The sequence below is a fragment of the Pteronotus mesoamericanus genome, unplaced genomic scaffold (assembly GCF_021234165.1).
Source record: "Pteronotus mesoamericanus isolate MK-2021 breed Mesoamerican mustached bat unplaced genomic scaffold, CSHL_Meso_final scaffold_83, whole genome shotgun sequence".
NCBI classification, from domain to species: Eukaryota; Metazoa; Chordata; class Mammalia; order Chiroptera; family Mormoopidae; genus Pteronotus; species Pteronotus mesoamericanus.
Genome location: NW_026555328.1, coordinates 2,030,509 through 2,174,687, shown reverse-complemented (window position 1 = coordinate 2,174,687; position 144,179 = coordinate 2,030,509). Strand labels below are relative to the sequence as shown.

At 39.9% G+C, this 144,179-nt stretch overlaps 5 protein-coding genes, 1 non-coding gene and 1 pseudogene across 8 annotated transcripts; 3 read left to right on the top strand and 4 right to left on the bottom strand.

Moving 5' to 3' along the window:
* Window positions 1-957: 957 nt before the first annotated feature.
* LOC129062725 (olfactory receptor 5B12) lies at window positions 958-1,917 on the bottom strand. The gene has a single exon (XM_054563750.1). It carries the CDS (start codon window positions 1,900-1,902, stop codon window positions 958-960), a length of 945 nt encoding a protein of 314 aa, XP_054419725.1. The 5' UTR covers window positions 1,903-1,917.
* A 19,076-nt stretch (window positions 1,918-20,993) lies between these two features.
* Window positions 20,994-21,947, bottom strand: LOC129062742 (olfactory receptor 1444). Its single transcript, XM_054563776.1, has one exon. It carries the CDS (start codon window positions 21,942-21,944, stop codon window positions 20,994-20,996), a length of 951 nt encoding a protein of 316 aa, XP_054419751.1. The 5' UTR covers window positions 21,945-21,947.
* A 19,671-nt stretch (window positions 21,948-41,618) lies between these two features.
* LPXN (leupaxin) lies at window positions 41,619-74,610 on the bottom strand. 2 transcript variants are annotated; one of them, XM_054563653.1, is made up of 10 exons: window positions 74,523-74,610; window positions 72,552-72,622; window positions 65,820-65,977; window positions 59,915-59,961; window positions 55,345-55,444; window positions 51,994-52,161; window positions 50,922-51,095; window positions 50,723-50,804; window positions 43,239-43,387; window positions 41,619-42,881 (listed from the first exon to the last, which is right to left on the bottom strand). In XM_054563653.1, the coding sequence occupies exons 2-10, from the start codon at window positions 72,562-72,564 to the stop codon at window positions 42,612-42,614; spliced, it is 1,161 nt and encodes a 386-aa protein (XP_054419628.1). In that variant the 5' UTR covers window positions 72,565-72,622; window positions 74,523-74,610; the 3' UTR covers window positions 41,619-42,611. The 2 variants fall into 2 exon arrangements, with proteins under 2 accessions (XP_054419628.1, XP_054419630.1); XM_054563655.1 differs by lacking the exon at window positions 74,523-74,610 and having other exon boundaries at window positions 72,552-72,639.
* A 1,073-nt stretch (window positions 74,611-75,683) lies between these two features.
* ZFP91 (ZFP91 zinc finger protein, atypical E3 ubiquitin ligase) lies at window positions 75,684-116,677 on the top strand. 2 transcript variants are annotated; one of them, XM_054563652.1, is made up of 11 exons: window positions 75,684-76,137; window positions 79,590-79,615; window positions 103,731-103,943; window positions 104,211-104,247; window positions 104,886-104,984; window positions 105,486-105,620; window positions 107,528-107,578; window positions 107,949-108,027; window positions 108,972-109,086; window positions 112,679-112,778; window positions 113,118-116,677. In XM_054563652.1, the coding sequence occupies exons 1-11, from the start codon at window positions 75,791-75,793 to the stop codon at window positions 113,626-113,628; spliced, it is 1,713 nt and encodes a 570-aa protein (XP_054419627.1). In that variant the 5' UTR covers window positions 75,684-75,790; the 3' UTR covers window positions 113,629-116,677. The 2 variants fall into 2 exon arrangements, with proteins under 2 accessions (XP_054419627.1, XP_054419626.1); XM_054563651.1 differs by having other exon boundaries at window positions 104,883-104,984.
* LOC129062643 (non-histone chromosomal protein HMG-14-like) lies at window positions 89,971-90,460 on the bottom strand (annotated as a pseudogene).
* A 173-nt stretch (window positions 116,678-116,850) lies between the features above and the next one.
* CNTF (ciliary neurotrophic factor) lies at window positions 116,851-123,182 on the top strand. Its single transcript, XM_054563656.1, has 2 exons — window positions 116,851-118,586; window positions 120,009-123,182. The coding sequence occupies exons 1-2, from the start codon at window positions 118,473-118,475 to the stop codon at window positions 120,495-120,497; spliced, it is 603 nt and encodes a 200-aa protein (XP_054419631.1). The 5' UTR covers window positions 116,851-118,472; the 3' UTR covers window positions 120,498-123,182.
* Window positions 123,183-124,692: 1,510 nt separating this feature from the next.
* LOC129062776 (small nucleolar RNA SNORA67) lies at window positions 124,693-124,829 on the top strand. Its single transcript, XR_008528304.1, has one exon. It is a non-coding gene; the product is annotated as a small nucleolar RNA SNORA67 (small nucleolar RNA).
* The last annotated feature ends 19,350 nt before the right edge of the window (window positions 124,830-144,179 follow it).

Sequence of the window (144,179 nt, the reverse complement as noted above, 5' to 3'; positions counted from 1 at the left end):
GGCAGAAAGAATATTTGAAGAAATAAATGGCCAGAAACTTCTCAAGTCTGAGAAAACAAATGGATCTACACATACATAGATTTAAGTTTTAACTCAGTGAGACTCAAAATATTAGCTGATTTGTACATTAACAAATGTGTAGCATTTAAATACAAATAATTTATTAATGACATTGTCTTTTTGGTAATTAAACTGTAAAACTAATGTTATATTTTTATTTAAGTGAATTAAAGTATGCCTTTATCATTCATTTTTCTATATTGTGATGTTTCCTCTATTAAAACTGTCATATAAACATTATTTTTACTAATAAAAAATTATCTAGGAAAATAAATGCCCATGAAAAGGTAGATATTTTCATTACAAACAAGAATAAACAATCAGTTATAAACTTACATTCAAAGAATTTTGGAAGTATTTTCATAAGGTTAATTCAAAAATATAAAACATTGTTTTTTATATATAAAAAGTGCAATATAATTTTAAAAAACAAACATCCATGATATATATGTTTTTATAAAGTCAAATATTTATATTAATAATATGTTCTCAGACACAAAATAATTGCTTTAAATTCTACTATTACAATAGACCTATCTCACATATCATACATTTTAACTAATTTCTCCTTCTGTAGGTATCTGGGTTTCATGAATTTCTCATGAATGATGCTTGTGTATGCATATATTTACATATACATGTAAGTGTATATGTTTATGTGGGAGTGGGAGTGAACATATTTATTAAAAAGAATTTTAAAAGAAGAATTATATATTCATGCATGATTCTTCTTAACTTATTATTCCTAGGTATCCTATTTTTAATACTTTTGCTTTGCAGACTTAAGAGTTGGAGAAATTACTGCAAGGAATTAGGAATTTTGTGTCTAGAAAGGTAAATATTTTCCTTAGATAGATCTGAGCTGTATGAAACTGTCTTACTGTTGATTCTATATAATTAAAATATGAATCTTGCAGAAGACTTTGCCTTTCCTACAGCCTTTTTGAAGGCACTCTTGACCTCTTTGTTTCTCAGGCTGTAGACCAGGGGGTTCAACATAGGGATGACCATAGTATAGAACACAGATGCAATTTTGTCTGTGTTCATGGAATGGCTGGAGCTGGGCTGTAAGTACATGAAGGTGCCTGTCCCATAAAAGATAGAAACTGCAGTGAGGTGGGAGGCACAGGTAGAAAAGGCCTTTTGGCGTCCTTCTGATGAATGCATCCTCAGGATGGTGATAAATATAAACAAGTAGGAGATCGAAATAACCAGGATGGAAAAGAGGTCATTGAAACCCACCACCAAAAAAATAACCATCTCAGCGATGTAGTTGTCAGAGCATGAGAGAGCCAAGAGAGGAGGAGCATCGCAGAAAAAGTGATCAACCACATTGGACCTACAGAACGAGAGCCTGAAAATGTTCCCAGTGTGGATGGAGGCATTCAGGAAGCCACAGACGTAGGAGCCTATGACCAGATGTGTACACACGCCTGTCGTCATGGTGGTGGTGTAATGTAGGGGTTTGCACACTGCTGCATAGCGGTCATAAGCCATGGAGGCCAAGAGAAAACTTTCTACAGTGATAAAAGCTACAAAGAAGTAGAACTGGGAGACACAAGCATTGTAGGGGATGATTTTGTCTCCTGTGAGGAACACTGCCATCACTTTGGGAGTGACAGCTGAGGAATAAGCAAAGTCCACCAGGGAGAGGTTACTGAGGAAAAAGTACATGGGACTGTGGAGACGAGAGTCCAGCAGTATCAACACAATCATCCCCAGGTTCCCAAGCAGAGTGATGAGGTAGATGAGGAAGAAGATTATGAAGAGTGGGACCTGCAGTTTTGGGTCATCTGTTAACCCCACAAGAATGAATTCGGTCACCTTCGTTTTGTTTTCCATGGGGATCAACTGGGAGTTATGTGGCTGCCTTATAGCAAGGAGAAAACAGAATCAGAGCGATAAATGGATGGCAGGCTCTGCTGAAATCAACCAGCACGTCCACTCTGTGTCTCATTTCACTATTGCAATAGCACGTTTCCGGGAGTCTGTGGATCTAAAGCATGGCTGTGACAATAAAATGCAGTTGTAAATTATTGCAAGATCACAAAATAGGAAAAGGATGGAAAAAAAATTAGAGATAACACATTTTACTCTAACTTCATAGAAGAGTGAATTAAAATAAAAGGGAGAAAGGAAAGGACGTTTGCAGTGTTACCTGATCAATTGCTCACGGAAGGAGGACAGACTCCCAATTCAAAGTTTATAGAACAGCTATGAATTATTCTTTATATTAAAGTAGATAGCTTAATAAAATTAATGTGAAATTGAATTAATTTTACTTCAACTGGCTTTTTTTGTCTCTTCCATTGTGTCAAGAACAGTGCTATATGACAGGGAAACAGTTAAATAAAACATGGCCTTAGCCTAAAATGCACTCTATGGTACAGTACACAGAATGTGTAATTCAATAATAAGAAAACAGTAGAAATTCACGTACAAGGAATAAAAGCACCTAGAAAATAACAGGTGTTGGCTTTTACTACATTAGTACAGTTTTAAACTTTCGCATCCAGATGTCCCTGATCTGGATCCATGTTAAAGTCATGTTTAAAAGATGAAAATCCCACCCCCACCATGTACAGAATCAATGAACTTGAGTTAATGTGCAACATTTTTCCTATCAAACTGGGACCATGTAAATTGTTAATAATATGACTTGGACAGAAGGCTTGATCTGCCTGGTATTAGAGAGGTAGGTAACATCAGATGGAGCTTCCAGATAAGGGCAAAATCAAAAGTTTGACAGGATCACTCATGCTATTTGCTTTACTCTCAAATGTCTTCTTCTTTCCTGTCCATATATCCTCCCCCAACTTTTCACACAAGATTTCTATACATGTTAGTGGCCATTCTAGCTGTGCCAATTAAGAACACATTTGTTTTCTAAGTCACCTTTGATATTAACTAATGTGTTAATATTAGGCCTCAGTTTCCTCACAGATAAAACTGGAATAATAATATTGCCTGGCACTTAATAAGCATTCAATAAATATGCCCATTCTTGGAAAATTCAAAGTGTAGGTGAGTTTTCCTCTTGTTCCATTACCTTTCCATTCTCAGAACCTGATAAACCTTGGATTCAGCCAACACAGATAAAAACAGTACCAATTTTTATACATTATCACTGATGTTATAAACAATTTAAGGAAATTTTTTGAAGCCTACATAAAAGTGTATTATGGAATCTTTACTTCTTTAAATCAAGAGTCTTTTCAAAATGAAGTCTGATAGTTTTATCTACTTTAAAATGTTAGCTAAATAGTTTAGAGATCAACAGCCCTTAAAAGATTAATTTTTACTGCAGTAATTAGGTATTTGATTCAATGATGCATTTTCTTTAAAAATTCTTGGTGAGTGGCTACTATGAGCAAGACACTGCCATATGTACTGAAAATAAAAAGGAAAACAGTAATTCATATTTTGGAAATGGAAGCAGGTATAAAATAAAATCAATAGGAAAATATATAGTCCATATGGCTTTTTCTTCAAGAGCTGACTCAGAGAAAGGTAAATTTAGACATAGGTAGGTGTAATTTTAAATGTGGCAGTCTGGAAGAGACATATTAATAAAATGAAACTTTTGAGCAAATACCTAAAGGAAGCAGGGTAGTAGGGCTTGAGTTTGGGGGAAGAACATCCCAGGCAGAGGGAACAGGAAACACAGGGTCCTGGGGTTTGAACATGCCGAGGCTGTACAAGGGTCAGCAAGGAAATCATTAAGGCTGCAGTGGGAAGGGAGGTTAGGTCAGAGGGGTAGAGCGAGCTGGAGCTGTAATGACTTCATACATCACTTTAAGTTACTAGACTTTTGCTCTGAGTGACATTGAAAAGCATTATAGGATTTGGACCATAAGCTGACAAAATCTAACTTTAATTCTTAAAAGGATAGCTCTATTAGATCTGTCAATAATTGAACTTAGCAGGATAAGAATGAAAGGTGCTAGAAAAATTAGGAGCCATTGTCACTCTAGGTAAAAGATGATTTCTGGGACCAAAATGGTAGTGAGAGAGATGATGAAAAATTACCCACTTTGGAATGAATTTCAAAAGCAGAGGTGACTAAATTCTCTGATATATTGAAAAGGGGGCATGAGAGATAGAGAGGAGTCAGCAATTTTTGTATAGTGATATACAGAATAGTGTAAAAGAAGTAGATGTTTGGGGAAAAAGGAGAAAAGGATAATTTCATTGAGTTTGAGATCCCTTTGGGATATTCAAGCAGAAATGTTGCATAAACTATTGGGTATGCAATCTGGAATTTAGAGAAAAGAACTGGCTGCAACAGGTGAATTAATTTGAACTATGTTGGTAATTTCTAATGATTCTATGTACATATATATCATATAAAATCCACAAGACTAAATCACACCATCAAAGGCAAGAATTTAGACAGAAAAAATGGAGTATTCTAATGTTACAAGGTCAAAAAGATGAGGAGATTGTTGGAAAGGGGGATGTGAGAGAGAAAATTGCCACCCCTTAAGGTGGCTACAAGGGAAGCACTGTCCCAGGACACAGATATCAGTTAGACCAAGTAGGTCAAGGGGACTTTCAGAGAAAACATTAAGTACGTATTGGGTTGACGACTGATTATAAATTCCAAAGGGCACAGGGGGGTGATTTCTGCAGTTGGACAGGAGTGTGAGCCAAGTAAAGGGGTTATACAGAGATACATAAACATCACTTTGTAGGAGTTGAGGGCTGAATTAACAATCCTCAGCTTCATGCTGAGTGACAGTTCTATATGTAATAATGAAATTAGCCCTATGGGTTTCAATGTGAGGGTAGGGCTTGGAGAGCCCATTAGACAGGTGAGGTGATGACAGAAGCATGGAGAATTCTGGGCAGAGTCCACTGCTGCTATCAGTGGTATGAAGGCTACTTACATAGAGCAGGGTGACTAGGACACTTGGTTGCTTTAAAAAATTGCTCCCTGAAATCAACAGCACAGATAAAAATTTCTCACATTCTGAGAAAGAAAAAACGACGTGCTAGGAATCATTTAAAATGTTTTACCAACTTTCCTCATCACGTGTGAAATCTTCGGTTCTAATCCAATGTCTTCCTGGATAAAAAAAGAAAGTTAAGCTTGCTTTAGTCTTGAAAGGAAATTAAGAACTGCAATGGTTCTTTGAGGCATTTATTAATCTCTTATTCTTCACTGCACAGATGGAAACTTCTTATGTAATGGACCACCTTATAGTTGGTGCTCAGTACAAACGAAGAAAATGCAATCTTTCTGACAAAGTGTTCTCTGCCCAAAATATAAATCCCATGTGCTCGAAGAATAACACAAGTCCCAAAGCTTCCTTGACATTGTCCCCAGATCTTTCCTCTTTAGATACAATTATGCCATTATAATCAGTAGAATTCCTCACTTTGTTACTCTAAAAAATTTTAACTCCATTGTAATTTATCATTTTGTATATGTGAAAGTCATGATTCATACTGACTTAAGCTGTAACAAATGTTTTTTACTGAGTATTTGCTATGCCATTTACCTCAGTTGATCCTCACACATGTTGTGAGATATTATCCCCAATTCACAGGTATGGAAACTGAAGATTACTGTCATTTAGTGATTGCTTGCTTAAAGCTCAGCAAAGTCACAGAGCTGGGATTTGAAGCCAAGTTACTTTGATTCCAAGTCTTAATTCTTTATCATGAAGAAATATTGCCTTATACTTCTTATGTTCAAACTGAACTGGGCACATCAAAGTAACTCATTTAGTTGACTGTTTGATCAACTGAGTGATTCAATCTATTATTGGGAGTCAACGTTAATGATTTAAAAACACAGACCAGGAATCAAATATACTTACCCAGGTTGAGTGATTCTATACAAATAACCTGCCTTTCTGGATCTTAGTTGAAGAACGAGAACTGGATTCACAAATGTTTACCACCCACTTCAACCCTCCAAAAATCTGCAAATAGTTAAAAGGAACATGATTCTTTAGTAACACCAGCCAATGAGCCACACAAAGTGTTGAGTGCTGTCCATTTTTTCGTCTGCTCCTTGAACACCAAGTCTCTCTGGTGCAGCAGGTAGTGTGCTAACTTCCAGGCCTCCCTTGGCATGCAAGCAGGACGCACCTCCTGACCTCAGGATAGTTAGCAGACTGAGACAGTTACATAAATTGATGACTATTAGGTGCTTTTTTAATTATTCATTCCCAAGAGAGAGCATTGTTTTTCTCATTTGCTTAGACTGTGTGATGGTAGTTTGTCTCACACTGTAATCCATCAGTCAGTCTGTGTGATAGTTAATAAACTGAGTGTCTAACCCCAGATAGTCTTTAATGGCAAAATGAGACCTGGAGATCAGATTTATTTATTTTCATAACTAGTTATGTCTTATGTCATTTTACATGTCTTCATTCTAGTGCATTTTAGAACTGATTCCTAAGCCTGATTTTTCTCTGATTATTATTTTCCATTTCTTCTCTCTCTCTTTTTAAATACTGTATTAGCTCTCAGATTACAGTAAATTTTTATATTGATACTCCATTTGATTCTTTCATCAACTCTGGGATTAGTCAAAATAATTAATGATACCACATTCCCTGAAAGAGAAAACTGAGATTGAACTAGTTTAAGTAATTCGTTCAAAGTCAAACAGGCTTACATTTAGCGGAGATTTAAGATCTTTGTGCGTTTTTCCTCTAAGTCACGTGATAAATACACATGTTCTAATAGGATGACTACATTGTTTATACTGTTGGAAACAGACATAAGAAATAGACACAAGAAACATCCAAAACATTCAAGCCCAACCTCTAAATAAATCAAAGAAGAAATCACTTTTTAAATATATTTTCCTGGTTACCTCTATCAGTACAAAGTAGATTTATAGATTTACCTTATTCCCTGAAGAAAACATCATGCAACTACAGCACCTTCCTATGTGAGTGAATCTCAAATCAGAAATTTAGTTTGTGAAAAAGAGTAACACTGTATTGCGATGTTCTTCTTTAGTGTTTAGCCAAAGTGTTTAAAGTTCTCCAGAGTCAGGGAGAAACTGAAGGAAAAAATATGCTTGTCTTTGGAATCAGCTAACAAGAAGTCTAGTCCTGGATCTGCTGCTCTCTTTTCTTAGGTAAATCATTTAAATCACCAGTTTAAGTCTTGATATAGTCATGTATAAAATGGAGATAATAAAAAGGTAACCCAATAACATCCTCCCTGAACACTGCTGCTATCTTAAAAAAATAAGGAAATCCCTAAAATGCCTTATAGTTGATCAAAGGTGTCCATCATAATCACAATCAACCTCACATTTTTATTTGGGGTTGTTCTCCCTCAATGTTGTTGCTTGTTCTGACAAATATCATAGTTTGGAGATAGGTCATTGTGGCTACTAGACAACTGTTTAAAAATTACATGAATAAATGAATGGCTGAAGGAACTCTGGTTCTTGAACTGCCAAGTTATGTGGAGTTAGGTGGATCTTGAAAGGTTAAAGAATGAGAGAGAACCAGAAGGAAGCAATATACACGTGGAACTCTCAGGGGACAATGTCCTAAGAGTTACAAAACTCTTCATATCACCTAATTAGGGAACAAGTGATTAATGTGTTTATAGGGGTCCAGCTCTGCTTGTTGAGGGAGATCATGGGTTTATTCATACTATTTGAAGTAATTCCCTTTGATAATACACAAATCAAGCCACCGCATGATGCTACAATTTGACATAAATAAATGGAGCACAGAGATGAGAGCTCTGTCATTGAACAAGACAAGTGGAACCCAGGAATTGGCGCTTCACTTAATTCATTTTAAGTGTTTATACCATTAAGAGAAATATCAATTCATTCAATTCTTGACTAATCCCAAATGGGTTTAAGCCATAACAATGAGCTCTGAGAATACAGACCCATGGAAAATAAACTGAAGTTTTTCATTCATGGTGCTTAAGTCTGATGGAGAAGATAGACATGAAACAAATAAACACTGAGAAGCACAAAACTCCATGTAGAACAAAAATGCCTTGTATATGTAATTATATAAAGAATAAGCATATATTTATAATTAATATATACTTTATGGGAAGAAGTGTGATGGAATCAAGGAGAGCTTTGATGTTAATGTACTATTTTGGTTATATTTCTGGAAGTTCATTATATAGGTATATATGTATTTATAAGATTACTTATAAATTAATATGTATATTATTTATATGTAACTTATGTGTATTAGTAAAGTTAATCAAAATATGTTACATAAACATCTTATATATCTCTATTTTAACTTTTTAATAGATTTTTATTTTTAGAGCATTTTCAAGTTCACAGCAATATTGAGAAGAAGGTACAGTGAGAAAGACTGGAAAAAAGAATATCTGAACAACACATGCATTGTAGGAAATAACCTTGCTTTCTGTAAAGAATCGGCTCTCACTTTGGGAGCAATAGCTGTGAAGTAACCAAAGTCCACCAGAGAGAGAGAGCACTGAAGAAGTAGTACATGGGAGTGTGAAGACAGGAGTCTAACAGAAGCAGCATGATCATCTTCAAGTTCCCAACCAGAAGTGATGAGGTAGATGAGGGTGAACATATAAAGAATGGATCTGGCCCTGGCTGGTGTGGTTCACTGGATTGAATGCCTGCCTGCGAACTAAAGGGTTGCCAGTTTGAGTCCCAGTCAGGGCACATGCCTGGGTTGCAGGCCAGGTCCCCAGTAAGGGGCGCACAAGAGCAAGCACACATTGATGTTTCTCTCCTTCTCGCCTTCCCTTCCCCTCTCTCTAAAAAAAATTAATTAATTAAATCTTTTTAAAAAAAAAGTGGATCTGTAACTCTGGGTCATTAGTTATCCCCACAAGAATGAATTCAATCACCTCTGCACTGTTCTCCATCGGGGTCACTGTGGATTATGGGACTGCCCTATAGCCGTGAGAAGAGAGGATCTGGGAAGTAGCTGTGCTAACAGCCATCCTTATGTCCAATGCATGCCGTATCTAGGAGTCTCTGAATTAACATGAGCACAACAAAATGTAAATTTAAGCACTGGTAGAAACAGAGTATTTTAGCTAAAAGGACTTTGGATATACAATAACCCAATCTTCTACCTTTATAATTGGTTACACTAAAGTGCAGAGAAGGAAAATGACAGATTCGTTACTGACAGAGATATGTTGGCCACCCAACGCAGATTTTCAAACACTGAAACAGATTATTCATGCAATAAAATAGGTTAATGTAATTTACTTTATTTCACTTCAACTACCACTTTGCCATCACCTCTATTATATCAAGAATAGTATTATATGCTAGCAAAACATAGGTTAATACATCACATTCTAACCTTCAACAGCCCCACAGGATAATAAGGTATGTAGACTGTGTAATTACCACATGGTAGGATAATTAAAAAATTATGTAAAAGGAATAAAGACATCTAGAGAATAAAAGTTAAAAAAAAAAAAGAAAGAAAGAAAGAGTGAGCCCAGACCAGGGACATCTGAATGAAAATTACAGCTCCGCTATATACTAGGTTATTGACTCTGGGTATTGCTTAATGTCACTCAAACATCAGTTTTCCCTGGAACTCATTATCAGACTGGATGATGCAAACTGGCACTGTAAGTTTTTAAACATTATTACTAGGACAGTTATTGGTCTATGTATGTGTTAGAAGAGTGGATGTTGCAATAGATTCCAGATAAGTGTGAAATCTAACATTCTATATCCTCGCTATTTTCATTTGCTTCTGTCCCAAATTCCTTCCACTCTCATAGTTCTTCCACATGTTCCTCCGATTTTTCACACAATATTCTGCTTCTAGATAGTGGCCAGTCCAGCTATTCCACGTAAAAATCCATTTGTTTCCTGAGCTATTGTGCATATTAACTAAGATGCCTAAGCTTCAGTTTCCCCATCTGTAAAATGAAGATAACAATATTGCCTGACACTTAGCAAGCATTCAATAAAGGTAGACATCCTTATTGTTTGAGGACAGTGACAGGCTCTATGTAGGGATCCAAAATGTAGGAGAGGTTAAAGGGGCCTCCATGTGACCGGATCCATTTCATTTTTCCTTGCATTAATTTCATTAACCTATGTAAGAGATGATGAAGGCTTCGACCAGGGTGGTAGTGAGAGACATAATGAGAAAATATCCAATTTTGGATATATTTCAAAAGTAGAGCTTCCTGTATTTTATCATATATCAGAGAAAGAAGGAACAATGGTGACTCCATTTCTTGTGTAGTGATATGAACCATGGTGTAGAAGAAACAGATATGTTTGGGAAAGAACAAGAGAGACCGTTGCAGGTTAATCATGCTGAGTCTGAGATTCTTGGTGTAGCGAGGTAGCACAGACAATTGGACTGGCTGCATCAGATTATATTAACTCTGAGGTGAGTGTGGTCAGTAGGATTAATCTGTTAGGATCACTTGTCTTCAGGTACTTCTGTGGAATGAAAATAATGGTGATAATACCCACCTAACAATGATGTCAATATTAATAATAATAGCTAATATTTACTGAGCATCACTATGACCTAGGCACTAGACTCTGAGAATCATGTCAGGTAACCTCTCCAAGCCTTGTGAAAAACAAACTATTATGGTTGCCACTTTATATGTGGGAATTCTAAGGCTAAGAGATTTTTGTAATTTCCCAGTGTTATATCACCAGTAAATGATAAAACAATATTTAAAACTGGGAAATCTGATGTCAGAAGCCACAGCCTAAACCACATGATAAAGTACCTCCTGATTAAATTAAGTAATCTTATAATAGCAAGCGCTCGACATATCAAAGTAATTACTGGTATTGTATTTTGTCTAAGCACTGCTTTTGTGCACTCACACTTTGTGCTGGTCTACAGTCGAGCATTTCTTTCTTGTGTCAGAATTTATTTCGGTCTTTGCAGGTTTTTTCCCTATCCCTGCTGATATGAGGCTCAAAACTCTCTTAGAGAACAGATTTCTTTTTTTAATTCCTAAGAAGATATAGCATCTATCCACTGTGCTCTGAAAAGTTCAAGCCTCCGGATTGGTGTCTTTTATCCTCTGTGCACTTATGTGCTCATCAAATTTTGAAAGGAAGTTCATAAACTGAAAAAAAAAAATTCATGGGCTATTACGACAGCAGCGCAGCTGCTCTGCTTATGAAGATCTGGGATTTGGTCCCTTCCTCCCTAGTCTGCGTTTTTGCGTTTAATGCCAGGTACTGCCTAGATTTTCTTTCTGTCAAAGCTCGGTGGGACACTGGTATTATTCTATAAGTCCTAAAAATAATTCTGTGCTATCAAAAATTTTTAAAGTTTGGAAACAATATTTCAGACATCCTAGAGTCAAATGCTCACTAGCCGATTAAAGATGCTGAAGAGTATTGCAGTAAAGGAAGCTGTTTAACTGTAAATTGCTCAAGGAAACACTTTTTTCATTGTAAACCTATTAACTCCCCACAGTGTTAGTGTTTGGGGGGAAAAAATCCCTATTAGGCAGAAGTGGGAAATTCATGAAATTCCTACCAAATGTCCCCTTGGGGGCAATGGCTTTTCAGAGTTACACATCGCATGCCAGCTTTCGTGGGGTCACTTTTAATTTTCCCATTTTCATAATTCTCTTTCTTGACTTGAGCATTCTGTGAGAATTCACTTTTATTCTGCCTACCTTCCAAATACCATCAAAATGTCTGGGATGCATTAGTTATTGGTGAATACGTTGTGAATAAATGAATAACTCAGAAATTTGTGTTTGTTTCACAGATGGGAATAGAGTCACCAGCCATTCCCACTTTCCCAGGACTGAGGGATTTCCTGCCACTTGAGACTTTTAGTGCTAAATCCAGCAAGTTCCCTGCAAACTGAGGCTAGTGGCCGTGCTACTTCTAACAATTCTTTTTTGTTGGTTTTTGTTTTTCGTTATCTTATGTGTGCACTCTCTCCAGTGTTGGGAACTGTTCAACACTGGCCATGAATTACTTTGTTTAATCCTCCTAACAATCCCAGGAAATGGGTATAATTTTGTCACCCTTTTACTGATGAGGAAACTGAGACAAAGATTTCATGCCTTGACCAAGAAAACACAGCCTCAACCCCTATCTGGCTCTAGAGCTTATACCCTTCACCACTTCCGCCTCCTGCCCTCCAGAATGAATTCTGCAGCGACAGCATAGAGAATAAGGTCATGAAATTCATCTTTGAAAATAAGTGCTCAGTAATTCGAGTGAAAAATAACTTGGACAAGCATAATCTGCTCCCTGCTGGGTAAGAAAGAGACAGAGAGAGAAGGAAACCTGGAAAACCATAGTCCTGACATTAATCCAAGAGGTGAGTGACTTTGAATATGAGATTTTAATACGTTATAAACAGGCTAAGCAAGTCTGAGCGCTATGTTTAGCTCTGAGTTATGAAATACCATCACGTCGGCAGGTGGCCTACATTTTTAGGTTTACATTTGGTGAGAAGTGTTTTGATCTAAGTGAGAACGTGACTCCACCAACCACGTTTGGGAAAGGCAGCCAGAGTCCTGGAGGTGCTGAGAACTAGCTGGGGTATGAAACGGAAGATGAAAAATCTGGGGTCTGGCCGCCACGCTGCCATTCTCTAGCAATATGACTTGGAAAGACCTACTTAGGGCTTTTGTATCTCAGTCTCCTCACCTGAGAAATAGGAGGGGGAGGGGGTCAAGATGCAGGAGAAGGCTTGCGGGGCCAGAAAATAGAGTGGATTAGAATCCTGGTTGTATCACTTAGCACCTGTATCTCTGAGCCTCAGTTTCTTCCTCTGTTAAACAGGAAATTAAATTCATCCTTCACAGATGTGTTGTGAATTTTAAAGAAATCATGTACATTAAGATGTAGAAAACATACCCGACAATGATAAAGGTACTCAACAAAACTGTAATTCCCTTCCCCTTGAATCTTCAGTGATTCACCCACTCAGGGAGAATCATTGAGCACCTGCGGTGTTCCAGGAAGTAAGCCAGGTGCTAGGGATACAAAGGTGAAGATTACAGAGTACCGGTCCTCTTGACCCTTACGATTTCATAGACTATGGTGACACTTCTACAGCTACTTGACGTTTACTAAAGTCACTTCACATCTCTGACCCTTCATTTTATTATCTATAAAACTGAGATAATGAATTAAATGTGGACAGAGTAATTATGAGAAACAATGAAGGTGAGCGCCCCTGCAGAGCTCCAAGCACAGAGGAAACCCTCAGGAAATATCTGGGGAGAGCCTCTGTGAGACTCTGCATTGCTAGGAAATGCAAATAGAGCTGCAATAACCTCAGGGCCATTCTGTTCTGCTTCTGTCAGAAAACAAGTCTGGGGATTGAGGGTTTTATCTCTGAGTTTGTTAGCAACACAAATCACAATTCTGAAGGAGGTATAACAATACTGTTTGGCCACCAGGAGTTCACCTAGAATTGAGAGCGGGTGAGGAGACCTTATTTTGTATTGGCTGGGAGATAGGATCCGAGGCTGGGGTGTGCGCGCAGGTGGCTCACTGGGGGATGCCCACGGGAATGGCACTCGTGAGGGAGAGGGGGTGGCAGAATTAGAGAGAGCGAGAAGCTGGGCTGTGATGCAGTCACAACAAAGTCCTCAGCCAAGTTGTAAGGGAAGTATGCATCTGAGATGGTCCTCAGGAGCTCTCTAAAGGAGAGGGCAGGGGCCAGGCCTTTGTATCCCTCAGCAGCCAGTCTTGGACGTGAGCTCTCTTGGGTGAGGTGGCAATTCCTGGAAGAAGTTCACCTGTGAGGGCCAGGCAGCTCACGGCGTCCACTGTGGGAGACATTATTATTGACATAAGAGATGCTTGGAATTGAAGAAAGGAAGTGTAAAGGCTAGTTAACAACCGTAAAAAGAGGAGGTTGCTGTAATTAACTTGAAAGGCAACATATGGGCTGTCCAGCTGTAGCCAGGCCAACATGTCACTCAGGTATAAAATTATCATTGTCTGAGGAGAGAACGAGTGACACATTTATAAAAACAAAGGGTGATGGTATCCCAAACATCCAGGGAGAAGCAAGCACGAAGTGGTTTGTGGCCTCCAGCCAGAGCGGCTGTGGGGTGTGCGGCGGTCTGCAGTGGAGAAGCCCAACACGGTATCTGGCTTGGCCACTTCCTGGACATGCGACTCTCAGAGGCCGCTTCCCCTCCTCGGGTCTCTGCTTCCTTGTCTGTAACAAGCAACGGTGTAACAAAAATAGCCCAAAGGTCTCTGCTACCTATGTACCAGTAATTCCAGATCTTTATCAGTAGTGTTAGCAAGGAAAAATGATTACAAAATGGACAGCTTGGTAGACTTCACGTCAGGCTGGTCAGGTAAATCTTGTGGCCTCGCTCACTCTGCTTTATTCTTTTCCTTACCAGTTTGCTAGTTGAAATGCTTATAGACGTCTCTTACATTACAGAGTTTTTAAATTCTATTGTTTTAGCATTTTACACATCTGCTCTGTTTTTCCATTTTTTTGGAGGACAGGGACTTGTCTCTTGCTCACTATATAGTCCTTGCGGGGGGGGTGGGGGTAATTCTCACATGCTAGATAACATATCAGTTGTGTTTTATTACTAAGACCAACTCAGGCTAATGTAAAGAAAAGAACAGGAGGTCATTGAAAAGATATCAAGAGGTTCACAGAATCGAAGAAAAATTGGGCACAAGATAAGAACCAAGGGCATTACAGACTGTGAAGGAATAGAAGTCAGCAGCAAAGGAGCCACCAGAACAGTCTAACCAGAATCCTACCACTGGGGCAAATGAGCTCCAAGTCCTCACGTTTCCTTACATCACTTCCTTCATATTCAAATTGGGGGAAGTGAGAACTTATTGGCTTAGCTTAGGACTTATGCCTGGCCCTCTCTGTCCCTCTATGCATTTCTCTGTAGGGATCTCTCTAGAGGGGGCAGGGAAAGAAAGGGTCTCCTTGCCTGGGCTTCCATAGACATGGGAAGGCGTGCAGAATTCTTCTCCCGTCAACACAGCAATTGTGAGGTCATTCTCCAAGAAAGTCAACATTTTTAAGAATGAAAATGGATTCTGGATACATCAAAAAATGACCAATGTCTGCTACAACCGGTGCTCCAATAACTTTTTAATTTAGGGAGATATGTACTTACGTATAAAGTGCTGAACAATTCAGCTGAAGCAACAAATGCTTTACCTGGACATAGATAGGTACATAAGCAGAACCATTCCAAATGTTCTCCCACAGCAGATGGGACTTCACCTTTAGCTCTGACATCTGCATGATATCCAGACTTTCCTAGTGGAGTCTGCATCTGTAGTTTAAATTGGAAAATCTTAATCTGAAAGAGAAAGAACATCTTCCACCAGTTTGGCACCAACTTAACTGCATTTCAGACTTAATTTTCGTTTATTTCTCTTCATGAATATTATACTTCAGACAAACAGGACACTGTTTGCCTTATTACATCTGCATAGCGTCCTTCTCATTTCACTAAACCTATCTTCTTGTTCAGAACAAATATCTTCTTCAGTTCCCCATCCTGGGATCTATTCTTTCTCTATTCTATCATAATGGTTTTTTATCATTGGTTTTTATCATTTTCTATATAGAATTAAAGTTATTTATGTGTAGATTCTCTCTCTAACTTATAAACTTCTTACATGTAGGATCTCTGTTGGATACATCTTTTTAAACATTTGCATTGTGAAATACATCTTACAGAGAAAGTACATAATAGAAACATATAAATTCTGAATTTAGGAGCTATGTTTGATTTATCTTTTTAAAACATTATTATTATGAAATACATATATGTACCTATAGAAATGAATACATATGTGCACTGAGATATACAACCAAAAAGTTCATTCACATCAGCTTTGTTCATTATTGTTCCAAATTAGAGATAAGCCTTTTTTCTATTGGGTCATCTGCCTTTTTCTCATTGATTTGTGGTAAGTTTTTTAAAAAACATTATATATATATAATGTAATATACAGTATATATTATATAATATATTATATAATATGTAATATACAGTATATATTATATAATATATAATATATCATAATATATTATATATAATGTGTATATATAATGTAATATATATTATATATATAATGTGTATATACATATATATATATATAATGTGTATACATTAACATTTTGCTGGTTAAATATGCTACAACAGTTTTATCCACTCCCAGTACACATACTTTACAAAAGTAAAACTCACAAACCAACAACTAAAAAAATCCCATGTTATGAAGAGGAGGTAAGGTTCTTGGGCTTGGATCTGATAGCTGAACCATGGGATCCTACAGACATTTCTCTATAAAAGTGTCACTTCTGTGTAGAAGTAATGGATTGAGGAGATGGTGGTTCACTTCTAGTCTGAGTGGTTTATTTTTCTTCCAAGTTCCGGCCAACAGGAACTGCTGTGCTGTGCAATCCCATGCATAAACCCGGGTTCAGTTGGGTCTCTATTGGCCAGGAGTTCCCCATTCAGCTCTGCTTATAATTATCAGTGGCAGTACTATTTAGAAAGAAGATTAACAGGTTTTAAAATGCTTTCCCACCCATTATCTTATTTGACCCTGATAACACCCTTGAGAAAGACGTGGCTTGTGCTATTATCTCCACTTTGATGATGAGGAAATTGGCTTCAAGATAAATGACTTATGCTGACAAATAGTGGGAAGAGTTTTGACTAGAAGCTATGTCTCCTGCCTTGGAATTCTGGACTCTTTCTACATTATCCCTTCAAAGCCTGACTCAAATTCCACCAGGAAGCTTTCATGGCCTATAGAATTCCTTCTCATCTCTGAAGAGTTCTAATTATTATTTTCTATTTTACTCACTAGACAATGACCACGAATGACCTGAATTGTCATCAGTCTAGATGTATGTGCCTTGTTCCACTGCACTGCCTATATGCTGCTCTTGAGGCAGGAACAAGGTCATCTATCACCTGGTTCCTTCGCAGATCTCACACCTGCCTTTCCTGCAGTTTGTGCCCAGTAAACCCTGGATGGAACTTGGCTATGTCTGTTGGCAACATTTAAAGAGCCAATGCCAACTACCAAGACTAAAACAAATGTGCCCTGGTCCCATAGAGTATAGGACAAATTTCTGCCAACAAAGTTATTGAACACTGAGTCATTAATTTCCAAGTGCATTACATCAGTTGCCATATAGGCAGAGGATTTACTTTGTTGGAGTAGGAATTACATCTTATAGTCCTGTATTTGCATTCTCCAGAGCATATTTTCACACATCAGGAACTTATCATAAAAGAGTGTCTGTAAATGATTTAAACATCAAATAAGTCCTCTATTGAAATTTTCTGTAATAAAAGGCTACTTTTTTTCAGAAAATTGGGCAGAGAAGTCAAGACTTGGGTTCTAATCTTGGCTCCTCTTGTTAACAGTAGGCAAGCAAGTTAACTTCTCAAAGCTTTGGTTTTCCCAACTGCAAAATTAAAGCCCAAATTCTGTCTCATGGTGAACAAATGAAAATAAAAATGCAAAAATATTCTTTGACACATCAAGAAATGTCTAGAATTTACTAGATGAATAAGAGTCAAGTGATATTTTGTTGTCTGTGCATTTAAGCAAGTTAAACGGTGGGAATCAGGTTTTCTATTGTAAAACAAGGGAGTTCGTTTAGATTATTTTTAAAGGCTCTTTGAGGGCTAAAGAATTATGATTCTGCAATGCCAGCTTCAACTGTCAAGAACTCCTAATATTTCCCTTTTTCTTTTCCTATACATAAAGCTAAATAAATAATCTAATTCACAAAGGGAGCCTCCTATTTAGAATAACTTAATTACTAATCCTTTTGATAGGATTATCTATCCTGATATAAATAATTGTCCTGATTTATGTGTTTTCATTTTCTGTTTTTGTCATTTCAGGAAGGAGGTCTTTCAATACTTTTACTAAATTATCTTGATCTACAGGCCTTGCTCACAGTGTCTCTCATTCATCAGACCATTTCTATAGGGAGAGGCTGGGTGTTGTCAGTAGCCAAATGGGCATTTCATCTCCATTTGACAGATTTCCCATGTGAAAGTGAAGAAGTTCCCCATGGTAACATGCATTCTGTAAATTGATGTCTTGCTGGAGAAAAAGATGTCTCCTTTTGAGTAGCTTCTGTAAATGGATCCTTGTGTAATGTCAGCTTGAAATTCGTCGGCTGTAGACCTGGGAGGTTGGAGGAAAGGAAGTTATACAATGGATGAAAATAAAGGCTTAGACTTGGATGCGGTAGAGAGAGTAAGGGTCCTCTGGAGCCAAAAGTGATAAGTACAAGGAGAGAGAAATGACAGCAATTCCGGGAATCTTAACTATATCAAATATACATTCATTATGATGAACTTGTTCATATACTTTATTTCATGTATCTTCATAGTGTCCTGTATATTGAGTTCAAAGAGATTAAATGAATTTTTGAGGTCACACAACTGATAGGAAGAGTAAGGATTTTCACCCATCTCTAATACCAGAGCTAGTACTCTTTTCCTTTTCTTATTCATAACCCACTTTCCTATACTGCACCCATTTGCAGTCAGCTGTGATATGAGTGCGGGATGACTTCATTAAAAAATAGAAACATGTGGGAGGGATTGAGCAAAAAATGGAAAAGCACTCATGGATATAGACAACCGATTGTGGTGTGGGGAAGGGAGTATAAGGGGACTAATCATAATGGGAAAAAATACAATACAAAATCAAAAGAAGAAAATAGAAATATGTGGGCATTAAGCCTTTAGCTCTTAGAACATACACATACTTTTCTGCCTGAACTAAAAGAGGCAGAAAGAAACAGACCTGGGAAAACACCTTACTATGTAATGTCACAATTATAATATGCAAACTATAGGCTTTAATTTCTTGTAGGGGCCTAACAGTTTAGTGGTGAGGCAAGTTCTTAATTTGAGATGAAAACAGAAAGAGATTGAGAAGGAAAGAAAGAGAAAGAGAAGTAGGAAAAGGGGGGAAAGGAAATAGAAAAGGAGGAGCAGGAAGCGGGGAGGGAAGTTGGTTATATCAACCAAATAAGAAAAGAAATTGAGCTAAAACTAGGATACACTCAATGCTTGGATAGCTGCTTCCCAAATCTCCAAATTGGGGCACCTTGAGCATTGTAACGTCTGTGGGTCACTGAGAAGGACACCTATGTGAAGTGGATCCTGGCCTTCAAAGGGTGTTCCTCTATGTGTGTTGCTGGATGGGCCCCATTGCTAAAGGGGAGGGGCAGGAAAATTGATGAGGCAGGTCTAGGTTTTCACCACCTGGGATCCAGAAGAAGCTGATCTCTCAGGAGATGGTGGCCACATGCCAGAGAAAGCTTCTTCTATAGGTCAGCCTCATGTTCCAAAGTTCTTTGCTCCTCTCTTCACAAGACTTACGATCAACCTTTCCCAGGCAGAGGCTGCCCTGTGCATAGTGGAATTTGATCTTCACAAAACTAAATTCTGTGATTTAGCCCACCAGGATTTCTAGTTTTCATATTTAAAATAAATATTCTTTTTTGTGTGTGACCTCTAAATCATGAAATATGGGGTGATTTAGACCAATTGTAGCTATGAATACCAGCAAGCGGTTGATATGTGAGAAGTTATATTAATCTCCACTCCCTTCCCATGTACTCGCATTCACTCACACCCTCTAGCACATGAAACAAGACCTGATGGTGGACTTGGACCGTGCGTCGCCATGCCATTCCTATCTTAAGAAGTCAGTTTCCACAGGCTTTTTTATTCTTGGAGCATATAATTACAGAACATCAAAGAGCAATAGGGATCTAGAGGTGAACTGAATTATGTAAAAAACAGAGGCAAAGAGGGCACAGAGGGCTATTATGTGGATTCACACTAGATTCACCAAACTCAAGGGTGCTGAGAAATGCAAGCATTTAATAAGACAAATATCCTCTTTCATAGCCCTTAGCAAGAAATGCTTTTTTTTTCCCTCCAAACCCTATGCAAGTATTGTAATTATGTTAGAATAAGGCTAAAAGCATAGAATAGAGTGCAGGCTCTTTTTTAGAAAAGGCATGTTTATGCAGTTTAAAGTTTAAACAACTTATCTGTTAAAACTGTTACATACACAAAGTGTTTTATTATATTCTAATGAGTTTGTCCCAATCCTTTACTGGAAGGTGATGGAGAATACAATGAGGCACAACTGATAAGTGAGTGGCATGTGAGTGGGGACAGAAGATGGGGGCTTGGAAGGATTTAAAGACTTTTTAAAGTTTATTTTTAGTGAGGGGAGGGGAGAGAGAAAGAGAAGGAGAGCAACACGGATACAAGAGAAACATTGATTGGTTGCCTATCATACATGCCCCAGTCAAGGACAGAACCCACAACCCAGACACATGCTGTGATCAGGAATCTAACTGGTGACCTTTTGCTTTACGGGACAACACCCAACCCACTGAGCCACCCCTGTCAGGGCTGGAGCTTGGAAGGATTTAATACTGGGTCACCTGACTCTTGGTTCAGTGCTCTGTTCCTTACATTACAATCTTCTGTAAGACATTATTAACAGTGTTGAAACATTTCGTCAGTATTAGAAACTTTACTTTCAAATCCATGAGCCAAAGAAACCAAAAGCATCACCCTGTGCATTCCAATTGATAAATATTATATGAAGAAGATGTGATCCTGACACCAAATTTTAACAATGAGTGGACATTTCTTCCCATGAAAAATAAGGAGGGGAAATTCAGTGAATTCTGTTTATGTTTTCAACTTTTGCTTTGAGCCACGTCAAGAAACAAATGCAAGAAGAATGCAAATGTCCAAAACTGTTATTCACCAAAAACAAGATTATCTTCCTGAGCAAGACATTTCAAAGTGCTACTTTTACAACTTCTCCTAATAGCAAAAGGAACTACTGTTTTTGAAGAAGAAGAAACTGAAAACTGCCAAACCTCAAAAGTCATGGAAGCATCTGGGTCTGAGAGGCTTACCCCTCAGTTACTCCTTTACTTCCTTCTCACGTCTGAAGACTGGAGATAAAGTTTGTTGAGTATTTTCCAGAGAGCATTTTTCACTTCTTTGTTCCCCAGGCTGTAGATCAAGGGGTTCAGCATGGGAATCACCACAGTGTAGAACACAGATGCTATTTTGTCCGTGTCCGTGGACTCGGTGGAGCCAGGATGTAAGTACAGGAAGATGACCGAGCCGTAGAAGACGGACACTGCCGTGAGATGGGATGCACAGGTGGAGAAGGCTTTCTTCCATCCTTCAGCAGAACGCATCCTTTGACTTGTGATATATATGAAGAGATAAGAGATGAGGATGACCAGGAGGGTGAAAAAGACACTGAAGCCAACAACACAGAAGACAACCAACTTGCTGATACGCGCGTTGGAGCATGAGAGAGCCAGGAGTGGGGGAATGTCACAGAAAAAATGATTAATCTCATTAGAACCACAGAAGGAGAGTCTGAAGGTGTCTGCTGTGTGGATGGAAGCAATGAGGAAGCCGCAGACATAGGAGCCGATCATCAGGAGGACACACGCGCCTGTCGTCATGGTGCTCGTGTAATGAAGAGGCCTACAGATGGCCGCATGGCGGTCGTAGGCCATGGAGGCCAGAAGGTAGCACTCGACAGTGGCAAAACCCACAAAGAAAAATAACTGAGCTGCACATCCATTGTAGGAGAGGACTTTGTTCCCTGACCGCAATGCAACCACCATCTTAGGGGCTACAGCTGATGAGTACCCGAGGCCCACAAAGGCCAGGTTGCTAAGGAGGAAGTACACTGGAGTGTGAAGGTGGGGGTCTGAGTGGATGATCACCATCATTGCCCCATTCCCAATCAGGGTGACGAGGTAGATGAACAAAAACACCAGGAGCCGGGGAACCTGAAGATTGGGGTCATCTGTTAATCCCAAGAGGATGAACTCTGTCGCCTCGGTGCTATTCTCCATTGAGGTCAGCTTGAACCCACCCTGGGGATGAAAGAAGAAAAGCCAATGAAGGTTAGAAGTATAGCAGGGATTTGGGGATGTTATTGTCAGGAAGGGGGAGAATTCCCCCTTCTACCCTTCTTCAGTTCTTAAGGCTAGACTAATAATAAAATAATGACACTGACACAAGACTGGGTCAACAGGAGAAAAACTGATTTAACACATGCATGTGGGAAAAATCACAATATCATGCAAAGATCATAAAAATGAGGCTCAAAGAAATGACCCAACTCGGCACCTTTGTATGCTTTTTTAGATAAAGAGACAATAAATTTGCAAGAAACTGATTGGACAAAGAGCTCATTAGAAAGGAATCTAAGCAAAGTTTGAACTTAGGTAGTAAATTGCTAAAGGCTACAAAGTGTGTTTATACACATTTTTCTGATTCTGACTTCGGATTTTTTTAGTATAATAAAAGTTTTTATATTTATTTGTATAAAAATAATCATGCATAAAAATCTATCATCTTTCTTGGTTATGGAGACAGACTCTCCAAGTCTTTTGTTTTCCAAAGTCTAGTCATATTTTAAAAATAGCAGGAATATTGCTCACTCAACTAGAATCTAATAAGATTGCAAGTAATCAGAACCCTAAAGTAACCAGCATTGTTAATAATGCACATATTAGGAAAGATAAATGATTAGTAAATAATAAGTTATTCTTTTAAGAATGCCTTCTTATATCAACACTGACATTAATTTAGATCATTCTTCTACGTTTTAAATAATCAGTATCACTAAAATGGGACAACGGGACAAGCCCCAGATGAGAAGCCAGAGTACCTATGTTGAAAGTTCAGCTGAACTTCACAGAGCCTTTATACATGAATCTGCGCTCTGGGTTTTTTAACTGTTGTGATGAAGTTGTTTCTCACCCTCGGGGGCAGGGAGGGCGCCTATCACGCTTTTCATGAGACAGAGGAGAGTCAGAGAATTCCTCTTGCTCTTGCTGCTTCTCAAATCACTTTTGTTTGAAATAATCAATATGCCATTGTGGGATACCTTGGGGCATCCTGCGCTGGGCCCTGGCAACATAGAAATAGGAAACTAATATATATTGAGAATGTACTTTGTGTAAGGCACATGCCTGACCTTTCCATTATATAATAACATTTAATCCGGCGAGGTAGATGCTAGTATGCCTATCTTATAGATGAGAAAATCAAGGCTTGGAGAGCTTAATATTGACCAAAATAACCTAATTAGTAGAGGTCAGAATCAAAGTTCACACCTTTGGAATCCAAAGCTCATGCACCCAGAGCTTGAATTTTTCTACTTGTCCACAACATATAAAACAAATTATGATATGTCTGCCAGCATAGTTTTTAAGATTTTATTTATTCAATATTTAAAAATTAAAAAAAGAACAGCATAAAGTAAAACATATAAATCCCTCATTCCTTGTCTTCTCATTTCACTCCCAAGAATATAACCTCTATGGAGATTTCCTGACATTTTTCTGTGCACATATAATTATATGGTATTAATCATAATAATAGCTCACTATACCCCAGGCACGGCTCTGAGGGCTTTACTTGTGGTTAACTCATTTAATTCTCACACCAACTCATTGGTTTTGTTCTATTATTTTCCTCATTTTACACAAGGAATAATTGTACAGATGAAAACATTTCACTCGCTCGTTTGCAATTTGTCACGTCCATAAACAATGCCCCATAGTATAAAATATGCAAACAGAGCGTTTTCCTTTTTTATTAGATTATTTGCAGCTGTCAGTCTATGTTACAATTGGTCTCCTTTTTCTGGCTGTTATCTGGTCCTAAAATGTAGTAGCTTTTATGTGAGGACTGGAGAGCTATTACTATAAAATAATAATAATAATAATAATAATGTAACTACTTCCAAAGTCACATAACTAGTAAGTGTTGGAGGTGGAATTAAAACCTTAGTCTGTCTGACATTAAATCCAGAGCTCTGAACTACATCATTTAATGCCTTTGTGAGTTTATCTTTCAATAGTGATTTAATTGAAATTCATATTTATATATTTCCATGGAGATAGATATATCTCTGCCTCCTGTTAGAAGTCTTTGTTATTGATCCTGGTTATAATTAAATCCTCCTTTCTCTGCTTTCTCAAAGCGCTTGAGTTTTGGTTGATTAGCACACAATTTGTTGGACAGCCACCCAGCTCTGAAAGGGGTCCTAAGCCCCCTAGAGACAGACTGTTTTCATCCTTTCTGGCCACCCAGCCGGCCACGGCCCCTTGCACACATAAATAAATTTTTGGTGAACATCAATGGCAAAGGGTTGAAGCAATTTTTCTTGCTAACTCCGCAACAAACAGCTGACTGTTGTCTTGTCTAGCTGGATCCACGTTTCCTGCCAAAATATTAGCTTAGACTTGCGGTATGAAAACTATTCAGAAGTAAAGTGAGACTGAGCATGGGCAAGCCTGGAGAATGGCTGATGTCCTAATTCTAGGGCACTGTCTCTCTCCTGTTGTGTTTACAGGTTCTGTTGTCCCTGGCCACAGAGTGGATGGAAATAGGCTGAGGACAGGAAAGAGGGAAATATGTGGAGAAAGGAAAGGGAGAAACAAGAGACTACAAGGAGAAAAATTGCTTCAGCTCTGCTTGACCTTGGCTTGCCTTGGAAAGTAACTGCTGTGGTCAGATTGGTAAGGAGCTTTTTTTACACCACAAAAAAAGGGGGGTAGGGGAAGCCCAGCCTGTGCTGCCAGCACAGTGAGTACACACAAGTGTTGGCTGGCATCCTAAGAACTGGCTCAGCCAGCTTGCGAACCACACTGCTGGTCAGGAACCAAGATGATACTCCACGACACGTTCCCAACGTTTCACCTTAAAAACAATGCTCCAGTGAATACCCTGGGACAAGTTTTCTCACACCTCTTTCTTTTTCCTTAGGATAAACTCCTAGAATTGTATATTCTTTATTTGCTTTTTGCTTATTGGTATTTTTCCATCCACTAATGTACCAAGTAACTTTCCAACCTGCCAGACTTTCTGTTAGATTTATCCAGTCCTTTTGGTATTTTTTTCTTTTGACTTTTGGCATGTGCGTTACTCTCTAATTCAACAAACACGGTCTCCTCTCATTTGTGACAAGCAGTTTCCTGATCTGACCTGTTAGGTAACTGAGGTATGTGGTGCCCTTCAAGGTTGCACAATTACTTAACTGTAATATCTGCTCAATGCTACAGAGCAGAACTTTTCAACCTTGGCTCTATTGACATTACAGCTGGACAGTCCTTTGGCTGGAGGCAGAGGGAGGGACAGGGGAGGCTGTCACATGCATTGTAGGGTGTTTAGCTGTATCTCTGGCCTCATTCCACTAGATACCAGTTAGACCTCCCTTCCCCAGTTGTGACAACCAGCATTTTCTACAGACACTAGCAAATGTTCCCTGGGGCAGGGATGGGCAACAGCAACAACAGTGTCCCGGGTGGAGAACCACTCTTCTAGAGTTTATAAAACTCTGTTTTCACTTCTTTGTGTAATCACAGCAATTTCATGAGTTACATATATTGTATAATATATTTTACAGCACACATATATTATTTTATACCTATGTGAGATAATGTGGCGGATTCAAGGTCTAGCGTGCCAGCCACATGTTGCTGCTCATTGGTGGGGGAGTCCAAGGAGGGGAAACTAGCTGCCAACTACTGTGGTTCTTCAACGAAAGAGGTATTCACCCTCCTACCTCATAAACCAGCCTCTTCTCCAACACAAGGTGGAACACATGACCTGGCAAATCTCCAAGGATGAAAGTCGTGGTTTCCGAATTCTATTCCAAAACATCTTCTCAAATGCTTGTTCAATCCATGTCCTTGGTTGATACTGATCACCCGATTATATTCACCTGAGCTGTAGGTCTGATTTCCAGCAGTTCTCACACACTCCCTACGTTGAACTGCCCCAGACCGGCCTCTTCATACATCAGCAATGAACATTCAAGGCAGTGCCTACGCCCTCTTGATGGACAACCCTTTGCATCATCCATTGCAGTCACTGTTAACAAATGCATCTGGATCCAGAGCAGCAAAGAGAAATCGGGGATCGCGCAGAGAGAGGAGAGGCTTCTTTTGCTCAGCACCATCCCTGAAGGGTTGCAAGGGCCCAGCCCAAATCTCATGGCTTCTGTTGCTGGTGTATTTCCTCCCACCCACATCCTGCCAAGACCAAGCTTAGTTGCCCAGGCTGAAAATAAATATCACAAGGAGCCTTGACAGAGCAAAGACATTTTTTAAATATTTAAAGATGATACATGTTAGAATGCTTCATTTAAGAACAAATGAGAAACTGTTGAAAACTGAAAACATTAAAGCGTAGGGGATTATAGAAGTCCAAGCCACCAAGATACATAGAATGGAAACAAAAGTTTTATCAGAATCATTTCTAAAGGGATTTGAAGAATTACCCCCCATCCCCCATCCCCAGCCATCACATCTTGTTTGGGGAGTTGCAAAGGAGATTCTCAATAGAAAACTATTAGACTAAATTCCATGAAGAAAGAGGCAAGATCTGTGACTGTTTTGTGAATCAGTATTCACAGCCTAGACTAGTGCAAGGCACATAGTAGGCTTTTAAATATTTGTTAAATGAATGAATGGACTAGAAGCTCAACAGTTGAGTTAGAATAATGACTTGATGTTTATTAGCTGTGGGACTGTAAGAAAGTCAATTAAGTCAATTTCTTTCCATCAATAGAGGATTAATAAGATCAAATATGAAAAAGAAATCAAGCCACTGTGTGGCTGATGGAGAGTACTCAATACCAACTAATTTATTTATCTTACTATTAAACTGTTGATTGATTTTACGAACTTGGTTCCTGGACCGTGTTAACACCCGTTGGTAGCAACATTCTATCTAGCAATGACTATAGACCTTTCTGTTTAAGAAAACGTGACCCAAAATGACCTATGGGAGGCTCACTCTATCTCAATTTTTTATGAGATGTGGCAGAGGAGAGTGGGGAAAATGGAACCGAGTCATTTTTATACCGACTTCTAAGCCCTTTTCTCCTAGACAAACCCATTATTTCTACCCACAGCGTGAGGAATGCTGCTTTAAAAAAGGTCAGGGAAAACATATCTGGTTTCTCGGGAATTGTGAGATCTCAATTTAGAGCTGCCTTCAACTATTGGTCTTTTTGAAGTCTGAAAAGAAAAAGAAAAGCTGTTTGGTCTCTGAGGACCTCAGATTTCAAAGAGCAAAAAGATTTCCTGAGGCTGTGTGATAAAAGTGCAAAGGCATTTCAGCTGCTCTTGCAGTCGGTCTCAGAGCCTACATGGATGGTACCAAACCGTGTGCGAGGGTGCAGTGCCAGGGTTCACAGAAGCTGACATCTATGTAGATTTGGGGTCCCCTGGAGGGAAGGTCCCCAAGGTCTCCACCCCAAGGCAACCCCAGGTTCAGTGACTGTCAAACAAACAATCAAACAAGGGGCTGCTTTCCTGAGGGAATGAAACATTTATTACATCATGGAGCCTCAAAGGCTCAGGGGAAGCCCATTCCTCAGGCTAAAATCATTGATGATCAAGTCCCACCAAAAAAATGCCTACAAAGGGGCTGGAGCGTCCAACCACCCCCCTCCTCAGCCCACTGAAGACTTTGTGTGAGTATTGGGATCTAGCTCTTTCTATATAAAAATGGGGAGAAATTTTAAAATGCCACATATAGATGATACACATCAGAATTTCTATTTTGCCCAAACCCAGCTCTGACTAAAGAACCTCAAGTTCCAAGGAGCCATGTGGATCAGAGCACTTTCAGAAAAAATTTACCTAATCAATTTGGTTTTAAATCAACTTTTAGTTTAACATGGAGCTTGCAGAAAGCAAAAGATTCTATTTCAGCCTCTACTGAATTATCATGTATTGGATGCCTTCTATGTTTCAGGCCCTCATTAAGTACTAGGTGTGTGTTAGTTAGTTCACTTAATGTTCACACAAATCTATGAGAAATGTATTATCTTTCCAATTTTACAGATGCGAAAACCTCAGTGTAAACCTAGCACCCAGATCTTGGTTTCTAAAAACATTTTTCAATAAAAAGAGCTAGGGCTCCGTGGAGAAATGACTGATTCCAAGACTAAACAGGATATATGGCAGACCGACCTGGAGCATCTTGTAGTTCAGAAAGTAAAGAGGTGCTCAAGTCCATCTGGCTCCAAGTCTGTACTTCTAGACTGTGCCCTCCTGCTCCTACAATCTCCAGTCAACATAGATAAGCAGGGGGTGCTCTCAGAACCCGGAAAAGGGTCCTGTTTTCCATGGTGACTTACAAATGCGTGTTACAACAAAGTCAGCTACAAAAGCAAAGCTTATTTACCTTTTCTTCCTTCATAAAACTATTTTCATGGAAGACTTTCCTGTTAGAATAAATTTTTTTTAATAAAAGAGAAAAAAGTGGGGGGACCAAGTAGGTGGCAAGCTAGGGGACAGAAGGCCAGGGCTGTATCTGAACCACTTTTGGAATTTTGTAGCATCTAATATCCTGACCCCAGAGACTAGATCCCCTCCTTATTGTAGTGGATCAATACAACCACCAAGGAAAAACTAAAGAGAAGAAGAGGGAGAGCAGGAGGAAGAGAGATGAACAACAAGGAGAAGAAGGAAAGAAAGGTGGGAGGGGGAAGGAGGGAGAGGGGGAAAAAAGAGAAAACTTCATCTGTAGCTTCAACACCCTCACAACTGAGACAATGTAGCCAAAACAACTGGCTGGATGACCTAATTCAGTACTCTCCTTTATCAGTGTTTAACATTCTAAAATACTCAACAGTGGATGGAGACTATTAACATGGTCCTGAATTTGGTGAGTGACCTAGAATCTGTTATTTACTAAAAGGATAACTTAGGTCAATCAAATCGTGGCTTTACCCTAGAATAGGTATATGTTGAAGTTTTAGAAAAATAAAGATAGAAGACAGAGCCCTGTTCTGACTTTTGGGCTAGTTCAAAGCCAGACGTCAGTATCCATCCGTCCATCTTCAGGTCAATACTGCCACCTAGTGGTCATTTCGAGACTTTCATGAGATGAGCTATTTCCGGTGGTTCGGGTCGGAAAAATGAGAGCTTGTCTTCCTCTGAGGCACTGACCAGTAAGTTCATAGAGGAAAAATGCTTTGGACTTAGAAGAGGAATCAAGAAGCTACTAGTCTGTCTAAAAAAGTTAATTTCATGGACATGTAGGGTGTCAGCACCTTCTAAGACCTAAGAGATCACTAGGTGTTAAGGAGCACAAGACACCATAGCTCAGAGGTGACAAGTACAGTCCCCAGGGCCAGATGCGTGGATTCAGATCCAGCTCTCCCTCCCAGTGCCTGGAGGTCACATACAAGTCACTTAGCTTCTCAATATCTCTCTTATTACAAGGTTGTTCTGAGAATTCATTGAGTTAATAAATGTAAAATGCATATAATACTGAGCATTGTATAAATATGTGTTGTTTTGTAAACATCTATTTTGATCAAGGAATGAAATGAGATTCACAGAGGAGAAATGATCTCCTAAAGCCACGCAGCTGATTAGCAGCATAATTGAAACCGGTGGCTCTAAGACTCCTGACTTATTTCTGTTCATCAATTTCCCCAGAATTTCCGGAACTTCTGTTGACTCCTCAGCCCCATTCAGATATCTGCATTCTCTTCGGGGGACACCTTCATCCCCTTTACTAAGATTGGGACCAATGTTAACTCCCCCTCAACCTCTCCATTTAAATCCACCTTGTCTTCTGCCTTCCTGTCTCAGGACCCTCCCTCTTCTTTTCCTGCCCCCTCCAAATATATACTATTGATCCTATCTATATTTACTTTTGTGAGATCTTACAGTAGCAATTAATCCGTGTTCTCTATACCATCCTTTACTCTCTCCTACCAGATTTATCCACAAAAAAAAAAAAAAAAAAAAAAAAATGCTTGTTACCGATCTCTTGCCCCAAAATCCTCGAGACACTTTCTCCCACCTTAATATATCCTATATGAGTGTCTCTGCTTCTACCCTCAAAAGTATCAATGGTAGTATGTATCATCTCCCATTCTGTCCTGAATCCACTGCAGTCTAACCTCAACCACATCAACCCTCATTCTATTGAAGCAATGTTCAAGGATCACTCCGGAGCCAGCTTCACCGATGTGCATCCAGTGTGGTCACATGAGGTCTCATGCTCAGAAAGGCCCCATACTTGGGTTTAATGCCTTGCATTTGACATCTTCAAATCATTAATAATTTTATCTTTGCATCTGTTTTGTAAGTAAAATCCAATGGGGTTCTTACTTTCAGTATTTAGCTAGAAAAGGGGAGCAAAGGGACTTAGACATTGAACTTAATAAAACGAGAAACAGAAGCCTGCTTGCTAGCCAGGAAGCTGCAGCTTCACACTCCAGGAGGTCACAGCATTGCTCTGCCAAGAAGATTAACACTCCTCCCTCCCTCTCTCCCTCCCTCTGCTACCAGATTGCCAAGCGGCCTTAGGGGAAGGCAGACACATGTGCAACAGAAGCCAAAATGGTGCAGGGGGAGGTGCTGGACTAGAGAGGCCTGTCTGTCCAGGCTGGAGAAAAAAGACATTGGTTGTGGGTGAACCCCCTGAATCATGTGAAAACTTGGGAAGTTCACCGGTCATTTTGAAAGGGCATCTGGCCCATCCCAAAGCCAAGCTAATAGAATTCCCAAGGGAATGAAGAAGCTCTCTGTGTCTCTTGCCCAGGTAACCCACACTCACCCCATGCATTCCCATGTCTTCTCTCCTTGGCCGTCCAGCTCCACACATGTGGCTCCAGGAGGGAGCCTGCAATGGACTACAGCTGGAAACACACACTAAGCTGGCTGGGTGCTGGGCTGGACTGCACTTTGATATGGCGCATAAACTCCAGGCAGTGGCCTTCATCCTGGCCTTGCTGAGGTCTTTTTCTATGGGGAGACAGGTCATTGGAAACTCAGGAAACAGCTTCTATCTCCACACAGATAAATTGTGTCACACCACAATCTCCGCGTGTGGGCCCTGGAAATGCTTTTCTCATGATTCCATGGATGAACCTAATTCCGACCTATGACAGGACAATGGAGTTTTCATGGGAAGCTTGGAACCTCAGCTCATGCATGGCCATACCTTCCTCCATCTACCACTCTTTCTTCAGTCCATGGTGTTCAAAACCGTGACAACTTGCTTGATGTCTACAAGATAATGTGCAGTCTCTCCAGTCTGACATCAAAGCAAACTACTCCCAACCAACATTTCCAACTTTGCTTTTCTATACAATCACAGAGTATTCTACTTTCTATCCACACACACCCAAAAGCACCTACCACAATGTTCGGCACATAGTTGATCTTCAGTACACAAGTTCCTTTCTCCACCTCCCATTCTATACATGTTTTCCTATTTGTTTTATTTCATGCTATTCCCCCAGATTAGAATGCCCCAGGTGTTTTTTTATGATTGAATTTATTGAAGTGACATTGGTTTCACTTGCAGATGCAAATTAAAGCTATCTCTACCATGAAGTTTTTCTGAGGTTACAGAAAACAACTCTGTGTCCTTCTATTGGACACTTCTCCAAATTGTTTCGTAATGTTTAGTTCTGTCCTTTTCTGTCTCCTTTTGTTTCCTTTCCAAGGGCCTAATACTTTTGTTTCTCCCAACACATGTGCCTGCTCTTTTCACCACCCTGACCTCTCCTGCAGGAAAGAAATGATCCTGTACAGACAAGCTCATATTAGGACTGAATGGGGGTCCCTTCCTAGACTTTGGATCCTTCAGGGCAGAGACTGTATCTTACTCATCTTAGGCTTTCTCCTGGAACCTACAACAGTGTCTATGATCCTACTGAATTATGTAAATCCCATGTGACTCTCTACTGAGTACATTGGACGAGGTCCAGAGATGTCACTTGAAGAGCTCACTTAAGAAAAATTTACAGTATTTGTCCTTAACTCACCAAACTAGCCTTTCCTATCACCAGATGTGGTAGTTAAAAAAAGTAAATCATGATGTGCTTCTCATGAGGAACAGAAAAGGAAAAAATATCTGTAAGTTTGTAAACCTTGAGGGTTTATTTGCTAGTAAAAAATAAAGAGGAACAGTTTAGACTGGTTTCTCAAAACATATGGCCCTCCCACCTTTGCAAGGGAAACCAGTGCCCATTGGCTGAATCACAGCACATTTGTGGGTATAAACACACAAGAGCCATTCTTACTCCTCGGGGCAACACTCTCACCTGAGCTCTCACTGTCATCTGTCTTCTTTCGAACCTGGTTTAATCAAATTACTGTCTTAAATCTTCTTATTTATCTTAATCTTAATCATAAGTATCCAATCTCTCCATCCCTGTGAACTTTTTCCTCTCAGTACACAAACATCCAAAAATACTTCTCAACTCTGATTCTACTTAGAGTTACCTTTCTAATGTACCTTTCTTTTTTTTACAAAACATTTCAAAAGAGATGTTCATGGTCACTGAGTGAATGAACACATGATCAAAATCTACGTTATGTTGTATAAGGTAACAGAACTAGTAAGCAACCAGAGTTAGCATGGATCCCACACCTGAGGTCAAGACCCATATCATAAAACCTTCCTTACCTTTCAACTACAACTCAAATATATCAGTCCCAAATGAACACTCGGAGGCATGAACCATGACTTAGTGTGTTAACTGTAAGAAAATGGATTTACTACTCAACAAGCAGAAATCATTGGTCATGAAGGCCAACATGTTCACCAAGACACAGCCAGAGGTCACTCCTCAGCAAATAATGTCTGTGACTGCTAATGTAAAAAAATTATTTTGGAGGGGCTTCTGGTCAAGATGTAGGCAAAGATGTAGACTTCGCCTCTTTGAACAACCACAAAAAGGAATTACAAATCTAAAAACAAGTAACACTCAGAACTGTCAGAAAGTTGAACTGTATGGAAGTCTAACAACCAAGGATTTAAAGAAGCTACATTCATCCAGATGAATAGGAGGGTTTGAGACTTGGAGACAGGGCAGAGAGATGAGGATTCATGGGAGGCGGGAGCAGTGGTGGACCGGACACAGGTGGTCCCTAATTCACGTGTGGAAGATAAAAACTAGGAGGGATACCTTGGGAGCAAGTGATCCCAGCCCCAAGCTAAACTACACAGCCCAGGGTTCCAGCTCCAGGAAGATAAATCAGTATAATTTCTGGCTGTAAAAACAAGTACGGGTTGGGGCAGTGGAAGAAACTGCTGGATTTGCAGGAAACTCTGCTCAAAACATACTCAAACCCACCCACTCTGGGATTCAACACCAAGGCAACAACTAGAAGAGTACCAATCACATGCGGGGAGCGGGTGAAGTGACTGAAATGGGGTGAGTGCCAGGAAAACCCCCAGAAGCCAGGCAGTGGCACAGTCCCCTGTCCAAGCCCTCTCCCCACACAGAGCCACAAAGCAGTGAAGTGTTGCCCCACCCTAGTGACTACCTAAGGCTCCGCCCCACACAATTTACAGGTGCTTTTTACAGGGCATCAAAGCAGGTCTACCTAATACACAGAGACAAACACAGGGAAGCTGCCAAGTTGAGGAAACAAAGAAATGTGGCCCAAATGAAAGAACAGAACACAACCACAGAAAAGGAACTAAATGAAACAGAGATAGCCAACCTGTCAGATGGAGAGTTCAAAACACTGGTGATCAAGATGCTCAAAGAACTTAATTGAGTATGGCAACAGCATAAAAAAAGAAATGAAGGCTACACTAAGTGAATAAAGAAAATCTACAGGGAACTGATAGTAAAGGGAAGGAAGCCGTGATTCCTTCCCATAACATAAGGAAAAACAAACATTCACAAGAACAGTAAGAAGAAACAAGAATTCAAAAAAACAAAGATAGTATAAGAAGAGTCTAGGACATCTCCAAATGTGCCAACATCTGAATCATAGGTTTGCCAGAAGGAGAAGAGGAAGAGCAAGAAATTGAAAACTTATTTGAAAAAATAATGAAAGGAAAAGGAAATAGACATATAGGTCCAGGAAGCACAGAGAGTCCCAAACAAGTAGGACCCAAAGAGGACTAAGACATATCATAATTAAAATGTCAAAGGTTAAAGATAAAGAGAGAATCTTAAAAGCAGCAAGAGAAAAGCAGAGAGTTTCCTATAAGGGAGTACCCATAAGACTGTCAGTGATTTCTCAAAAAAAATTTTGCAGGCAAGAAGGGACTAGCAAGAAGTATTCAAAATGATGAAAAACAAGGACCTACAATCTAGATTACTCTATCCAGCAAAGCTATCATTTAGAATGGAAGGACAGATAAAGTGCTTCCCAGACAAGGTAAAGCTAAAAAAGAGTTCATCATCACTAAGATATCATTACAGTAAATGTTAAAGGGACTTATTTAAGAAAAAGAATAAGATCAAAACTATGAACATTAAAAAGGCAACAAATTCATAGCTATCAACAACTGAATCTAACAAACAAACAAACAAACAAACTAAGCAAACAACCAGAACAAGAACAGAATAACAAGTATGGCGATCATTTGGAGGGTTATCAGCTCGGGGGGGAAGGGAAATAATGGGGGGAAAGGTGCAGGGTTTAAAAAGCATAATTGGTAGGTACAAAAAAGACAGGGGGATATTAAGAATAATATAGGAAATGGAGAAGCCAGAGAACTTATATGCGTGGCCCATGGACATGAACCAAGCAGGGTGGGGATTGCTAGTGGGAAATGGGGTACTGGGCAGAGGCAGGCTAATGGGGAGAAAATTAGAACAACTGATTGATAATTGAACAATTGATAATTGATTAGAAAATTAGAACAAATTATAATCAATAAAATATACTTAAAAAGATGATTATATTGGAGAAGAATGAATTTTCACCTTTCAGAGCAGAATATGAGAAAATAACAGTTGAATTACACCAGATAAAATAATAGTCATGGGTGAAGTGATCAAAGTCTGAACAGTTGCCAAATTGGCTTTCAATCTAGAAAAGATCAGAGCAAAATAATTGTAATTGTTGAATGAAAGGAAGCACTGGAAATGAGGTAAGAAATGTTTGCCCTCATACAGACAGAGAGGAAGAGAGACAACTGATTTGCTGGCCTCAAAACCAATCTCTTGTTGCACAAGCTTGTTAACATTAAATATTTGATGGGGTGTATATTTACATGCCTAACAGTAGCTCTGGGATTTTTATCACCTGTGGATATAATAAAATGTAGTGACTTAGGGATTGGTTAACAGAGTAAAATCACCTAGCTGGTGATCAGATGTGGAACTGTATCTTTGCCAGTGTGTTCTTTTAAGTAATTGGATTCTAATTCTTTAAGCTTTGGAGAGAATTGTGTCCCCACAAAATTTTGTATGCGAAAACTTAATCCCAAATGTGTCTGTATTTAGAGATTGGGCCTCTGAAGGGGTAATTAAGGTTAAATGAGGTCGTAGGGTGGGGCCTAATCCATTAAGACTGGTGTCCTTATAATTAGAGGAAGAGACACTAGAGAGGTACAGAGGGAAAGGCCATGTGAGGACACTGTGAGAAAGCAGCCATCTGTGAGCCAAAGAGAGATTTCAGGGAAAACCAAACTCGATGACACCTTGATCTTGGCCTTTCAGCCTCCAGAACTGTGAGAAAATAAATTTCTGTTGTTTATGGCCCTCAGTCAGGCATTTTGTGATGGCAGCCCTAGCAAACAATACAAGTAACAATGATGATAAAAATTTTCTTGGGAATTTCTCTTGAATTATGATTAGGCCATTGATAGGCAGTGAAAATCACTGCATTGGAAGCTTCTTGAGCTTTTTTTTCCTGTGACTCTGCTCTGTTATCCAAAGTTAGCTGTTCTCTGTCTGTGGGAAGCAGCTCCCTGGATGGATTTCCTGTGCCGTGGAAATCATTCACTCTTGAGCATTACTTTGTCAATACGTTGCTGCAAAGGAAGATTATGAGCTCAAACACAAGCTCTTCTCCTAATCTCCCAAGCATTTTCAGTTCCATCAGCTTTCATCCTGAGCCTTAAAAAAGATTTCTAAAATCATCCCAAGACAACGACAAGCCCGCAACAGTTTCCAGTCTCCATGGAAATGCTAGAGATGGAAGCAAACTTGACTTCTTCACTTATCTCTTGGACTCTTTTGCTAATGCCTTTCATGGATGGTTCTTGGCAGTTTACAAAGCCCTTTCTCGCTTTTATCTTGCTTAATCCTCACAACAAACTGACATGGGAAATATTATTACCCATGTTTAGCATACTATGAAACTGAAGTTTGGGGAAGATAAATAGCTCAACAGACGTTTACACAGTTTGTAGGTGGTAAAATCATATTTGAACTTTGTTTTGTCTGCTACCAAGGCTACTATTCTTGTCCCTATATCCAAAAACAGCATAGGCTACAGCAGTGGGTCACTGTCCCACCCCAGGACCCTCACTTTTCCTTTAAAAACTCACTTTTGGGCCACATTTCTAAGATGTGCTATACATTGTTGATATAAAACTTTTTTAAAAAAGTGTTTCAAGCAAAGACTATGCAAACTTTGACCTGGTTCTAATGTTATCACTGAAATTGAGTGACCTAGCCTATTCATGCAATGGATCATTTTTTTTCCATAGGTAAAATGGAAATTATAATCCTTGCCCACTGCCTTCCTCAATACTCTCCATTCTTAATTACTGCACTAGATGAAATACATTAAACTCCATAGAGCTGGGAAATTTGTAAAGATTTGCAAATAAATGGCTTACCACACTTTCAAAGTACTGTGATTATTAGTGATTTGAAGAGCTTCCCAATGGATATTTTCTTCCATGCTTACTCCTTCATAACCGTCCCCAAGAGGCGTCGTAAGTTCCCCGCTCCTATCTGTTGGCACTCACCACTAGGTGCACATCGATGTTTTCAAGCGCCTCTGACTAACAGTGAGGGCTTTCTTTGGCCACAGAAGCGTGTCCGGGTTGCATAGGGCCGTCCAAAGGAGGCAAAGATGGGGATGGGTGCCATTCCATGTGTCCTAGAATATATTGCAGAGGCCCACAAGAATACTGAGCTGCAACTTCCCATAACTGTAACCTGTTTGTGAATACATACTGAATTGGCCTGCTCTCCTTTGCCATCTCATTCGCCCACCTGTGTACCCAGAGTTCCCATCATAAATAGACTATTGCACACAAATCTTCATCTCAGGGTCTGCTCCAAGAAAAACCCAAACTAAGAGACACTCTGGGAAAAGGGAGAGCTGCCCCAAGCAGTCTGCATAACGGAAGAAATTGAGTGGCAGGCCCCCCCCACCCACCATGGCCTCCTTTTCCTCAAGAGAGTGTGTTATATGCCATCCTTGTCATTTCCCTCCTTTGCTAGAAGCTCTGGAAATTTCACCTTGTCCAACTCACAAGTTTTTTTTATGTAGCTTATTGCAGTCTCCCCTCTTATTTTCCTCATTGACAATTTTCACATTACCCTAGAAAACTCACTTCCGTTTAAGTGTCTCACTTTATTTTTAAGCCTCCAATATTTAACGCATGTTTGAAAATGCAAAAGTGCCTGGAGTGAGAAAGTCTTATTTTCCAAGTGTCATTGGACAGAGTGAAAATCATCACCCTCAACACGGCACCAAAAAGAGTCCCTAAGATCTCCTCTCAGAATCACTGTAAATGTCTCCTTCCTCTTCTTTCACCTCCTGTACACCCGCTTTTCTTCAAGGACCAACTTTGAGCATAAATATAAATAAGATCATCCAGCAAAGTTTTGAAATTTTTCTCTCTTTTTTGTTTGCAAGATGAAGATTTTTTAAGACTTTTTTTTTTTTTTACTACAAATACTCAACATTACAGTAACATTAAAGATTTAATAGTTTCCTATGGGTGAGCACTAGACAAGGTAGCATATAAAACATAATTTACAGCACAATTTTGCATCTTAGAGGGTGACAGCACCCTCCCCCTTTAAAATATTAATAAACATTTATTCAACTTTACTAACAAATTGAACAGGAACAAAAAGTTTTTATTCTAAATATATCAGCTCTCCACAGGATACCTCAGACTTAAAGTATAAAGTGTTTCATTTTGCTCTAAGGTAAAAAGCACTGGGAAGTGATCAGATACTATTTTTGTCTATGGCCACACTACCCTGAACGTGCCCGATCTCATCTAATCTTGGAGGCTAAGAAGGGTTGGGCCTGGTTAGTATTTGGATGGCAGATAGTATTTTTGTCTATTTTCTTTTTCATGGTAACATGCAAACACATTCTGTGCCACTACTCAGCTTATGTGTTCCTTCACTTATTCACTCTCTTGCAATACTTCAAGCTTGTAAGAGAGAGAGTATATCTGTTGTGCTTACCCAGTTAACTGGTGACAGACTTCCAATTCAAATCAGTTTAAGTGAAAAAAAGTTTCTTTACACATACAAGTTCCCAGGCTGGGGTTAAGATGCTGATATGATAGGACTGAGTGGCTCAAACTAAGGAAGACATGGCTTCATCATTACTCAACTATACTTTCCTCCGTGTTGGCTTCTTTCTCGTGCAGTCTCCCCTAAGTGATAATAAAGCTATTTCTCAGCAGCAATACGTTTTTATTATTCCTCAGGTAGAATCCCAACAGAATGAGAACACCTTTTTCCCAATAATTCAGAAAAGGTCCCGCCGAGTAATCTGATTGACTTTGCTAGAGTCACAAGTCTGCCCTTGATCTAATCACTTTGGCCCAGAGGAACAAAATACACTCACTGGTCAGGCCTGACACTTGTGTCCATTCAGGAGCTGAGGGTAAAGTCAGCGCACTGTAAACAATCGCACGGACCAAATGGGGAGAGATGTGATTCCTTGTGGAGAAACTAGACTGAAAAAAACAACGCCGAGGAGTGTGCTCCTACTCTTTGTCACATCCTTGATTGTGCCCAGTTGTATTAGTCTTCATAGCATATCAAAGTCCAAAGGCAGTAAAATCCAAAATCGAATCGCATCACCTTCTTTGCGTTAGAGTTCAAAGGAAGTAAAGTCCTCTGATTTCTTGGTGTGCTCGTTCTCACTTGTAGAAATTGTTTCATCAACACCTGAGATGTGAGGTTTCTCTCATAGGAACTGGGGTAGTTATCCCAGGCAAAAACGTTATTCCTAGAATACAGATTTTGTTGAGATTTGGTGATATACAAACTAGAAAGGGCAGATAGACAGATTATTCTCACCAAGATGCCGGGAAGTCTATGCAACTGTCTGGACTATGAACCTAAACACTATTAGGAGCCATCTTTCTACAGGAAATTAATTTAGGTAAGATGCATTTGATTAATTTAGGTACAACGGGGAGGTGGAACCTCCTACATAAACTGTCTCCTTTCTTACAGAATAGATGTGGGGCATTGCTGCTTCCTAGCAAAGTTAAACATTTGCAACAAGTGCAACAGCAAGCACCAGCTCTTACCTGAGATGTCTTTCTCTCTTGTCCAGTGCACCCCAGGAGATTTCTGGTTCTCCTTTGAGTTCTGTGTTCTCAGCACTTACCTGCTGCCCTGATGGTGAGTTTTACGTAGTAACAGAGCCTCCACAGTATTGTGGGGGCAGACAGTGGCCTTTTTGGTCTCGTATTTTAGTGGCTGCCACCCCTGCCCTTATTAAGGATTTGTTGATGCCTAAGATATTCGCCCCTAAAGAAAGTCGTCGCTCCTTCTCATCTTTATTTTGGCTGAAAGAGCTCACTTTTTAGATTCCCAGACTGAAGCTGCTTTTGATGCTTCTTACTGCTGTGCCCTGGGGCTTTGGGAAGACCAGTACCTCTGTCCCCTGTTCTTTATAAAACCATTATTTCTGGCTCTCCTCTACACTTGAACTCTGTGGAGTTATCAGACGCGTTCCTTCAGGGTGCTGGGGATATCTATTTTCTTACCTTCTGTATTACCTTGAAACTCAGAAAACACTTTAATGTTTGTGTTTTTGAACATACAGTCATATAAATTCAAGATTCATTACGCTCTTTGCAGCAATACCCAGATTTTTTTAAGTATTCACATTTCCACAAAATTCTTGTGTTTTCGGGAACTTAGTCCTGCCCCTAACTCTGGAAGTAGCCCAGTGTGGTTTCAGCCAAGCTGCACAGCCCATTCTTTCTGCAAAAGTCACTAGTGGGTTTGTGGCCTAAGCTGGCCCAGTTAGGAGAACGTTAGAGCTTGGCTTGCTGAGCTAGAAGAAAGCGCTCTTTCTCCCTCTACTGGTCATGGAAAAGGGAGCTTGTAGCTGGCAGCCATCCTACAACCATGAGAGAAGTGCATGCTAGAACTGGTGTGGAAAATAAATGTTATCTTTACCAGAGTGTAATGGGGGTATAGCTCAGTGGTAGAGCATTTGACTGCAGAGCATCACCTTGGGGGATTATATATTTATTCTAAACCATAATAGGCCAAATAATGGAGAAATTCCTCTTTGAAAATAGAGTTTCCAAAGAATTAGCGTATTCTTTGATATTTCTCTCTCTCTCTCACTGTTGGGAAAGCCCTGCTGTTTGAGGGTAGGTTTTATTTTTGTAAAATCTAGGAGCTACTCAGAATCAAGAATAAACAGGTGAAGGGTTTGAGCAATAGTATTTGTTATTTTTTTTCAAAAGAACTTCTTACTTTCTAGTTCATTTTACTTCCTTGTGGCTAAAACACTAGTCCTGAAGGCATCACCTCCTTTTGAACAAGGATAACCACTAATATTTATTATGAGAAGAAAAAGTCTTCACTCATTAATTGCATTGTAGTGACCTCTGGCTTTTCTGTGACATTTAAAAATATGTAGATCCACTGAAATCTCAAAATAGCTAATTCTTAACAAAAAGTTTTAGCATCTGAATGTTCTTTCTTAAAGGCTAAAACCCCAAGTCTAGTTTGTCAAGGTGCCAAGGCAACCATGAACACTGCCATATTAACACCTGCACATGATATCATGGAATCAAATGCAGTCAAGAGGATGTTTAGAAGTTCAACGTAAATTTTGCTTAGTCTGGTACTCTCAGCCAACCAAACAGGACATGAGGCCAGATGGTTCCCTATCTGTGTGGCCTCCCACACAGCTTGGATACATTTGAAGTTCCTATTTCATAGAATTAACTGTTATCACTTCCTTTTAACTCTTAAAACCCCTTATCATCCATTCCAACGAATGTGTGCCTGTGGAAAATATTTATGAAGAGGCACTACACCACAGGACGCAGATACAACAAAGCTTGATAAGAATCATTTAATCTGTCAGTTCTCCAAGAAATTCTGTGTCCATACCAATCTAGATATCAAATCAGTTCTATTCTATTTTTAAGAAATACCTTTAGTTAAGGAGCTTTCCTCAGTCATTTAATGTGCTTTGTAACAAGTAATCATACACTATCCTTAAGACCATGGTAAGAATGAGACAGTACAGATCTTAACAATGCCTCTTTTGAGTAAGCATGACTCCTTCTGAAGCTTACTTGAGGCAGGACATGAGGTCAGATTCTTTAATAACCTGACTAGCTTTTCTACAACTTTACTTATAATATTTTTCAGAGGAACCAATAATTAAGTGGAGATTTGTATTGGGCACTTGGGTTTCCTAATCCAAACTAGAAAATGGTCAAATGATTTTTTTATAATCTCTTTCTTCAGTGATGTCCTAAGATCAGCCATCTTGTTTGTCTTCCTGAGACAATTGTGAAGCTGAGGAAGATGCTTTTTTCATTTTTAAACAACAGTTTTATTGGTATATAATTGATACACAGAAACCTTGACATAGTTAATATATGCAATGCTATGAGTTTGGAGACATGCATACATATGCAAATATGGATTTGCAAGTTCTAGTGGAGATACAGTTTTTCTCTTTCAGTAACAAAGTGATGAAAACTATTTTAAGAAGCTTTGCCATCTTTTAAGATGATTCACTTACTTAAGTGCAAAAAAAAAAGTAAAATAAATGTTATGGGCAGGCCCAAATTAATTTTAAAAAGTTAGCGAATAGGAGTCCCTCCTTTGAACTTCTTTTGATTGAAAAAGTGCTTGTATGTACAAAATTGTATGGTACAAATTTAACTGCACAAACTGCCTAGTATATTAATATGAAAAGCATAAGGTTTATCTACCAAACTATATGACACTAAGCCATTAAAACTGAAGCCACTTTATTTTCCAATTATGTCAGCACTCAAAGTTGTTCAGTATAAATCTACTTCCTCTTGGAAAAGAGAAATACACCCAAGGGAGATGCAAGGAGCTCAAGAATGGCACCACAATTTCTCAGAGCAAGAATAAAGTCCACAGCCATGACTGCGGAAAACTGAGTCACGGGGAAATGTGGGAAGCTTGCAAAGGCCAAAGGAGAGAAGATGTGGGCTGGGATGTCAGAGGGGTGAAAAGGGAAATATGTGACAGAACCAATTGTGAAATGAACATGTGCATGTAGAAAAGACATCTGCAGAGGTGCTAGATAGCAGGACCCAGAGCTAAATCCAAGGACCCAATTTAAAAAAAAAAACAAAAAAAAACCCCCAAAAACTAGAAATCTGAAACTTTAGGCCACAAGCCTGGTCATTCCCTTCTCTGTTCATCACCATTACTGTCTCTATATGCTTATTGAGCAGAAGGTCAATAAGAGCCAAATGCACTGTTTCCTCTCTTGGTTTACATTTCACAGGAGATCTGAAGGGGGTTGTGGGTTTGGCTGAAATTATAGTGAGAAGAGCTTCTCAAAGCAGGGTTTACAATAGATGTTGTCATTCTGTTCCCTGAAGATTCCCTTCGACAACTGTGTCAGGCAGAAAGCACACACGAAGTGCTCGGGGTGGAACTTGTGGCCCATGGCACTGATGCAGCGGCCGGTGACAGGCTGCCCGCACCCGTGGCAGAGCGTCCCTCGGCGGAGATGGTAATGGATCTCACAGAATGGACGTCCATCCAGTTCAAAGAAGGAGCCGGTAGAGAAGCCGGTGAAGCAGTCCTGAGGGGTGGAGAGAAGAGAAAGGAAAGGAATGCAGATGTCAAGAAGAAAGCCTCAGCAAAGGAAAGCTTTCGGCCTAGACATTCCTGCCAGTTACCTGCCAGTAGCAGGAGTTCATGTGGATCCTTGACAAACGGAGGGTAGAAAATGGCCCACTTGCAAAACCGGAGGGTAGAATATGGCCCACTTGCAAAACAGACAAGCAAATACCCACAGCAAATGCTAGATTTTGTGTCTCCTTTCGGAAACCCACACCCTTGCCTCATCCCAGGCTGTGAACCCTCTGAGCAGCTCTGCCTCTCAGAGAGGAGAACCTCTGACTTTCCCTAAATCCAAAAATTAACTGAGTATACAGACCCCACACACAAAGCACTCTGGATGCCAGACAGTGTCCATGGCTGACAGGTAGTTTTCCAATACTGGGCGGTTGCAGCCACCACACTTGGGTGAGAACATGGCTAAGAAATCCTTTCGGCAGTATGGCTTCTTGTCTTTCTCGTGGAAGCCTGGAGGGAGAAAATCGAGGGTTACAGATTGAGACCTTAAGCCAAGTCAGAGGTTGAGAAGGGGCCAATGATTGTAAACTCTCCCAAACTCAGGGCCCTCATGTTAAAATGCAGCTAAGAATAAACAACCTACCACAAAGGGTTGTTCCAAGAAATAGATGGACGATGCAGGTGAAGTGTTTTAGTATTGTGCCTGGTTCACAGTGAGCACTTGGCAGCGTTAAGGATTATAGTACTAACTATTCTGTTGGCCTTGATATGACTAGCCTCATCCTGTCATTCATAAATCAGCTAAAAAAAAATCATCTTATCGGAGAGGCATCTCTCCAGCCTGTATCTGTCACTATCACTTCTTCATTGACTTTATAGCATTTACCATTATCTGAAATCACTTGTGTGGTCTGCGTTCCCTCATCGGACATTAGTTTGGAGAGAAACTAGATTTTGTTGGTCTTGTCACACTATTTCTTCAGTATCTAAAAAAAGCACCTGGAAAAAAAAAATGGCCGAATATTTAAAAATATAAGTACTATGAAACACTAATTTCCAAATGGGTGCAAGATCTAAATGTAATAATTCAAACCATACGAATACTTGAATTAAAAATGGATGGATTCTTCTTTAACCTGGGAATGAAATGAGAACTGTCATAAAATGGCTCAAATTTCAAAAGCAAGTTAAAGATTAATAAATTTGCTATATTAAAAATATTGATGATTTACACATGACAAAAAAAAAAACACTTTAAGCAAAGTCAAGACAAAGGACAAACTGAGGAAAATATTTCCTAATTATACCTCAGAAAAAATATAATGAATAATAAGATTCCTTAATAAATATATGGTTCAGTTATTGTTTTATAAAATTTATCCCTAAAAATTAAATCAAGCTGACACAAATTAACTTAACTACATATCAAATTGGTAATATGACCAAAAAAAGGCAATAATTCAGTCTAGTGTCTTTAATACACAGTATTTTGACTGCACAGTCCCACTGGATATATTCTAAAGACAAAAAGAACTACAAAGAAATCTTAATGCATCCTGACCTTGATCTCTCTGTTGGACCTGATAGTATTGGCTGAGCCCAAACATCATAAGTGAATAGCTCTGTAAATATGAAAGTTCTACCTGTGTCCACTAAATGTCTGGTGGATCAGAAAGCAGCTCACCAAGAACATTATTTCTAGAAATCTTCATAGTAGCAGGCAGATTTGTTTTAAAAACGTTGGCAGGGGAGGGCAATGGCCACAGCCAGGGACTGGGACCCAAATCAGGTCCCTGTAGTCTTTCCGTGATCCTTTGTCACTGTTTCATATGTATTGCCTTGCTCAACTATGCTGTCTTGGAAAAGCAGATAGTTTAACAAACTTCTAAGGCCCATAAATCTAAGAATCTAAGCTAATCATTTTATAAGCTGTCCTGTGTTCTTCTCCCTGAGACACAGACGAGCATACTTTCTGTTTTTTAACTTTATCAAAGAATTTCTGGAGTCTGATCAAGTACAACTGACTGCGGGAGGACTAGTATTTAAGAAAAACAAACCAAAATGCACTACCCTCTTTCTTGCTTTTGTGGGGCCCGATATTTCTTAAATGTTCATGTGCATCCATCACCTGGAGAGTTTATCAAAATACAGATTACTGGCTGGGCCGTATCCCCAGAGATTCTGAATCAATAGGTCTGGGAAGGGGCCTGAGAATTTGCATTTCTGACAAGTCCTCAGGTGATGCCAATGACCTGAAGAACAAGCTTGCCAGTAATCGGTATTACTTGAGAAAACTATAAGACTGGCCAACTGGCCTAGGAATGACCCTCATCTATGCATTTGCAGGGTAGTTGGTCATAAGAATGACATAGCAGGGAGGTAACAGCCTCTCTTTGAACTCAGGTGAGTCTCAGGAGAAGAATCAAAAGCAAGCAAGCCAAACTTGCTGTGATACCCCTGCATTTGGTATCCAATAAATTGAGAAAGTTTCAGCGCTTACTTTCCTGGAGGCTCTCTCTGGGGCCAATTATCTCTGGAGCAAGGATAAGAAACACTAACAATTAAAAGTGCCACCGAGACAGAGGATGAGGCCCTTAGCCAGGGGGGAAATTAGGGAGCACCTACATGGCCTGGACAATGAACAATTAAAAAGGCAGGCAGGCAATGAGGACCCAGTCCCTATGGGAGGGTGTTAAGGCCTGATGTGCTTCGCGACTTGAGCCTCAAGGAGGAATTCCCTGAACTGAAGCAAAAACGCAGATAAATTTAATTTCCCAGGAGGCTCACTGGTTTAGCTGTCATTATAGAAGCTCTGTGCGTGACTCTGTGACTTGGGGTAAGGCAGAGTGCCACTTAATTAGTGGACTAACTGTATGGCAGGAGGCCCATTTGCAGAAAGCAAAGGATAAAAACGAACAGACTACCCAAGAGGAGCTTCTGATTAGTAAATGGCCTTTTTTATCAGTTGTCTAAATAAATATAACTTAGGTGTGGCTTCATATTTATAAAGTTATAAATGACCTAAGTTGCCCTGTGTGTTTAGAGGAGGCCCAAGACAAGAGCAGTGGACCCTCCTGGTCATCCTATGGATAGGATATTTTACTTTTGTATCTAACTTATATGTCTAACTTCAGTTGTTCTGTTCTCAGGCAACTTCTACATCATAATTATCCCTGGCAGTGTTCACTCACTGACTCTTCTAACTCAACTAACCTGCAGACTTCCATGGCTGCCAGTACAGTATAAATTTACCATGAGTCATTTCAATATACTTTTGATTAAATCCAAATGAAAAATATTGCTTAACTAAAGTGCAATCTAGAAATGAAAGACCTAATGATTTGTGAAAGGCATTAAACAAGCTTCAGTGAATATGCAAATTACTGCGAAGCACTTTCCTCGTGGATGGTATTGGTGCTACTCTATCCAGGTCTATCTTCAAATACAGTGTAGCATGTTGGTGTCAAGAAAGTTAAAAAGATCCAATGATAGAAGAGGAATTGAGTTTCTATCAAGGGGAAGTTATGATGTTGTAGGGAAAAAAAAGGAACTCTGCAAAAATAAGACCTTAAATTTCAATTCCAACTCCTTGACTTTCCAATTGTATGACTTTAAAAAAATCACTTTTCCTCCCTGAGGTTCAGGGCTTCCATCTATAACTAGGTAGAGTGTGGAATAAAATTAATCTCACACAGTTGTGGCGGGGATTAAATGAATAGCAGGTAGGAATACACATAATAACAACCTGACATTAGGAGAGCCCAGGTTGGTGAGAGCAAGACACATGGGATTACCTTTACTTCCTCTTGAAATATCACTGACAGGACAGTTAAAGAATCACCTAAACTAGAAAGACCCATAAGGAAAAGGAAAAGAGATGCCATAGAGGAGATATTAGTAAAATTTTCAAAAAATTTAAAGTAGGTATAAGTGTGACAACTAGCTTGGTAAAAATAAGAACACTGAAACCTACCTCTCCAGAGAGAGGAGGTGCCAATACAACGCAAGCCATCTGGAGCTCCATAACATCAGAGGGGCTCAAGAACTGAATGCATAAAATAGTCTTCAAGGCTGGAAACAGGATTGTTTGCAAGTTTGAGGGGCTGTTAGAAGATCAGATTCCCCACCCTACCATAAGATGCAATGATTAATTTTGGCAATAATAAACCAGAGAGTCTCAATGATCAGGGACGCTGGGTGCTATGAGAAAATAAGTCAAGTTTTCTACTGAGAAATAGGAAATAGATAAAAGTTGACATTCTGAATGGTGAAACCTCATCTTCCAATCACTTTGTAAAATTCTCATAATGCTGGCAGAAAGAACATCTCTTGGGTAGAAATGATTCAAGACTAATGACCTACAATATCAATATTTAGATATCTTCCAGAAAAATGGCCAGAGCTTCCTACCTAAGTACCACACAGCTGACTCTCCTAGTTCACAAGTTCTGCCTATATTTCAATTACATTTTAGTGTCTCATTCTTATATAGGAAGTGGGAAAGCAAAGCTCAGCAGCATTTGGCAAAGACCAATATAACAAAATGTAAGGCTCTGAGATGTCATAGATATCAAATTCCCAATTGAGCTGTAAGACATCCCTCAGAGCAGATAAACATGGACTATCCTCACAATTCTTGAACTCCTCACTCATGCAGAGGACACAAAACAGGTAAAGAGAAAGGGAAATTGAGAGAGGGGTTTCTTTGGAGAAAACTGTGCTTTGGGTGTTTCCATCACCATCCCCAAGAGGGAGGAGGTATGGCTCTTCCTAATCTCAAGTCAAGAGAGGGACTTCAATAGGACCACTGAGAGAACTGGGTATATGTCCCCTGCCATTGGTGGGATACCGTTGGTGGTATTTGACTCATTCCTGGAAAAAGTCCACAGGTGAGAGTCTGGCTGACGGGGCCTATGGCATCTGAAGAAAGAGTCAATCCCACTGACTACAACAGAAAGGTACAAGTTTCCCGTGGTCCGTATATGCAAATGTGAGTTAAAGAGATGATCTGGAACCATTACAGTTCTTTCTAAGAGATCATCGAAGTGATCACCAGGAGCCCGCAATGTGAACTCTGCAATAAAGAATCTGTGTGAAATGGATCCTCAAAGAAAGGTGCCAAGCGGAGAAGAGTCAACCAAGACATGTGAATGGGAGTTAAGAGTTTACAGTTGGACCTGTACGAAATCCACAAAAGTATCTAAGGGGAAAAAAGTCAGAGGTGAACGTCTGCCAGGCCCATACAGCACGAAGAAAATTTATAACAGTGCTAGGCAAGTTAAAATTTTCCTGCCCTTTAGTCTCATCTCTGTCCGCCCCTGTTTCAACTCTGAAGGGATCAAATATCAAGAGCATTATGCTAAGCCACATACGTCAAATGGAAAAGAGCCCTATGATTTCAGTCATATGTGGGATATAAAACAGAAAGCAACAAAAGAACAAAAAAAGAAAAAGAAACAAAAACCTCATTGACAGAGATAACAGTGTTGTGGTCACCAGAGGGAAAACGTGGAGGGAGGGTGGAGAGGGGAGAGGGGGTCAAATATATGGTGATAGAAGAAGGCGAGACATTGGGTGGTGAGTACACAATGCGATATACACAGGATGTGTCAGTGTTATAGAACTGTGGACTTGAAACTTATAAAACTTTATTAACAAATGTCAACCCAATACATTTAATTAAAAAAATTTTAATAGATTAGCAATAAGGGTGAATGTGGTAGGTGCCAAAGGCAGGAAAGGACAGATGAAAGGCAATAACCCCCTTCCCTGGCCTCCTGCTGCTGAAAGGCCCACCCGGGAAGAGAGCAACTATCGCTTTCAATAAGTTGTTAAGCTTTAGCTGTTCCACAGACTGAATTACCTAAGGACTTCGTTTTGTGTTTTAAATTGGTTTTCTATTTAGAACTGTTCATTAAGAGTAGTCAGATGGAAAAAGCCAAAAACCATATATCACTCATATGTAGGATATGAAACAGGAAGCAACAAAGGAATAAAAAAGAAAAACAAACAAAAACCCTCACAGACACAGATAATGGTACTGTGGTCACTGGAGGGAAATGGCGGAGGGAGGGTGAGGAGGGTGAAGGGGATCAAATACCCGGTGGGAGAAGGAGGCTGGGACCCGGGTGCTGAGTGCACACGGCTCATGGTACAGACAATGTGCTGTAGAATTGTAGACTTGAAACATACAATTCTTTAATAAATGTCACCCTAATAAACTTAATGAAAAATTTTTTAAAGAAAATAAAATAGTAATCAGAACAGGCATGGGGCTGCCCAAGTTTTTATTTATGAGAGAGGAAAAAACATTCCTCATTGAGTTCATTCCAAAAGGACAGCAAAAGGCAAAAGAAAGCAGCTTTCTGATTCTGTGCATGAGTCATATCTGTTCAAAACAAACATAAAAAGAAATCAGGAAAAAAATCAAGGTGATTCAGAAAACAGAAGGAAAAAAACATGCAAAGAGAGAAAAACAGATCACATAGCCACGATTAGGAATAAGAACAAAATCTTACTAAAAACTTCTCAATTGTGGAAGCTGGAAGACAGTCTTCAGAAATATGAGGGAATATAACTTCCACCTAGAATTATCTGTCCAGGCATCTTTGAATAGACAACAGAACAAATGTAGTTTCAGCTATTCAAGGTCTCAAAAGTTTTACCTCCTATCCTGTTACCAGGAGCTACTAGAGGATGTACTCCGCCAAAATAAAGACAATATAATATGTATTAAAAGACTTGAGATCCGGGAAACAGAGGTCCCAAAGAGGAAGATAGTAAAAGGAGTTCCCAAGATAATGACCTGGAATAACTGTTTCTCAGTAGGCCTGAGGAGATGCCATTTCAGGCCAGAGCAGGAATACGGACGTTTCCTAGACAGATGTCTACAAGAAAGAGCAAATGGAACTGACCTCTCGCCACATGTAGTTGACCATTTTGAGAAGGGTTTCACAGTTCTGTCTGATAAATTAGTGCTAAGTACAATAAAAATTAAGTTAATGAAAAAGGATCCAAATATTAACTTCAGGAAAAAATTAACTTATACAAAAAGGACACTGTGATAATAATAATATTAATTATTATTATGTCTCCATGTGCCAGGCACTGTTATAAACACTACACTGGTATTGTCTCTTAAAATTCTCATAATGACTCTATAAGGTAAATATTATTCTTAGGTCCATTTTACTGATGAGGAAAACGAGATACAGAGAGGTTAGATGATTTGAACGGCATCATGGAGCTAATAAATGCCACAGCCCAGCTTTGAACCAGGCAGTCTGACTCCGAAATCCATGCTCTGCTGTAGTCATAGTTTGCGACCTGGCTCCAACATGAGCAATATATGCATGTACACACTGAATACTGATCTGATCCGCAATTATGACCGAATTATATATTTAGAAAATGGGGGAGAGGAAATGCTGGGGGTAAGATGGGATAGCAATAACATTTCTAAATCCTCCTCTTCTCTAGAAGAAAGTGAATATATAATGATTCAAATGGTGGTGGTGAGGATCAATTTATGGTAATATATCATTTAAAACACATAAGTAAATAACAAAAGAAAAAGCTAAAAATACTTAAGACAGAAGTAGATTTGGGGATGTAGAAAGGAGGTGCAAGAGACTGTTCATTTTCAATATTACCCTTGGAGTAATGTTTTTAAACTGCGCGGTTATATTTGATTAAAATAATTCGATTTAAATAAAATTTACAAATGTTGGGAAAAAAGTAGGGAAAGATGGCCTCAGTACTAAAGTGGGCACTTGGGTGGTAGTGGCAGAAACCCAGACAACCAGGGCAGGTCAGAGAAGGCAGATCAAGGTACCCCGGCCGTACCTTCCGTGCCAAACACCTCTCCACAGTGGGAGCAGAAGAAGTGCTCTGGGTGCCAGGTTTGGTCCATTGCTGTCAGCACTCTCTGGAAAAGGAACACAGGGAGAGACGCTAGAATGCTGCAGAGCTGTAACCCGTGACACTGGTTCGAAGGGAGTGCGTAACAGCTACAGGAAAGCAGGGGGAAGGGGGGCTGACTCACGTCCAGGATGGGAGCCGCGCAGTAAGCGCAGCGTGGAGAAAACAGATGGTGGTAGTCCTTGGGGCAGTAGGCCAAGCCACTGCGCTCGAAGAAGGGACTGGAGCCAATCTCCTCTTTGCAGTGACTGCAGATGAAGTGCTCTGGATGCCACGCTTGCCCTAGAGCATGGACCACCTGGAGGGTGAAACAAAGCCTGGCGTGAGAGCCCAGTAGGGTGCTCTAGGGCCTACAGGATGCACATCTGTGGTGGGCACGCTACACGCCGTATTCCATGTAAATGACACCCCCTGGAGTTACACAACACTGACGCCTAGACCTAGGGCCTGCCTCTGCGATGTGTTGTCCATGCTTTATCGAGAGAAAAAGGGTGCCCCCTTTCTTGACTGCTCACACTGATAAGAGCCAGTGAATGCTTGTTACCACTAGGCTGCCCCAGACAATGGAAGAAAGAAAATAGAGCAGAGTAGTGATAGACCAAAGATAACTACAGCGTTGACATGGAAGGGATCCCTGGAAGAGGAGAAGCCCAAAGGACAGTTTTTATTCCTCTGGTCTGAACACCTTATCTCACGCCTCATACAGAGTCAAGTCTCAAAGCCCTGTTACGGTTTTGGTGGAGAATGAAGCAGAACAGAAGTTCGTTATTGGCTATGATCTGGAGCTGAGTGCAGCTGAAAATCGTATGCAACCAATTTAAGCAAGGAGTAAAGGCAGCACAGAAGAAAGGTTGAGAGCTTAAACTCAGGAGTTCGACTCTCGTGAGTTCAAATCCTAGCTTTACCTCTTACCAGACCTTGGACCTGTCCGTCAACTTCCCCTAAGCCCTCCCTTTCCTCTTCTTTACAAAGGCAACAATAATAGAGTCTCCCTTAAGAACTAATGTGACCACTGAATGAGGGAACACCTGTAAAGCACTTAGCTCAGTGCCCAGACTACCATAAGTGGTCAGTAATTATTAACTATTATTAAAATGTCTCAGAATATAAGGAGAAAGAGCAGGCCTTGGTGGGACAGAGACAGACACACACAGAGACAGAGGTGACTGTAGGACCACCATCTTGTCACATCCCACCTTTCCAGCAATTGGTTTCTGGCAGGAAGCACAGTGGCCCTTGGGCACGGTGGCAATCCCAAGGTCCTGCAACTCCTGCTCCAACCCCCCCAGCATTGAGTCCAGGGAGGCCTTGTGATCTTGCTTATCTGGTAAGTGCTTCTTGCTGGCATCTGCTTTCACTGCAACCTGGTGGCAAGGAGAAAACCATGAAGAGAGTCAGCCTCACGGGCATTTACCCTCAGTGGCATCTTCTTCATGACCCTATAAGCTCACCTCTGCTGACTTACTCTTTAGTCTTTCCTGAACCTTCCTTCAAGATATGGAAGGCTACAACATTGTAACACCAATAAAAATGCTTTCATCTCTTTTTCCTTTTAAATTCTTCAAGCTAAATGAAATCTGACTAATCTTCCTTCATTTGTAAATCTTTTTCTGACCATAGGGAATTGAGTGGATGAAGATAATACTTCTTCTGGCTCTTGTGATGACCGCAGGTAACAATCTTCTTGCTATTCATTTATTCTGCACTGTTTATTGAGTACCTTGCTTGTGCCAGTACCTGCTCTAGGCTCTTGGTAGAAGCAATGTGCAAGGGCAACGGATGTTCCCTCATGAAGTTTATATTCCCTAGGTGGTAGACAATAAACAGTTAAACAAAATAAATATATGATGCCATTTCAGACAGAAATAAGATACAAGTCATAAATCAAGATAAAACTGACAGAGGGTGGGATGGTGAGAAAGAATTGATTGAAATGAGGGCGATTGGAGGACTACTAAGGATGTGATATTTGAGCAGATACTTGAGTGATGTACTTAGGGACACAGAATTATTGATATTTGTGAGGAAAGCATTCCAAAAAGAGGGGAGGCTCAGAGGAAAGAAATAGTTTGGTAATTAGAAGAATGGCAAGAAAGGTCAGTGGGTCTAGAGGAGAGGGAGTGAAGTGGAGTGTGGCGAAAGATCACAGAAACAGAGGCAAAGATCACAATGATCACATTTTTACCGTCGTGGTAAAAGTTTTGCGTGTTATTCCAGGGGTGATGGAGCCATTGAAGGGTTTCAAGCACAAGAGTGGAAGCATCTGGTTTATAAGATTCCCTGTGGTGGCTGAGCGAGAAATCAAGCACAGAGTGGAATTAGAGGCACTAGTCAGGCAGGAGTCTATAATTACAGTTCAAACCAGAAATAATGGCTCAGGCCAGTGTTAGGGGAGAAAGCAGTGAGAAGCTGTCGGATAAGACTTGCTGATGGATTGAAGTTATGGAAGCAAGGCTCCAAAATAGTTACGATAAAACATTCAAAGAAAAAGGCTCAAATTACAGAAAAGATGCCCCATTTATGCTTCATCAACCCAAGTCCTGATTCCGTGTCTCTCAACTCCTTTCTAACTGGGCTATTGCTACCCCATATCTGAAATTTCCTGATCGGAAAACTACAATGACTCTCCATTGCTTCCAGCACCAAATTTGCACACATGGCACAGAAGTCCAGCGTCCCATCCACTGCCCTCACTTTACCTCTCCAATCTCATCTTTTATCGCTCAGTAGTAAGCCTCCACTGTCTAAGACCAGCTAGGTTCACCGCAGTCTCCTGAATGGGATCCGTCACAGTCTGACGTCAAGCCTCCATTTATCCTATTTTTACTGCCAGGAATAACCTCACAGTACCTCACTAATCCAACATGCTCATTTCCCTTCAAGGAACTTTTATCACCTGACAGACTTCCTTCCTCCTGTATTAGATGAGGTTAGTTAATGTTGAAAAGATTAGCGTTCAAAGGTGAATGTTTAAAAGGCATGCAAGGATGACCAATATTAAGTAAAAATAACTAAGTAAAAACACAATAATATATCTATATCCACATCTGCATTTATGTCTATTTCTATTTGCTTCTTTATTCCAGAATACTTCTGAATCACTGCATAAGAAACAGGAAATGTCGACTACCTCCAGGGGACAGAACTGAATAGCTGGGGACAGAACTGATAAGGAAACAGTTCACTGCAAACTTTTGTACTTTTGATTGTTGTACAATGTGAATGTATGGCCTATTAAAAAGATAAACAGCCCTGGTTGGTGTGGCTCAGTGGATTGAGTGCCAGCCTGTGAACTCAAAGGTCATCAGTTCAATTTCCTGTCAGGGCACATGTCTGGGTTGTGAGCCAGGTCCCTAGTTGGGGATGTGAGAGAGGCAACCGATGGATGTATCTCTTGCACATCAATGTTTCTCTCCCTCCCTTCCTCTCTCTAAAAATAAATTAATTAATTTTAAGAAAAGATAAACAGATACATTAAAATGTAAATAAACCAAGACACATGTTAAATCAATGAGAAAACACCACACAATTAAACCTAAAGTAGATTTTTTCTAGTATTTCCAGATATATAGCACAATGAAGAATACATTCAGCTTTATTGTAGACATTAAAGAAAACTTGTTTCTGATGTTTATTCATTTGTCCCTCTAATAAGTTTGTATTATTCACAATGTGTCAGGGACTGTGCTGGGTATTGGGAGTCCAATGGTGAGCCACAGAGATAAGGTTCTTACCCTCACCAGTCACACACATTTTTATATACTGCCTTGAAATTATTTCATAGTCACTTCATGTGTGCATATAAATCCTCCAACCAATTTAGAATGGTTGTATTGTCTACTTTAAGAATTCTAGGTGCAATTTCCCATGATAAATTCTTAAGCCCATTTATCTGATTTCCATTCCCTGCCAGGCCACTTGAGCTCGCCACTCATGCTCTGCAGGCTAGAAAAAGAAGGTGAACTTTATCTCAGCATGGGGTGTAGCCCTCCTCATGCTTGCTATTGTGAAAGCCACACTTTGTCTCCCTTGCTCTGCCCCAGCTTGTCCACAGCTCTCCTCTGTCCTGCTCAGGCAGGTCCCCTTAACAGTCCTGCGACATTTCATCTGGCATTGGAGGCCAATGCCCTCAGGACTCGCTCCAACTAGAAGAACCACCTCTCTCATCTCTTTGTATCCAAACCCTTCGCATTCTTCAGAGTCTATCCCACACCCATACCCACCTCTGATGAAATCTCCTTGACCTTCTACATTCCTGACGTTTGCTGCATATATTTTGATAAACCACCTTGTCTTTCATCCTATACATGCTACAGAGGCTTATGCCTCATTGTATTTACCAAGCACACTCTAAGCTCCTTGAGATCAGTGCCTGGGTCATAGTATCTTATATGTCCAGATAACACATAACACAGTTAAATTCATCCATTGAATTAAATTTAGTCTAGGAAAATAAATGACAACTTAGACGTGTTCCTCAAGGGGGAATGCAGAGCTCAGTTCCAAAGAGATAAACCTAAAGGCTCTATCACAGAGACGATGCTCACCTTGGCCTGCATTGCACACAGGTGGGCCATGAGCTCATCCAACTGAGCGGCTGCTGACGTTTTAGAAGGTGGTGGTGATTCCTTTGGTTCTTCGATGTCACTATAGGGAGAAAACAAAAAAAATCGTACTATCACATCAAAACTCAAATAAATGTTGAGCCACGCATAAAATACCAGAAAATGCAGTTTTAACTAGTGAACACTTAGATGTCAGTCAAACTAAAGACAGAGAATATTTTAAAATATAGGTACTAGACTAAAGGTGTGTCTCCATGTTTCCCTCTGTTCAACTCAAAAACTGACTATCGTTCTCAAGTACATGAAGAAAAGCACTGGACATGTACCTGAGAGGCCATTCGCCCCAAGAGCCAGGTGCAAAGCAGCCTCTGGAAAGTGCTTTAGGACCATGGTCCAAATGTGTGTGTATGTGTGCTTTTATTTTAATAGCATTCTTTTTAAACTTTAAAGTATTAGATCTTGTCTCAGTTACTGTCAGGCAAGAGACAAAAAATAAATGAGAATATAGAACAGGCATCCATCCATAAATTGAGATCCATGATCCACCTTTGGCCATGTTCCTTCATACTATCTACAGCTGTTTTCCTACAGAGTTGGACAGCTAGGACAGAGACACCTTATGGTCCACAAAACTAAAATAATTACTATTTTCCCTTTACAGAAAAAGTTTTGCCAACCCCTGATAACGTTTAGATGATGTACATGATGTTGATTTTAGATCTATATAATTATGAATAAATTATTAATAAATAAAATTCTGGACCCAAAACACAGAATACAGATTCTGTTCAAATACTTGCACAATTGTATGTGTGCAAGTGAGAGAGAGAGAAGGGAAGGGAAAGGAAAGGAAGGGAAGGGGAGGGGAGGGGAGAGAAAAGAAGCATAAATAAAAACAGTGGAAGTGTGTTTAAAAATGCCATGGCTAGGTAGTGTATATACTAGTCATACAAGGATGGTTCAGCATTATTAAATGGCTTAATATAATGCATTATAGTAACGCACAAGAGAAACACTTTATAAACACATTGATAGGTGCTGAAAAGCAGTTGCAAAACAAGTTCAACAACCATTCCTGTTACTGAAGATAGATATTTTCCATATCCGTATGCACATCCTTATCTGCCCTTTGCAACCATAATAGCTAACATTTATTGTTTACACTAAGCCAGGCCCTCCATAAAGGGTTTTTACACATGTCTTTTTTAAATCCTTACAACCACCTTAAGAGTGAGGTACTGTCACTCCCAGATGAAAAACTGGGGCTTAGAGAAGGTAAAACTTTGCTCTGCGTAAATAATAGAGTTTGTGCCTGCAGACTGCAAAGTGTATGTTCTTCCTCACTGTAGTAAACTATCTTCCAAATGATGTTTAAAGTCTATATAGTTTTCAAATGTATACGTGCCATGATTTATTAAACCACTCAGTTATTGTTAGACACCTAGACTATTTCTGATTTTTGCTGTTATCAATTCTGCTAAATAAATATTTGCACCCATACTTGATTATTTCCAGAGAGCAAATTTTGAGAAATGGAAAAACTGGATCATGCAGGCAACTGAACTCCAGTAAAGTTTGTAATTAACATTAACTAAGAGAGCTTAGCTAACTGCCCACCAAACTGATTCCCTTTCTCTCTCTCTCTCTCACACACACACAGCAAAATATTCTAAACCTTTCACTAAATATATTTTCTATAATGAAAACATGGATTTACTACTTTACTTATTTTTATGTATTTTTCAACCAGGAAATAGAAGGAAAATGTACCTCCTTTTCTCTTAAGAAAAACGAGGCCTTTTCTTGGGTACATGTCGTACTACTGACTTACTTATGTTTGAGTATTTAACAACAAGAAAATGCAGGAGGAAGGTGGACATCTACTCTTAAGATGAAAGACTTTGTCTTTTTAGGTACAACATGGTCTCCAACCAGACATAACATTTTTTTTAAATCTGGGGACAAAAATGGTCAGGTATACATGTGAATAATTCAGTCCTTGGAGGTTTCCAAGAAGAGTGCGCAAGAAGTCACCTTCACAACTCTTTTCAGGCATAATCCCTGAGTAATTGATGCCAAAAGGATGCGTGTCTTGGAGGCACAGAGGTGGCTGGACAGTGAGCCCTTTCTGCTGCCCTGTGTCCCAGGGGAGAATGAACGCAGTGTCTTATACGGGTTTGTATATAACCCTAAAAACCTTTCTATCTCACAGCTGGGACATATGTGTGTTTATTCCAACAATGCTCACTGGCTTTTAATTAGACTCCTAGCACTGTTCATAAAGGGAAATAAATCACTGTCATGATACCCTAATAGTAAGTGAGGCAACAATATAACATGCGAAGTAAGAAATGGGCTGATGCTTGCATCACTATAGCAACCTTGGATTTGCCCCCTGACTTCTTGAAGATTGTAAAGGTGATTTGCTATGCCATCAGTACCAACTTACTTCAGTGCTCAGGAATTTTAATAATATAAATCACAAATGATGTGTTTAAAAGAATCCAGACTTCTCAAGTGAGGGGTTTCATTGTGCTGGATTTCCCTCCCATCCTTTCCTCTGCCATATTTTTATGAATTGTTTCTCCCTCTTCTTACCAAAATGATTTTTGTGCATGTAAAAGATACATTTCTAAATTATTGGTCACAATGCTACTGATATATCACTATATTAGGAATATTATTACATTGTTATATTCACAACTGGTATTAAATATACTTTCAAGGTCTAAAGCAATGTTGGTTTCATTTAAGCAAACCACAGGAAATGGTGAACACAATGCAAGAATCTGGTTTCTGAGTCTTACTTTTGTCTGCACCCACCAGCCTGTCTGCTCTGACTTATACCAGCCTCTGGGATTTGTTTCAGTCTGTTACATATTTACTAGGTCACCTGGATTTCGTCTCATTCTCCCACAAAGGTCTATATAGAATGTATTATTCAGTAATGGGAAGTATAGCAGTCGAGGTCCACTCAGGAAAATACAAGCATTGGGAGTAAGCAAAAGGAATTTAATCCAGAAATATGATGACACAGGTGATGGGAGAGCTAAAAAGCCAACAGAAGACATTGAGGGAACCCAGAGATTAGCCACAGCAGTAAGTCACTAGGCTGAAGGGACAAGGCAAGAGGCAAAGGGACCACAGCCCAGGGGCCCAGGCCAACAGGCATAGACTGGAACCATAGCAAACCTGTGTTGCTTCAGCTAAAGCCATCAAGGAGATATAATTGTGGATGGAGACTGTGGAGAGATAGAGATAGGGCAGAAATGCCTTAAATTTCCCTGCCTTTTACCTTTCAGCCTCTCCACAGTGCCTCCCATTGGCTGAAGCCAGAGAGAAACAACTGCCCCTGGTGCCTGGAAAACCCCAGCCACAGGGGTCAGCTCCCCTGGAACACAGGGCAGAGCAAGAGAAGAGGGAGGAATCAGTCTGATGGGGAATCTATCAGCAACTCAGCGGGGAGGGGTATTAATGAGTTAGTGTTGGTGTGCCATCAATTGATTACAATGCTAGATAGACAGGATATGGCTTTTGGTTGGGCTTGTTTTCGTGTTATATGTTCAAATGTTCATTAGTGTTTCTATTAAAGCCTTGGCTTCCTGGATTTAAAAAGCCAAATATTTACTATTACCCTATTGTGTGCCAGGCACTGTTTTGCTATTGCTGTTTTGCTTTGTTTGCTTTTTTATACAAGAGGGTGAACTGGGAGGCCTACAGGGCATGTCCACTGGACAACTTCCTGGAACTGGAATAAACTGACAATTGTATTAATAAATTGGCCTCCCTCCCATCAAAGTAGAATGTGTCTTCAAGTGGGAAGTTATAAAAAGACTTTTTGATAGCATAGGTCCTTTCCCTATTTTGGCATCATGTGTGTGCTATTGACTGCAATTACGAAACCAAATAGGGTATGGGGTAGTGCTCTCTGCCAAGCATGAGCCTTTACTATCTACATTTTAAGTCCTTTGTTTTGTTTCCCAGAGCACTGTCTGATTTTTTTTTTTTTTAACTGCAAGCCAGAACTGAAGAGAGAACAAGGAATGTGGTCTTTTTATTTCTTTCAGATTATTGATTCTGCTTTAGCCAGCAGACATTATTTAGTAAGTGAATGTTTCAATCTGTAACTTTGGTTGAAAGGTAATCCCTCTATCCACTAAATACATTTGAGCAAATATGGAAAGAAAAAGTCTACATTCATTAGCCATAGAGACCCATCAGCTCTGATTTTGTTAATATCTTGCTGAAATTTCATATGGCGTTTTCTCTTTTGTAGCCTGGAATACTGGGGCCCAAACATCTGTGATGATGGAACTATTTACACTTTTTCAGGTGGTGAAGGAAAGGGCAGAGCCCAATAGCCTGGGCACCCATCTACATGGCACCTTGAGAAGCTGTCCAGTCAGCTTGGCAGAATCCCTTCCACCTCTGCTCAAAGACTATGGAAAGAAGAGGGCAGTAGGAGTTCTGCACACATTATTGTCCAAATGTAGATTAATAACAATTATCTAATAACTTTATTTTTTCAAGTATTTAACAATAAAAGAAATACCTGTAGACATGGGGCTTCTTGACATCAGTAGTATACACGAGCTGCGCCTGAAACAGAGGGACAGAGAGCGAGTTTGTTGGTAGAATGTTGGCGTTCATTTGCGCCCAGCAGGAGAGGATGTTTTTAGCTTCTAAAGGGGACTGCTGACTAGCGTCCCTCCAAGACATCGTTTTACAGGGCGGAGGAACACCAGCCATCATGCCGAGAAAGGCCAAATTCTAAGCAGAGCAGCTGCCAGGTGAATAAAGAGTAGCTCTTTCCCTGCCTTAAAAGCACCAAAACAGAGAAGTGCTCAGAGAGAAAGCACAGAACATACAAAACAAGTAAGCGCACAGCCCTCTTATAGGGCAAGACCATGATCTGACTAAACTGAACATACTAAAAGAAATAATGTGTGACCGTAAGGAGTAGTTGGCCAGCAATTCATTTATTTGTTGAACAAGTATTTATTGAGTGTCTGTTATGTGTCAGGGCTAGAGAAGTAGCAGTCAAAAAACAAAACAGTAAAAACAACTGAGTAAGAATTGTCTATCTGGCATCTTACACTGTGAGCAATAGATAACAGACAAATGAATATGCAGAAACTAAATGAATTAGTGTGTAAAATTAATCAGGAGCGGGAGACAGGAAATGCAGAAGAAATGGCAATTATAAATATACTGATCTCTGCTAAAAAGAAATTTTACCATTTGCAACAGTATGGGTGGACCTAGGGGGTATTATGCTAAGTGAAGTAATTCAGTCAGAGAAAGACAAATACTATATGATTTCACTTATATGTGGAATCAAAAGAGTAAAATAGATGAACAAACAATATACCAACAGACTCATGGCTACAGGACAGACTGATGGTTGCCAGAAGGGAGCGGGGCTGGGAGGCTGCGTGGAAGAGGGATTGAGAAGTACAGATTGATAATTACAAATAGTCACGGGGATGTAAAGTACAGCAAAGGGAATATAATCGATAATATTCTAATAACTATGTGTGGTGTCAGATGGGTACTAGAAATACCAGGGGGAACACTTTGTAAAGTATATGATTGTCTAACCACTATGCTGTGTACCTGAAACTAATACAAAATAATATTGTATGTAAACTGTAATTTAAATTTTCTTAAATTTTAAAAACTTAAAAAAGAAAACAACCAAATTGACAGTTACATAACAGTCACGGCGATGTAAAGTGCAGCATAGGGAATGCCATCAATACTATTGCAATAACTATGTGTGAGGCCGCTGGGTTCCGAACCTATCAAGGGGAACACTTCATAACTTATAAAATTGTCTAACCACTATGCTGCTGCACAGGAGGAACTAATAGAATACTAGAAGTCAACTGCGACTGAAAAATTTTTAAACATAAATACATAAATAAACAAACCAACCAACCAGGGAAGGACTCACTGAAACGAGGGCTCTGGAGCAAGGACTGATAGGAGGAGGTGAGAAAAGTGTGCAGCTATCAGGGATAGCCTGGCGCAGGAAGGAGGAACGGCAGGGGCAGAGCACCCAGGAGCATCTGGGATCAGAAAGGGGGCCAGAGTGGCCTGAGCAGAGGGAACCAGTGAGAGAGAGGCAAAGAGTTAAAGGGGCCAGATCACCCAGGTAGGTGATTACTAAATTTATTTAAAATAATTTATAATTTTATTTTATTTTTTGTTGTTCAATTACAGTCGTCCCAAACTTCCCCCTTGTTGTTCTCCCCTGCTCTGCCCCCCTCCTCCCTCCCTCAGTCAGTCCCCACCCTGTTGTCCATTACCACGGGGTCTTCATACACATTATGAACATAGCTACATGTCATAGACCCTTCCCCTGCTTTCCCCTGTTATCCTCCCCCTCCCTCCCCTCTGGTCGCTATCAGTTTGTTCCTTATTTCCATGTCTTTGGTTCTATTTTGCTCATCAATTCTAAAAACATAGATGTATTGACCAAAAGTTTGGTTTTGTTATATTGGTGAAACTACAAAATAATTATTCAAAACTAATTTTCAAAGTAAAATTTTCTAAGATAGTTTAAAATGGCACTTAGCTATGAACATTAAAGCAAAAAAAATTTTTTTTTTAACTTCTCTATTGATTATTTGAACATTTAAGAATAGCACAAGTTGACCTGGCTGGCGTGGCTCAGTGTCCTGAGCACCCGCCAGTGAACCAAAGGGTTGCTGGTTCAATTCCCAGTCAGGGCACATGCGTGGGTTGTGGGCCAGATCCCCAGTTGAGGGTGTGTGAGAGGCAACCACACATTGATGTTTCTCTCCCTCCTTTGCTGTTTAAAAATAAATAAATAAAATCTTTTAAAAAAAATAGCACAAGTAAATTATCATTCTTGAAATAGATAGGTTCACATACCTTAATTGGTTACTTAGATATTGTTGTCTCTAACATTGTGATGTAGAAATTTTTCTGAAAATGTTTTTTAATATAATCTTATTTATGTTTATATTTTTAAAAAATTGCCATATTCTGCAAAGCTGCCTTTTCTGGTTAAAATATTTGAAATTGTTGACACTTTTAATTGATACTTCCCTGTAGACCATAATTTTTTAATTGAGAAAGTACTCTCTCTCTCTCGATGCTGATGAACCTATAAGTCCAGACAAAATCCTGATAAGTGGAGGATATTCTCAATTCTATTTTTTCTATTAAAATGTATAAATATTTCAGGCTCAAAATTTTCACAGGTACTGTATTTTTGCCTATATTCAAAGCACCTTTCTTTAATAATATTTTTATAAGAGATACCTCTTAAATTGTCTCTATGTATACTCCTTTTTAACATTTCATCAAATGTAGATACTGCAAAATCATATGCCTTCACAATTTCATCCCATCCTGGTGGAGAATATAAATTTATCCAATTAAAATGAGGAACTCTGTCAAAATCAAGATTTTTCTAAACCACAATTTTCAAATTAGAGAATTAAATCATTTGAGCTCTCATCTTTTGGTTTGTTCAGTTCTTCTTTGGCATTTGCGGGCAGAATTTGAGCTTCTTCCTTTTTGCTAGCTTTGTTTTATATAATTGCAACTTTCTAAAAAGCTTTAAAAGCTGGATTTTCATGCTACATTCATTGAATATTTGATTAAATATTTCCAACTGATTTTTCACATACTGTGACATGAATTTAGGTTGCTTTACAAAGTGATTTTTCAAAGCCTCGGACATTTCTAAAATCCAATTGATGACAAGCAATACAAAAAAAAGCACATACTGCCATGCTGAAATGCTTTGGGATTTAACATCAGTTTCTGTCTCAAAAATTTTACAGGGATACATATACCTCATCTGATTTGTGTATATATAATATCTGTATGTTTTGATCGGTAGAGTGTTATAGCTTGTTTGAGTGCTGTCATAAATTTTGTGTACATCACAACAAATTCAAAGTACACTTCTGCTCCATAGGCTTTTTAGTATGTAAGAACATTAGCTTTACCACAGTGCTGTTCTCCACCAAAACTTGTATTCATATTATCACCCCCCCTCAAAAAAAAACACTTTATTTTCATTGTTGAACTTTTCAACTAAATTTACAATGGCATTATCAATGCCAGATGTTTGATTTTTGACAAAAGAATGAACTTCTACTTTATTTTGATTCTTTGAATTGGATGAAAAAGTGAAACCATTTCAGAATTAACAAGTTCTCTAACTGAAGACTCTGATGATACTGATATAAATCTGACCTTATCTGTTGGTTTTCACAGGGAATTAACTCATTAATAATCACCAGTTTACTTTACTTTCAAGCACACACCACACACACACAGATGCGCGCGCGCATGGGCAGAGTTGAAAATGAGCAAGATGAATTTAGAAGTCACTTGACCCAAATGGAAAGATGTGCTTCACAGTGACATGTAAACATACTTCCTGCAGTTGCACATGTTGAATCATCGTATTTGTGTACATTCTTCTTAAATTACGTACAAACTTTTGAAATAGATGCTGAAGCTTCTTATTCGTATCTGTGTCTTCTAGTTTTCAAAGGGACAATGGTATTTCTCCTTATCTCCATAGCAGACAGTAAATATCAACTAATATTTTGTGCAAACTACATACTCATCATCAACTTTCTTGAGGAAATTAAACATGTAGTTTTGGTTTTGAGCCAAATGCTTTTAAATGTGTTTACTACAAAATTAAAAAGTATTAGCAAATAATAAAACAAATAGTTTTAGTTTTACACGTACAATTAACAACAAAACTGCTTTAACCTAAACATTTAAATGACGCCACATTTTATGGCGAGCATGCTTAGTCTCTATTTCCTAAACAGCATTTACTATATGTATGACGGTAAGCCACAATTTCTCTTTTCTCTTTATGACACTGAGGAGGATTCAGGCATCTTAGAGGCCACCAAGGGGAACACAGCAGGACGTGAATGGTGGTATAACAAGTGGCCAGCAGGGGAAAAAAAAGCTTCAAAAGTTTTCCTGCCACAACCTAAGACCAGAGAAATTACTGGGCCCTGGCTGCTGTGCTTGAGCTCTTAGCCTTAACAACCAGCACCTTGCACATTATTCTTGAAAGGGTGTTATCACTTATGTTTCGTCTGAACAGGATCAAGAAAAGAGAAACAAGTTATCATTAGTCATCTTTTTGGATTTAGCCGTAATAAAATAGGACCTCTGTTCACTGTATGTGTGTTTTCTATGCTACCACTTGAGACCATAGAGGAAGCCAGAGGAACTTAATGGAGGTTTATCAATCCATGCTGGTTTACTTTACTATAACTTCCAAGAAGAAAGCCTTATAAAAAATGAAAAAATCTGCGGCAAAAGGTAAAGCCAATAAAAGGATGTCAAGAAAACAAGCATAAACACAGGGCTCTTGGTTCAAAGTGAACTGAGACATATGGCCACCCCGCAAAGGTCAGTGTAAGGACTGACTTTTAGTGCAAATAAGATGGGAATTCTGAGTAGAAAAATTACATGATCTGATTTAAGTTTTACAGGATCATCCCTGTCTGCTATTTTGAGAATAAATGGCAGGGGACAAGGCTAGCAGGCCAATTAGGGACTTACGGCCATAATCTAGCAGTGAGAAAAAAGACAATAGCTACCTAGGAGAGAGATAAATGTGCATCCTTAAAACTGTATATGTGTAGCTGGAGGGAAGAACAGTTAAAGATGGTATCTACCCATGGGCTCAAATTTTGGATCTGTGCCACTGGTGATTTCATATACTTGTGTACAAGGATAAGTCTGAATATCATAGTTCAAAAATGCCAATTTTGAACAGCATCTACTTAATTCCTTTTACACTAATTCCATTCTTATCAAGCGACCTTCTAACTATAAAGTAGGTACATGTAGATTTATCCATAGGAAGAGAACACTAGCATCAGCAAAGACTAGCACCTGTTCTACTTGATAGTGTTAACTCTACCCGAAAACGAATAGATTGGATTTCTGGTGTTTTTATACATTATCTTTTATGAGTTTAGTTTGTTTGTGTTGGTTTCCTAGAGCTTCATTATCTCTGGCTGTACCAATAACTGAATTTTTTAACATATTCAGCAGAAAATAAGACCTAGAAAGTGGTGACTTTAAAATGTCACCCTGAAAACACTCTGAGCTGCCATTTGGCCTTGCCCAGGTGATCTGTTGCCTTATTGACAATAACACCAGAATATCCCAAGTGACTTAGGGAATATTCTATTACCATGCTCTCACTAGAAAAAAAATTAATTCTCAAAGGCTTAGTCTTCTATGCTGACTTTCTCAATCTCCTCCTCTTTCCAAAACCAAACACTTTTAAGTTATCATTGATAGATTTTTTTTCCTCTTTCTTGGATATATATGATTGTCCTCTCCCATTACGTTATGTAAGTTACGATTCATTTTCAGAAAGCACTCAAACATCTATATTCAAGGCACTCCAATAAATGCACAGTTACCGGCAAGGGGCTTGTGTCGTCCAGAACAGGAGGGATGTCTGAAGTCTCAGCACGGTCACTCTCCTTTGTGGAATGCTGATGCTCGAGAGGAGGGGTGGGGTCGGAGTAGTCACCATTGTCCTGGAGGGTGGAGCGTTCCAGTTCCTCCAATAAAGCATCTATATTATAACAGACAAAGGAATCATAGTATAGAAAGTCTTCTGAAATAATTTTCCTCTTAAATATTCTCCCTGTGCCTCCATTCATCTCCCTCATCTCTCAGGTTAAGGTTATTTTCCTTAAAATATCTTCTCCTAGTCTTATTTTACCTCTAGAATGTGATCTATTCTAGTAGGAGATATTTAAGGCCTCCCGATACTGTGGCCTGTTTCTTTTATCTTATCGTTGCATTCGATTTCATAGTTTCACTCTATAATTTGATTTATTTTATTGCAGGGTATTAATTTTTATCATTTATTTGGGGTGGCTCACTCATAAAGATCCCCAATTAGGAAAAAAAGTAAATTCCAACCACCATCAAAATGAAAAAGGACTGACCATATGGGAGAACATATTTGCCAATAATATATGAGACAAGGGTTTGAGCTCCAAAAATGTATAAAGAATTCATCTGACTCAACTCCAGGAAGACAAACAATCCAATTAAAAAAATGAACAAAGAACCTGAATAGACACTGCTCCAAGGAGGACAGATAGACGGCCCACGGATACATGAAAAAATTATCAACATCACTAGCCATCGGAGAGATGCAAATTAAAACCACAGTGAGACACCACCTTACACCGGTCAGAATGGTCATCATTAATAAATCAACAAACAACAGGTATCGGCGAGGATATGGAGAAAAGGGAACCCTAGTGCACTGTTAGTGGGAATGTAGACTGGTGCACCCACTATGGAAAACAGTATGGAATTTCCTCAGGAAACTAAAAATGGAAGTGCACTTTGACCCAGAAATTCCCCTGCTGGGAATATACCCTAAGAATCCCAAATCACCAATTCAAAAGAACTTATGCACCCCTATATTCATAGCAGAGCTATTTATAATAGCCAAGTGCTGGAAACAGCCTAAGTACCCATCAGTGGATGAGTGGATAAAAAAGCTGTGGTACATTTACACAATGGAATACTACGCAGCAGAAAGAAAGAAGGAGCTCCTACCTTTCACAACAGCATGGATGGAACTGGAGAATATTTTGCTAAGTGAAATACAAATACGGTCAGTGAAAGACAAATACTATATGATCTTACCTATAAGAGGAATCTAATGAACAAAATAAACTAATGAGCAAAATAGAACTGGAGGCATGGAAACATGGAACAGACTGACAGCGACCAGAGGGGAGGCAGGAGGGGGATAATGGTGGAAAGGAGGGGAAAGGACTAGTCAAAGAACATGTATGAGTGGCCCATGGACATGGGCAACAGTGTGGGGACTGACTGTGGGAGAGGGGGGTGGGCTGGGCAGAGGAGGGCAGAAGGGGAAATATTGGGACAACTGTAATAGAATAACAATAAAGATTTTTTATAAAATAAATTCTATATATTCTTCCTCTCAGAAAAAAGAAGCAGTTTTAAATATTATAGTTTAAAAAAATATATACCAGGACAATAACATTTATTTTTAACCTTGATGCTTTCTTTTATATTCCAAGCACATAACAAAATTCTCAAAGGAAAATGTAAGTATTCTGTCTTTTCGGGTATGGGGGGAAAAGGAGATTGGGGAAAAAAACACAGATATTTTAAAATCAAGCAAGATGTTGCAATCCAAAGAGTTAAGATTATTTCTCTTGTATTTTCTTGGGAAAAACTAATGGGCTCTCTAAAAGTATTACAACATTACCCTTCTGTTATGATGCAATTAATAACAATAATAATATGTGGTAGACACCGTGGTCAGTTTACATATTTAACTTAGCCATCTTAATTCTTTGATGCAGGTGATATTATTATCCTTACTTTGTAAATCAACAAAGTGCCAAATAAGTGGTTTGAGTTCACACTGTTACTGAGTTCAGAGCCTGGTTGTCTGACCCTGGGCTATCTGATCCCCAGCCCTTGCACTAACTTCAAGTCAGATATTCTAGCCCCCATTTTCACGTGCATTCTCTGGGTGATCTGAGCATGACGTGTTCTCTGAAACTGTTTCTTTATCTACATAATGAAGCAATTATAGTACAATAGTACTTTACAAATTGTGGGTCAAGACCCTTTAGTGGATCTCTAGTGGTTTCCTTACCACAGGTTGTAGTTTTTTTAAGTTTGCAAAACACTGTATTGTATTGTTTCTAAGGATCTGCCTACCTCTCAAGTCCTCATATGAAGAAAATGAACTTTGCACATTTTTAAAAAATGATTTTCGCTTATTTCAGATGTTGGGGAGATGGATATTTCTTAATGGCAGAAGAAAAGATGTAATCATTTTTACAAACAAAGTCTACAGATCTTTCATACATGGGATATAAAACTGAAAGCAACAAACGAACAAACACGAGAAACAAACAACAAAAACTTTTAAGACACAGACACAGTATGGTGGTTACCAGAGGGAAAAAGGGGTGGGAGGAGGAAGTAACGGGTAAAGGGGGTCAAATATATTGTGACAGAAGACTATCTGACTTTGGGTGGTAAATACACAATGCAATACACAGATCATGTGTTCCAGAGTTGTACATGTGAAACCTATATAATTTTATTAACTAATGTCATCCTGATAAATTTAATTTAAAAATCTACTTATTTTTCTAAATCATCCATCTCATAAGAATATTGAATTTTATACACCATTTTAGAGATAGGGGAACTGAGTTAAATTCTTCAGGGAAAATTACCCTTCAACAAATACATTGTAATGAAAAAAGAGTTGGAGGGTGAACCAATACATTCAAGAACACTTTAGAGACTTATAACTAATTCTGGTATACAAATCTTAACTTAAAAGACGAGGATAAAAAAAATAGATAAAAGTACTATATTTTGCCATGTATAATGCACACTTTTTGCCCAAATTTTTGAGGGAAAAATAAGGATGCACATTATACATGGGTAGTACCAATTCTGTATCTACATAAATATTTCTAATTCTTTTATTTATGTTTATGCGTTAAAAGTCTAACTCTAGAAAGCAGATGTGACAAAGTTACCACCTATGATCATCTTGAAAAGAAAAACGTTTCCAAAAGAAAAGATTCCAAGTGGAGTTGTTGTCCACGTGTGTGAAAAAGGATAGATGAATGAAGGCAGCATGAAAATCTTGTTTAATAAATTTTGGTCACGAAGACCTGGAGGATTACTTTAAAAACAGCTTTGCTTGTTTCCAATTACTTCAAACTGCATGTTACACAAAGTGCGAAAGCAATCACAGTGGACTTGAAAGCCCAACTTGCTGTGATACCTCATAGGCCAACCAGTCCACTGCAACCTTTTCATGTACCGGTAAACAAGGCCCTAATGAAGAAAGAATGGACGTCGTGGGTGCAGTCAGCTGGCAATGATTTCATACCTACAGGCAGAATCAAGAAAGCATCCATCGCCCAGGTTTGTGATTAGATCCTAAGATCGTGGAACTGTGTCAAGAAGGAAGTGGTTGTGAAATCATTTAAAAAATGTGGCATCAGCAATGATATGGATGCAACTGAGGACAATGAAATTGACCAGGATGAGGAAAGTGACTCTTCAGAAGACACTGGTAATATAAATATTGAAGAAGATGATACTTCTGATAGTGACAGTGACAAAGAGTTCTTGGCCTTCTATGATACATAAATATCATAAATTTGCTACTGGTACATAAAATTTCTTATACCTTGTATCTGTTCTTGTGTTTTGTAATTATTTGTTACATAAAATTTCTTGTACCATAATGTGTTCAAAAATAAATGCTAAAATTCACTTATAATACCAAAAACAAGTATTTAAATATAAATAAGTAATTGAATTAAAAAATTAAAATGAAAGTTTTTTTCCTGAAAGTTTGGGCCAAAAACATGGGTGCTCATTATACATGGAAAGATATGGTAAATAAGCAAATAAAAAAAGAAATAATCAGGAATATTAAGCACTGATCTGATATTCAATAATATTAAGTAATACTATTAATTTATTTTAGACATGATAAATGATATTTGATCATTTCTGTTAATGTTTTAGGTGTGATAATGATATTTCATAATATTAAGGAATTACTATTAAAGATTTTTGTGGGTGTAATAATGGTATTATGATTATTTGTGTAAGTATACATATATTTATTTTAAAGATTATGCTGAAATATCTACAGATGAAATTATATCATTTCTGAAATTGCTTTAAAATAATATAGAAATTAAAGGAATGGGTAAGTCTGAAATGAAATAAGATGGGCTGAGACTTGATTGTTTGTTTAAGCTGGTTGATGGTTACATCAGATTTCATTAAACTATTTACTTTTACAAATTTTATAATTCTCTACAATAAAAGACTTTTTTAAAGAGGAAAAAACGAAGGTAGAAAGATAAAGTAAAATTTCTTTTCTAACAACTTTACTGGCCAAACCAAATGCCAAATTTCTGAGTTCCAAATTTTTAGTCTATATCCTTCTGTTAAAATATAGCCCTTTTCTTTTCTATTTTCTAAAATTTGCTCCAGCCAGAAGTTATGGATCCACTTGGATTCAAAATAAAAAGGCATTTATAATAAAATAGGAGAGAGAGGAGACCCTCTACAAGAGAAACAAACCATACCACCAAGAATAGAAGGTTATGCCAGCCAAAGTTACTGAAACTCGCCTCTCTGGGTCATGAGTTGACAGGCCTTTTTCTTCCTGTTTCCTGAGTACACATACCACCAACATCCCAAGATTATCTTGCCCTTTGCCAGATTCTCTAATTTGAAGATGACTAATTTCAGTGTGACAAATATGGGATAACTGGTGGTTGGGGAATACTAGACTGAAAACCCTTCAGTACTTCTCTATAGCCCTTCATCTGTGGAAATCAAATAGTGATTGCTATTAAAATGAAAGGATTTGTAAGGTGAGGTTTCTTGGGGGTTTCACTGGATTGTAATGATTTCATTCAGAGCCAGAGTCTGCTCCTGGTTTCCCTTTATCTAGCATCCCCATGTAATAAAAGACGCAAAGAGGAAATACAGGTCTGCCTGTGTTGACCTGTCCCCCATGCTATTTCTCCACAGCAGGAAGAGAGACACACCCTAAGTCTTTAGGGTAGCTTTCGGTCTGAAGACAATTTGAAGAAGTGGTTGGGATTTAGCCACTTGAATCAACTACAGGAATGTTACCTTCCAGGTTTCGTGGTACTTTACACATTTCTGGGCCAGATTTATTTACCATTCATCCTGCTCAAGAAATGGAAAACTATGCAAGTCTATTTATTTATTGTTTTTGTTATCTTGGTTATTCTATCAGCCAGAATACCTAGTTTAATCCACTTTGGCATCAGGTGCTCCTGAGAGCGACGCTGAACTAGTTATTTTGCTTCTCTTAGTTTTCTCATTTTGAAAGAGAATGTGGATAATACTCATTTTAGAAGATTGCTTCAGACACTAAAAAAATTAACATATGTCAAAATGTCTAGCTTTAGCCTGTTACCAAAAAAGTATTAGTTCACTTTTGAATTACCTGCATGAAGTCAATTACATATTTCTAAAATTAAAAAAGCAGAACCAGATTTTAGTGGAACTCAGGTAGAAATGTGAAATTCCCTAGCCCTCAAACAGGATAAGAATTTGGATTGTATCCCAAGTGTCAAAATAGACTTTACCTTCAAAACAGTTCAATGCGTATTTATCAAACACCACCTTTTCCTCTTCCCTCCTTTAATTTGCCTTCCTTCCTCTATTCTCCCAGCTCTCAAATCACACTGCAAACAATTTTTTAAAAAGACAATATACAAGATGTGTTTTTTGTCGTTGTTTGCTCTTTTGACCTACCTCAAATATACAAAGACTCAGGACATTGTGGAATTCTTATAGCCTGGAAATTGGGTTAGTGACTCACGTTAATAAGGATGTCAGCAACAAAAGTTGGCAAGGGATATGGAATGAGTTCCCAAGAATGACAAGCCTTATGTTACTCCAAAACTTTGAAATCAGGGACCTCTCTTGAGCAATGTGGCTACTAGTTTCACTGCTGGATTTAATTGCTTTGGAATGGAAGGAGGTATCATATTTGTAGGCCATAGTAATCTGTTCCTTCAGAGTTCCTCTGAATAAAAAGCTGAGCAACAAAAGACAGTGCTATGTTGTCTTGATTTAATACTAAGTCACAGAACAGATCAAACCACCCTGGCCTTTCTCCAACCTTTGTGAGTCCCTTATTCTTGCACTTCTGTTTCTTCTCCTCATAACACACTCTCTCCCCAAATCACATCTCTGCCGTTGCCTACTATGTGATCACTCTATCACTCTATGATATTCAATAGCCCCCAAGGGCCAATTGCCCATAATAAAATGACCATTGCAATCAAAATTCAATCCCAAAGTATTTGTGCAGAATTTACTCTGTGGTTAGGACCAAACTTTCTGCCTTTTGTGCCACCGAAAAAGTGAACTCTGTTTTCCCCAATCACAGTTCCTCATGCTTTCTTCTTAGTGGGGTGAGGTCAGGAGAGAAGTGAAAATAAAATCTTCCAGTACTACCCTCCTTTGGCTAGTAGTATACCCACCACACAAGAAGATGGCAGCCAAGTGTTTATTCCCTCAGTTTCTCTTCCAAGAAACTCCTCACTCACCCAATTCTTCCATTGTCACACATCCAAGATGCAGTGGTGCCACAGGTTGTAAAGAACTGCTTTGGTCTGTGCTGAAGAAAAGGACCGCAAAGGAACTGAATGAGACAGCGTGAAGCAGCCTCTATAACCCCTTTTGGTTCCTGTATTTGCTTAACACTTCCTCTCTTCTGATTTGGTGAGTTTCTTTTTTCTTTTATTTTTTTGTAGGTCAGAGTTTTAAAAATGGGACTGTCATAGAAAGGTGGGTACTAAAATCGGAATTCTGGTGGTACATTGGCCAGAGCAATTAAGATTCAAAATTAAGTTTTAAAAAATTGAGCACCTACCACATGCCAGAATTCATCTTGAATTCATAAGAATGGCAGGTTTGCACTTGTGTTTTTTTTCTAATGTGAGTATCCCACTTTGACTATGCATTCGAAACTTGCTTTTTTGTTGTTGTTGTCCTGTGAAGCTGGGGGACCACAGAGGCATGGTTTGCTTCATTAAATTTCCATCAGAATTAACCAGCACTGAATTCATTTTGCTGTCTTTATTTAATTATCCAGAAATTATGTTTATCTGATTTTCTGAATAGACTGTAAATCCATTGACCGTGGCAGAGGTGTATTCACATTTGGATTTTCAGGGCCTGTTTATTTTAGTGATCCAAAATGCAAACAACTGCGGGGGTCAAGAAGAAATGAGACTGAAAGATTTAAGACACAAGGTGCTAAGCTGCAGGCATCTCAATTAAGCATAATTCCTGCCTAGTTACATTGCCTTACAGCAGTTTTCTGAAGTGACACTGAGGTTACCTTTCACCTTTTTTAAAACCACTGATTATTTTCACCTTGAACAAAATAAAACATTTACAAAGGCCTACTATGGAAGGCAGTATGTAAAGAACTATAATTATGGCCCTGTGAAATTGTATTACCCCCATTTTTACCAGTGGTGAAATAGATTCAAGGAATAGTAACTTGCTAAATAAAATTAATAGGTAGCTTTTCTACAGTAATAAAATCCACACGTAACTTCAAAACCTGTGAACTTTCCTGTATAACACAGTTGTCTTTTTTTTATAGGTAATCTAAATAAATAATTCTTCATTGCCTAGTGATTTGAAGACTTTTTTTTTAAATGGAGATTCCCACTCTGCATTTCTTTGAGCAGCCATTGGATGTCAGTGCTGTTCCAAAAGCCTGCATACTAGTAAATATGGCTTTGAAAAAATTCCCATCTGCCATGTGCCAGTTTTTACAACTGAAATGCCATTAGTCCCATACAAGTGCAAAACAAAACACTCAATGGAAAATAGAGAACATTTGCCTAATCTTAAGTGGTAACTGAGCCGTATTGCTGAAAGGAAAAATGCACTTCAGCACTTGGTGCGCAGATATTGGACTATATCTGCGGCGTTAACTGAATGATTAATGTGAAATTGAGAATTGGATTCCCCAGATCTTGTTTCCATCCGCTTTCTTTCGGCATTTTACTGCTGGATCCTTCCTGGATCCTTTTTCCAGGAGTAAGAAAGTGGTCCTGAAAATCCCTCCTTGATTATAATGGATCAAAGAAAGGAAGGATTGCGAGAGGCCCACTCTCATCACCAAATACAACTTGTAGATAAGCAAATGGAAACTCCCGTTTATGCATTAGAGCGATTTAGCTGCACGCACTATTGGGCTGAAAAGAAATTCTGACAAAGCTGCTCATCTGACTGAGCTTCCTGTGCAGCAGAAACATTTAAAAACCGCAGAAGCAAGTGGCTTCAGAGCGGGAAGCCTGAGAGAGGGCTTCAGTTTTTACGGATTGATAACTCTAGTCACGCTAACAACTTCCCTCCAGTCCGGGGACCCCGGCACCTTGGTCTCGAGAATGTCTAGTAGAAACCCAACTCCACAATTCTTTCCACAAACTTTTATTAAGAATCAAATAAGTGGCGGGTAGGCCCCCGAGGACCCGACACAACTAGATTCAGTCCCTGACCTTCAGGGGCTCACAGGTTGATGGGTCAGACACAGGATGACGAAACGAACACTGCAGGCATGAACGCTAGACGGTTTAGAGATGCCATCTAACCAAAACCAAGGTAAGGGCCATCACGTGACCACCCTAGACCTGCTTCCACAACGCCAAGAAAAAAGTAGGAAAAGCCTTCTCAGCAAATCTGACAGGAAACTGGCTCAAAATTTGCGCCGGGATGTGCTCGGGCGTCTTTCCTGAACCCGGAAACACTGCTTCTCAGGAAAAGCACACTTTGACTGTGGTAATAGTAAACTACTTTTCCCATCCACCAGAGATCAAAAACTCCCAGCAACCTCTTCGCCTCCGGTTTCAGTTTTTCCCTAAGCCACAGGATAAGTAGGACTTCATATCCCAGGATGCCTTTGGGCAAGTTAACCATGCGCATGCGCCGAAAAGGCGTGTCCTCTGCCTTCACGACCCCGCCTCTGTTCTACCGCCGCCATTTTTTCAGAGACTTTCATCCGGCAAGCGACGGGGCTTTTTTTCTTAAAGGAGAAGCGACAACTCAAAAAAAAATTCCCTTCTCCCTGCAAGACCTGGCAACGCTGGGGACAAAAAGGCTACATACAGGAAAGTGGGATCGGGGTGGAGGAAGTAAAACGCCGGGACTACTTCGTTGGCTTAAGAAAGGATAGAAAGCCCTTGTGGCATTAGCGGCTCCTTAGGGAGGCAGGTGCGCGCGCAGCCACACCGGGGAGCGCGCGAGGCGGGGAAAGAGGTGCGTTTTTCTGCCCCCAACAACCTCGCGAGACCTGCCCCTCCCACTGTCTCTCTAGCGCGCGTGCAACTCCGGAGGGAGGGGAAAGGTCACTTTAGGATTGTCGCGAGACGCAGCCGTTAAACGGTGAGAACGGGTACGCGGGCAAGGAAACCTCGCGCGCTCCCTTGGATCCGTTCCCTGATTGGTTGGAGGAAGGGGTGGGGGAGGGAACCCGGTACGTCGCTGCGTGAGAGCTCGTGTGGGGCGGAGCGAAGGAGCCATTCCTCCTCTTCTATTGGTCTGTCGAGAGTCTTGTCGGGCGCGCGCGCGCGCCAGGGGGCCTTGAGTGGCAGGGGGCGGGGGCTGCCCTCGGAGCCGGGCGGAGGGGTGGGGGGGGGGAAGAGAGGAGCGCCGAGTGAGAGTGTGCAGGACGCTCCGGGAGGAGGGGGGCGGGGGGAGCAGCGCCGCGGCCGCCGCCGCCTCCGCCTCCACCGCCTGGGACGAAGGGGTGGGGGACGGACGAGCCCCGATGCCGGGGGAGACAGAAGAGCCGAGACCCCCGGAACAGCAGGACCAGGACGGGGTAGAGGCGGCGGCGGCGGCCAAGGCGGCTCCAGAGGAGCCCCAACAACAGACCCCTGAGGCGGCGGCGCCGCCGCCTGCGGGGGCCACTAGCAGCCGCGTGCTGAGGGGAGGACGGGACCGGGGCCGGGCCGCTGCGGCCGCTGCCGCCGCTGTGTCCCGTCGGAGGAAGGCCGAGTATCCCCGCCGGCGGAGGAGCAGCCCCAGCGCCAGGCCTCCGGATACCACAGGGCTGCAGTCCCAGGCCGCGAAGCCCCCGTCTCCAGCTCAGGGCAAGAAGAGTCCGCGACTCCTGTGAGTAATGCAGTCTTTCAGGCGGTGGGAAAGACCCCCCTCTCTCTGCACGCACCCCTCTCGGCTGCCGTAGTGGCCACTCCACGTGACATCCTGCCTGCTCTGCCCCCTGCCGGCTCTCACCCACAGATGTCACACCGCTTCCTTGGTTGCTGTCTTATCACTCCTCTCCGTTCCTGGGTCTGTCGGGCTGCTTTCCCACTCCGTGAAACCGTGCTTTGTAGCATATCCCTCTTCTCCCTAGCGGCTCGCGCGTCCCCTGCCGTCGCAGGCTACTCGCGCGCTCTGGCATCGGCACTCCCTTTGTCAGCCTGTCCGTTCCCCTCCTGCGGCGGCTCTCCAGTATTACATCACGTCCCCGCTAAGAAATCAACAACAGGATCTTAGCCTTCAAGTGTGTCCGTCCGTCCCGCACCTCCTTCACTTTAATGTGTTTAAGAGCCAGTTGCCCTAGTAGCTCTTTGTAGCTTCTTTTCACTACCAGATTTTTACAGTACTTTTCACTGTTTTTAGAAATCTGGTGCTTGCTAGCAGGATAAAAACGTGACTTTGCCAGTTTTGTTAAGTGTAGTCCTTCATATAACAAGCTTAAGTGGGTATTCATTTTTTTTTGTTGTTTTGCCAAGTAACATGTTTTCTGTGTATTTTTGCATACATTTTAATTAGGAGCTTCATCCTTAAAAACTAGACTAGTCTGAAAGAAATTTCCTAGAAACGATAGAGGAAACAGGAACATAAATATTTAAAACTGTTTATTAAAATAATGTTCCTGTGTTGAAAGTTCCGAAGCACACATATTTGTATATCCTAGAAATTTAGTCATATTAGCTGCTAAATTCGTGATTCGCAACATCTTTTTTTACCTTTTGACTTTAAAGTGAAAAAATTAGTTAAAGCAGGGAGAATTGAAGGGGAGTGGGGAATCAGAATTTTAAATCCCCAACTTTCCTAATAGAGTGTGGCGAGATTTGGTTTATACCTGACCTGGTAGATTTAAAACACATTTGTTCCAAAATTAAGAGTGAAACTTATTAGCCTTATTTGGATGTAAATTCTTTGCATAAATTTCTTAAATAGTCTGTTCCTCAGTTTCCTCATCTATAGGACGGAATGTTAATCCCTGTAAGATTAGTTTGTGAGAATTAAATACAGCATGTGAAGCACTTAGCACAGTGATTTTCCACCATTTTTCATCTCATGGCACAAGTAAACTAATTAATAAAATTCTGCACACACCAAGAAGTATATTTATTGACAGTCTGACCCAAAAAGAGGTTTAATTGATTCATTCACACCAGACAGCTATTATGTTGGTTGTTGTCATTTTTTCATTAGACAATCAGGCAAAGGAGAGGTCAGTGCCTCTGATTAAATAGTCAGGTATTGCAAGTTTTAAAAATTGTTGCATACTGGTTAAAAATCACTGACTTAGCACAAAATACATAGTGAATTTTTTAAATGTTTTTTTTTATTGTATTTTTGCTATTACCATTTATACTCGCTGCACCTCCACCCCCCCCCCAAATATTTATTACATGCTATTGTTTTGAGTAGTGGTGTCATGATACAGATATAAATGATGTGTTTTCATGTAAATTCTGCCAAATTGGACTTTTTTTTTTCCCCTATTACCATATGTAGGAAGGTTAATAACTTAGTATAGTTTTCAAAATTCCTTTTTTATTCTCACCTATCCATTTGGGAGTTAAACATAAGTATCTTCTTGACAGCTTTCCCTCTGTTTCAACAGTTTTACTTACGGAAATGATCTCTTAAGATGATTATAGCTAGAGTAGTAGCTCTACCCTCTGTCATGGTTTATTTTTTTCCCTGACTTGACCAAAAGGTACTAAAGAACTTTTTTTATTTCCAGACTATAAATGTTAGAATGGTCAAACCTGAATAAAGATGACAATTAAATTTTGTTTGCTCCACAATATTTCTGTGGGGAGGAATAGTCTTGATTCTTAGTGTCCCTTCCTCACTTCATCCAACATCACAAAAGGTATTCTCCAAACTCTTTTGATTATGTATTTTAAATTATTCAGTTTTAATTGGATTGTTTAAAATAAATTTTCACCATAATTTTTTTTTGTTACACATTTTCAATTTGTTGCATGTCCTGGAAATGCAGTGAGCCCTAAAGCATTTCAGCTTGGTAAACCTTGATGGAGCAGTAACTGGGTCTGCTGTTGTGCGGATCTAGGGTTTATAAAGAAATATGAGACGTGGATCTTATCAAGGACCTTGCAGTATAAGGGGACGATTCATTGATAAATGGAGGTTTATTAAACACATGTGCCTGATTTACAGATTGTCACAGTGATGAAATTTTAAAACTAAGTTGGAAGGTTAATCTTTTAAGACATTTCAAGAGGTTTGAATATCAGTTTTTCTGAACTTTGGTCAAGTGCCTTCTGACCCTAATTCATCTCTGTTTTCCTAATAATTAGACCAATCTTTTTAAAAAGGAGTAAGAAAAAACTTAAAAAAAAAAGAAAAAGTAATATTTAACCTCTATATTACTTAGTGGTTTTATTCAGGCCCTCTTTTAATATTTCAGCGTTGCCCCTTATAATCTCCCAGTAATGAGGTGTCTAACCTACATTTGTTTCTCTTAATTGAAGAGACAGCAAAATGTACAGCAGCTTAAATGGTCAGTAAACACAGCAAATTGGATTGATTGAAACCTGTTTTCCTATTAGAAGACAAAATATAGTGGCAAAAACATTGGACTTAGAAAGTTTCCAGTCCCAGCTTTCTACTGCTCTCTAAGTGACCTTGGGCAAGTCACTTAATCTCTTTAAATCTGTATTTTCTATCTATAACTGATGATACATGATTTGTGAAATTAGATTTATAGTTAGATCATAATTAGGTTACAGTTTTTATAAACTTTCTGACTTGGGTTTAACAGATGAATGATTTTAGGGTTTTCTTTTAGGTTCATTAAATTTTTTTATGAAAATTTTCAAATATAAATAATATAGGTAAAATAGTATAATGAAACCCTAGTGTTTATTAGCTAGATTTAACAACTTTTTAGATTTTGCCATGCTTTCTACCTCTATCTGCTTTCCCCTTTTTTTTTTTGGCAAGGGGTATTTTATAGGAAATCTCAAACATTTCATTTCACCCCTCCTTATTGCATTTATATAAAATAAGAACATGTTATATAACCACTTAATATAACAATATTAGTAATATTTTCTTTGTATTATCGTTTTTACATTTAGAAACAACTGTTTTGAATGATACTATACTGTGTGCTGTGAGATGTAGCTACATCTGGCTATTTAAATTTACAGAAGTTGGCAGAAAGTTCTTTTGAACACCACTGTACTTGGTGGTGTCTGCATCACTCTGTAGATGAACTTGAAAGGGATAAATATTTGTGCTTAAAGAATGTGTGCAACATCGTTCATTTAATACTTGATTTTTATTTCTTTCAGATGTGTAGAAAAATTAACAGACAAAGGTAAGACTTGGTCATTCTTACCTCATGTACATTTCACTCACTATTATCTTATAATCTGATAGAACATAGAATGAATGAACTTCAGCCTGATAATTCAAGTTGTTCCCATTTAAAGGTGACATTTAATAAAGAATTTTTAGAGTAGGTAGATAGAACCCATTTAGATAAAGGCAGATTTGGGCAAATGGAACATTTTGACATTATTTAGAAACAATAATTTGACATCAGTTTATTGCAGTTTTTATCAGTGCTCTCTCTCTTTCTGGGGGAGAGGTGAAGAGGAATGATGCAGAGTAAAGTGTTGACAATATCCTGATTCTGATAGAAACTCGGATTATAAATGCAGTTTGAAGAATGTGGAAAGAAAGTGTTCTAAGATTTCAGCCTGGTGAATAATTAAATGAGGTCATGAGGTTGTTTCTCTTTAAAGAGTTTTAGCAATATTGAATATAGTCTTCTGCTTATCTGAGTTATGAAGGAAAGCTAATGTTCACTTTTTCTATTTAAACACTTTTGTTTAACTTTTTAAATTTAATCATTACTGTATTTTTTCTATTACCCTTAAACCCAACCCCCAGCATTCACCACACTGTGTCCATGTCCATGAGTCCTTTTTCCTTTTGCTCAGTCCCTCTATCCCCAACCCCCACCCCTCAAAGTAGCCATCATCTGCTCTCCGTGTGTGAGTCTGTCTCTGTTTTGCTTGTTAGTTTGTTCATTAGATTCCACATATGAGTGAAATCATACGGTATTTGTCTTTCTCACTGGCTTATTTCACTTAGCGTGATGTTCTCCAGGCCCATTGATACTGTCACAAAAGGTAAAAATTTCTTATTTTTAAGACTTAGTAGTGTTCCGTTGTGTAAATACCCCATGCTTGGTTTATCCACTCATCTACTGTTGGACACTTGGACAGCTTCCATATCTTGGTGATTGTAAATACTTTTTGCAATGAACGTAGGGGTGCTTATGTTCTTTCAAATTAATGCTTTGGGTTCCTTCAGATACATTCCCAGAATTGGGATTGCTGGGTTAAAAGCCAGATCCATTTTTAATTTTTTTTAGGTATCTCCATTCTGCCTTCCACAGTGGCCACACCAGTCTACATTCCCACGAACAGTGCAAACAGGTTCCCCTTTCTCCACCTCCTCCCCAGCACTTGTTAGTTGATTTATTGATGGTGGCCATTCTGACAGGTGTGAGGTGGTATCTCATTATGGGTTTAATTTACATCTTTCTGATGATTAGTGACAAGGAGCATCTTTTCACATGTATATTGGCCATCTGTATGTCTTCTTTGGAGAAGTATCTGTTCATTTCCTTTGCCCATTTTTTAATTTGGTTGGTGGTTTTGTAAGTACTTCATAGATTTTCGATATTAACCCTTTATTGGATGTATCGGCGAATATGTTCTCCCGTTCTGTGGGTTGTCTTTTCATTTGTTCATGATTTCCTCTGCTGTGCAAAAACTTTTTAGTTGATATAGTTCCATTTTAAACACTTTTGTTAAAAAAGACTTTATATGTGCTTTGCAGATTGGATTATTAACCCTATCATGTTGGGCCGGTTGCTCATTTGTTCCATTATTTTTTCTAGTTGTTGGCTGTGTTCCTTGGTGATAAATTTAAATATATAACATTCTTCTTAAAATCGGAACAGATACACTTCTGAGCATTTTTAAGATTATACTATATCTTGTTCCTGGCAGGAATCTACTTAATAACTGAGGGTTGACTGGTTAATTTATTCTCTCATAGTCTCATTCTCTCTCCCCTCCCTCTTTACATATATATATGTAATTTTTAATAAAGGTTTTTCTCTTCATAAAGGATATTTTCAGTATGAGAGAGAGAGAGAGAGAGTGTGTGTGTGTGTGTGTGTGTGTGTGTGTGTGTATGGCAAGTTTAAAACCTGTTAAAATAATGACTGTGATTAGGAACCATTAACTTGAAGTGGTGGCTGTTTTGTAAATAATTAGCTGTCAATGCACAGGTTTCTATTTTCTCTGAATTTTAGAATATGAAGCCAGTATTTCCATAGTATAACTGGCAGAAGTATTTTGTACTAGGGCAAGTTTTTGTATAGAAAGCTTATATGACTATTTTGTCTAGCAAGTTTTTTGTTTTGTTGTTATTACTTGAAAAGTAGGGTAGGTCTGCCAAAAATGGAAGGGCTTGTGCTCATTTTGGAAAATTATGGTGTGGGGAAAATGTAGAGAACTGTCCATCAAATACCAGAGCAGTTATTAAAACAAAAATCCCAACCTGCGCTTATCAGAGCTAAACTTTCTTTGTGTGTCTAAAGAAATTATTTGGGTTGCCTTGAGGATAACTTGGAGAATGTGGTTGAAATTTTGAACCCCTGTTAGGTGATGAATTAATTGCTCTTTGTGTAGATGTCTTAAACCAGAAGTTGGAAACTACTTCTTAAACAGCAGTTGTGCGGCTGTGGACAGACTAAAACTGCACTTTGGATAATTCGATATCAAAATCAGTCCCAGTCTAATCCACCAGTTAAATGCTCTGGATCTACAATTAGATCTCAGGATTTGAATTCAAGTTCTATCGTTTATTGCAAATAATTCCAATACTTATCCACTGAGTGCTTAGTAAATGGTAGCTGTTAAGTTTGTAAAATTTTGAAGAAATAGATCCCCTTCAACTCCCCCCTCTCTTCCTCATCAGTTTACCTATTACAGTTGCTTTCAACTCGATCAACAGTACATAAAAACTGTTTTAATGTTTGTACAGCTAGATCAGTGAATAAAGAAATGGAGAGTATAGAAGTTACTTTTTCCCGTGTTGTTTAATATTTAGAGTTCAGTTCAATTTATTTCCTTTTTCTTGTCATTTAACTTACCAAAAGTTGCTGTTATTTAAGAATAGCTTTCATGTTTAGAATTTTTTAGTCTCATTTACTCCAAACAACTTGAAATTTTATGCATTTCTTCAGTAAAGAACCTTTGATGTGTTTGAACAGATAAATAATATTGCACACGTAAAACAACCTGCTGTTTTTAAATTATTAAATTGCAAAATGCCATGTTCATTTTTCAAATTGAAATAATAAAGAAACATAACGGTATTGTTTTCTGTTCCCAATACATTTATGTAACCCTATAGGTATATATAAAACAAATGGAAAATTGCTTTGAAAAAGTGTTTATTCATTCAACAATTATGGAGTATACACTAGTGTCCAGCACCATTCCAGGTACTGGGTTGTGTTGGTTATCAGTTAAGTGCAATGAAGACATTAAAACAGTGTAATATAATGTTTGATGAAATTGGGATAGAGAAGCTAAGTTTCCATAAGATGGCAAGGGAAGATCTTGAGAAGGTAACATTTGAGCTCAGACCTGAATATGCTGATAGATATCTGGGTGGAGAGCATTCCACACAGAAGCAAAAACTTAAAACATGAAAGCTTAGTTTGTTTGCCCTCTTCCAGAGGATTCCATCATCATTGTGGAACTTTCAAGAATATTAGCAGAAATTTTAAGGGATGGAGCCTGGCTGGTTCTTTTTAACTTGGCTTTGTTTTTGTCCTGCTCTCTTTGTTATGAACCAAGGCACATATAATGCCAGTCTTAACCTTTAGATACACTGTCAGTTCTAGCTGAAACAACTTTCCTTCACAAATTAAATTATACTTTTCTAAGATTGATTTAAATGTAAGTTTTAAAAAATCTCACCTTCTCTGGCCTCTCTTAATACTGCTGAGATTGGCTAATATTTCAATATGGACTTTACTAATTATTTATGGAAAACAAAGTAGAGCTAATTATAGAAATACTCGGAGTAGCCTTATCAGGTTTCAGAAACTCAGGTTTCTGACTGTCATAATAATGCTTATGTGTCACATGGCTGACAATACATTAGATAGGCATTTTATTTATCATATTTCCTTCCTAGCCCATTATCTTAAGGTAGCAGGAACCATATTATTTCTGTATCAGTGTGAGAATGATCTACTAGGGCATTTTGTTCTTTCTTAATAATACCCCATATCCTTTAAATCATTTTTCTAGTTCAGACATCCAAAAGTACAGATGTATCTCATTTATGACATCTGGGTTGTCAAACAGGCTTAGAAGGCCTTGATTATCAGCTTATTTCAGTTGTGGGACATTTTATAAATCAGATAAATGAGACTTTCTGTCTCTTACCTACAAAGAAATAACTTTATAACAATTTGCCAATTACATTGTAAAACCATCTCAGACACAGTTATAACTTTATTCTGTTGTATATAGTAATTATTTTATATTGAAATCCCTTTCCATGCTAGAACCACTTGAGAGTTGAAGCAGAATGCCCTAGTAGAAGAAACCTAGTAAGGTCCTGAGTGGGGAAGCCTATGTTTGGCTGATAAGAATCCAAAACCCTTAAGAGACATCCATCTCTACATGAGACCCTAACGTTATTTTCACACTGATAGGCTCCTGAGTGGACCAGAACCTCTCACAAAAAGGGAATTAGCTCTGACTTAATACTCCCTGATTTTATAAGTCCAAGAAAAATCAGGTTCCTCTGAATTAAAACTAGCCAGATTGATCTAACTGCATCTAGGCAAAGACCCCTTCAGCTTCAGTGCAATTGATCCCCTTAGAGGTAACTGGTTTTAGTCGTCTGCCTGCCTACCTTGTTAAACCTGGCTTGCTTCTTTGATCCTAATTAAATGCCCAACTTGTATCATAACCTCTTATTGGCTATTTCTGTTTCTACTTTTGCCTCTATGGGAATTTATAAACTATATTCTTTACTGTGACTCTCCCTAAACTCTTCCTTCAGTTATCTATTGTATAACAAACCATCCAAAAATTTAGTGGTTTAAAATACAGCCATTTGTTATTTTCCAGTTGGGCTATTATCTCGTTGGTCTCTCATTCGAGATACTTGCACGTCATGATGGTCTCAGGGCAGTGTTCCAAAGTGAAGCCAGGAGCTACAAGCCATCTGGAAGCCCCCGCCCACATGATACAAGATCAACATAAAAAATCAATTTTGTCTGTATATTAGCAACCAAAAATTGAAATTATAAAATTAATACCATTACAATAGTATCAAAAATATGAACTACGTAAGGCTGAATCTGATAAGTATGAATAAGATTTATACATGGAAAAAGTATAAAACATTGCTGAGTAAGATTGAAGACCAAAATAAACAGAGCCATGTGTCTTGTTCATGGGTTTGAAGACTCAATATTGTTAAGTGTGGTGTTGGGAAAGCTGGACCACTCTACTACACAATTTACGAAAATAAACTCAAAGTGGGTCAAAGACCTAAATGTAAGGCCTGAAACCATAAAACTCCTAGAAGAAAACATAGGAAGTAAACTTTGACATCAGTTTGAGTAATATCTTTTTGGATACATCCCCTCAAGCAAGGAAAATAAAAACAAAAATAAACAAATGGGACTTTATCAAACTAAAAAGTTTCTGCACAGCAAGGGAAACCTTCAACAAAACAAAAAGACAGCTGACTGAGTGGAGGGCTGTATTTGCAAATGATATATCTAATAAGGGTTGCTATCCAAAATATGTAAGAAACTCATACAACTCAATAACATAATAATCTGATCAAAAAATGGTCAGAGAACATGAAAAGACATTTCCTCAAAGAAGACATTCAGATGGCCAACAGACATGAAAAAATGTTCAGCCTCTGTAATCATCAAAGAAATGCAAATCAAACCACAGTGAGATACTACCTGGCACCAGTCAGAATGGCTGCTATCAAAAAGTCAACAAATAACATGTTGGCAAGGATGTGGAGAAAAGGGAACCCTTGTGCATTGTTGGTAGGACCTGCAGACTAGTGCGGTCGCTAGGGAAAAAAATAAGGATCTTCATCAAAATAAAAATAGATACACCATGTGACCTGGCAATTCTACCTTTGAGTATTTACCCAAAATGAAAACAGTAGTTAAAAAAGGTAAAGGCACCCTTGTGTTCATTTCAGCATCATTTACAATAGGCGAGATATGGAAGCAACCTAGGTGTCGATTAATAGATGAGTGGATAACGAAGATGTGACATACATTCCTGTATCCCATGGAATATTATGCAGCAATAAAAAAAAGTGAAATCTTTCCATTTGCCAAAAACAGAGATAGACCTAGAGGATATTATGCTAAGTGAAATGAGGCAGAGAAAAACAAATATTACATGGTTTCACTTATGTGTGAAATTTAAAGATTTTTTTTTTTTAAAAAGACTTACAGAAACAAAGACCAAAGAGACTTCATCAGAAGGGGGCGTGGCGAAAAGAGGAAGGGGAATATAGTCAATAATATTGTGATAAGTTTACACAGTGACAGATGGTTACCAGAATTAATGGGGCGATTACATTGTAAGGTATGAAAACATCACTGTATTACACATCTGAAACTAACAAAATCAATATAAGATTGTATACCAACTATACTTAATTTTTAATTACAAATTCTTTTTAAATTAAATTTACTTTAAAAAAGATGTGGTATCTCCCTATATTGGTCTATAAATACAGTTAAAATCCTGACAGGTTTTTTTGTGGAGGGTTTTGAGTTTGAAAACTTGAAAAGTTCTTGGGGACCTTTGGAGTATACATACTCCACTTTGAAAACAAGTAGCTTACACTAATCAGGAATCCCACTTCTTTCTAAGAGTGGGATTGATTCTTGAAGGAAAGAGGAAGAGGTGAATAGGTACTTGATGGGCATCATGACTACTACGCATGTGTATTCCATAATTAATTGTACCTGATTGAAGGACATTTGATATTTCAGTATTCTGGGATTGCAGATTTTTTAAAGCAAAAGTAGGTTTAGAGTTCATATGGAAAATAATACAATAATTAATAAATAATAATACAAGGATAAACTGTTTCTTGTACTCACAACAGTAAACCTACTTTTGCCCAGCCATTTAGTATACTGTTCTTTATCTGGTGATGTACTTTCCTCCCATTCTAGGATATATAAAAAGCGCACGTTTTCTGTTTCCTGAATTGCCTGTTTCTTTCCAGTTGTTAACTCCCATTTGCTTGTTTAACCTTTTGTTAGAGATTTTCCTGAAGCTTCGAGTGCTCTCTTTTTTAGGGTAGAATACTAAAATGCTAATTGGAAGGTCTGTGTATACACAGATATTTTGCTCAGTAAACATATCTTAACTTACATGTCCAGAATGAAACACATTCTCTACTATGTCCTCAAACCAAACAGCAAAAAATGTCTGATCTTTTTTTGTTAATGCTCCCACCATCCATCTGATTGTTCAGGTCATAAATCTAGAATTCAGTTAAACCTGTAACACCTTTCTGTCCCCTTCTCTTCCTTTAAGTCATTCTTTAGTCCTGTCTGGTTTATCTCCTAAGTATTTCACATATTTCCAATTCTTTCCATCTCTCATACTATTAATTATTTTTGATCAGCTGTTATTCATTGCCTAGCCTGTTGAAGTAGCCTTTGAGCAGGTCTCCTTGAATGTACTCTCACCCACCCAAGTTATTCTCTCACCTGTAGCCAGAGTGAACATTAAAACCAAATATGATCATGGCTTCTACTTAAACTCTTCCCTGGCTTTCTGTGGCTACTCTTTCTATTAAAATTTTCCCTGCTTCTTCAGCAACATTGTAAATAACGACAGTTTCTGTCATGTTCTCTCTGCTCCAGTCATATTGGTCGTCTTTCATTTCTCATCTCATGGCAGTTACATGCACTGTGCCTACTTTCTCCTCCTCTGTCACCCACCCATCTACTCAAGAGTCCAGCCATATTTATTCAAACTTAAATGTTCAATTTTGAGCTAATTGTTAGCTATAGAGAGTTTCAAAGAGATGGCATCCTTTCACTCTCAAACCTATGTCTAAGTAGTCTTTTAATGTGTTAGACAGAATTTATTCACCTTATTCCTTCACTATGCAAATAAATGGCATTAGTTTGTGATTGAGGGGGTTTTGCTCTAAACCTTTAATATCTATAGAGATTTGTAAATCCTCATTAATATTTTTTATTCTTTACTTTCAATGCTCCTGTAGCTGGTGTCTGCAGGAAATAAAATCAGAACATAGGTGTAGTAAACAGTGAAGCAGATGACTAGAAGAAAAATCTAATTTTAAATATTAACATACATATACATACAAACAATATTGTTGATTTAAAAATGAATAAGCCAGATTGGAATATTAAAAAAAAAAATCGTCTTTTTTTTGCTGGTCTTAATTAAAAAAAAAAAATTCCTCCAGTTCTCTGTTTTGAAATACAACAAAATACTACATGCAGTCTTAGATTTAAAAATTCACCTTTATGAAGCAATTCTTGTGGTCTTTTAGGTCAGTATAGTACATCAATTGGAACCCCCTCTTGGCACTTGAACCTAAGACTGGGTGGAACTCAGCCAAATCCTAATGAAGCCCTGGGTCTCTTTTACATGGCTGGGTGTGGCACATAGAATATAGACCTTGGACTTAGATACACCTGGGTGCAAATCGCCACTCTACAACTTAATATGTGGTGAATCTGGGGAAGTCAGTTACTACTTGCTTTTCTCATCTATAAAGACAAGAATAATATTACTTGACAGGGTTATGAAGACTAAATTTAGAAAGATGAAAAAAAATACTGCCAAACAATCAGTATTTCAGATTTGTCAGTTTCTCAGAGGAAATGAAAATACTTTAAATAGAGGTGAGAAGACCTTTAGTCTAGCTGCTTCCGAGCCTATCAACCTGCCACTCCCTGTTTTGGCCAACAGCCTGTGTTAGCTTTGTAACCTTGAACAAGTCATTTAATTTCTCTAGGGGTCAATTAGAAAAATAGGGCAACCTGAAAGAGAATCAGATTATACTAGGATGAGCCTTCTACTTTCAAATATTTTACCGTGATGAAGTGGCTATCATTTTTTGGAATTTAATAAGTTAGGTTGCTTTGAAAAAATTATCTGTTGCTATAGGATTGAGATAAATCAGTCTTACATTTCATCTTTTGCTACCTAGAAGAATTAAGAGAAACATTACCTGCCAGTAGTGCTAATTTATCTTTCTGTCTCAATCCACACTGTCAGCCACTCTTAATTTGCCCCTTCTTCCTCTTTCAAGAAAACATGTTTGTATTCACAGTGCCTACATGTTGTTTACACTGTGGCTGTCTGATTCTTCTTCACCTAGGCTAACTGGCTTTTCTCTTTTCTACCTTATTACTTATATGTCAAGAAGCCTCTTCAGATCAATTGCTATTATGAGAAACAATTAGAAAATTGTTCATGAAGGACCACATAGAAGAAACTTGGTTCTTGTATTCAATGATCATTCGTGTTTTAGCATGGATTAGTATTCCGTTTGTTTTTATGAGTAATACTCCAATGTATGGATATACTACATTTTGCTTATCTGTTCAGTGTTTGATAGACATATTCGTTGTTCCCACATTTTGGCTTTTGTGAATTGTACTGCTATCAATTTGTGTACAAGTATTTGTTTGGATACCTGTTTTCATTTTGAGGGGTGTATACTTAGTAGAATTGTTTTGGTAATTCTGTTTATGTTTTTGAGGAATTGCCAGCTGTTTTCTTCAGTGACTGGACTATTTTATATTCCAACCATCAGTGTACAAGAATTTCAGTTTCTCCACATCCTCTCCAAAACCTAAGTATTTTTTAAAATTATTATAGCCATCCTAAATGAGTCTGAAGTGCTAATCTCATTGTGGTTTTGATTTGCATTTCACTGATAGCTTACATTGAGCATCTTTTTCTGTACTTTTTAGCTATCTGTATCTTGGAGAAATATCTAAGTCCTTTGGTCATTTTTTGGGTGAATTGTCTTTTTGTTGTTGAGAGAGTTCTTTTGTATTCTTGTTACTAGACTCTTACGACCTACAGATACTGTCTCTTATTCAATAGGTTTTTTAACACTTCCAGAGTTTTTAAGTATTAGCTCTTACATGTAGGTCTTTGCTCCATTTTGAGTTAATTTTTGTATATGGTAAAAGGTAAGGGTCCAGCGTGTCTCTCTCTCTCTCTCTCTCTTTTTTTTTCCCCCCATTTTGTATGCTTTGTATTATAGGACATAATAACTCTTCCCCATCTGTGGAATGTTAAGCTGACACCAAGTCTACCAAAGCCTCCGATATTCAATATCCCACTATTTTCTGTTTGTACCAAAAAAATAAACAACAGCAACTGACTTTACCTCCTTTAAAAAAAAATCATTACACTTGCAAAAAATGGGATGAGGTGAAATTGTCTCCTTTTTAAAAGTGTTTCTAGAGCTATTAAAAAAACTTGCATTTATAAAATAATTGATAAAAATATTCTTCTGGATTGTACAAGAAGGGAGACAGTAACCACTGATAAGACACGGTGTATAGTATTAATCAGATTTGGCTTCTTTTTCTCCTGCTTCATCTGAGGCTGGACTCACCTCGTTTTTAGTTTCTCCATTTTCTGCAGGTAAAATTTTTTTAGGTTCTTGGTTAGCCACTTTGCCTCTTTGCCCTGTGTTCCCCTTTTCCCTTTCGTTTGCGGGTTTGTTTTTTTTGTTTGTTTGTTTGTTTGTTTGTTCTGCAGATTTATCCTGAGAAAAGCACCATGTTGTATGGTCGTATATACATATATATATATATATATATGAATAAAATTAGTAGCTAAAAGGATCAATTATGAATTTATCAGTTTTATTTTTAGGTATTTGAAGACTCTTTCCTGTCACCTCTTTTGACTTTGTTTCAACTTTGCAGGAATAGACTTAGCTGACAACCTCGTTGACTTCCTCTTGGGCTCTTCCTTCACCGCCCTCTCAGTGGAGCTGACCTTCTTGGGCATCATGGCACGGGGCACCTAGAGCCTTCACAAAGCTTGGCTGCCTGGCCACTGCCACTTCTCCCATTGCCCAGGCTGCCCCACCTTCATTCTTTGCATGTGGATATCCTGTTGTCTCAGAGCCATTTAGATTTTTTTGTTTTGTTTTCTTCTTTCCAGAACCATTTGTTGAAGAGACTGTATTTTCCCTGTAAATGGTCTTGGGAAACTTGTTGAAATTTGGTCGACCATAGATGTATATAGGTCTATACCTGGACTGTCAAGTCAGTTTCACTGGTTTATGTGTCTGTCCTTATGCCAGACCACATTTGTAGAACTGATTGATTTCTGTAGCTTTATTGTAAGTGTTGAGTTTGGGAAGAACAAAAGTGAGTCCTGCAACTTTGTTCTTTTTCAAGATTGTTTTGGCTAATCTAGACCACTTTCATTTGAATTGTAGGTTGTTGATTTCTGCTAAAAACAAAGTGGGGATTTTGATACCGATATATTCAGTCTAGCTCTATTTGGGGAGTATTGCCACCTTAGCATTATTTAAGTATTTTTTGCTTTTTAATTATAAGTGGAATTATTGTCTTAATTTCCTTTTTGGATTGCCCCATTGCCAGTACACTTAAAAACTGATTTTTTTCCAGCTGTAAACAGGAAGAGAATCTTAACTTTTTGCAACAGCATGGATAGACCAGGAGAGTATGAGGTTAAGTGAAATAAGCCTGTCAGAGAAAGACAAGTATTATATGGAATATTATATGGTTTCACTTAATATGTGGTCTCTAATGAACAAAATAAACTAAAAAAGTAGAAAGAAACTTACAGACACAGAACAGGCTGACAGGTGTCAGAGGGGAGGGGGGTTGGGGGGCAAGGAACTGGGTGAAAAAGGTGAAAGGATTAAGCAAAAAAAGAAAAAAAAGTCTCATGGACACAGACAACAGTATGGTGATTACCAGAGGGATGGGGGATGGGAGGAGGTAGAAGAGGGTAAAGGAGAGATAAATGGTGATGGAAGGAGACTTGACTTGGGTTGGTGAACGTACAATACAGTATAGAGATGATGTATTTAGAATTGTCTACCTGAAACCTATATAATGTTATTAGCTGGTGTCACCCCAGTAAACAAATTTAAATAAAATAAAAACAACTCATTGTTATGCAACTTTGCTAAATAAGTGTATTACCTTTAGTAGGGTTTTTGTTGTTGGGTTGTTTTTGTTTTTTTCCTAATTGCTCTGGCTAAAACTCCTAGTACAATGAGGGCATCCATGCTTTGTTCCTGATCTTGGGGCAAGAGCTTTCCATTTTTTGCCACTATGTTAACTGGGTTCTTGTTAAATGCTCTTTATCAAGTTGAGAAAGTTCATTCTGTTCGTAATTTATTGTGTATTCTTACCATGAAAGTTTGTACATTTGTCATATGCTTTTGTACATCATTTGAGGTCGTCATGTGGACTTTTTTCTTCAATTTATTAATGTGTGGTACATTACATTGATTGATTTTTGTATGTTGTACCACCCTCAAAATCCTGGGATGCATCCTGCTTGGTCATAATGTTTAACATGCTACATAGTCTTAATTTACTGCTGGATTCAGTTTCCAAGAGACATTGGTCTATAACTTACTTACAGCACTTTGTCTGGCTTTGAAATCAGAGTAATGCTGGCCTTATAGAATGAGTTGGAAAGTGTCCCCTCTTTCTATTTTTTTTGCAGAGTTTTAGAAGGATTGTTGTTAATTCGTTAAATATTTAGTATTCACTAGTGAAACCATCCGCTCCTGGACTTTTATCCTTTGGGAGGTATTTGATTACTTATTAAAGTCGATGTCTTCACATGTTAAGTGTGTACAGATTCTTTGTTTCTTGAGTTAGTATGTGTGTGTTTAAGAATTTGTTTACTTCATGTAGGTTTTCTAATTTGTTTGGTATGCAGTTTTTCATTGTGTCCTGTTATAATCCTTTTTATTTCTTTAAGCTCAGTGATAATGTCCCGAGTTATATTTCTAATTCTAGTACTTACAGTCTTCTTTTTTTCCTCTTAGTCTGGCTAAAGGTTTTTTGATTCCATTGATTTTTTTTAAAGAACCAACTTTCGGTTCTATTGATTTTTCTCTATTGGTTTTCTATTTTCTTATGTCATTTATGTTTGCTCTATCTTTATTCCTTTCTTCTAGTAGCTTTGGGTTTAGTTTGCTCCTCCTCCCCATTTTAAAGTGTAAAAGTTAGGTTATTATTAAACATGCGATTTTTACTGTTTTAATGTAGGCATTATGTCTAAATTTTCCTCTGAGCACTGCTTTCACTGCAGTCCATAGTTACAATATGTTGTGTTTTTATTTTCATTCATTCACTTTTAAGTATTTTCTAACTCCTCTTCTGATTTCTTTTACTCATTGGTTGTTTGAATGTGTCAGTTTCCACGTATTTGTGAATTTTGTAGTTTTCTTTATGATACTGACTTCTAGTTTCATTTCATTGTGATCAGAGAACATTCTTTACATACCAGTCTTTTAAAATTTGAGGCTTGTTTTGTACCTAACACCTGGTCTACTTTGGAGAATCTTCTGTGTGAACTTGAGAAGATTGTATTCTGCTGTTTTTGTGTGTGAAGTATTTTTTATATGTCTGGCCTAAATTTTCCATAGTTTTCATCAAATCCTGTGTTTCCTAATTGAACTTCTGACTAGTTATTCTGTTCGTTAAAGTGAGGTATTGAAGTGTCCAACTAATTTTAGTACTGCCTGTTTCTCTGTTCAACTGTTGTCATTTTTGTTCCATTTATTAGGTAATGTATGGGTTTACAATTCTTATATCCTGATTTATTGGCCCTTATATCAATATACAATATCCTTTTATATCCATATAACAGTTTTTTAATTCTTCACCCAAAAGTATGTTTTACTGATTTTAGAGAGAGAGGAAACAGGTAGAGGGACAGAGAGAAACATTGATTGGTTGCCTCCCATACATGCCCACAACCTTTAGTGTACAGGATGACGCTCCAGTCAACTGAGCCACTGGCCAGGGTATCCTACCAGTTCGTGACTTGAAGTCTTTTTCTTCTGATACCAGTAGAGCTACTTGAAATGGGTAGAATTGTCTGCCCCTGCAAAAAAGGAAATGTTGAGTACCTGTGAATATGTTATTATTTGAAAATGGGATTTTTGCAGTAAATAGGGTCTTTTCTATAATTTCATGTGACAGCCTTAGTAAACTAACAAAGATTTTGGTACCAGAGGTGGAGTGTTGCTGTAACAAACTACCTAAAAATGTGGAAATGGTTTTGGTTAATGGCTAGTAGTGTCTGGGAGAATTCTGAGGCACTTAATCAATGACAACAATTGAGATTGCCTTAGAGGACAGTTGGCAGAAATATGGGCGTTAAAGGTGATTTGGGGAAGCCATAGAGGGGAATGATGAGCATGTTACTGGGTAAATTGGAGGAAAGCAAGGTGATCCATGTTGTAGAACAATGAGAAGTTGTCTGAATTATGTTCTGTTGGGAGGAAAATAGAACTTGTAAGTGGTGAACTTGTATTTAGCTGAGAAAATTTCTAAGCAAAGTGTAGAGAATGGAGCCTGCTTATACTAAAATTTGAGAGGGATGAGGTAAATTGAAAATTGAAATGTTAAAAACAAACCAGCATCTGGTATCTTTCTCTACAGTATTGTGTGCCCATTAACATACATTGTTACATGTTTTATATATTGGTCTTTTAAGTCATATAAAGGAAAAAAAGAGGAGTTAAACTCCAAATATACAATAATACTGTTTTATATTTACGTATGTAATTACCTTTACAGCTTCATTTGAGTAAGGCTTTGAGTTACTGTCCAGTGTCCTTTTATTTCAGCGCGGAAGACTCCCGATAGCACTTCTTGTAGGGTAGGTTTACTAGCTACAAGCTCCACTTTTATCTGGGAATGTTTTGATTTCTCCATTTTAAAGGATAGTCCCTTTACCTGGCAGCCATCAGTTTGTTCTCTATATTTGTGAGTCTGTTTCTATGTAGTTTATTTGTTTATTTTGTTCTTCAGGTTCCACATGTAAGTGCAGTCATATAGTATTTGTCTTTTCTGGTCTTTCTTATTTCACTTAGCATAGTAACCTCTAGGTCCATCAAAGCTGTCACAAGTGGTAAGATTTCATTCTTTTTATTCCCAAGTAAGGTTTCATTGTATAAATGTACCACCATTTTTTATCCACTTGTCTATTTGTGGGCATTTAGGTTGCTTTTGTAGCTGGGATATTGTTGTAAATAACACTGCAATGAACACACGGGTATATATATTCTTTTGAATTAATGTTTGGAGTTTTCTTCAGCTATACCCAGAAGTGGAATTGTTGGGTTATGAGGCAATTCTATTTTTAATTTTTTGAGGAACCTCCATACTCCGTAGTTGCTATACCAGTCTGCATTCTCACCAACAGTGCACAAGAGTTCCCTTTTCTCCATATCCTCACTAACACTTGTTATTTATGATAGACATTCAGACAGGTGTGAGATATCTTAGGGTGGTTTTCATTTGCATTTCTATGATGAATATAGTGACATTGAGCATCCATTTAATATGTCTATTGGTCATCTATATGTCTTGGAGAAGTGTCTGTTTGGGTCCTCTACACATTGTTTAATTGGATTTTTTTTTTTTTTTTTTTTTTTGGTGTTGTATGAGTTTTTCATGACTTTCGGATATTAACCCCCTATTAGATGTATATTGATGAATATTTCCTTCCATTCAGTAGGTTGTCTTTTCGTTTTGTTGATGGTGTCCTTTGTTGTGTGAAAACACTTTAGTCTGATGTAGACCCATTTGTTTATTTTTTTTCTTTTGTTCCGCTAACCTGAAGAACTGTATCAGAAAAATATAGCTAAGAGAAATGTCAGAGATTTTACTGCCTGTTTTTTCTTCTAGGAAATTTGTGGTTTCAAATCTTATATTTAAGTCTTTAATCTGTCTTGAGTTTATTGTTGTACATGGTGTAAGATGGTTGTCTAGATTTATTTTTTCACTTGTACTTGTCCAATTTTCACAATACCATTTATGGAATAGACAGTCTTTATCCCATTATATGTTCTTGCCTCCATTGTCACATATTAATTGACTTTATAGGAGTGAGTTTATTTCTGGGCTCTCTGTTCAGTTCTGCTGAACTGTGTGTGTTTTTATGCCAGTACCGTTAATTTTTGATTACTATAACCTTGTAGTGTAATTTGATACCAAGTAGCATGATACTTTCAACTTGGTTCTTAAGATTGTTGCTATTCGGGATTTTTGTGGTTCCATGTGCATTTTTGGATTATTTGTTCTAGTTCTGTCCAAAGTGCCATTGGTATTTTGACAGGAATTATGTTGAAGCTGTAGGTTGCTTAGAGAAATGTGGACATTTTAACAATCTTAATTTTTCCTATCCATGATCATAGTATACACTTCTGTTTATTTGTGACTTGTTCAGTTTATTTCTTCAGTGTCTTATAATTTTCCAAGTATGGGTCTTTTACCTCCTTGGTTAAATTTGTTCTTACGTATTATGTTTTTTGATGCAATCATAAATAGGATTGCTTTCTTAATTACTCTGATAGTTTATTATTGTTGTATAAAAATGTAAATGATTTCTGAATATTTTATATCGTGATAGTTTACTGAATTAATTTATCATTTCTAGTAATTATTTTTTGGTGGAATCATTAGGGTTCCCTCAATATAGTATCATGTTACATGTAAATAATGACAGTTTTACTTCTTCCTTTCCAATCTGAGTGCCTTTTATTTCTTCTTGTCTGTTTGGCTAGGACTTTCCATACTGTGTTGAATAAGAGGGGTGAAAGTGGACATCCCTACCTTGTTCCTGATAAGGGAAGCGCTTTTAGTTTTTCCATATTGAGTATCATATTAGCTGTGGGTTTGTCATTTATGGCCTGTAGTATATTGAGGTATGTTCCCTCTGTTAGTACTTTGCTTGAGAGTTTTAATCATAAATGGGTGCTGGATTTTGTGAAATGCTTTTTTGACATCTATTGATATGATCATGTGGTTTTTATCCTTTTTGTTTATGTGGTGCATGTTAATTGATTTGCAGATATTGAACCGACTTTGCATCCCAGGAATAAATCCCACTAGATCATGCTGTGTGTTTGTTTGTTTGTTTGTTTTTATGAATTGCTGGATTTGGTTTGCTGATATTCTGTTGAGGATTTTAGCATCTATGTTCATCAAGGATATTGGTCTAATTTTCTTTATTTGTAATGTTTTTATTTGGTTTTGGAATCCGGATAATGAATGCTGGCCTTGTAAAAATGAGCTCTAAAGTCTTCTCTTCCATTAAATTTTTTGGAATGGTTTGAGGATTGGTATTCATTCTTTTTTTGAATGTTTGATAAAATTCACCTGTGAGACTGTCTAGTAGAGGGCTTTTGTTTGATGGGAGTTTCTTGATTGCTGTTTGAATTTCAGTGGTTGTAATCAGTGTGTTCAGATTTTCTATTTCTTCCTGATTCAGTCTTGTAAGAGTATATGTTTCTAGGAATTCATCCATTTCTTCCAGATTGTCCAGTTTGTTGGCATATTATTGTTTATAATATGTTGAATTTCTGTGGTGTCGGTTGTCACTTCTTTCATTTCTGACTTTATTTATTTGGGTCTTCTCTCGTTTTTTTCCTTGATGAGTCTGGTTAAACATTAATCAATCGTGTTTATCTTTTCAAAGAACCAGCTCTTGGTTTCATTGACCTTTTTATTGTTGAGCTTTTTTAAGACTATTTTGTGTATTTCCTCTCTGATCTTTATTATTTCATTCCTTCTCTCTTTGGGCTTTTCTGTTGTTTTTTTCCTAGTCCCTTTAGGTGTAAATTTAGATTGTTTGAGATTTTTCTTGTTTCTTAAGGTAGGTCTGTATTGCCATAAATTTCTCTCTCAGAATTTATTTTGCTATGTTCCATAGATTTGAGATTATTGTGTTTCCATTTGTCTCAAGGTTTCTTTTGGTTTTTTTCCCTTAATCTCATTGTTAACTGATTAATTGTGTAGTAACATGTTATTTAGCCTCTGTGTGTTTGTGTGGTTTTCAGTTTTTCTTGCAATGATGATCTAGTTTCATACCATTGTGGTCAGAGAAGATGTTGGATATGACTTCGATCTTTTTAAAATTGTGACTTGTTTAGTGGCCTAACATGAGGCCTATCATGAAAAAGGTTCCATGTGCACTCGAAAAGAATGTGTATTCTGCTTTGCAGTGATATGCTCTAAAAATATCAATTAAATCTGTCTGGTCTAATGTGTAATTTAAGGCCACTATTTCCTTGTTGATTTTGTGTTGGTAAGGTCTGTCTGTTGATGTCAGTGGGTGTTAAAATTCTATATTATGACTGTATTACTTTTGAGCTCTTTCTTTATGTCCATCAAGATTTGTTCTATGTATTTGGGTACTCCAGTATTGGATACATAAATGTTTACAAGGGTTATATCCTCTTGTTGGATTGATTCCATTATCGTTATAGAATGACCTTTGTCTATTATTATTTGGCCTTTATTTTAAAGTCTTTTTTGTCAGATATAAGTATTGTTGCTCACATTTCTATTTGTTTCTGTTTGCATAAAATATCTTTTTCCATCCCTTTACTTATAGTCTGCGTGTCTTTCTACAAGTGGGTCTCTTGTGGAAAGCATACGTATGGGTCTTGTTTTCCCATTCAGCTAACTTACGTCTTTTGATTGGAACATTCACTTAATCTATTTACTTTTAAAGTGATTGTTGGTAGATATTTCTTGCCATTTTATTCATACTTCTTTTTTTTTTTTTTTTCTCCTTCATCTTAAAAAATCCCACTGCGTTTCTTGTAATACAGATTTGGTGATTATGACCTTTAGCTTGTTCTTCTCTGGGAAGTTCTTTATTTCTTTTCAGTTTGAAATTATAGCCTTGCTGGATAGAGTAGTTTGGGTTGTAGGTTCTTGCTTTTCATAATTTTTAATATTTCTTGCCAATTTCTTATGGCCTTTCTGTTGACAAATCAGCTGACAGTCTTACGGGAACTCCCTTATAAGAAACTTTTTTTTTTTTGCTTGCTGTTTTAAAGACTCTCTTTGTCATAACCTGTGCTATTTTATTTATGATGTGTCTTGTTGTGGGCCTCTGTGGATTCATCTGTTCTTCCTGGACTGTGCGTCTTTTTCCTTCACCAGGTTAGGGAAGTTTTCAGTCATTATTTCTTCAGTTAAGTTTCCAATCCCTCACTCTCTCTCCTTCCAGTATTCCTGTGAGATGTATGTTATTAAGCTTGATGTTGTCCCAGAGGTCCCTTAAACCATCCCCATTTTAAAATTTTTCTTTTTGCTTCTGTGATTGGGTGGCTTCTACTACCTTGTCTTCCAAATCACTGATCATTTTCTGTGCTGTTCATTCCTTTTAGGGTAGTCTTCCTTTCAGTTATATTCTCTCTTCCTCACTGTTTTTGTTGTTGTTGTTGTTGTTGTTGTTTACAGTATCTTTCCTTTTTTATGCTATTGAAGTTCTCACTAAGTTTTTTTGAACATCTTTAGAACCATTATTTTGAACTCTGTATCTGCAAGGTTGTTTGCTTCCATTTCTTTGGTTCATTGGTTCTTTTTCTGAAGATCTCTCCTGTTCTTTCATTTGTGGCATGTTTGTCTCCCCATTTTGGTTGCCTCTTTGTGTTTGTTTCTGTGTATTAGATCAGCTATGACTCCCGGTCTTCATGGGTCGACCTTATGTAGTAGATGTCCTGTGGGGCCCAGTGATAGAGTCTCCCTGATCACCTGAGCTGGTGCTTCATGTGCATTATGTATGCCTTCCTGTTTATTTGAGCCTTGATTGCTGTTGGAGTGTCCTTGGGTAGAGTGGCCCTTAGGGTGGCTGGCTGTAAGCACTGGTCATGACCACAGTGCCTGAGCTGCTGTAAGAGAGCCGATTCCACAAAGCAGAATTTGTCCCTGCACAGTCAGGTGCATGCTGAGACCTCCATTGGGTGTGCTACTTATGGTGCTAATTAGGTAGTGCTCTATTGTAGTCTGGAGCCAGTCCCCAGGTATGTTTGTTCTAGGATTTCTTGGGAGGAACTTCTGTGCGGGTTAATGTCAGGTGCTGCCTGTGACTAGCACTAGGCTACGTATTAACAGCTACAAAGTGATCCTCAGTTGATAGCTGCCTATGCTATACCTGCATGCGCATTGGAGGCCCCTAGCTTGTAATGAGCCTGGCTGCCACCAGTGCCAGTCCTGGGAAAGGTCAGCAAAAAGCCTCAGGTGCTCCATACCTGCCAGCTGCCCATTAGACTCAGCCACTGAAAGAGCCCGAGGCGGTACACGAGTTGTGTGAGGCAAGTTCTCAGGGAGTCTCCAGGTTAATAAAGATTCAGACTCAGTGCCAGTTCTGGGTTTGAGTCCATTCAGCAAAAGTCTCAAAGCCAGCCTCCACCTGCCTGAAGCCTGGGGACCTTGGTGTTGGGGTCTCAGGAAGTCATCAGGGTGGACCAATAGAATTCATCAGACTAAAGCAGATTAAGACTTGGCATTGTGGAGAAGAGGGCTCAGAGCAGGAAGGTGAATTTTACCCTACATCTGCACAACTCAGACTTTCCCTGTGTGTCTCCATCACCTCTTGAGCCCATCTAGTTTTTTAAGAAAGTGTACAATGTGGGCCTAAACTGGCTGCTGCTGGCAGATCTCACAGCTGTGGGTAAGCTGGGCAGGTGGAACAAGTGCTGCTCCCCAGGCTAATACCATGTGCGGGTAGGAGCAGTGGTGCTGGTCACGCACATGGTGGCAGGGGATGGCCCTCACCCTAAAGCCACACAGTTCACTCTATGTGTCTCTGGTACCCCCATGAGCTTGCCCCAAATTCCTCGAAATTTTTTAAGAAAAGACTGCAATGTAATGATTGCTGCTGGCAACACTTAGAGCCATGCACAAGTTGGGTAGGGCAGGGCCTCAGAGTTGTCAGGCTGGAACTAGTGTAGCTCTCTTGGCTAATGCCATTTCAGGGGAATGCACAACCCAAGAAAGATGGCATCTGTAGACTGTGCTGGTAAGGGACTCAACACAGGGACATTGGCAGCGGTCTCTCCAGTCTTTCCCTGGAGCCACACAACTCGGTCTCTCCCTTTATGACTCTGGCACCCTCTGAGCGGCCATCCCTCTCCCAGAGCCCAGGGTGAATGCCTGCAAGCAAGAGTTTGTGTTCACTCTCAAGAGTATGCCTGGGTTTCCAGGAGCCTTTCACTTCACTCAGACTGATGGAATCTGGGCTGATTTTCAAAAAGACTAGTCTTTTCAAATGGTTATCCAGGTTGATAATTTCATAATTTAGTTGTAATTTTGATGTGGACATGTGAGGATGTGAGTGCAGCTTCCACCTACTTTTCATCTTGGGACACATCAAAATTAGTGAATGTTTGTACAACCATCTTAATATTGAAGATGGAAGAAAATACACAACATTGTCGGCATATTATGCTTTATTATTTCAAGAAAGGTAAAAATGCAGTTGAAACACAAAAAGATTTGTGCAGTGTATGGAGAAGCTGCCATGACTGATCAAACGTGTCAAAAGTGTTTTACAAAGTTTCTTGGTACTCTTGACATTTTGGCCAAATAATTCTTTGCTGTGGGCCTGTCTTAAACATTGGAAGATGTTTAGCAGCACCCCTGCCCTCTATCCACTAGAAGCCAATAGAGGGAGAGAGCCAACATGTTCAAAAATCCAAATCAATAAAGTTACTGGTGAAAATGAAAAGTGTGTCTTCTATTTTATGGAAAAAACTAAATGGACATTTTGGCCAACCCAATAACTCAGTTGTTGGTTAGAGCATTGTCCTAATATAAACCAAGCTTGCAGATTCCATCCCTGGTGAAGGCACATAGAAGAAACAATGGACAAATACATAAATAAGTGGACCATCAAGTCAGTGTCTCTCTTTTTCAAATCAGTCAATAAAAAATTGTTTTATGTTTTTTTTAAAAAAACATTTCTCATGACTTAATAATTCTTTGTCAGTAGTTTCCTGTAGCTCTTTGAGCATATTTTTTAAAGATCATATTCATTGTCTTATGTGGTCTCTAAAGGCTCTTGTTTCCTTTCAACACAAATGTCCTGCTTAACTTGCCTCTAACCTCAGTGTTTACTTGGTTGCTGTAAACCTTTGACTATTTCCCAAAGGTTGTTTTTTTTTTTTCATTTTTTAAAGGATTTTATTAATTTATTTTTAGAAAAAGGGAAAGGGATGGAGAAAGAGGGAGAGAAACATCAGTATGTGGTTGCCTTCATGCGCCCCCAACTGGGCACCTGACCTACAACCCAGACATGAGCCCTGACTGGGAATCAAACCAGCGAACCGCTCTTTGGTTTGCAGGCTGGTGGTCAATCCACCGAGACCCACCAGCCAGGGCTATTTCCCAGAGTTCTTACATAGTTGATTCTGGCCAGGGGTGGGGGTGGGGGGGGTGTGTTCTGTTGAACATTTTTGCTGATGTCACTCCTTGACAATGCTTTTTTTTTTTTTTTTTTTTTAAGACTAAAGTTTTGGGAAATGGATATGCTATTTAATAAGATAGGCTGTTATGCTTTACGTACGAGATTAAGCAATTCTCATCAGATTGCTATCTTTTGTCCAGTGGATAAGATCCACAGTATAAGAAGGGGTGAGCATGCAGTCCTTCCACCATGAAGAAGGAAAGAGCTATATTGAGTACGGGAAGATTATAGAGTGTGTTGGGCTGAGTAAAAGAATGTTCTCCCCCTAATTTAATAATGTAATACTTGATAGAGAGTGTTGAATGGCTCCCTTTGAAGAAATTCTCTAAAGCAGCCATGATCTATATGTAAAAACCCTTGAATACTAGTTTTAAGACATGGTGTTTAGATCTAGGTCTGCTTAACTAGCTTTGTAATCTTGAACAAGTGGTCTTCTTTCGCCTTTCAGTTACTTTATTGGTAAAGCTCATTAGATTGTACTTAGAACTAGATAGTCTTTAGGATAAGCCCACATATAACACAGATATTTGGGCATTAAATGGATATGGATTTTTTGCATAATAAAGTGTCATGGAGCTGACTCCATAATAGATAGATTGGCTATCTATCTCATTGACTAGATAGATCAAAATTCATGTAACCAGTCTCTTCCTGATACTTAGTTTTCTACTCTTGGATTGCCAAAAACATGCTAGGGCAAGTAGTAAATGACTATATGTAAGTCATTTTATAAGTGTGATTGTAGTTTTGTGAGATATATTCCTAGTAGTTGAAATAAATGTGAAAAGGTGTGTGCATTTAAAATTTTGATAGATACTACCAAATTGTCCTTGCTAGAGGTTTTCCCACTGCACATGTGGTCGTGTGTATTAGAATGCCTGTTTTCCTACAGCCTTGCTAATATACAGTGTGTTTTTAAGAATTTGGATCGTTGCCAAAATGATAGGGTAACAGTGGTATCACACTATCATTTTCATTTGAGTTTCTCTTAAGAGCAGATTGAGCTTTGGTATTGTTTGTATGTTTGAAAGCCATATTTTTTACTGAGCTTCCACTTTTCTATTAAGTGGTTAGATATCGATTATAATGGAATTTGCCATGCAGAAAATTTTATGTTTAAGTAGTCAAATGTATCAGTCTTAAAACTTGAAATTTTGTGCTATTCTTAGAATGGCCTTTTCCATTCTAAGATTATTGAAGGAATCTTGCATAGCAGAATAGGCTCACTTTTAAAACACGAACTTGTATAGATAAAATCAATAAGCTACTCTAGGTTTGAAAGCAAATTTCCAATGCTAAGTTTTTTTTTATCTGCTGTACAGATAGGGATGCCTCTACCTCATCTCATTTTCTCTTTAAAGTAGGCGGTGGGGGGAGGTAATAAGAATCAGGAGAAGGCATTCCTATTATGGACTTCCTTGGTTGTTAAAACATTTAGATCTATGACTTTTTCATGCCTCTGTACTTTTAGTCGTTTTTCTGGGACCACTCTCTTAATTTAGGTTTTTTAGATCTAAAGGTTAGAATTCCATGAATCAAATTACTTTGGTATATTTTACATACTCTTTTTAGCATTCCACTTTTTAGTAGATAAAGCAATATAAAATTACTATTTTGCAACATGAAGTTGTTTCATTAGAGATGGCAATAGGATAAGTTTTCTCTAATTTTGTTTCTTTTACTTTGTTTTAAAAGCTGAGGGGTTTTTTTTCCTCTGGGGAAAAAAGGTTAATTTATCTCTCCTTGACCAAATTTACAACAGTAGATATACAAAGATGGTTTTGGTTTACTGTGAACTTAAAAAGAATGGTATATATTTTCATCTAGATCCCAAGGAAGAGAAAGAAGAAGGAGACGATTCTATTCTCCCTCAGGAAGTTTCCGTGGCTACAACCAGGCCTAGCCGGGGCTGGCGCAGTAGCAGCAGGACATCTGTCTCTCGGCATCGTGACACAGAGAACACCCGAAGCTCTCGGTCCAAGACTGGTTCATTGCAGCTCATCTGCAAGTCAGAACCAAATACAGATCAGCTTGATTATGGTATGGTAAAAGCAGAGAAAGGTTATTTAAGAACCAGTTGCCTGTTGGTTTTAAATGTAATTTTGAACATTTACCAAAACAGCCTAACTTTGCGGGGTAGATGTGCTGAAATAGGAAGGGTTCCCTTTTTTTTTTTTTTTTTTTTTTTGCCAATTTGCAAATATTTTCCTTTTGTGTGATTATCTCAGGCAGTACTTTGGTCTCTTAGCTGCAGCAAAAAAATATATCTACATAGATAATGTTTTGTTTTGGCTTTATTTTTTCCAGAAGTTGTAGAAGAGCATCAATCGACAGGTGGCATTAGGTAAGGAGCATTTAATATTTAAACCCTTGGGGACATAGAGCTTGAAATTTTGAGCTATAACAGAGAAATTAACTTCAGTTTTGGTATTTAGTTTAGATTCCAGATTGTTCTTCATTAGAACATTAACCATGTAATCCTTAGTCATGTCATGTCTTGAGCATCTTCCGTGTTTTGGCTAATTTCATGCTAGGCACTAATATGAAATGTGGTCTTTAGACCAGGGTTTTGAGATTTTATCAGGATCTTTTATGATAAGTTACATGATTTTTTTTTTTGATCTGTTGATAGGTCTTTTTTGATACAGCAAGTTATTAGATGTATTATAAAGCTGATTGATTTTTAACTCTTCATGCCATTGAACTGTCATCACCTTGCCTTTATTTAACAAAGTGATGACATAGTGAGGATTTTGAGTTCCAGTTATTCTTTGGGATAAAGCAGCTAGGTTGAAGTTCAACTAGATCATAAGGATAAAAATTCTAGATAACTTGCTATGAATCTTTGGCTACCTCCAAAAAAAAATTACCTAATAAAATCCAGTGCCTGCTTTGGCAGCACATATACTAACATTAGAAAATTCCCTCAGAGACAGTCTTTACAGCCAGCATCTCTAATCTTTACTTGCTTCTTTTTAGTAGTGATGAAGAGGAAGAGGAAGAAGAGATGTTAATCAGTGAAGAGGAAATACCATTTAAAGATGACCCAAGAGATGAGACCTACAAACCCCACCTAGAAAGGTATGTCTCATTTTACTCCAGACACGTCAATGAAAGTAAGTTTGGAAAGCACTGTTGCATCAAATTCCTTTGGTATATTTTACATACTCTTGTATGCATGTTTTTATTTCACCTTGTTGCCAAACTAACAGGTATAGACTTAATTTTAAGCGGATATTTACTTATGTGCTTATTTTGCAAATTTAACATTATCTTACTACCCTTTGTACAGCGCTCTCTTCCGTTACAGAACTTTATTTTGATCATACCCACATCATGATGTTTGCATGTTTTATAACATGATAGGAATTGCCTGAGTACTTGGAATTTTCTACTTTTATTTGGTTTCTCTTTACAGCTATAGTGAGAGTTCATTTTAGGGCATCATTAGCCTCAAGGGTCATCCCATAGGCTTGAAATATCAATAAATTGATGATAACCACAGGCCATACCTTGTTGTTAAGTTTTTCTTGAAAGGATGCTTTGCCAAATACCAATGTTGAAATGTATTTGTGTTTTCAGGGAAACCCCGAAGCCACGGAGAAAATCAGGGAAGGTGAAGGAAGAGAAAGAGAAGAAAGAAATTAAAGTGGAAGTAGAGGTAGAGGTGAAAGAAGAAGAAAATGAAATTAGAGAAGATGAAGAACCTCCTAGGAAGTGAGTGGGCAATTATTACTAATAATGGATATTTAAATTTTTGAAGCCACTAGTGGAAACAAGTGTGGGGGTGTAAGGTGGGATTTTGACGTGTGCATACAGAGGGTGACAAAAGTAGGTTTACATTTGCTTGGAAAGTAATACAATAATAAAAAATAATACAAGAATAAACTTTCACTTACAGCTGTAAACCTACTTTTGCCCCACCCTGTCTTGCTGCCTCAAGCAACTGACATTTGTACTGCAGGCACTCTCTTCTCAAAAGCTTGGAAAGTTTAAGTTAAGGCAGTATTAGAGACATACAAATGGATGGGTGAAACAGTAGGTATAGAGATGAAGAAGGAGTAGACCAGCAAGAAAAAATATGGCAAATACAGACCTTCAGAAGAAGGGCATATAAGGCAAATGATGTACTGTATTTTGCTGTGTATAATGCACACCCACATTTTTGGCCCAAACTTTCAGGAAAAAAGAAATCTTTCATTTTAATTTTTTAATTCAATTTTTTATTTATTTATATTTAGATGCTTGCTTTTTGTATTATAAAGAAATTTTAGCATATGTTTTTGAACATACGGACATCATTATTGCTTTCTAGAGTTATACTTTTAACTCATAAGCATAAAAAAATTTTAAAACATTTATATAGATATGGAATTAGTGCTACCCATGTGTAATGCATGTCCTTATTTTTCCCTCAAAAATTTGGGCAAAAAGGTGTACATTATACATGGCAAAATACAGTAATGACCTTGATCAGGTAAAAACTTTCTGTCTACCAACAATTTCTCGCTGTTATAATAAGATTCTTTATTTAAGATTTTAAGGGTTTTCTTTGTTCTTTTGCAAGGAGACTGACTATAGTTTATATTTTTAGAGTTTTTAGATAATAGCCTCTTTCATTCTTTTTAAATTGATGAGATTTAAGGGGTAGGTAGGCTTTTCACAGAAACAGCTCTTCAGGTAGTAACTGACGTTTATTCACATCTTCCATAGTATTGTATAGTTTATGAATAGTATATATTTAACTTGTGATGACAACTTACTTGAAAGTAAAATTACTTTAGAGTGAAATCTTTATTTGGTTTGCCAGTTAAGTTTGTGACTTTATGTATTCTGGGTTATCCTATGTTCCTGCCACCTGTTCTTTGGTCTTGAGTATATACAAGGTCTGTCCAGAAGGTATCCAGCCACATAATATGAAAAATAGAAACATTTATTGAAGAGATACAAGACACAAGAAATATTGTACATAGGACAATGAGGCCTCAGTCCCCTTCAAAGTAGGCACCTTGGGACCTCACACAGTCCTCCCAGTCACCAGCAGCTGCCCTGTTATATTTTCCTGAATCTCATCGATGGTCTGAAATCTCTTCCCTTTCAAAGGTGATTTTAGTTTTGGGAAAAGCCAGAAGTCACAGGGCACCAAATCTGGGCTGTAGAGGGGCTGAGTCACCTGGGTGATTTGATGTTTCACCCAAAACTCTGCACAAGAAGTGATGCATGAATTGGCGCAGAGTTGTGATGAAGCTGCCAGTCACCAGTAAACCTATATGGCCTGCATCCAGTTTTCTGCAGAGGAATGTTCAAGCCTAATACAGAATGTGATTCAGATTTGTTGTTCTACTCGTTCAGTCATTTTGAATGCGATGGCCACACAGTAAACATGCTCACTCATTGATGTCTACTGCCCCCACTGACTAGTACAGTGAAGTCATCATTGTTCATGCATGTGCACATTCTAGTCCACTCTCCTTGGCTGTCAGGTTTCATTGATGTTGAGCAAACCATTCTTATATTAACAATGGCTGGACTTTTCCAGACAGGCCTGATACGTCTTTGGCCATCCTTTACTCATTAAGCTTCAATCCAGACTATGTGGACAGTTTACTCTTTTTTAATTATAGGAGAGGAAGAAGGCGAAAAGATGACAAAAGTCCACGATTACCCAAAAGGAGGTAAGAATTTATACTCCTATGTTATACTTTGTTTCAGGTGGTAGTCATAATAATCCTGCTGAAATGCACAAAAGCAGCTTTATTAATGTCCTTGACGCAAAGTTACTATGTTTTTATTTCCACTGCAGGATCTAAGCATTTCTAAAATCTTAATACTCCTTTACCTTTTGGGAGTTACTAGTTTATTTTGCATTATTTTTTATAAACACTACTAAACATTTTGCAATTTCTGGTTATTTCTAACATATTACATACAAACTATATAATAGTGTAAAGTTGCTGTTCCCTAAATAGTTCAGTCTGAGTTAAAGGACACTGGGCAGACTGCCTCTTTTCTGTTGCTGACTTTTCTCCTATATGCTGATAATAGGAAAAAGCCTCCAATCCAGTATGTGCGTTGTGAGATGGAAGGATGTGGAACCGTTCTTGCTCACCCTCGTTATTTGCAGGTCAGTGAAGGTGTTACGTAAGGCAGCTTTTTGGATGGTGTGCCATTACTAGCTCTCAAACTTCATGAGATTTTATAATGTGTGACTTTGTGTAAGCTTTACCATTGGCATGCAGCGTCAAGAAAAATTTTTAAACTTAAAATTACTCCAGTCATTGTGTTAAAAAAAGAAAAAAAATAGAAATAGGAAGAAAGAAAAGTGTCTAAGAACCTGAGTCCAAACAGATGATTTCCTTGGAATCTTGAAAAATTCCAGTGTTTCCTATTGTGGTGTACTACTTCTGATATTAGATGATTGTAACAACACACCGAGACACAGATGAACATATTTTTTTAAATGTATATATTTTTAAAAATGAGTAACTCAAATCAGGGATTTCTTGAATACTGTAAAAAAAAAATTTAAAAGTTTAAAATGAGTTTGTTTTTTTTTTTAACATGAGTAAAGATACAGCTTATGTTTAGGTCTCTCAGCATGAAAGTGAAAAACTAATTACTAAAGTTTAAGAAATGACTATTTGATATTTAGTTTAGCAACAAGTGTAACATTAGATTCAGGCCTCACTTTCTGATTTTGTTACAATAGTGATAGCTGCTCTTCTTGTGTTGCGTGCTGTTTGCTGTAAGCACCATACAATATGATCTCTAGATTTCCACAACAACACTCTGAGACAGTTAGGTAATCTCCATTTTACAGACGAGAACTGGAGCTTGCAGTGTTTCAGTACATACCTCCTGAGATCACACCGCTAGTACGTGACAGGCCCAGACTGGAATCCAAGTGTACTTCCATAGCCTCTGTTCTTACTTGACTATTTGATTATATTGCCTCTTTATCCATGTACAAAGTGTTTGATTTTCCTTCAGCACTTTTGATGTAGCACAGGACCAGGTATCTAGGAAGCCTTAATTTTTAACCCTCTTCACTTTCTTCAACTGTTTTAGCACCACATTAAATATCAGCATTTGCTGAAGAAGAAATATGTATGTCCCCATCCGTCTTGTGGGCGACTCTTCAGGCTCCAGAAGCAACTTCTGCGACATGCCAAACATCATACAGGTACTTACAAAATAAAATATTTTATCAAATAGATATGTGTACTGTACTTCTAAGTGTAGATTGATAATGATTTTTTTTCCTAACATAAATCTTAAGACTTGAGTCTACAGTCAAGTGTGAGAGAAAGGTGGGAAAGTAAAATGTAAAGGCATAAATTTTACAATGGATGAACAAACCAGGGCTTTTGATTCTTTTTCTTTTGATTTCTTTGAGAAGAACTTTTATGACCTGGATGATCTTTTGTTGAGCAAATATTGTGTGTCAACTGTGGACCAAAAACTTTACATGTAATGTCTGTCCAGAAGGTGTCCAGCCATATCATGAATAATATAGGCATTTACTTAAGAAGATACACGGTACAAGAAACATTGCTTATAGGACAATGACACCTTAGTTCCTTTCAAAGTAGGCACCTTGGAACCCTCACACAGTTTTCCCAGTCACCAGCAGCTGCCCCGTCGTATTTTCCTGAATTTCATCAACAGTCTGAAATCTCTTCCTTTTCAAAGGTGATTTTAGTTTTGGGAAAGGCCAGAAGTCACAGAGCACCAAATCTGGGTTGTAGGGGTGCTAGTTGATTTGGTGTTTCACCCAAAATGGCACAAGAACTGATGCATGAGTTGGCACAGAGTTGTGATAAAGTTGCCAGTCACCATTTGCCCATAGCTGTGGCCTTCTGCATCCAAATAGTTTTCTGCAGGGGAACGTTCAAGCTTAATGCAAAATGTGATGCAGATTTATTGCTCTACTTGGTCAACCACTTTGAATGTGACAGCCATAAAGTACACATGCTCACTCAACAACATCTACTGTCCCCATTGACTAGCACAGTGAAGTTGCCATTGTTCACACGTGCATTCCAGTCAACTTGCCTTCACTGCCTGATTACCTCAATGTCAAGTAGACTGTTCTTATATTAACAGTGGCTGGACTTTTTCAGGACAGACCTTTTGCATATTGTTGCTTATCCATCCATTCAGCATAACTAAATTTGCTGTATTGGTCTTGTTTTACAGCCAAGAAACCAGAGTCTTAGCAACATTAGATAACTTGTGTTCACACAGCTAAGCTAATGTTTTGCAAAGCTAATTTTTTGCAAAGCCAAGATTTTCCGTTTCAGGTAGATTCTTATAGATTAGGAGTAAGGAGTATGAAGAAGAAGCCTGAAAGGTAAAGAGGTTAACTTATAGTTTACGATAACTACTAAATGGCTCCTGGGACTTTTGCTGATGTTGAAATCAAAGGCTAGCTATTGAATTCACATGTAACTTCCTGTAGGAGCACTTGTCTCAAGAAGAGAGACTACGTTGTCATAGTAATTTCAAATTACAGAATGAGTTCAAATTCCATTCATTTTTAGTACATCTCAGTGCAGTGAAGCTAATAGGAACAGTTTATGCTGGATATTAGATCTAATCCAGTATGTGCCAGACACTTGAATGTTACATGTTACCTTCTCAACAGTTGTAGTCCTAAGACTAGGAATTCCAGTTGCAGAAATGCCATGTCTCCTACCCAAGGTCATACTGATAAATGTACTCTTTGCATCATTTACCATATGTGCAACTTAGGCAAGTTTCTTCATTTTTTTCTTTTCTCACTTTTCCTCATCTGTAAAATAAGAATAATAATGATACCAATATCATTGAATATTAATGACACCAATATTGTAAGGATGAAATAACATATAATGTGTTATTTATCACACAGGGCCTGCCACAGTAGTAGATTTTCAAGAAACACCAGGATTTGAATTTGGGTCTCAGTCATTCCAAAGTCTGCAGTGTTTGCATTGTGCTATGTTTTTTCAGAAGAATGCTATCTGCACTGTGTTTCTTGCTAGGTGCTGCCATTTCTCCGCTCTTTCTTCTTCCTGGTAGACTGTCTTGTCCCACAGAAAAGTACTTTCTGATAACCAGTTTAGCCTGTTTTGGCTAAATATTACAAGCCTGCTATGACAAGCTAACTGTTTTAGAAATTCAGTACATTCCAGATATTTATATTTGGTTAATGCAATTTTGTGTCTGTAGAGTTTTCCTTTTCCAAATTAGTATATACAGACTGCCTTTGAAAATACAATTTATTTAAACAAATGGATGCCCCACTCAGTTTGCCTTGCTACGGTGGAGCTGAACAAGTGGACAAGACCTGGGAGATACTAAGTTGTCTCTGGATTAGAACTGTGCGTGTTTAGATCTTACTACTCATTATATAGGAAACAGACTGACAAGTATTGGCATCACTTGAGTTCTTGTTAGAGATATAGAATCTCATGCCATGCTTCAAACCCACCGAATCAGCACCTGCATTTAAGAAGGTCCCTGGTGATTTCTAAATACACTCAAGCTTGAGGAAAACATGGCTCTTCTTCCGTACATACTAAGTTTTAAAACTGTTTGGGATTGAGTATGGGATTTATTTGTTATTGTTTGCCTTTTAACTTTCACTGTGTTTGGAATTTTAAGTGAAAGGCATAGAAAATGTATTCATTCAACAAGTGATATTAAGCATCTTTTTTTCTACTCTTGTGAGCCAAGTGATGAAGAAATAATGAAGTACAGTGCTCCTTTGCCACATAGATTCCACACTATGTTACCAAATTCTTCAAAAATCCTGTGAAATTTGGGGGCTTATGAAATGACAGAAGGGAGGTAGTTGAATGGTGCAGAAGATGTGGGGTAGGAGGGTAGGGTGGATTACAGGTACTGTGCTGTGTATTTGATAGCAGCAGCTTGAATCTTTTGTTGATCTTGGGTCACATTTTTATTCCCATTTAAATCGTGTTTCTTTTTTTTAAAGTGTATTTTATTGATTATGCTATTCTAGTTGTCTCATTTTTTTCCTCCCCTTTATTCTTCTCCACCCTGCATTCCCCTTCCACCAGCATTTCCCCCATTGAGTCCATATCCATGGGTTGTACATATAAGTTCTTTGGCTTCTCCATTTCTTATACTATTCTTAACCTCCCCCTGTCTATTTTGTACCTACCATTTATGCTTCTTATTCCCTGTACCTTTTCCCTCATTCTCTCCCCTCCCCACTGATAACCCTCCATGTGATCTCCATTTCTGTGATTCTGTTCTATTCTAGTTGTTTGCTCAGTTTGTTTCTGTTTTTGTTTTTAGGTTGTTGATAGTTTTGTGTTGTCATTTTACTGTTCATAGTTTTGATCATTTTCTTTTTCTTAGATAAGTCCCTTTAACATTTCATATAATAAGGGTTTGGTGGTGATGAACTCCTCTAACTGTACCTGGGTCACATTTTTAAAGAATAAAATCCATGGAAAATGTAGTTTACTTGCCACTCAATTTATCCAAGAGCTGCATTACTGGTAAAATTAAGATTAGGATTTTAGTTCTCATATATTTCTGTCTAGTTTTATTTTTTTTTTAACTGGATCCTTATACTACTGAACATATGTAGCAAAAAAGAAAAAAAAACTTGTATATTTCTTGATTTTTTGTTAGGCAGTGTTGATACATTGAAAACAGTATTGCTTTTACTTTACCTCATCATCTGTTTATTGTAAATTAAGAAAAAATACTTAGAGGGATTCTGCATGGAACACTAACCACATTATTTTTCTTCTTAGATCAAAGGGATTATATTTGTGAATACTGTGCTCGGGCCTTCAAGAGTTCTCACAATCTGGCAGTGCACCGGATGATTCATACGGGCGAGAAACCGTTACAGTGAGTCTTTATTAGTAAACATCTGGGTGAGAAGTACATCTACCCCACTTGAGGGCTGTCCCCTGTACAAAAATTTCAGCTGCTGATATTCTTTACTTTTTCCACATTGGAGTGGGTATTGCTCAGGGAAGCTACTTAGTGAGCTTTTTCTTCTGTTTCTTATGTGTTTTAAACAAAAAAATCAGATAAGTGTTCTATCTGGTAACTTTTCCTAGTTTTTCTTAAGAAACTTGCATTACTGACTATGGTCTGTGTATGTGACCCCTAAATTCTCGCCCTGACTCTGAATAAGAACTCCTCCTCTATCTCATCAGCCATTTCCTCCTCTGCTCTCCTTAGATGCGAGATCTGTGGATTCACTTGTCGGCAAAAGGCATCCCTTAATTGGCACATGAAGAAGCATGACGCAGACTCCTTCTACCAATTCTCTTGCAATATCTGTGGCAAAAAATTTGAGAAGAAGGACAGCGTAGTGGCACACAAAGCAAAAAGCCACCCTGAGGTGCTGATTGCCGAAGCCCTGGCTGCCAATGCAGGCGCCCTCATCACCAGCACAGATATCCTGGGCACTAACCCAGAGTCCCTGACACAACCTGCAGATGGTCAGGGTCTTCCTCTTCTTCCTGAGCCCTTGGGAAACTCCACCTCTGGAGAGTGCCTCCTGCTAGAGGCTGAAGGGATGTCAAAGTCATACTGTAGTGGGACAGAACGGGTGAGCCTGATGGCTGATGGGAAGATCTTTGTGGGCAGCGGCAGCAGTGGGGGCACTGAAGGGCTGGTCATGAACTCAGATATACTCGGTGCTACCACAGAGGTTCTGATTGAAGATTCAGACTCTACTGGACCTTAGTAGAAGGGAAGACTTTAGGCACTGGGACAGCTCAGACTTTGTACTTAAAAGATAAAAAGGACAAAAAAAAAATTTAAAGCATTTTAAGATCTAGTAAAACAACTGAAGGGCCTGCTCTTTCCAATGTGGATCACAGCACACACAGACACACACAGACACACACACACACACACCCCCCCTCCCTCTCTTCTCCCTCTCCTGACCCATTTATAAAATTGATGTTGCCTTTATCAGAAAAGTAGACAAATAATAAGCTCTTAAAGTGAGGGTGATCCTCATGCTCAGTTCCAGCCAGGCAGACTTCTTGCTCATTAGCAGATCCCCTTTTCCAACCTATAATTCTTAAATGCTTTGGATCAGCTTTTAACTCTTAATAGTATATACTGTCCTCTAAATCCCTTCTCCTTTCCTGCTGCCCTATGGTCTGGCTTCTACCCACTGCAGCACACTTATCCTCAAAGTTATCATATAATTCTAATCTCTGGAGGCTGGCAGCTTGACTTGGCACTTTAGGGCCCCTTAGCAGGGTGAGCTGTTAAAACAGCACACATCTCTCACCCCCTTTTCCTCCGTTCCTCACTGGGTTTTAGAAAGGAAGGATACATGGGGACCACTTTGACCCCAGCACCTCAGTCCTCCTCCCAACACCTCCATATGGTTCTCAGTGGTGCTCACTTGCTTGGAAGCAGGCTCCCAGCAGGGAGGGGGCTGCCCTCTGCATGGTCTCTGACCACAGGACAGGGCTGTGTATCAGTGAGACAGAAAAGTCCCAGTCTAATGGCAGAAATTTGCACTTTGAACATGTGTGTTTTTGTGTTGTGGAACCTGAGATTCCTTATTTATTAACGGAAAGTCTGATTTTTTTTTTTTTTTTTTTTTTTTTTTTTTGTCTTCGTTGCTATATTTTGTGGGGCTGGGAGAGATTAGATTATTCTGACATGGGGTCCTTTCCATAAGAGGTACTTTGGAAGGTAAGATAGATATAGGGTTGAAGAAGCACAGCCAGCCTCTTAAAATCATAGCTCTCCAGTGGCCTTTAAGCTGGTCCTCAGCACTAATAAAATCACTACAGTAGCTTAGTGCTTTTTCGGAAGGCTTTTTAGGGAAGAATGTTAGATTTATGGTAATTAGTGCTCTGTGAATTTTTTTAAAGCATTGAGATTTAGGGATTTTGAGGGGATGAGGAAGGTTGTTCAGGGTCTGAATTACATATAAAAGATTTTCTCTTGGGAATTTGTTTGTTTTTATTTTGTTCCCATCGTTTCTTTACACAATGCCCCCCTGTTGGCCCAACTCTGGCCCCTTGCTTTGTTTTGTTTTTTTCTTTGCTTTATCATTGGTTCATTCCAGCTCCCGATTAGTGAAGGACACTGCCATTAAGGAATAGTCTAGGAGTCGTACAGGTTTAAGTCAAAGAAAATCGCTGTTTTGTTTCCCTTTTAATAACACCTCAGAAGAGGAAAGGTTTCAATAGACAAAATTAATAATAGCTGTGGCTTCCACCTGAAATCTTGGGACCCACCACTTCTCTTGAGATAGGGATTTTCATGGGGTGGATTGCTTCTTTACTGTCCATGGAAGAGACTATTAGAAGTTCATAACTCCCAGAAGACGAAAAACCAGTTTTGGCTAATTTTTAGGGACTTTCTGCTCTGTATGCCTCAGAAGCTGGAATTCATGGCTTGCTCTATGCATTGTTTGTCAGAAATGTGCATTGGCTGTTGGAAAGAATGACATTCTGCTGAGAACAAAATAAGGAACAGCTTGTTTTTTCACAAACACTAAAACTACAAAGTTTATTAATTTTCTGATTTTTTTTTTTTCCCAAGAAGAGGGGTAATGAAATGTCATCTCTGAAAGAGGCTTACTTTACACCCACTAGTGTCAGTGGCTGGGATGCCAGGAATAGGGAGTGCAACACCTACAGTGAACAGTCTTAAATGCACTATTGTTTCCAGAGTGTTGCAGATTTGCCATCCCTCCAATGTGGGGGTAGAAAATGAAATAAAGATAGAGGGATGTAGAATGTGCTTTCCTGCCCACAGTAAAGATTTGGAGTTGACTTTGGTATGTTGATTAGGTTTTAAAATATTCTGTGACTGACTGGATGGGTCTACAACAAAGTTGGTTTCCCACCCCCATATAAATCCATTTTGTACTGTTTCACTAGCTAGCATCTGTTCCCATATTTACCTTTGTCTTTGTCCTACTTATCCTATCCTTTGTGTTCATAAACTACAGTTTTGGTAGGTAGTTATCAGATAATTTAGGTTTGTACTCAAAAGCAAACTGCATAAAAAACTTTATGGGATAGAGAGAAATGTGTTCTTCCCTATCTCCTCTCCCCTCCAAAGACAACTAGTTAGTGTTAATAATTAAAATTGTGTGTTGTTTCTTCCCCTTTCTGTCATCTTCATTCACTACTTTTTGCCTACAATTTGCTCCAATAAATTATTATAGCAGTTTGCAGTAAGTTTTAAATATATTTCATGAACTTCTTCCTTTTGAGAAAAGGGATGCTAGTGTAAGAAAGAGGTGGTGTAAGTAAACTGACTTATTCTGGGCCTCTTCCTTTTTTCCTTTCTGCTCCTCATGCTGTTTACTTCATGGTCCTTCCAAGGAGCTCTTTTAATCTTAAAATTCTGCATTTACTACTTTTAATCAAATTCTGTTATTTTTCTTCCCACTGCATATTCTCCATCTTGAATTGGCGATTCTAGAGTCTGAAAATGTAGTTGGGATATAAGCATTATTTCTGTGCTTCCCCCTTGTTTGACCAGGGTTATTTTATATAATTGAGACTTAATATGCTTCAGAGAATTTAGATAAACACTGGCCAGGATTACTGGGAGTAAAAAATATATATATATTAAGGTATGGAAAAGCATCCACATAGAGCACTTGAACCTCCTTTGTACCTATTTGGAGAAAAAAATATAAAGAATGTATTAAACCTGAGGTTATTACAGTCTGGTTGTTTGAAATACCATTTTTCTCTTCTGTCTTTCCCAATTTCCAGTGTACTCAAGAAAATTAAAAAATTGTAATGGATCAATTTAAAATATTTTATTTCCTAAAAGCCTTTTACCTATTGTAATGTGCAGGACCCTTCTCCTTTGATGGGAGAGACAGGTAGTTACCTGAATCTAGGTTGAAAAAAGTTATGTAAAAAGAAATTATAATAAAAGGGATACTCTGCTTTTCAAATTCTTGTTTTCTCTTAATCTAGGTAAGGCATATCCAAAATAAATATGTAAAGAAGAAAAATAAAAGTTGTCTTTATGGAAGCAACTGGTCTTCCTTGGTTGTCCTGAGTTGCAGCTGTCCTAGGATGAAACAGTTGAAGCTGCTCAATAAGAAAACCAAGTGCCCTCAGAGCAGGTTTTACATGGCAGATACTGTTCGTTCTTGTTGAGAATCAGTTCATAACTTTTGACTCTGTTTAGTTCTTGATTTCCAATGCTGAGATGCTGTATGATCCTCTGATCAGTTGGCAAAGGACTAACTTAAAGAAAAAAAATAGAACACTCCTACCTTGTTAAAAAGCCTGCTGCGACATCGACCCAGGCCTCAGTTCTTTCTCCCTTACATCCCTCCTTTATTACTTACTTGTGCAGATTTGCCCCTGGGAAGGCATGTATTTAAATTTAGAGGCAATGTTTGATATGAAATAATTCAAGCCAATTTGTTCATTTGAAGGTGAAACTTGGAACTCCTGCCCAATTAGCACCATCCTCTAACCTAGGGAATTAAAATACACTAGAATAGCAACTTTCCAAGTGGTTTTAAACTCTTGCCCTCATTTCAAAACCAGCTCATTCTCTTATTTTGTTGAAAAGCATAGTGTCACATGAGACTGCCTTAGAAATGTTACAAAGTTGGGGTTGGGTGTTTTCTGTTCTTTGGAAAAGAAAGGCCTAAACAGGACCTTCCTCATCCTCTAAGCTCCAAGGAAGGCATGATGATTGAGATTAGAGATGCTTCCTGAGCTGTTTCTTAATCAAGTGTAAATTAAAATAACTTCAAGTACATAGTAAAAGGATGGGAGTAAAAAGCTCTATTTTTTAAAGGAGGTTTTTCACATAAACTTAGTTTCTTGAACAAAATGTGATCTAGACAATAAAATTGGGAAGACAATAGGAGAAACAGCTGTAGAAGCAAAGGCCTGTATTTAAATTCTGAGCCTCATTATTGGGTGTTGTGCACATTATTTAATTTCTTTAAGCCTCAACTTCTTTTCTATGTAAGGCATGAGAAATAATATTTATCTCATACAATTATTCCCAAGATCAAATAAAGGCTTTAAAGCCTTGAGCAGTGAGTGTCTGGCCCAGGGTAGGTGCTTAATAAGTGGCAGCTTTATCAATAATAATAATAATAATAATGCCAGGCCAAAAAAAGAAAAGACATGGGGAGCACAGGGGCAGGCAATGATAAAATGAACTGATTATATGTGTATATAAAGTAGATTACATTAGGCAGGGGTATCATGAGGATTAGTGTGATAGTGACCTTGTTGCTAGGTGCACAAGCAAAACAATGACATAAAAACAAGTATGCAAGGCAGTCAGTGGAGAAGAGAGAGACGGAGGCAGATGCTGCAGGGATAAAAACAGGAAGAAAAAAAATTGAGTAAAAGGGGCCTTTGATTCCACAGGCACAAAAATCCACAGCCAGGAATTTGCTGCAACCTCTGAGTCAGGCGGGGTGTGGGGGTGGGGTACACTATTCCATTAGTAGAGAATTCCCAGTGGATTTATTCTGAGAGTCACATTTCTTACTAGGACCAGTGTAGACAGAAACAAACTCAGCTCACTTATTTCCTGGGACAGTTGAGTTAGGGGATGGCCTTTGCAGAGCTTTCACCGTTGACCCCTCACCGCCGGGACCTCTGTAGCCATTCTATCTGGCTAGCAAGGAAGATTCGCTCAGACCTGACTGCTCTTATGGAATCTTATGTAAGTTGCCTATTTTGCTGATGTCTATTTTCATCTCTTATGATCCAACCCCTTACCATCTTGCTCCAGCCCCATTATTAATTATGAAAGCCCTAATCATTCAGTTATGTATTAGACATGTTATTTGACATGGCCCCTTCCCTTCGGGAAACTCATGAGCTTGTTTTCTCTAGGTTTTTTAGATGTGTTCCTTGAGTAAGAAAATACACATGGGGTGCTAGGTAGGGTTGGCTATTTGTCTTGGAGGCTGTTTCTAATTTGATCGCCTGCAATCTGAATTCTACCAGAACAGATTAATCGTGAGCCCTCTAGGTTTGGGTTCTTTATATTATATACATTGTTCTGAATTTTTTTAAATTGTGTAAATGGAAGGCAGAGTAAGGCTTATAGGGTTAGGAAGGAGCAGTGTAAACACAACCAATTTCTCCTATACGGTATTAGCCACCTACTTTTTAATTAAATACATTAAAACTGTTTCTTGATCTAAATAGGTCACTTCTAGTATCGAAAGGATACCCTAGAAGATTCACTGGGGAGTTGGGGAAGTTAACCATTATTTCCAGATTGGTTTTCTCATAGTGAAAGATTCTCATCAGTCTCCGTAAGACCTGCTGTGGAAACACTCCAGACCCTGTGGAGAGTATTTTTGCATGGCCCCAACCATCAGAAATCAGAATCTGAAATACCAGTTTTTTAAAACTACGTTCCACTGAATTCTGTAAAGTAGCGGTCCCCAAACTTTTTGGCACGGAGGACTGGTTTTGTGGAAGACAGTCCCCCTCCCCAACACCCGCCCCACTGGCTGGGCGTGGGGAGGTGGGAAGGGGATGGAGCTCAGGTGGTAATGTGAGTGATGGGGAGCAGGATGAAGCCTCGCTCCCGCCCTCTGCTCACCTGCTGTGCAGCCTGGTTCCTAACAGGCCACAAACCTGTTCCAAGGTTAGGGACCCCTCCTCTAAAGGATTGTCCTCACCACTAAGAATGGGCAATAGAGGTGAGGATGATTAGAAAAGTTCCACAGTGGCTGCATTCTAGGGCTTCTAGGTGTGGCCAGGGTCTTCAAGTATGTTTAAAATACTTAAAACTTCAGTATGATTAAAATACTTTAGGAGGGAGTTTGAAGTGGGAAGAAGTTATCCCAGACCAGGGGTTTTCAATCTTTAGAACCTAATGAAAGCTACAGATCCTCCCAAGAAAGATGACCAGCAGTCAAAGCCATGCGTATAACTTCAAGGACAGGAGGGTCTTTCTAAAGTCCAATCATACACCCCAAATCAAGAGTTTCTGTTCTAGACTTTATTTCCTTTATAATTTGGGTCCATGACCAGGGAGGTGAATAAGATTTTAAATGAGATTGAGGGGTTATTTAGAGTGTTGGGGTTGATGGCAGAAGATGTGACGCTTTTCTGTGTTCTTGGCCAGGTGAAGCATCAAGGCCTGAACGGGAACATGAGCCTGGACTCCATGAGCGGTGTGCCAGTGGCAAGCACCGATCGGTGGAGCGAGCTGACTGAGGCCGAGCGGCTCCAGGAGAACCTCCAAGCTTACCGTACCTTCCATGCAATGTTGACCAGGCTTTTAGAAGACCAGCGGGTGCATTTTACTCCAGCTGAAGGTGACTTCCATCAAGCAATACATACGCTTCTACTCCAAGTGGCTGCCTTTGCTTACCAGCTGGAGGAATTAATGGCACTCCTGGAACACAAGATCCCCCCCAATGAGTCTGATGGGATGCCCATTATTGTTGGAGATGGTGGTCTCTTTGAAAAGAAGCTGTGGGGCCTAAAGGTGCTGCAAGAGCTTTCAAAGTGGACAGTGAGGTCCATCCATGATCTTCGAGTCATTTCTTCTCGTCAGACTGGGATCTCAGCACATGGAAGCAACTATATTGCTAACGACAAGAAACTGTAGCAGTTACCCATCTCTTCTAATGAAATATATGTAGTTCTCTGAGGCCTCACTTTTCCATTCTTAAGTTTTTGAAAATCTTGAAGACCACAGGCATTTTCATCAAGTAGGGTTGGAGACATGGACCAATGGGCATACAGGGTTAGTTGGTGGGAAGGTGGGGGAGGGGTGGTTGGGGCCCTAAGGGAGTGCTGGCAGGGGCAACATTGTTCCACCGCAATGCTCTAACATTTTCTTCATACAAAGTAACCTCTACAGACATTTAACAGCCGCACAGGATAAATACATTCTTAACTCTAGTCCTAGAAGCCTCTTCTGAAAGGACTATAACAGGGAATTAAAAATCATGGATGCTTCAATTCAAAATCTTGGATAATAAAAATAGTGACTAACATTGATTGAGTATCTACTATGTTGAAGCGGTGTGCCAGGGACTTTATGTATATTGTAATTTTCACAACCCTGTTCATGGGAGGTGATGTTATTCCCACTTGGCAGACGAGATAACAGGCTCACAGACACATAACTTGTTCAAGATGACCCACCCAAGTCTGGCCCACGAGGTTTGAACCCAGATCTTTCTCATTTTGAAGCCTGTATGCCCTTTCAGAGGCCGGCTTGCGGCTCTGTCGCTGCAGCTCTTTGCCACAGAGGGTCGGCAAACGGATCCATGTAGTTCATCACTAGCACTGAAGGAAAGCAACACCCTACAGCAGCCCCACTCATCCGCAGTTTCCCTTTCCACCATTTCAGTTGCCCGTGGCCAACCCTGGTACAAAAATATTAAATGCAAAATTCCAGAAAAAAGTGATTTCTAAGTCTTAAATTGCTCACCATTCTGAGTACGGGGGTGAGCTCTCACGCAGTCCTGCTCCATCCCGCCCAGGACGTGAATCATTCCCTTGGCCAGTGCGGCCGTGCTGCGCACACTGCCCAGCCATTAGTCGCTCAGCTTCTCAACTGTCCGTATGGCGTTTATCAGAGCATATTGTCATGATTGTTTTATTCTTAGTTATTGTTAATCTCTTCCTGCTAAGAAAAAACAGCGTTCTGTACTGTCTGCAGCTTCAGGCAAACTCGTGGGGGGTCTTGGACTGTATCCCCAATGGATAAAGGGGGACTACTGTACATGTCCTGAAGGGGCACAATTTAATGTCAAATGCAGTTACTTGTTTGTACTTGGCAAAGAAGAGAGCTGTGGCGATCTTAAGATTCTGCTTGTGGAAAAAGATAAGGCCCGCCAAACTTCTAAATTTAGGAAGCTGGGAGTGTGTGGTAATACGTTGCGCTTCAAAGTGTCCACCGAAGTTCCCGAGTTTGGGGTTGGACATGGCTCATACCAGGTTACCGTGCATTTATTGTAATCAGCAATGCTGTGATACGTCACTGTAACCCAAGCGTTCATGAGCAATGGATGGAGTACTGCTCAGGTTAAAACATCACAGAACTCCCTCACCATACATTCTCTGGATTTAATCATGAGGAGAGGGTGAGGCCCGCTCTGTTCCCGGTGGGAAAGCCACCGATACTAAAACAACATACGGCAAAGCCTTCATGCTTCACAGCAAAGGGGCAGCGCTCTGTGCTCAGTGTCCTCGAAAAACAGTATGAAAAGTGCCAGCCCATAAATGAGAGCATTAACGGAAACGTTCACTTGCAGCTATGGACGAGTGCCAATGTGAATCCAAAAGTTCTCAGGTGTGTCATTTCATACCACCAGCTAATTAAGACTCAAGACCTTGGATTGGGGGCCCAAATCAATTTTGTTTACTTACTTAAGGCTTTTGTATTCCTAAATGAGCCACGAGTCACCGCTCATATTTCCAGTCTGGCTCAGATTGCATGAGACGGGATGGGTGGCTTAGCTCGTGTCCTTTCCCACTCAGGTTCATGTCTGCAACGCCATAAAGTCAATATTATGAGAAGACTTGGTAGAAACTAGGACAATACAGAAGAAGTAAGGCCCTGCTCTCTAGTGTGGAAACAAGGTCGTATGCATATAAGAGATCAATACTAGGTTGGAATTATAAGGCACAGGTTTAAATGTTACAGATTTGGAGGAGTGCTACGAGGACCAGGAAGCACCTCTTTCTGGAGGAGGGAGGAGTTGTGTCTCAGTGGCTGGATGAGCACCAAATCAATAGAAATCATGAGGGAGACGGGAAAGAGTTGCCTGGTCAGAGGACAGGCAATAGTATCCCCAGAAAGCCAGCTTCCCCTAAGGTTTGGATTTAATTCATTTGTAATTTTGGTGTAGGTGCGTAGTTACCCAGTGAGGGCATAGAGGTTCATTTAATTCAAGCTTTTCTTTATTTAAATTGTTTTGTCTGCTTAAGAGCAGGATTGTTAGTTAATAAAGTTCTGCTTATTAATAGGATGTTCTTTGTAGTATTTTAAGCTCTTTTTGTTTAATGGAGAAAGATGACGAAAATTTCTTAATAGGGAATAAATAACTGATTACAAACGTTAAATCTCAAAAGCCGTGACCCTTCTCCCAGGGTTTTGTTTCTCTATTCAGATGTTGCAGCAACAGATGCTTGCAGAAGTTTCAGAGGTCAATGGAGCGTGGCGTAAGCTCTGCATAGTTGCATGTGAAGGGATGTTTATGCACACGAGGCACATTTAGGGTGGCAGAGGGTCCAGAAAAGGGGTCAGTACTGACCACTGACTGGGAGGAAATAAGGTAGGTTAGTGCACTCCCAGCACTGTGCTGAGCTGTGTGCATCAGTTTCTTCAAGAAACTTGCAATATGCCTCCAAAGAAGTGTGGTGGACTCTTCAGAAAAAGATAAAGGAAGGGGGAAATGAGCACTGAGCTATAATAATAAAGACATAAACATGTATGGATCTGTATGTGTAGACATTGCATCATGCTTGTCTAAAATGGATGAAGCAGAATGAATAAGAGAGTGACATTAGGCCAGTGCTGTAGGTACATATAAATACTGGGAGTATATATAGTTACATATTTTTAATCAACCACAATACAAAAGAGATTTTTGATCTTTAGATTTTAGTTCTTTTGTTTCTTAGATCTGTATATGGGTAAGATCTCTGGAGAATCATTTTCATATACACATAAACTACATATAAATATGTACATATAACTACATTATATATATATGTGTGTGTGTGTGTATAATAAAGGCATAAATTTAGTTCTTTTCCCCTCATTCTTATCTTGTAAAGAGGATTCTTTCTATCCCATTGTCTCCAGAAATGCTCTCTGTGGGGAAAGAGAGTCTGTTTTCCTGAATCTCAAGGAATTGAATGTGTGAGAGTTGATAAATTCTTCCTGCATTGATTTAAGAGAGTGATTTGGAAAAGATTTGCAAAGTAGCACAAATTCGAAGGCCCAGCATGGGATAAAATTAGCCTTAAGATAGTCAGGTTTGACGGAAGTGAGAGTTTTAATAAAAATGGAAATGTTAAGTCATAGCCCTGCTATTGCTGTTACTTCAGGCTGCTGTGGATTAAAGCCCAACGGATGACTCATTGTGGTGACCGCTGGTCAAACCAGGAGAGGATAAGTGAATATTTCAGGGAGACATATCTGAAAAGTTTAGAATGATTTTTGTGAACCCTCACCTCATGAAGTAGCCGAGCAGTTCGAGGTGGGGGGGTGCGGGGGGAGTGGTGAGGAGCTTCCATCGCAATAAGAAAGGGATTGGGGAAGAGAAAAAGGAGAGAAAAACAGAATTTGGATACCATTTCAATCGATTTATGGTGTGCGTGCATGCATGTATGTTGCCAGCCGTGTTTAGGCCAGGACATTGAAAAGAATGGTTTGGCTCCCTGTCTCATCCCACCTCAGCTTGAAGTCACAGACCCAAGGATGAGCCCTTTGAATGTTGATATGTTCAAAAAATGAGAGTGACAAAAGTTTCCTTCTATAGAGCTCTCAGGCAGCAATTTTCAACCAGTGTGCCAAAGAACTTTTAAAACATGGCACACCTAACTATTTAGTCGGGGGCACTGATCTCTTTTCCCTTAGATTGTCAAATTTAAAAAACAAAACAAAACAGCCAACACAACAAAAGCCATCAGTGTGAATGAATCAAAATTACACCTACTTTTTTTTTTGTTAGATCGGCAAAAAGTATATATTGGGGTGCGCCGCAGAAAGTAGTTTACGTGTGCCATGAGATGAAAAAGCTTGAAAATCACTGCTCTAAGGTCTACAGATAAAAGCAGAATAAAACCAAGATGACTCCCTCTAAAAACAATGCTCCTCTTCAGGAAGTAGCAACTTGGGATAAAACCCAGCATGCCACAGGTGTTCAGGGGAGAAGGTGATGGCGTGATTCCCTTGGCCTTCCAATGGCTGCATGTATGAATATATATACACACGCACATACACACACACACACACATATACATGAAAGTTAGTCTTCTGATGAGATGTGTGTAGGGCACAAGATAAAATCCACATGCATGTGATTCTTACATTACTTGGCTCGATCTGTCTTGGGCAGATAGAAAATAAAAGATGTAAGAATGGCTCCCAATAAAGATCTCGCCTCAGCAAGACCATGAGTTACTTCTTTTATTTTTGTACTTTTGGATGAACAAGGGGAATCTCAAGTGATTTCAACACTGGATGAAATGTAACCCATCCAGGCCAGGCTCAGTCAGGTGTGCTGGGTGCATCGCCACCGTGCCAGGTCCCGGGGGAAGTCTCCCCAGGCCAGTCAGCCTGGGGATGGGAGGTTGCCTGCTCCTACATGCCCATCAGCCCGGCTTGCTGCTGGGGAAGATTGCCTCTTACACGCTTTAATTTCAAGTATTTAATTTGACCCCCTGTGTAGCCATTGAAAGACAGAACACTGACTGGCTCATTTCTGGTCCGTTTGAGGATAGAAGCTACGTTGTGGAAAATCACATAGCGGAAGATATGAAAAATTGCTGAGTCTCTATTTCTATCCACATGTTTAAGGTAGTATGAAACGGAATACTGTGTTCACTTAGGTCAGGCATCTCTATACTATTTTATGTCATTTAATCCTCTGAGATATGATCTCTCTTTCACAAATGAGGGGAATGAGAATGCGCATTAGCTAGTCCAAGTCCCCCATCTAGTACTATATGACAGGACTGGAGTTTTCCATTCCGCCCCACTACATGAGACACCAAATAATTGAGATCATCCAATGAAATTCATTTGCGGGGGGCGGGGGTGGGGTTGTGATAAGGTCAGTACAGACTTGTATCAAATATTCTTCTGTGGCAAACCCTATTACGTTTCCAAACTTTGGGACAAATCGCTTTTTCTGAGGAGTTGTGTAATACCTCAGAGAAATGCCAGTTGCTTCCCAGGATCCATCTGGTCACAGCCTGAACTTCGCCCTTCTGCGCCTGTGGGTCTCTGGCCACTAGCAGCTGACCCAGTCTCACACACAACCTCGAGGAATCATCCACCTCTCTGGAGAGTAGAGACTCAGGCTGTTCACTGCACCCAGAAGACGGCTCTCACAGTAGGCAGGTCAGACAAGGTCTAGAGAAGCCTGCCAGGCTCTCTGGAGAGCCGAGGAATCCTGCAAACCACTGCACATGCCAGGATGCATTAAAGCCTGCATTTGTGCATAGCCGTCTTGCCATAGAGTGGCACCCTCCTATTAGTAGGGGAAGGATCTCGAGCTTCATTTATTTCAATCCTATAATTAAACACCACACAAAATAACAAAACAAAACAAAACAAAACAAACAAACAAAAAACCCATAGCACAAGAGAGCCAGAAAGCTTCAGTAATCTGCCCCAATGTCCCAGCTAGAAAACAGAAGAATGAGAAACAGCAACTTGGTCTGGGGCATTTCCTCCCCACGGCACCTCCCTGCATCTCCATTAGAGGAGCTTCACCTTGGGAAAACACCGAGTAGCTCTGTTGACATTCTTTTCACTCTTCATCCAGTGCTCTCTGGCACCCTTACCTCCATTCAGCCTGGGAGCTCTGGGAAGAGCATCTTATATAACCCAAACTTCACTTTACTCAAGATGCTAAAATTATTAACATTACGAAGGTTGAGGCATTCTTGTTCTGGCTAGCCTGGGAACTTAAACTTTTTGAACTTCTCAGTCCTGTACAATCCTGGGGCTAAGAATGCAGGACTGATTCTTCTCAAGAAGGCACTTTATACTCTTAAGAACCCTTAACTCTTCTGTCTTCTTCAGACAACTTCTGGGTTCTTGCCTAGCTGGGTTCCAAGTTTACAAACCGTAAGACCCCTGGATAAATCTTTATCGCTTATTTCTAGCCAAAGCCACCAAACTCTCTCCAAGTGCTTTTGACACATTCGGTGTCAGCGTTGTGGCATCCGAAGAACGCTGCCCTTTTTCTCGGGTGCCACCACTGGATTCCAGCCAGGTAACTGCTTGACTGCTCCAGGATTCCAGGGGTGAGTTCTAGTGGTTCCAAGCCTGCCTCCTTCGGTTGAGGTTCAGAGCTTTAATTCTCGGGTCCTCTGACACCTGTTTTTGTAACAGGGTGCCCTCTTTCTAAGTCTGTTTGTGGCGGAACAACCCCATTCTACAATGCCAGATGGATCTTTAGGCTACCCTCTGCTAGGTAATTGTCTTGATGGACTTCTGTTAAGAAGGGCAATTTGGAATTACAGTGGCCACTCTGAGTATCTTTTGAGATTCCGAAATTAATGTATTTACATGCAGCATTGAAAAATGCTTCTCGTTTAAGGACATCTGAAAAAGTCAATGGCTCGAAGATAGCCTCCCTTCAAGAAACAAATCTGAAACTAAGTAAAGCAAGTTCTGAATTAAACAAAAAAGAAATCTGAACTCACTTCCTATTCTGAAACTTCCTCAGCCAATTAATAAGAAAGAGATTTCATAGGGGAGGACACAGTCATAAATCCTATAAACCTGTTTTCCAGGTCCACGCCAACCCTCTTCCCCAAACTGATGAGCTTGCAGATAAACAAACTCCCTGGGGCTTTTGATCGACGCTTCTTTTGTCTTTTTTGCCCAGCTATGACACCTTTCAGGAGAATTTATCTTTAACGTGGGATCTTCACCCTCCAAAAGTCCCCATGAGCTCTTCCCTCAGGAACTCTAACCAGTTATATGTACGAACACTTTGGTTCCTCCTCTTCTGCCTTTTGAGCAAATAGACAAGCTTGGCCAAAATAATTTAAAATTCTAACGGCCATTTAGGAAAAACTTTGTTACGTCCACCTCCAGGGCCATCCCTTAGAGAGGGAGTTCTAATCCATGGGGATGATGGAAAGCCTCTTGATTTGCACAAGCTTCTAAAAGACAAAATAACTTTTAAAAACAGTTCTAAAAGAATCCTAAAAGAAACTTTCATCATCTGAACAGGGAATTAAAAGCAAGAATCTCCTGTAATAGGCTAACATATATATATATTTATATAGTACCTAAAACAAAAGACTGTAAGACCAATTGGTTATTTATCCTTTCTCTCCCAGGGATAGCTTTTGCCTGTGCCCTAGGGCTTAGCGTGACTTTTTGCCTGCTTGGTGTTATTGAACAGAAAGGGTTCACCCACCCAGCGCTAGCAGAGCCAAACAAGAGACACCGAGAATTGCCTTGGAGAAATATTGGCTATCTGTTGATGAATGACATCATTCAGGAGGATGGGAAGCTAATGCTCAAAGCCTAAACTCCCCGAAAGAATGTAGGTTATAGGCTACATAGGGCAAAATCACAAGACATCGTGGGTTAAGGGGCTTGGAGTTGTTGGGAGCTGTTTCGTTGGAGGTGAGGTAAAGGCAGTGAATCATTTCTTCAGATCTTGAGGGCAGTTCTGAGATCTGTTCCAGTGTCCCTCCACTGGGAAGTAGACAGAGGGTCATTCCACCTTAGAGCTCAGGAAATGAGGCATAACTTAGGTCACATGTTATCGCCAGCCTGCCGGAAGTCCTGACCATGGGACCATCCCTCAGGCACAGGCCACTGTCTTTTGCTGCCTCAGGGGTTGCTGATTGTAGGGGGGAAAGGCCTGGTCTCGGAGGGGTATAGAAAGAGAGTGAAAGAGATGGTTTCTAGAGCTAGAATTTATTTTTAAAAATATTTTATTTATATTTTAGAGAGGTGAAGGGAGGAAGAGATGGAGAGAAACATCAATGTGTGGCTGCCTCTCACACATCCTCAACTGAGGACCTGGCCTGCAACCCAGGCATGTGCCCTGACTGGGAATTGAACCAGCCACCCTTTGGTTTGCAGGCCGGCACCCAATCCACTGAGCCACACCAGCCAGGTCATAGAGCTAGAATTTAAATGTAATCAAAGTCATGAGGACCCTTCGTTTCACTGGGATGGGCAGGCCATCAGCTCTTTCTTTCTGCTGTCAGAGGAAACGACTCTGGAAAATAACGACCTAGGCACTCTCTTGAGTCCATAGAATTACTTAACCCTGCCTGAAATATTTACTGCTTATCCCAGCTAAAACCTGACAAGATATTGGAAAGGACTTGATAACTTTTTGATCAGAAATCTGATAAAACTAGAAGCTAAAAATTCAAAGCCTGATAGAAATGTTTTAAAGCCTCCTCAAAATTAAAATAAAACCATGTATCCAAAGGGAAAGAAGCAAATTAAGACGTGGTCGGATGGGTAGATCAACTGAGGATGTCCCTTACCTCACAACCCAGTTCTCTGGGGAACTGGAACAGTTGCCTTTGTCTTACAAATGTTTGCACAACCAGAAATGCAGCTCTAGAAGCTTTTCAAAGCCCACCTCTCTTTCCCTTCCTCAATTCCTTAGACTGAAGGAAAAACACAAAGTTTATTTTTGCTTGTTTGTTTTGTGGTTTTAGCACAAACTGCTGTTCTGGCTCCAAGGCTCCGTACCAACGTCAAACACAAATCTTAATTATCTTTCCCACAAGTGTTAATTTAAAAATGCCTTAGACAGCTGAGTGAATAAAACTTAATTCATCCCGATTGTTATAGGTTAGTGGGTTTGGGCCTTACTGTATCTGTCTCACAGCTGAAATGTTAATCAAACCACTCGTTCTCTGTTTGCAGCTGTCTGTAGGTTCATGCGTGTGGTGTAGAATTTTCTAAATCAGGAAGGGATTGCTAATTTATAAAAGAGGTCCATTTAATTGGACTAAAGGAATTAAATACTTATATAAAAAATTCTCAAAAATATAATAGAAACTAACCCAAGATGCGTTTCAGAATTACAGTCTTGCCAGTGGAAATCGTGTTTCTTCCACCGGATCTCAAACCATTCAAGGGACCCACGTATGGGAGATTGTGCCGCGGCCAGATTTATCTTGAGTCGAAATGGAAAGCTGCCCCCAGGCTCCCAATGTCCCGTCTCCATCTGAGGCCTTCCCTAATGCTTCACCCTAAACATTAAGATGCAGAGATGGCAAGTCCCTCCAAGGGACATGAAAGGTCCAGGGAAGGCATCGCCACCCTGGCAATGAGGGACTTTAAAATGTTTTGTTTGATCTGTTTTGTGAAAAAAAAAAAAATCATGCTCAAAAGGAAAAAATTAGGAAAGAGTGAAAATAAGGAATATATAAAATGGAGTCACTTTAGCCAAGATGTTAAAATTATTAACATTATAAAGGTTGAGACATGAGAAAAGACTATTCTTGTTCTGACCTGTCTGGGAACTTAAACTTTTTTGAACTTCCTCGTCCTGTGTCAATGCCTGAATATACACCTTGGACTTACACCAAAACAAAACAAAACAATGCTGCATTGAATTCTTCCCCAAATCCTATTAAATCAAGTCCATATCCTACACAAATTCCTCCTAATGCTTCCTTATTGGGGTGCCCAAAATCTCCCTCATTGCAATGAGCCAGTAAACCCAATTTTGTTTGATTATAGGCATTGTCCTTGTGGTCTTTGGCTAAAGGGTGTCAACACTGCAAAAGAAAGCATTGGGAATTTCAAGCAGTCAAGTGACGCGATTGGGTTTACATTTTCGAAGCGACGACTCAAGCTGCTAGGCGCAGGTGGGTTTACGCGGGCAAGATCAGAAGCAAAAAATCCCAGATGATGGAAAACAGAATTAAATGTTACAGTGGGGTTGAGGGAAGAGGGAAGCTCTGAAAATCATGACAAAGGATTTGGCTTGGAGGTTGGGGAGAGGATAGCCAGTTTTAGAAAGCAGAAGAAAATAAAAGATACCCTTTCTAAATTAGGAGGATTCTGAATAACTTAGGCAAGAAAGACAAAACGAGGGACAGATATTGGGGGAGCGTAGGCGATGGCAAGTCTGGTTTTAAATATGTTGAGCTGAATGTGGAGCACAGGAAGATGGAGGAAGAAGTGGGGAGGTGAGTAGCTGGGGATTAAGTTCCATAGGAAGGTTGGGGCTCAACCGTAAGGACCTTGAACACCATTCGAAGGATTTCAAATTTCATTCTCCAGGCAGTGAGGAAACAGTCATGGTTTTAGACCAGTGACCTGCTTAAAGTCAGCATAAAAGAAACCCTGAGAAGAAGAAAAGGTAAAGAAAAATCACCAGGGGTCAGGTCTGTTCTCCTGCCTTAGTCCTAAAGGAAACTGAAAGGATCTTCTTGTCCAAATCCAAGTGCAGAGCTCCCTCTTTTCTAACGGTCACCAGAGCTAAAGTAGACCTTAGAAGGTATATCAGGAAACCACGCCCACGCCACCTCTCATCTTGGGCAAACTTGCATCTCCCCAAGAGGCTTTCATTTTATGGTTTTCTATATCCCCACCTCCCTCTCCACATGAGTAACTCCTGTTCTGCTTCAAGATTCAGATCATACATTACTTTTTTTGTGAACACATTCCTGATCAATACACCTATATCACTGCCCTCTCCTCTTGGCTGTGATTTGTCCCTCATGTTGGGTTGGCCAAAAAGTTTGTTTGGTTTTTTCTGTAAGATGGCTCTAGTAGCACTTAGTTGTCTTTACCTTCATTCGAAACAATTTTGTTAGAGTGTATTGTGACACAGTTGTCATATGAGCTTACGTTTTTAAAAAATGATCAATACTGTTGAATTTTTGTGTAGCCATTTTGATATTGAAGAGAAGAAACTATGCAACATTTTGGCATATTTTGCTTTATTATTTCAAGAAAAGTAAAAATACAACTGAAATGCAAAAGAAAAAAAGATTTGTGCAGTGTATCAAGAAAGTATTGTGACTGAGTGAACATGTCAAAAGTTTTTTTGCTAAGTTTTGTGATGGAGGTTTCTTGCATGACTATGCTTCACGGTTGGGTAGACCAGTTGAAGTTGGTAGTGATCAAATCAAGACATTAATTGAGAACAATCAACATTATACCACCTAGGAGATAACGGACATACTCAAAATATCCAAATCAATAAAGTTATTGGTGAAAATGAAAAATGTGTCTTTTATTTACTGGACTTTTTGGTCAACCCAACACATCCTCTACTATCACTATTGTTTCTACTACTGACTATCACTACCACCGCTGCTGAGGACAATAATAACTTTGAGTTCTGACACTGAACTAGATGCTCTGCATGTAGCAGCTCACTGAATCCCCCCTCCCCCCGCCTTGCACTTGATGTTATCATTTACCCTTAACAGATGAGAGAACGGAAGCTCCAAAGGTTTAATGACTCACCAACAGCACAGAGCTCATCGCTGGCAGGACTGGTATTTAAATTGAGGTATATGAGTGTATAAGTCACACTTCTTTACATCACAATTATATGGCTTAGCACATGGCATATTAACTGCTTATGCATATCATCTCCCTCCTGCTGACATGTGGGCTTCCTGGAAGCAGGGGCTGTGTCTTCCCTGGTATGAGGTAGATGCTCCCCAAATGTAACCTGAGAGGAGGGACAGTGGGAAAGGGACTGGAAGGTGTTATGTTGTGGAAGAGTGATTACTGCTTTAGACCCATGCTTCCCAGCCTTTTTCACAGAAATGGCAACGCTTGCATAGTTCCCTGGGGTGAGCTGGAGGGGATCTGGACTGTAGGAACAAGCTGCTCTAGGCTGGAGGGAACTGGACCGTGGTTGGGATGGTGTGTCTGGTGGTCTCAGTCCTTATTTGGTTACCATGGTATTAAAAGGATGAATAAATCTTGAGTTCTGTAGGACAGTTTATGCTTAATATGAAGGGTTAACAAACTATTTCTTGAAGGGCCAGATAAGCTTGTGCGCTACAAGATCTCTGTTGCAGATCTCTGTTGCAACATGGAAGCAGTTACAGACAGTATGCAAACAAGTGAGCGTGGCTGTGTTCCAATAAAACTTTATTTACAAAAGCAGGCGTCCAACCCGCGCGCCATGTTTGTTGACCCTGTATTTATATGAATGCTGTGCTTCAGAGATTTGAGACCTTCTCTTTTTAAATGGTGAAATTGTAAGGGGTGCAAAACTTACCCATGCTCATCTGAGGTTTTCAACTGGGACTTTAACAAAAAGACAGATTAATAAGAGGAAACAGTTTTTTAAAGCACACCGCACACATCATGCAGGAGGAACCTGAACCAAATGTAAGTCTAGAGGGCAGCTTAGAATTCCAGCTTGTATAGCATGTTGCACAAAGAAGAATATATTTTTGGAGAATGGTGGGACAAAGGGAAGTTTAGGCTTCTGAGGGCCTCCAACTATTGGAAAGTAAACTGATGGAGTAAGGTTTGTTTGTGATTTTGTGTGTGATTTCTCTGGTGCATATCTGGGTTGGTAAGAGTCTGTCTTTAGTAAAAAGAGTTTATTGACTGCCTTTAGGCCAATAAGGAGGAGAATTGTGTGTGTGTGTGTGTGTTTGCTGCTTCTTAATTGCTTTTAGCTCTAAAAAATCTTTATGTCAAAGAGCATATTTTGGAATGACATAGTCTGGTTCCCTTCAAGTCTAATTTATTAACTTGTTTTTTTTATGGATTGTGCTTTTGGTGTCGTATCTAAATATATTTGCCTGACTCAAGGTCACAAAGATTTTTTCCTATATTTTATCCTTCTTTTTTTTTTTTTTAATCTTCAGCTCTTAGTAAAGGGTCAGCCTTCTTAAGAATGAATGAATGAATGATTGAAATGCCTTACTTTCCTTACCTTCTACTCTCACCGCTCCGGATTCTCCAAACTGTGAAGCTCAACAGAGACTCCTTGATTTTTGAGCTCCTGATCTTGTTGATTTGTTTGCCTACAATTTAGCTGTTCCCATCCTTTTGATGCTGCCACACATTTTTTAATAACATACACACATCCCACTTTTATTTACAGCCCCTAACCTGCCAGATCTGATTTAGGGCTGATTTTCCTGGATTGTTTAAAGCCTGAGCCAGGCAGGGGGGAAGGAACCACCAAGAGATAAGGAGACTGCTTCTCGGCTGCAGTGAGGACTCCAGCTGTGTCTAAGCCAAGGCGAGAGGTATGGGGGCCTTTTTGTCCTTCTCCGTGTCCCCCAATTTTTTATCTGCTGTCAATATCAGCCAATACCTGTCTTAGGTCGTATACCTCAGCGTGAGGTCACTTACCCATCATTGGCCATTGACCATCCATGGCAAAGCAGAGAGGCAGGGGCGGGGACAGGCCAAATCTCCTCAGGAGCCTGTTTCCCCAAGGCCTCCTGAATGTTTCCAGCCTTGGGGCCCTCCAGCCAGTCGGCAGGGTGACAGCTCCTGAAACCAGGCCGGGCGTTTCCCATCAGTTTATGGTATAACAGTTGTCCCAATCTTTCCCCATTTGCCTCCCCCTACCCAGCCCCCACCCACTCCCTCAGGCAACCCCCACGCGTTTGTCCGTGTCAATGGGTCCTGCATGGTATGTGTCCTTTGGTTAATCCCGTCACCGTCTTTCATCCTGTACCCCTTCCTGCTCCCCTCTTACAGCTGTCAGTCTACAACATGTTTCTATGCCTCTGATTCTATTTTGCTCATTAGTTTATTTTGTTTATTAGATTCCATTTATAAGTGAGATCATGGATATGGCATTTGTCTTTCTCTGACTGGCTTATTTCACTTAGCTTAATAGTCTCCAGGTCCATCCATGCTGTCGCAAAAAGTAAGGGTTCCTTCTTTTTTTTACTGCTGTGTAGTATTCCATTGTGTAAATGTACCTCAGCTTTTTTATCCACTCATCTACTGGTGGGCACTTTGGCTGTTTCCAGATCTTGGCTATTGTGAATTGTGCTACTATGAACGTAAGGCTGCCTATATTCTTTTGAACTGGTGTTTGTGATCCTTAGGATACATTCCCAGACATGGAATTGCTGGGTCAAAAGTCAGTTCCATTTTTAGTTTTTTGAGAAAACTCCATACTGTTTTCCACAGTGGCTGCACCAGTCTGCATTCCGGCCACTAGTGCACTAGGGTTTCCTTTTCTCCACATTCTCACCAGCACTTGTTGTTTGTCGATTTATTAGCTGTTATTATTCTTAGTACTTCAGTCATGTGACTTGGAGCAAGTCACATAACTTCTCTGAGATTCACTTTCCTCACCCATAGCATGAGAACTACTTACTTACTTAAGGGTTTGCGAAGATGAAGTGAGACACTATTGTAAAGGTGTTTTCACCTAGAGGAAGTCTCCATGAATCGTAGTGACAAGTCCGGAGAAGGTTGAGGCGCGCCACCAGTCAGTACCAGCAGGAACAGCCACCTCTGATGTCCCAGCATTACTTGGATTTGAATTACCTCTTCCTCTCAGAACTCGGAGTCCACTCCAGAACTGTCTCATCAGAGCCCTGATGTATTCCAGTTTGTAGCTAGAGGAGTCGAAACCCCAAGAAGTAAAATGACTCACTTAGGTCACCCTGGGGCGGTGGGCTCCTGCCAACCCTGTGAGGCCATACTTTCGAATTACCAGCCCCCAGAGCCTCTGAAAATTCACCCAGCCAGGGGCTCATTTGGACGAGGCCCTGCATGCCCTGTGGTTCCGAGGTTAGGGTTTAATGGGACACCAAGTTCTTGTGACAACCAGAGACCCACACTCTGGAGTTAAATTGGGATGATGTCTGAGTTCCAAGAACATTACAAAGCTCAGCCCTGTCCCCAAGAAATTGCTGTCTTGGGTTAGAGAATGGCAATTTACTCTGGTGAACTTGAGCTAAATGGGACATTCAAGAGGAAGTCTCTTCCACGGGAACCGTTAGGAGTGAGATTGAGGGGTGAGGATTCAAATACGTTTTCCAATGCTAAGCTTCGTGGAACACCCATTGGAAACACTCAGTGGCCTTTTAAATGTTTTGATATTTTTTATCAAAATGTTTTATATTTAAATGTTTAAATATATTTCACATTGTGACCCAGTCTATTGATAATATATCTTAGTTTAAACCATAGAAAACTGACAACTTTTTGTGAGTCAAAAATAATTAGATATGGGCAGTTTTATATGATCGATATATTACTGAAACAATTTCACGACATAATTCTTATATTTTATGCAAAACACTATGTATTTTTTAATGTCATCTCACAATCCACAAGTAAGTCAGACCCTGTTTGAAAAAGAAAAACTCTGACTTAGATCCAGCCCAAGAGAGAACTTTTGGGGTCCAAGGCAATAATTCTGGGAAAACAGGTTGATAAAATAAATTTTATAACAATTACAAAAAAAATTCCAACTGCCAAGTTATAGTATGTCTTCTATGTTCTATATTCTATCTTCCCTGTTGATTCCCCCTGCCAAAGACCACCAGGAACACACCTGTATTTGAACAAAGTTGACTTTATTGGCTCCTCGCAACAAGCGAGACAGCAGAACCTGGGAACTCACCACGGAGAGCAGAGGAGCCTCTCGGCAGAGGGCGTTAGGGACGGGGAGTGTCACGGGACTTGAGCTTGAGTTGGGTGGGCTGGAGGAGAATTTGAGGAAGCACAGTTTAGTTCTACATTGGTAACTTCAGAAAGTGGGGCCGATTCTCTGGTCGGTTATCGCACTATTTATCTAGGTAGAAGGAACAGAAGGGGCTAAAGGTTTAATTAGGAACGAGGCACGGTCATGCTCGGTTACTTTACGGCTTAGACAGAATTCCTGTGGCCTGTGCATTTAGACGGAGGTGGGCTCTGCAATAGTTTCAGTGGCCCCATAAATGCTCTGTTCCTGGATTACAGAGCCCCTCCACATTTTCCGGTAGCCCCCTTTCTTGTGGTACCTGAAGCCATAGATTACCCCCAGAGCAACAGCTGCCACAGCCACTCTGGTCCCCACACAGATGCCAGCAATGGCCCTGATGAAGGGCCTGGAGCCAGCCTGGCTCACAAGGTTGGCTGGCAGGGACAGGCCATTAATGTTGGCCTGCTGCCAGTGGTCCGAGCCTTGGAGCCTCACCCAGACATGCTGGCCGCTGGAGTCCACCAGGACAGACAGCCTGTGTGAGCTGCTGTTGCTGCTGAGCAAGGGGGGTAGGGAAGAAATGGGGGCATGCGGACAGCTGCCTGCTGCTGGTCCAAGAGGGCCCCAGCTCTAAGGCAGTAGAGGATTTGGCACCCGTCACTGAGGTAAGCCTGGTGTTGGCTATACCCTGCTGGGCACTCCATGGGATGGTCTGTGGGACTGTCCTGGGAGAACATCTCCTTCAGGAGCCCAGGGCTCTGTCCCTTCATGAGGCCAGCCAAGGGGTTGCCTACCTGGCAGCGGAAGAAACCCCCAAAGGGAACTGCCTGGGCTGTACACAGCTCTAAGTCACTGCTGACACACACCCTGGTCTCTAAAGAGCGTCAGTGGGTAGAAGTAAGAGGGGCAGGTCTGGCTCCTAGTGAGTGGGTTTGGGTGGTCGAGGCTAAAAGCCTCCAAAGAGGAAGCAGACAGAGGCAGGCAGGGAGGCTGGGAGGGCGCGCACCCTGCAGGAGGCGGCCAGGCGCACCATGCTGCGCTGCACAAGGGCTGGCAGCAGAGGAACAAGAGCCAGCACCTCTGGCACTGCTGCTGGCACTCAGAGTGGGTCTTGCTCGATGTCTTCAGCTCTCTGTGCAGGGCGCTGGCCGGACAAGGGGTGTGGCCAGTGAGGGGGTTTGGGGTGCGATAGGCCTGGCAGAGACTCTCTGCTTCCCTCCCGGACAGGGCCTCACACTCCTGGAAGACGCCCCCGAAGCTGAAGTTGGCTTAGTGGTCGCCATCGCACGAGTCATTGTCCACGTTGGGCTGGGGATTGAAGGCGGGCGTCCCACTCTTCAGGCAGCCCGGGTGCGTGTTGACAGCGTAGTAGCGGTGGATGGCGCGGCGCACGGTGGCCACCAGGCGGCGCACCGCGGGCGCGGGGAGCTCGGGCAGCGCCTCGTGCTCCAATAGCTCAGGCAGGGGCACGCCCGACCTGTCGATGGCCACCAGCTGATTACCGATGCCCTCCTGCCACCTCTGCAGGGTGATGCCCGAGTAGAGGGGCACCCCGCCACCACCGCCGCGGCTGCGTGTCCTGAAGGTCGCCCTGCTCCTCACGGAGTCCTGGAAGAGCTGGCTCCGCGCCTGCCAGGAGGCCGCGGCCCCGACGTGGACCGTGTGGAAAAACACGGCCGAGGCGGCCACCGTGACGTTGCTCCTCTCTCGGGCCTCCCTGCCCAGCAGCTCCCGCTTCACCTGATCCTCCTGCACCAAGGTGGCGCCGGCCTCCACGTGGGTGAGGACGTGCGTGCCGTACCCAAGCACAAGCATCTCGGCCAGGTACTCGGCCTCCCGGCTCTGGTTGTCCTCCAGTAGCCGCTGAGGGTCAGCAGGTGCTGCAGAAAGGCGGGGTGGAAGCCGGGGGCCTCCGGGGCCTTCAGCGAGTACATGTTGTGCCGGACCTGCACTCTGACCGTGACCGTCTCATGGTCCGGGTTGTACTTCTTGACGCCCCGGAAGTCGGTGGAGAACTTCCCATGGAGGCTGGGGAGGAAGGAGAGCTCAGCGTTGATGGAGGCCGCCCAGGCATCGGCGTAGCTGAGCCACTCGTCCAGGGCCTCTGCGCGGGTCTCCTCCTGGCTCTCCCGCCGCAGCACCACGTGCACGTGGTCTGGGATCAGGCAGTCGCGGTCTTCTGTGGTGCGGCACCAACCCAGTCCCACGTTGCGGACGTTGTCCCAGCCGCCTCCCGGCAGCGCCCCCAGCACATTCAGTGCCTGCTTGCAGCCTCGGAGGCCCAGCGCCCCGCCCCCCCCATACCCCTGCTCGCGCGCCCCGCGGAGAGCAGGACAAGCAGCGGCGCAAGGTACGGAGCCATGGCTGGAGGACAAGTGCTTGAGCTGGGATCGGAACCATGCCCCGCCACGGGACAGTGAGTCAGCCTGGCTCAGACCCCTCCCCATCGAGCAGCCCCCTGCCCCAGGCACCTCCCCGTGAAGTCTGCAGGAAAGACTTGCCAGAAGCACCAAGGGGAGCGAAGTGCAGCCTGCAGCAGGGCTTTCTTTAGGTTGGGCCTGGGACAGATGAACTAGGCTTGTGAAGAGCTTACTGCTGCCCAAGGGGCCTGAGAATTCATCCCTACAAAGAAAATCGAGCTTTCTCTATTAAACACCTGATATTTGGTGCCTGGCCACAGAATGCAGGCAGGGTCCTGCTATTTATTGCACGTGGCAGGGGCAGCCTGGGTGAGGAAGTGGCCTAGGGATACAGCCTGAGCCTTCCCCCAGGTGGCCAACCAGCCTGTGGGCACTGTGGCTGGGAAGTCACATGTCACATTCACTCCAGGCTGATTTCCTGGAATATCAGCAGGTATTCCAGAAAGGAGCCCCTTCCTGGACTGGGGCAGACTCAGGGCAACTCTGAGAGGTGAGGGGTGACGGTCCCAATCTTCCAAGTGCTGGGTATGGGTGGGACAGAGCTTCTCAAGGGGGGCTTTGCACATCCCACAAGCAGCCCAGGGCCCAAGAACTTTCCTCTTCCTTTTCCATCTGCTCAGAGCTCTCTAGGGGGCCCCTTCCCCTGAGATTAGCAGATGCTCAAAACCAGACCCTGGGCCAGGTGCTTTATAATCTTATTCTACCCTCTCAGCAGCCCCCTAGCGCACATTAAGAAACTGAGGCCCAGAGAGTCAGGTAAAATGCCCCAGCTCACAGTCGGGTGCACAATGGAACCAGCATTTGACTCCACGTTCACCTGAGCGAAAGAACAGTTTCCATCCACTGATCTGAGCCTGGCGCCTCGCCTTCGCAGTCAACGTCAGGCTCTTGATTTTCTTCCCTCCCAGGGCTTTCACAGTTAAAGAAACCTCCTGGAAAGGGCACATGGGATCATATAACCCGGTCTGGGTTAGACCCGGTTACAGCAGTGAGCTCAGAGCAGATGTCTTTTGTACCCATCATGCATGGGATGGGGAGAACCATCCAGAAAAGCGGGTGCTGGCCTTGACCTGTCAAGGTCTGAATAAGAATCTGGACTCTCTCCTTTCAGCAGTTGAGCCCTCTCACTTGCGTTGCTTTCTTCCCAGTCCTACTTCCCTTGTCTGTTACAAGATGAGAACAACATAAACCTCTTCAGGTTTATATTAAACCTGAATAGAGGTTAAACCTCATCTGCTAATCTCAGGGAAAGAGGGCACCTAGAGCATTTCAAGCAGATGGAAAAAGGGGAGGACAATTCTTGGACCCTGAACTGTTTGTGGGGTGTGCTAAGCCCCCCCCTTGAGAAGCTCTGTTGGATGTAAAATGCCCAGCGGAGTGCCTGGCACAAAACAGGGTGTTCATTCAGTAAAGTGGGATGAGTGACTTGTTCCAGGTCTGGATTTGCACCCAGATTTGCTTGAATCCAAAGCCTAGTGCTCTTTCTACCATCACAGTTTCTGCCAATCTCTATTTTTACATTCTTTTTTTATAAAGGGTGACTTATTTATCATAAGGTAATTTCAGATGGATCATTTGCTAGAGAGAAAGCTTTTTCCTGGGAAAACAGTGAAGCTTATTCTCCCTCTCTTGGTGTACCTTCCTAGGACAGGGCCAAGTATTCATTTCATGTTCCCACATCCTGCTCAGTCTGCTAGGCTTGTGACTTGGGAACAAACACCTCATGTCATTGTAAATCCAAAGAAGTCGGGAAATCCATCAGGTTTGTAGACATTTTATAGCAGTGCACACAAGAGAAGATAAACATGCTTTGACTGAGTGGTGGCTGAGCATTTGTTGGCGTAGGTCAGCTACCAGCAGGGTGAGGGAAAGGACAATTCTGGGAGGATGTTTGGTTCCCAGCCCTGGGCAGCCCTTGCGGAGGCCCGGGGATTAGGAGAGTCAGATGGTGCCCAGCCTCACATCCCCCAATTGTTCAGAGGCAGCGCAAGGAACACACAGGCAAGATGGCCTTGACTCAGGTGCCAAGGCCTTGCATGACCTCGGATAAGAAGTGTGACTTCCTGCAAAACAGGAACACATAGGACTTTTTAGGCTGTTAATTTAAAAAAAAAATTGCAACAAATGCTTGTTGTGGGCAATTAAAAGAGGTTAGTTAAAATGGAAAAGACCTCTTTCTCCCATGTCCGCCCCCCAAAGACAACCACTGTGGACAGGTGGGTGCCTGTCCTTGCCGACATGCTCCCATGGGTGCACCCAGGCTCACGGACACAGGCTGCGTTCTTATACAAAAATGGTAGCACACCACACACACTGTTTTACCCACAGGAAACTGACTTCCAGAGAAAGTGATGTGCACAAGGTCACAGATCGCAGCAGGACAGGATCTGAGTCCCTGCCTCTTGACTCTGCCTCCCAGGCTCAGCCCCCACCCCATCCTTGGACTGTGCACATTCTAGCTGAACCCCCTTAGAGGACACACACACACAATTACGCTGGCCAGGAGGCAAGGAAATAGCACAAACATTGAATATCCTGCCAGTCACAGGCCCAGCCAATCAGAACTGACATTGGCTGCACAGCCTCCTTGAGGCTATTGGCTAAGTGTTGCCCCTGGAGGAGGGGTCTCATTTCACACCGTGCAGGTCTCTCAATGCATAACTGGGGAGGGACTACGTACATGAATGAATGAATGAGGATGCGAAGTGGTCTTACTGCCACAAAAGAAGAAAGTTCTTTCAATGGAATCACAATGTACTAATCACAGAATTCTTTGTCTACATATTTTTAAACAAGGACACGGGACAAGTAATCACGCTGCTGGAAAAATTACGCTCCTTGTAAAAAAAGGAAGAGACAGTCATGAAAAAGAAAAGCAGAGTGTGGAGGAGGGGGCTGGAGTTTGGCAGCCTGGATGCGGGAAGTGCCTTGGTTCTTAGCGGTCCTGTGACCTTGGATGACACACTTAATCTCCGTGAACTTTTTGTAAACACCTGTGAGCTTGCGGGAAAGGAGAGGAACAAGGAGTCATTTAACCGAGATCACAACTGTTAGGGATCAGACAGGCTGAGAGGTCTGGCAGGCTTTTACTCTGGTGGGCTGTCCGTTCAGGTCAGGGGTGGCCCAGGGATGCCCAGTTCCAGGTGGGGTCTTAGGGCCTTTCTCACTCTGAATGCAAGTTGATGGGGATTTGGGTCGAAGCTCTCAACTGCTCCTCTCCTCTCTGTGCACCCCACTCCCACCCAGCCACGCAAACCCAAGGACTGAGCAAGGAATGTGCAGGCTCCGAGGCGCTTCTAGGTCCCGCTCCCCTGCTTCCACAGGAGCCTGGGAATCCCTGCCTCATGGAGCCTCCCTGCCTTTCCTGTGATATGTGTCCTCAAGGGTGTCTGCTGGGTCTGCCTTACCTGGTGATGAATACACATGTTCTCTGCAAATTAGCCTGGAGGAGACCCAGAATCATAAAGCCATGAGGAAAAGCCTTGCCAGCATCGCTGAGTTAACCCATGTCTCAAAGCTCGCAGTTTATACCATCCTACCTTGTTGGGATGCTAGTTTGGATGCTTGTTTAGAGTCCCCACACAGGTGTCCCGTCCGTCTGTCCCGTCTATCTCCTGGAGCACAGATGGGATCCGGGCAGACACATAGACAAAAAACCTGCAGCGGTTCACTGCACTTTGTGGAGGAGGAGAAATAAATTCCCTCTGTCCTTCTGAGATCGTAACTGAGGCCCGTGTCATAAAAGGCAGGCTAACAAGACAAAAACAGAAGCTTCTAACAGGTATAAAGAGGAGATACCCAGGGGAAAAAGAGTAACTCAGAGATGGGTTTAGAATGAGCTTAAATAACGTTTACTACGGAGAGGAATGGGGAGTGTGTAGACCCTGTAAGGAAGAGTGAATGACTTTTAGGAAAGACAAATGGGCCCTTAGAAGATGACTAGATGGGGGGTGTGATCGTTTATGACAGGCTGTCCAGTTGTGGAGCTGAGTTCTAGTCTCTTCTCCTGTGTTACGAGTCAACCTCTCCTGGCTGATGAAACTCTGAGGGAGGAGAGGACTTACAACAGTTGAGTGCCTTTTGGAGGGTGTGTCTTTTGGCAGATAAGGGGAGTTCAGAGAAAGCTTCCCCCTGCATTTACTGTCTTTCAAGTGCCTTTAGCTCAAAATGAGCAATATACCGAAGCTGCCTATTTGGGGGAGGTGTGTGGGCCCTGCCACCCTTCAGGTTATAGCATTGATTCTGAACAAAGCCTGTTAAGAACAGAGGTTCTGGGGGTTCATCAAATAAGGACTTTTGAACATGAGTTTTGAGAATCTGTATTTTGACAATGTTCTGAGAACCAAATTACCTACATTCCACAGAGCTTACTGTCTACATTAACATGATGCTACTATTCCACTGTCTTCATTAGCATAAATTTGACTATTCCCAGAAATTCTTGCCTAGACAAATACTTTGATTATTCGCTGTAGAAATTTCCCAAAATAGCTATCAACTCTTCAACGAAAGCATCAACAGACTGTGCCTTAAAGTTATAAAACTCTTTTGCCTACCATGCTTGGCTGTTGACCTTAGATGGTTGTGTTGCGATTTTTACCCAAACCTAAGCAAGACTTCCCCCTCTGCAGCCAAACATCAGATTCTCAAGAAATTCTAACCTTGCCTTTCCCCTCTGACACGCTGCTGAGATGGTGTTGTCCCTGTCTCATGAAGACGTAGCCCTGGTGATTTGGGGGGAGCCGGCATTCCACAGTCCCCAGGAGATTCTGTGGCACAGTTAGATTTGACAACTGCCGGACACAATTAAATTCAAACCGCAAAGCCTGACATTCCAGGTCTCAGCCTTGCGACCGTTGTCTCCTTTCAAACCTTTGGGTCCATTTATTCTTCTTTTCAAACTGTACACTTTACACTAACCCGTGCTTTTGTATTTTCAGCACCTCCACGCTTTTATGTAGGCTTTTTTCTCTGCTCACCCTTCTACATGCCAGCATCTTTTTCTTACCCATTGTTGTCACCAGCCTCCAAGGATGGTCCCCAATTAACCACCCCTCCAAGGATTCATGCCCCTGTACAGTCCCAGATTACAGTGAATCTGGCCTGGCCCTGTGGCTCACGTGAACCCATTCTATGTGGCAGACATGACGCGGTGTCAGTGGGGAGCCTGAATCGTGCACGTCGGAGAGCCCTGAGCTGGCCAGATGTCTGCTGCAGAGGCCACACGGAAAGGGACCGTGAGACTACGAGGGGAGACTGAGGGCCCCTCAGCCAGCGTCCTGGCTGAGCGCAGCCTTCACGCCACATTTATGCAGGAAATGTGGGTGAGCCTCCGGAGACATTCCGCCCAGCTGAGCTTCCTCCTGGCCAGCATCTCATGGGCCAGTCAAACCGCAGAATAGTGAGGGATGAAAATATTGTTTAAAGCCACTAAATTTTGTTATATAGCAAGAGACAACCAAATACCCACTTTCAAGCCTTACCTCAAAAGCTACCCCTTTAGGAGATTTTTACATTATCCCACTCAACTCTTTTCCT

What these genes read in the sequence shown, in the direction of transcription:
- LOC129062725 (XM_054563750.1), bottom strand. Translation starts at nt 1,902, where the DNA reads ATGGAAAACAAAACGAAGGTGACCGAATTCATTCTTGTGGGGTTAACA.
- LOC129062742 (XM_054563776.1), bottom strand. Translation starts at nt 21,944, where the DNA reads ATGGAGAATAGCACCGAGGCGACAGAGTTCATCCTCTTGGGATTAACA.
- LPXN (XM_054563653.1), bottom strand. An exon ending in AAGAAGCCCCATGTCTACAG is followed by an intron (nt 55,445 to 59,914) that starts GTATTTCTTTTA and finishes TTCTCCCTATAG; the next exon opens with TGACATCGAAGAACCAAAGG. An exon ending in AGAAACCAATTGCTGGAAAG is followed by an intron (nt 51,096 to 51,993) that starts GTGGGATGTGAC and finishes TTCACCCTCCAG; the next exon opens with GTGGTCCATGCTCTAGGGCA.
- ZFP91 (XM_054563651.1), top strand. Translation starts at nt 75,791, where the DNA reads ATGCCGGGGGAGACAGAAGAGCCGAGACCCCCGGAACAGCAGGACCAG. An exon ending in CAATCGACAGGTGGCATTAG is followed by an intron (nt 104,248 to 104,882) that starts GTAAGGAGCATT and finishes GCTTCTTTTTAG; the next exon opens with TAGTGATGAAGAGGAAGAGG. An exon ending in TACAAACCCCACCTAGAAAG is followed by an intron (nt 104,985 to 105,485) that starts GTATGTCTCATT and finishes TTGTGTTTTCAG; the next exon opens with GGAAACCCCGAAGCCACGGA.
- CNTF (XM_054563656.1), top strand. Translation starts at nt 118,473, where the DNA reads ATGGCCTTTGCAGAGCTTTCACCGTTGACCCCTCACCGCCGGGACCTC. An exon ending in CTGCTCTTATGGAATCTTAT is followed by an intron (nt 118,587 to 120,008) that starts GTAAGTTGCCTA and finishes GTTCTTGGCCAG; the next exon opens with GTGAAGCATCAAGGCCTGAA.